Source organism: Salvelinus fontinalis, chromosome 22 (genome assembly GCF_029448725.1).
Source record: "Salvelinus fontinalis isolate EN_2023a chromosome 22, ASM2944872v1, whole genome shotgun sequence".
Taxonomy (NCBI): Eukaryota; Metazoa; Chordata; class Actinopteri; order Salmoniformes; family Salmonidae; genus Salvelinus; species Salvelinus fontinalis.
The window spans coordinates 42481496-42625674 of record NC_074686.1 but is presented as its reverse complement, the minus strand read 5'-3'; the positions used below and the strand labels follow the sequence as shown (position 1 = coordinate 42625674).

At 44.7% G+C, this 144179-nt stretch overlaps 1 protein-coding gene and 1 long non-coding RNA gene across 2 annotated transcripts; one reads left to right on the top strand and one right to left on the bottom strand.

Annotated features, from left to right (window-relative positions):
• The first annotated feature begins 24323 nt into the window (after positions 1-24323).
• Positions 24324-125662, top strand: LOC129820324 (angiopoietin-2-like). The gene is made up of 9 exons (XM_055877395.1): positions 24324-24506; positions 30298-30419; positions 89673-89905; positions 92155-92279; positions 100237-100338; positions 110879-111045; positions 122331-122461; positions 124823-124984; positions 125039-125662. The coding sequence occupies exons 1-8, from the start codon at positions 24387-24389 to the stop codon at positions 124981-124983; spliced, it is 1161 nt and encodes a 386-aa protein (XP_055733370.1). The 5' UTR covers positions 24324-24386; the 3' UTR covers position 124984; positions 125039-125662.
• LOC129820325 (uncharacterized) lies at positions 66416-66953 on the bottom strand. The gene is made up of 3 exons (XR_008754200.1): positions 66929-66953; positions 66707-66743; positions 66416-66484 (listed from the first exon to the last, which is right to left on the bottom strand). It is a non-coding gene; the product is annotated as an uncharacterized LOC129820325 (long non-coding RNA).
• Positions 125663-144179: the final 18517 nt, after the last annotated feature.

Below are 144179 nucleotides of genomic sequence, written 5' to 3'. Positions count from 1 at the left end.
CTGTATATCTCTCTCCTGACCATATTCCTGGTATTCCCTGTATATCTCTCTCCTGACCATATTCCTGGTATTCCCTGTATATCTCTCTCCTGACCATATTCCTGGTATTCCCTGTATATCTCTCTCCCTGACCATATTCCTGGTATTCCCTGTATATCTCTCTCCTGACCATATTCCTGGTATTCCCTGTATATCTCTCTCTCCTGACCATATTCCTGGTATTCCCTGTATATCTCTCTCCTGACCATATTCCTGGTATTCCCTGTATTTCTCTCTCTCCTGACCATATTCCTGGTATTCCCTGTATATCTCTCTCTCCTGACCATATTCCTGGTATTCCCTGTATGTCTCTCTCTCCTGTCCATATTCCTGGTATTCCCTGTATCTCTCTCTCCTGACCATATTCCTGGTATTCCCTGTATATCTCTCTCTCATGACCATAATCCTGGTATTCCCTGTATATATGTCTCTCCTGTCCATATTCCTGGTATTCCATGTATATATCTCTCTCCTGACCATATTCCTGGTATTCCCTGTATATCTCTCTCTCCTGACCATATTCCCTGGTATTCCCTGTATATATCTCTCTCCTGACCATATTCCAGGTATTCCCTGTATATATCTCTCTCCTGACCATATCCCTGGTATTCCCTGTATATCTCTCTCCTGACCATATTCCTGGTATTCCCTGTATCTCTCTCCTGACCATATTCCTGGTATTCCCTGTATATCTCTCTCTCCTGACCATATTCCTGGTATTCCCTGTATGTCTCTCTCTCCTGACCATATTCCTGGTATTCCCTGTATATCTCTCTCTCCTGACCATATTCCTGGTATTCCCTGTATATCTCTCTCTCCTGACCATATTCCTGGTATTCCCTGTATATCTCTCTCTCCTGACCATATTCCTGGTATTCCCTGTATATCTCTCTCTCCTGACCATATTCCCTGGTATTCCCTGTATATATCTCTCTCCTGACCATATTCCTGGTATTCCCTGTATATCTCTCTCTCCTGACCATATTCCTGGTATTCCCTGTATATCTCTCTCCTGACCATATTCCTTGTATTCCCTGTATATCTCTCTCCTGACCATATTCCTGGTATTCCCTGTATATATCTCTCTCCTGACCATATTCCTGGTATTCCCTGTATATCTCTCTCCTGACCATATTCCTGGTATTCCCTGTATATCTCTCTCTCCTGACCATATTCCTGGTATTCCCTGTATATCTCTCTCCTGACCATATTCCTGGTATTCCCTGTATATCTCTCTCTCCTGACCATAATCCTGGTATTCCCTGTATATCTCTCTCCCCTCACCATATTCCTGGTATTCCCTGTATATCTCTCTCTCCTGACCATATTCCTGGTATTCCCTGTATATATCTCTCTCCTGACCATATTCCTGGTATTCCCTGTATATCTCTCTCTCATGACCATAATCCTGGTATTCCCTGTATATATGTCTCTCCTGTCCATATTCCTGGTATTCCCTGTATATATCTCTCTCCTGACCATATTCCTGGTATTCCCTGTATATTCTCTCTCCTGACCATATTCCTGGTATTCCCTGTATATATCTCTCTCCTGACCATATTCCTGGTATTCCCTGTATATCTCTCTCCTGACCATATTCCTGGTATTCCCTGTATATCTCTCTCTCCTGACCATATTCCTGGTATTCCCTGTATATCTCTCTCCTGACCATATTCCTGGTATTCCCTGTATATCTCTCTCTCCTGACCATAATCCTGGTATTCCCTGTATATCTCTCTCCCCTCACCATATTCCTGGTATTCCCTGTATATCTCTCTCTCCTGACCATATTCCTGGTATTCCCTGTATATATCTCTCTCCTGACCATATTCCTGGTATTCCCTGTATATCTCTCTCTCATGACCATAATCCTGGTATTCCCTGTATATATGTCTCTCCTGTCCATATTCCTGGTATTCCCTGTATATATCTCTCTCCTGACCATATTCCTGGTATTCCCTGTATATCTCTCTCTCCTGACCATATTCCCTGGTATTCCCTGTATATATCTCTCTCCTGACCATATTCCTGGTATTCCCTGTATATATCTCTCTCCTGACCATATCCCTGGTATTCCCTGTATATCTCTCTCCTGACCATATTCCTGGTATTCCCTGTATCTCTCTCCTGACCATATTCCTGGTATTCCCTGTATATCTCTCTCTCCTGACCATATTCCTGGTATTCCCTCTATGTCTCTCTCTCCTGACCATATTCCTGGTATTCCCTGTATATCTCTCTCTCCTGACCATATTCCTGGTATTCCCTGTATATCTCTCTCTCCTGACCATATTCCTGGTATTCCCTGTATATCTCTCTCTCCTGACCATATTCCTGGTATTCCCTGTATATCTCCCTCTCCTGTCCATATTCCTGGTATTCCCTGTATATCTCTCTCTCCTGACCATATTCCCTGGTATTCCCTGTATATATCTCTCTCCTGACCATATTCCTGGTATTCCCTGTATATCTCTCTCTCCTGACCATATTCCTGGTATTCCCTGTATATCTCTCTCCTGACCATATTCCTTGTATTCCCTGTATATCTCTCTCCTGACCATATTCCTGGTATTCCCTGTATATATCTCTCTCCTGACCATATTCCTGGTATTCCCTGTATATCTCTCTCCTGACCATATTCCTGGTATTCCCTGTATATCTCTCTCTCCTGACCATATTCCTGGTATTCCCTGTATATCTCTCTCCTGACCATATTCCTGGTATTCCCTGTATATCTCTCTCTCCTGACCATAATTGTAACGATAATCCTCCTCCTCTTCAACCGAAAAGGAGGAGTATTGAGGGAACCAAGGCGCAGCGGATTGTGAAGACATAATGATTTATTAAAGACAAGACGAAAACACGAACTTCACTATAAACTAACAAAATAACAAAACGAAAGTAAACAGTCCTGAACGACGAACTTACATACAACGTGAAGAACGAAATGAACAGACTACATGAAATGAACAAACCGTATACAGTCCCGTATGGTGCAAACATTGACACGGACACAGGAGACAACCACCCACAAACAAACACTGTGAACCGCCTACCTAAATATGACTCTCAATTAGAGGAACGCCAAACACCTGCCTCCAATTGAGAGCCATACCAGGCAACCCTAAACCAACATAGAAACAGACAACATAGAATGCCCACCCAAACTCACGTCCTGACCAACTAACACACAAAACTAAACAGAAAACAGGTCAGGAACGTGACAGTACCCCCCCCACAAGGTGCGAACTCCGGACGCACCAGCACAAAGTCTAGGGGAGGGTCTGGGTGGGCATCTAACCACGGTGGTGGCTCAGGCTCCGGGCGCGGTTCCCACCCCACCATAATCCATCCTAACTTCCTCCCACAAAGAATGTCCACCCTCTTTCTTCCCCCACACAATTCTCTTAATAATATATTAAATAAAGATAACACCAGGACAGAGAGATAAATCAAGATAGAGGGATAGATAAGACTATAGAGATAGATGAAGATAGAGAGGGAGATTAGGATAGAGGGGCAACTCCGGACTGAAAGGCAGCTCCGGACAGAGAGACAGCTCTGGACTGATGGGCAGTTCTGGGTATCCAGCCTTTTCAGGCTGAAGGGCAGCTCATGGCTGACTGACGACTCTCGATGCTCATGGCTGGCTGACGGCTCTCGACGCTCATGGCAGGCTGACGGCTCTCGACGCTCATGGCAGGCTGACGGCTCTCGACGCTCATGGCAGGCTGACGGCTCTCGACGCTCATGGCAGGCTGACGGCTCTCGACGCTCATGGCAGGCTGACGGCTCACGACGCTCATGGCGCTCTGACGGCTCTGGCTGCTCATGGCTCTCTGACGGCTCTGGCTGCTCATGGCTCACTGACGGCTCTGGCTGCACATGGCTCTTTGACGGCTCTGGCTGCTCATGGCGCTCTGACGGCTCTGGCTGCTCATGGCTCGCTGGCGGCTCTGGCAGATCCTGTCTGGTTGGCGGCTCTGGCAGATCCTGTCTGGTTGGCGGCTCTGGCAGATCCTGTCTGGTTGGCGGCTCTGGCAGATCCTGTCTGGTTGGCGGCTCTGGCAGATCCTGTCTGGCTGACGGCTCTAGCAGATCCTGTCTGGCTGACGGCTCTAGCGGCTCCTGTCTGGCTGATGGCTCTAGCGGCTCCTGTCTGGCTGACGGCTCTGTAGGCTCCTGGCAGACGGGCGGCTTTGCAGGCTCATGGCAGACGGGCGGCTTTGCAGGCTCCTGGCAGACGGATGGCTCAGATGGCGCTGGGGAGACGGATGGCTCAGATGGCGCTGGGGAGACGGATGGCTCAGATGGCGCTGGGGAGACGGATGGCTCAGATGGCGCTGGTGAGACGGATGGCTCTGGCCGGATATGGCGCACTGTAGACCTGGTGCGTGGTGCCGGAACTGGAGGCACCGTGCTAATGATAAGCACCTTCCTACTAGTGCGGGGAGCAGAGACAGGGCACACTGAACTCTCAAAGCGTACTCTATACCTGGTGCGTGGTACCGGCACTGGTGGCACCTGGCTGAGGGCACGCACCTCAGGACTAGTACGGGGAGAAGTGACAGTGTGTACAGGACTTGGGAGACGCACAGGTGGCTTAGTGCGTGGGGCCGGAACTGGAGGCACCGAACTGGATACACGCACTATAAGGAGAGTGCGTGGAGGAGGAACAGGGCTCTGGAAATGCACTGGTAGCCTAGTGCGTAATATAGGCACTGTAGGTACTAGGCTGGGGCGGGGAGGTGGTGCCGGAAATACCGGACCGTGCAGGCGTACTGGCTCTCTTGAGCATTGAGCCTGCCCAACCTTACCTGGTTGAATGCTCCCGGTCGCCCTGCCAGTGCGGCGAGGTGGAATAGCCCGCACTGGGCTATGCAGGCGAACCGGGGAAACCATGCGTAAGGCAGGTGCCATGTATGCCGGCCCGAGGAGACGCACTGGAGACCAGACTCGTTGAGCCGGCCTCATGACACCTGGCTCAATGCCCAATCTCGCCCTACCAGTGCGGGGAGGTGGAATAACCCGCACTGGGCTATGCACACGTACAGGAGACACCGTGCGCTCTACTGCGTAACACGGTGTCTGCCCGTACTCCCGCTCTCCACGGTTAGCCTGGGAAGTGGGCGCAGGTCTCCTACCTGCCCTTGGCCCACAACCCCTTAGCCCCCCCCCAAGAAATTTTTGGGAATTACTCACGGGCTTTTCGGGCTTCCGTGCAAGACGCGTCCCCTCATAACTCCGGTTCTTCACTCCAGTAGCCTCTGCTCTCCTCAGTGCCTCCACCTGTTCCCATGGGAGGCGATCCCTTCCAGCCAGGATCTCCTCCCATGTGTAGCAACCTTTACCGTCCAATACATCGTCCCAAGTCCATTCCTCCTTCTTGCGCTGTCCCTTACTCCGTTTAAACCGCTGCTTGGCTCTGGATTGGTGGGTGGTTCTGTAACGATAATCCTCCTCCTCTTCAACCGAAAAGGAGGAGTATTGAGGGAACCAAGGCGCAGCGGATTGTGAAGACATAATGATTTATTAAAGACAAGACGAAAACACGAACTTCACTATAAACTAACAAAATAACAAAACGAAAGTAAACAGTCCTGAACGACGAACTTACATACAACGTGAAGAACGAAATGAACAGACTACATGAAATGAACAAACCGTATACAGTCCCGTATGGTGCAAACATTGACACGGACACAGGAGACAACCACCCACAAACAAACACTGTGAACCGCCTACCTAAATATGACTCTCAATTAGAGGAACGCCAAACACCTGCCTCCAATTGAGAGCCATACCAGGCAACCCTAAACCAACATAGAAACAGACAACATAGAATGCCCACCCAAACTCACGTCCTGACCAACTAACACACAAAACTAAACAGAAAACAGGTCAGGAACGTGACAATAATCCTGGTATTCCCTGTATATCTCTCTCCCCTCACCATATTCCTGGTATTCCCTGTATATCTCTCTCTCCTGACCATATTCCTGGTATTCCCTGTATATATCTCTCTCCTGACCATTTTCCTGGTATTCCCTGTATATCTCTCTCTCATGACCATAATCCTGGTATTCCCTGTATATATGTCTCTCCTGTCCATATTCCTGGTATTCCCTGTATATATCTCTCTCCTGACCATATTCCTGGTATTCCCTGTATATCTCTCTCTCCTGACCATATTCCCTGGTATTCCCTGTATATATCTCTCTCCTGACCATATTCCTGGTATTCCCTGTATATATCTCTCTCCTGACCATATCCCTGGTATTCCCTGTACATCTCTCTCTCCTGACCATATTCCTGGTATTCCCTGTATGTCTCTCTCTCCTGACCATATTCCTGGTATTCCCTGTATATCTCTCTCTCCTGACCATATTCCTGGTATTCCCTGTATATCTCTCTCTCCTGAACATATTCCTGGTATTCCCTGTATATCTCCCTCTCCTGTCCATATTCCTGGTATTCCCTGTATATCTCTCTCTCCTGACCATATTCCCTGGTATTCCCTGTATATATCTCTCTCCTGACCATATTCCTGGTATTCCCTGTATATCTCTCTCCTGACCATATTCCTGGTATTCCCTGTATATCTCTCTCTCCTGACCATATTCCTGGTATTCCCTGTATATCTCTCTCCTGCTCTCTCCTGACCATATCCTGGTATTCCCTGTATATCTCTCTCCTACCATATTCCTGGTATTCCCTGTATATCTCTCTCTCCTGACCATATTCCTGGTATTCCCTGTATATCTCTCTCCTGACCATATTCCTGGTATTCCCTGTATATCTCTCTCTCCTGACCATAATCCTGGTATTCCCTGTATATCTCTCTCCCCTCACCATATTCCTGGTATTCCCTGTATATCTCTCTCTCCTGACCATATTCCTGGTATTCCCTGTATATATCTCTCTCCTGACCATATTCCTGGTATTCCCTGTATATCTCTCTCTCATGACCATAATCCTGGTATTCCCTGTATATATGTCTCTCCTGTCCATATTCCTGGTATTCCCTGTATATATCTCTCTCCTGACCATATTCCTGGTATTCCCTGTATATCTCTCTCTCCTGACCATATTCCCTGGTATTCCCTGTATATATCTCTCTCCTGACCATATTCCTGGTATTCCCTGTATATATCTCTCTCCTGACCATATCCCTGGTATTCCCTGTATATCTCTCTCCTGACCATATTCCTGGTATTCCCTGTATCTCTCTCCTGACCATATTCCTGGTATTCCCTGTATATCTCTCTCTCCTGACCATATTCCTGGTATTCCCTGTATGTCTCTCTCTCCTGACCATATTCCTGGTATTCCCTGTATATCTCTCTCTCCTGACCATATTCCTGGTATTCCCTGTATATCTCTCTCTCCTGACCATATTCCTGGTATTCCCTGTATATATCTCTCTCCTGACCATATTCCTGGTATTCCCTGTATATCTCTCTCTCCTGACCATATTCCTGGTATTCCCTGTATATCTCTCTCCTGACCATATTCCTGTATTCCTGTATATCTCTCTCCTGACCATATTCCTGGTATTCCCTGTATATCTCTCTCCTGACCATATTCCTGGTATTCCCTGTATATCTCTCTCCTGACCATATTCCTGGTATTCCCTGTATATCTCTCTCCTGACCATATTCCTGGTATTCCCTGTATATCTCTCTCCTGACCATATTCCTGGTATTCCCTGTATATCTCTCTCCTGACCATATTCCTGGTATTCCCTGTATATCTCTCTCTCCTGACCATATTCCTGGTATTCCCTGTATATCTCTCTCCTGACCATATTCCTGGTATTCCCTGTATATCTCTCTCTCCTGACCATATTCCTGGTATTCCCTGTATATCTCTCTCCTGACCATATTCCTGGTATTCCCTGTATTTCTCTCTCTCCTGACCATATTCCTGGTATTCCCTGTATATCTCTCTCTCCTGACCATATTCCTGGTATTCCCTGTATGTCTCTCTCTCCTGTCCATATTCCTGGTATTCCCTGTATCTCTCTCTCCTGACCATATTCCTGGTATTCCCTGTATATCTCTCTCTCATGACCATAATCCTGGTATTCCCTGTATATATGTCTCTCCTGTCCATATTCCTGGTATTCCATGTATATATCTCTCTCCTGACCATATTCCTGGTATTCCCTGTATATCTCTCTCTCCTGACCATATTCCCTGGTATTCCCTGTATATATCTCTCTCCTGACCATATTCCAGGTATTCCCTGTATATATCTCTCTCCTGACCATATCCCTGGTATTCCCTGTATATCTCTCTCCTGACCATATTCCTGGTATTCCCTGTATCTCTCTCCTGACCATATTCCTGGTATTCCCTGTATATCTCTCTCTCCTGACCATATTCCTGGTATTCCCTGTATGTCTCTCTCTCCTGACCATATTCCTGGTATTCCCTGTATATCTCTCTCTCCTGACCATATTCCTGGTATTCCCTGTATATCTCTCTCTCCTGACCATATTCCTGGTATTCCCTGTATATCTCCCTCTCCTGTCCATATTCCTGGTATTCCCTGTATATCTCTCTCTCCTGACCATATTCCCTGGTATTCCCTGTATATATCTCTCTCCTGACCATATTCCTGGTATTCCCTGTATATCTCTCTCTCCTGACCATATTCCTGGTATTCCCTGTATATCTCTCTCCTGACCATATTCCTTGTATTCCCTGTATATCTCTCTCCTGACCATATTCCTGGTATTCCCTGTATATATCTCTCTCCTGACCATATTCCTGGTATTCCCTGTATATCTCTCTCCTGACCATATTCCTGGTATTCCCTGTATATCTCTCTCTCCTGACCATATTCCTGGTATTCCCTGTATATCTCTCTCCTGACCATATTCCTGGTATTCCCTGTATATCTCTCTCTCCTGACCATAATCCTGGTATTCCCTGTATATCTCTCTCCCCTCACCATATTCCTGGTATTCCCTGTATATCTCTCTCTCCTGACCATATTCCTGGTATTCCCTGTATATATCTCTCTCCTGACCATATTCCTGGTATTCCCTGTATATCTCTCTCTCATGACCATAATCCTGGTATTCCCTGTATATATGTCTCTCCTGTCCATATTCCTGGTATTCCCTGTATATATCTCTCTCCTGACCATATTCCTGGTATTCCCTGTATATTCTCTCTCCTGACCATATTCCTGGTATTCCCTGTATATATCTCTCTCCTGACCATATTCCTGGTATTCCCTGTATATCTCTCTCCTGACCATATTCCTGGTATTCCCTGTATATCTCTCTCTCCTGACCATATTCCTGGTATTCCCTGTATATCTCTCTCCTGACCATATTCCTGGTATTCCCTGTATATCTCTCTCTCCTGACCATAATCCTGGTATTCCCTGTATATCTCTCTCCCCTCACCATATTCCTGGTATTCCCTGTATATCTCTCTCTCCTGACCATATTCCTGGTATTCCCTGTATATATCTCTCTCCTGACCATATTCCTGGTATTCCCTGTATATCTCTCTCTCATGACCATAATCCTGGTATTCCCTGTATATATGTCTCTCCTGTCCATATTCCTGGTATTCCCTGTATATATCTCTCTCCTGACCATATTCCTGGTATTCCCTGTATATCTCTCTCTCCTGACCATATTCCCTGGTATTCCCTGTATATATCTCTCTCCTGACCATATTCCTGGTATTCCCTGTATATATCTCTCTCCTGACCATATCCCTGGTATTCCCTGTATATCTCTCTCCTGACCATATTCCTGGTATTCCCTGTATCTCTCTCCTGACCATATTCCTGGTATTCCCTGTATATCTCTCTCTCCTGACCATATTCCTGGTATTCCCTGTATGTCTCTCTCTCCTGACCATATTCCTGGTATTCCCTGTATATCTCTCTCTCCTGACCATATTCCTGGTATTCCCTGTATATCTCTCTCTCCTGACCATATTCCTGGTATTCCCTGTATATATCTCTCTCCTGACCATATTCCTGGTATTCCCTGTATATCTCTCTCCTGACCATATTCCTGGTATTCCCTGTATATATCTCTCTCCTGACCATAATCCTGGTATTCCCTGTATATATCTCTCTCCTGACCATATTCCTAGTATTCTCTGTATCTCTCTCCTGACCATATTCCTGGTATTCCCTGTATATCTCTCTCTCCTGACCATATTCCTGGTATTCCCTGTATGTCTCTCTCTCCTGACCATATTCCTGGTATTCCCTGTATATCTCTCTCTCCTAACCATATTCCTGGTATTCCCTGTATATCTCTCTCTCCTGACCATATTCCTGGTATTCCCTGTATATCTCTCTCTCCTGACCATATTCCTGGTATTCCCTGTATATCTCTCTCTCCTGACCATATTCCTGGTATTCCCTGTATATCTCTCTCTCCTGACCATATTCCTGGTATTCCCTGTATATCTCTCTCTCCTGACCATATTCCTGGTATTCCCTGTATATATCTCTCTCCTGACCATATTCCTGGTATTCCCTGTATATATCTCTCTCCTGACCATATTCCTGGTATTCCCTGTATATATCTCTCTCCTGACCATATTCCTGGTATTCCCTGTATATCTCTCTCTCCTGACCATATTCCTGGTATTCCCTGTATATCTCTCTCTCCTGACCATATTCCTGGTATTCCCTGTATATCTCTCTCTCCTGACCATATTCCTGGTATTCCCTGTATATCTCTCTCTCCTGACCATATTCCTGGTATTCCCTGTATATCTCTCTCTCCTGACCATATTCCTGGTATTCCCTGTATATCTCTCTCCTGACCATATTCCTTGTATTCTCTGTATATCTCTCTCCTGACCATATTCCTGGTATTCCCTGTATATCTCTCTCCTGACCATATTCCTGGTATTCCCTGTATATCTCTCTCCTGACCATATTCCTGGTATTCCCTGTATATCTCTCTCCTGACCATATTCCTGGTATTCCCTGTATATCTCTCTCCTGACCATATTCCTGGTATTCCCTGTATATCTCTCTCCTGACCATATTCCTGGTATTCCCTGTATATCTCTCTCTCCTGACCATATTCCTGGTATTCCCTGTATATCTCTCTCCTGACCATATTCCTGGTATTCCCTGTATATCTCTCTCTCCTGACCATATTCCTGGTATTCCCTGTATATCTCTCTCCTGACCATATTCCTGGTATTCCCTGTATTTCTCTCTCTCCTGACCATATTCCTGGTATTCCCTGTATATCTCTCTCTCCTGACCATATTCCTGGTATTCCCTGTATGTCTCTCTCTCCTGTCCATATTCCTGGTATTCCCTGTATCTCTCTCTCCTGACCATATTCCTGGTATTCCCTGTATATCTCTCTCTCATGACCATAATCCTGGTATTCCCTGTATATATGTCTCTCCTGTCCATATTCCTGGTATTCCATGTATATATCTCTCTCCTGACCATATTCCTGGTATTCCCTGTATATCTCTCTCTCCTGACCATATTCCCTGGTATTCCCTGTATATATCTCTCTCCTGACCATATTCCAGGTATTCCCTGTATATATCTCTCTCCTGACCATATCCCTGGTATTCCCTGTATATCTCTCTCCTGACCATATTCCTGGTATTCCCTGTATCTCTCTCCTGACCATATTCCTGGTATTCCCTGTATATCTCTCTCTCCTGACCATATTCCTGGTATTCCCTGTATGTCTCTCTCTCCTGACCATATTCCTGGTATTCCCTGTATATCTCTCTCTCCTGACCATATTCCTGGTATTCCCTGTATATCTCTCTCTCCTGACCATATTCCTGGTATTCCCTGTATATCTCCCTCTCCTGTCCATATTCCTGGTATTCCCTGTATATCTCTCTCTCCTGACCATATTCCCTGGTATTCCCTGTATATATCTCTCTCCTGACCATATTCCTGGTATTCCCTGTATATCTCTCTCTCCTGACCATATTCCTGGTATTCCCTGTATATCTCTCTCCTGACCATATTCCTTGTATTCCCTGTATATCTCTCTCCTGACCATATTCCTGGTATTCCCTGTATATATCTCTCTCCTGACCATATTCCTGGTATTCCCTGTATATCTCTCTCCTGACCATATTCCTGGTATTCCCTGTATATCTCTCTCTCCTGACCATATTCCTGGTATTCCCTGTATATCTCTCTCCTGACCATATTCCTGGTATTCCCTGTATATCTCTCTCTCCTGACCATAATCCTGGTATTCCCTGTATATCTCTTTCCCCTCACCATATTCCTGGTATTCCCTGTATATCTCTCTCTCCTGACCATATTCCTGGTATTCCCTGTATATATCTCTCTCCTGACCATATTCCTGGTATTCCCTGTATATCTCTCTCTCATGACCATAATCCTGGTATTCCCTGTATATATGTCTCTCCTGTCCATATTCCTGGTATTCCCTGTATATATCTCTCTCCTGACCATATTCCTGGTATTCCCTGTATTTCTCTCTCCTGACCATATTCCTGGTATTCCCTGTATATATCTCTCTCCTGACCATATTCCTGGTATTCCCTGTATATCTCTCTCCTGACCATATTCCTGGTATTCCCTGTATATCTCTCTCTCCTGACCATATTCCTGGTATTCCCTGTATATCTCTCTCCTGACCATATTCCTGGTATTCCCTGTATATCTCTCTCTCCTGACCATAATCCTGGTATTCCCTGTATATCTCTCTCCCCTCACCATATTCCTGGTATTCCCTGTATATCTCTCTCTCCTGACCATATTCCTGGTATTCCCTGTATATATCTCTCTCCTGACCATATTCCTGGTATTCCCTGTATATCTCTCTCTCATGACCATAATCCTGGTATTCCCTGTATATATGTCTCTCCTGTCCATATTCCTGGTATTCCCTGTATATATCTCTCTCCTGACCATATTCCTGGTATTCCCTGTATATCTCTCTCTCCTGACCATATTCCCTGGTATTCCCTGTATATATCTCTCTCCTGACCATATTCCTGGTATTCCCTGTATATATCTCTCTCCTGACCATATCCCTGGTATTCCCTGTATATCTCTCTCCTGACCATATTCCTGGTATTCCCTGTATCTCTCTCCTGACCATATTCCTGGTATTCCCTGTATATCTCTCTCTCCTGACCATATTCCTGGTATTCCCTGTATGTCTCTCTCTCCTGACCATATTCCTGGTATTCCCTGTATATGTCTCTCTCCTGACCATATTCCTGGTATTCCCTGTATATCTCTCTCTCCTGACCATATTCCTGGTATTCCCTGTATATATCTCTCTCCTGACCATATTCCTGGTATTCCCTGTATATCTCTCTCCTGACCATATTCCTGGTATTCCCTGTATATATCTCTCTCCTGACCATAATCCTGGTATTCCCTGTATATATCTCTCTCCTGACCATATTCCTAGTATTCTCTGTATCTCTCTCCTGACCATATTCCTGGTATTCCCTGTATATCTCTCTCTCCTGACCATATTCCTGGTATTCCCTGTATGTCTCTCTCTCCTGACCATATTCCTGGTATTCCCTGTATATCTCTCTCTCCTAACCATATTCCTGGTATTCCCTGTATATCTCTCTCTCCTGACCATATTCCTGGTATTCCCTGTATATCTCTCTCTCCTGACCATATTCCTGGTATTCCCTGTATATCTCTCTCTCCTGACCATATTCCTGGTATTCCCTGTATCTCTCTCTCCTGACCATATTCCTGGGATTCCCTGTATATCTCTCTCTCCTGACCATATTCCTGGTATTCCCTGTATATATCTCTCTCCTGACCATATTCCTGGTATTCCCTGTATATCTCTCTCTCCTGACCATATTCCTGGTATTCCCTGTATATATCTCTCTCCTGACCATATTCCTGGTATTCCCTGTATATCTCTCTCTCCTGACCATATTCCTGGTATTCCCTGTATATCTCTCTCTCCTGACCATATTCCTGGTATTCCCTGTATATCTCTGTCTCCTGACCATATTCCTGGTATTCCCTGTATATCTCTCTCTCCTGACCATATTCCTGGTATTCCCTGTATATCTCTCTCTCCTGACCATATTCCTGGTATTCCCTGTATATCTCTCTCTCCTGACCATATTCCTGGTATTCCCTGTATATCTCTCTCTCCTGACCATATTCCTGGTATTCCCTGTATATCTCTCTCTCCTGACCATATTCCTGGTATTCCCTGTATATCTCTCTCCTGACCATATTCCTGGTATTCCCTGTATATCTCTCTCTCCTGACCATATTCCTGGTATTCCCTGTATATCTCTCTCCTGACCATATTCCTGGTATTCCCTGTATATCTCTCTCTCCTGACCATATTCCTGGTATTCCCTGTATATATCTCTCTCCTGACCATATTCCTGGTATTCCCTGTATATCTCTCTCTCCTGACCATATTCCTGGTATTCCCTGTATATCTCTCTCCTGACCATATTCCTGGTATTCCCTGTATTTCTCTCTCTCCTGACCATATTCCTGGTATTCCCTGTATATCTCTCTCTCCTGACCATATTCCTGGTATTCCCTGTATGTCTCTCTCTCCTGTCCATATTCCTGGTATTCCCTGTATCTCTCTCTCCTGACCATATTCCTGGTATTCCCTGTATATCTCTCTCTCATGACCATAATCCTGGTATTCCCTGTATATATGTCTCTCCTGTCCATATTCCTGGTATTCCCTGTATATATCTCTCTCCTGACCATATTCCTGGTATTCCCTGTATATCTCTCTCTCCTGACCATATTCCCTGGTATTCCCTGTATATATCTCTCTCCTGACCATATTCCAGGTATTCCCTGTATATATCTCTCTCCTGACCATATCCCTGGTATTCCCTGTATATCTCTCTCCTGACCATATTCCTGGTATTCCCTGTATCTCTCTCCTGACCATATTCCTGGTATTCCCTGTATATCTCTCTCTCCTGACCATATTCCTGGTATTCCCTGTATGTCTCTCTCTCCTGACCATATTCCTGGTATTCCCTGTATATCTCTCTCTCCTGACCATATTCCTGGTATTCCCTGTATATCTCTCTCTCCTGACCATATTCCTGGTATTCCCTGTATATCTCCCTCTCCTGTCCATATTCCTGGTATTCCCTGTATATCTCTCTCTCCTGACCATATTCCCTGGTATTCCCTGTATATATCTCTCTCCTGACCATATTCCTGGTATTCCCTGTATATCTCTCTCTCCTGACCATATTCCTGGTATTCCCTGTATATCTCTCTCCTGACCATATTCCTTGTATTCCCTGTATATCTCTCTCCTGACCATATTCCTGGTATTCCCTGTATATATCTCTCTCCTGACCATATTCCTGGTATTCCCTGTATATCTCTCTCCTGACCATATTCCTGGTATTCCCTGTATATCTCTCTCTCCTGACCATATTCCTGGTATTCCCTGTATATCTCTCTCCTGACCATATTCCTGGTATTCCCTGTATATCTCTCTCTCCTGACCATAATCCTGGTATTCCCTGTATATCTCTCTCCCCTCACCATATTCCTGGTATTCCCTGTATATCTCTCTCTCCTGACCATATTCCTGGTATTCCCTGTATATATCTCTCTCCTGACCATATTCCTGGTATTCCCTGTATATCTCTCTCTCATGACCATAATCCTGGTATTCCCTGTATATATGTCTCTCCTGTCCATATTCCTGGTATTCCCTGTATATATCTCTCTCCTGACCATATTCCTGGTATTCCCTGTATATATCTCTCTCCTGACCATATTCCCTGGTATTCCCTGTATATCTCTCTCTCCTGACCATATTCCTGGTATTCCCTGTATATCTCTCTCTCCTGACCATATTCCCTGGTATTCCCTGTATATATCTCTCTCCTGACCATATTCCTGGTATTCCCTGTATATATCTCTCTCCTGACCATATCCCTGGTATTCCCTGTATATCTCTCTCTCCTGACCATATTCCTGGTATTCCCTGTATGTCTCTCTCTCCTGACCATATTCCTGGTATTCCCTGTATATCTCTCTCTCCTGACCATATTCCTGGTATTCCCTGTATATCTCTCTCTCCTGACCATATTCCTGGTATTCCCTGTATATCTCCCTCTCCTGACCATATTCCTGGTATTCCCTGTATATCTCTCTCTCCTGACCATATTCCTGGTATTCCCTGTATATATCTCTCTCCTGACCATATTCCTGGTATTCCCTGTATATCTCTCTCCTGACCATATTCCTGGTATTCCCTGTATATCTCTCTCTCCTGACCATATTCCTGGTATTCCCTGTATATCTCTCTCCTGACCATATTCCTGGTATTCCCTGTATATCTCTCTCTCCTGACCATAATCCTGGTATTCCCTGTATATCTCTCTCCCCTCACCATATTCCTGGTATTCCCTGTATATCTCTCTCTCCTGACCATATTCCTGGTATTCCCTGTATATATCTCTCTCCTGACCATATTCCTGGTATTCCCTGTATATCTCTCTCTCATGACCATAATCCTGGTATTCCCTGTATATATGTCTCTCCTGTCCATATTCCTGGTATTCCCTGTATATATCTCTCTCCTGACCATATTCCTGGTATTCCCTGTATATCTCTCTCTCCTGACCATATTCCCTGGTATTCCCTGTATATATCTCTCTCCTGACCATATTCCTGGTATTCCCTGTATATATCTCTCTCCTGACCATATCCCTGGTATTCCCTGTATATCTCTCTCCTGACCATATTCCTGGTATTCCCTGTATCTCTCTCCTGACCATATTCCTGGTATTCCCTGTATATCTCTCTCTCCTGACCATATTCCTGGTATTCCCTGTATGTCTCTCTCTCCTGACCATATTCCTGGTATTCCCTGTATATCTCTCTCTCCTGACCATATTCCTGGTATTCCCTGTATATCTCTCTCTCCTGACCATATTCCTGGTATTCCCTGTATATCTCCCTCTCCTGTCCATATTCCTGGTATTCCCTGTATATCTCTCTCTCCTGACCATATTCCCTGGTATTCCCTGTATATATCTCTCTCCTGACCATATTCCTGGTATTCCCTGTATATCTCTCTCTCCTGACCATATTCCTGGTATTCCCTGTATATCTCTCTCCTGACCATATTCCTTGTATTCTCTGTATATCTCTCTCCTGACCATATTCCTGGTATTCCCTGTATATCTCTCTCCTGACCATATTCCTGGTATTCCCTGTATATCTCTCTCCTGACCATATTCCTGGTATTCCCTGTATATCTCTCTCCTGACCATATTCCTGGTATTCCCTGTATATCTCTCTCCTGACCATATTCCTGGTATTCCCTGTATATCTCTCTCCTGACCATATTCCTGGTATTCCCTGTATATCTCTCTCTCCTGACCATATTCCTGGTATTCCCTGTATATCTCTCTCCTGACCATATTCCTGGTATTCCCTGTATATCTCTCTCTCCTGACCATATTCCTGGTATTCCCTGTATATCTCTCTCCTGACCATATTCCTGGTATTCCCTGTATTTCTCTCTCTCCTGACCATATTCCTGGTATTCCCTGTATATCTCTCTCTCCTGACCATATTCCTGGTATTCCCTGTATGTCTCTCTCTCCTGTCCATATTCCTGGTATTCCCTGTATCTCTCTCTCCTGACCATATTCCTGGTATTCCCTGTATATCTCTCTCTCATGACCATAATCCTGGTATTCCCTGTATATATGTCTCTCCTGTCCATATTCCTGGTATTCCATGTATATATCTCTCTCCTGACCATATTCCTGGTATTCCCTGTATATCTCTCTCTCCTGACCATATTCCCTGGTATTCCCTGTATATATCTCTCTCCTGACCATATTCCAGGTATTCCCTGTATATATCTCTCTCCTGACCATATCCCTGGTATTCCCTGTATATCTCTCTCCTGACCATATTCCTGGTATTCCCTGTATCTCTCTCCTGACCATATTCCTGGTATTCCCTGTATATCTCTCTCTCCTGACCATATTCCTGGTATTCCCTGTATGTCTCTCTCTCCTGACCATATTCCTGGTATTCCCTGTATATCTCTCTCTCCTGACCATATTCCTGGTATTCCCTGTATATCTCTCTCTCCTGACCATATTCCTGGTATTCCCTGTATATCTCCCTCTCCTGTCCATATTCCTGGTATTCCCTGTATATCTCTCTCTCCTGACCATATTCCCTGGTATTCCCTGTATATATCTCTCTCCTGACCATATTCCTGGTATTCCCTGTATATCTCTCTCTCCTGACCATATTCCTGGTATTCCCTGTATATCTCTCTCCTGACCATATTCCTTGTATTCCCTGTATATCTCTCTCCTGACCATATTCCTGGTATTCCCTGTATATATCTCTCTCCTGACCATATTCCTGGTATTCCCTGTATATCTCTCTCCTGACCATATTCCTGGTATTCCCTGTATATCTCTCTCTCCTGACCATATTCCTGGTATTCCCTGTATATCTCTCTCCTGACCATATTCCTGGTATTCCCTGTATATCTCTCTCTCCTGACCATAATCCTGGTATTCCCTGTATATCTCTCTCCCCTCACCATATTCCTGGTATTCCCTGTATATCTCTCTCTCCTGACCATATTCCTGGTATTCCCTGTATATATCTCTCTCCTGACCATATTCCTGGTATTCCCTGTATATCTCTCTCTCATGACCATAATCCTGGTATTCCCTGTATATATGTCTCTCCTGTCCATATTCCTGGTATTCCCTGTATATATCTCTCTCCTGACCATATTCCTGGTATTCCCTGTATATTCTCTCTCCTGACCATATTCCTGGTATTCCCTGTATATATCTCTCTCCTGACCATATTCCTGGTATTCCCTGTATATCTCTCTCCTGACCATATTCCTGGTATTCCCTGTATATCTCTCTCTCCTGACCATATTCCTGGTATTCCCTGTATATCTCTCTCCTGACCATATTCCTGGTATTCCCTGTATATCTCTCTCTCCTGACCATAATCCTGGTATTCCCTGTATATCTCTCTCCCCTCACCATATTCCTGGTATTCCCTGTATATCTCTCTCTCCTGACCATATTCCTGGTATTCCCTGTATATATCTCTCTCCTGACCATATTCCTGGTATTCCCTGTATATCTCTCTCTCATGACCATAATCCTGGTATTCCCTGTATATATGTCTCTCCTGTCCATATTCCTGGTATTCCCTGTATATATCTCTCTCCTGACCATATTCCTGGTATTCCCTGTATATCTCTCTCTCCTGACCATATTCCCTGGTATTCCCTGTATATATCTCTCTCCTGACCATATTCCTGGTATTCCCTGTATATATCTCTCTCCTGACCATATCCCTGGTATTCCCTGTATATCTCTCTCCTGACCATATTCCTGGTATTCCCTGTATCTCTCTCCTGACCATATTCCTGGTATTCCCTGTATATCTCTCTCTCCTGACCATATTCCTGGTATTCCCTGTATGTCTCTCTCTCCTGACCATATTCCTGGTATTCCCTGTATATGTCTCTCTCCTGACCATATTCCTGGTATTCCCTGTATATCTCTCTCTCCTGACCATATTCCTGGTATTCCCTGTATATATCTCTCTCCTGACCATATTCCTGGTATTCCCTGTATATCTCTCTCCTGACCATATTCCTGGTATTCCCTGTATATATCTCTCTCCTGACCATAATCCTGGTATTCCCTGTATATATCTCTCTCCTGACCATATTCCTAGTATTCTCTGTATCTCTCTCCTGACCATATTCCTGGTATTCCCTGTATATCTCTCTCTCCTGACCATATTCCTGGTATTCCCTGTATGTCTCTCTCTCCTGACCATATTCCTGGTATTCCCTGTATATCTCTCTCTCCTAACCATATTCCTGGTATTCCCTGTATATCTCTCTCTCCTGACCATATTCCTGGTATTCCCTGTATATCTCTCTCTCCTGACCATATTCCTGGTATTCCCTGTATATCTCTCTCTCCTGACCATATTCCTGGTATTCCCTGTATCTCTCTCTCCTGACCATATTCCTGGGATTCCCTGTATATCTCTCTCTCCTGACCATATTCCTGGTATTCCCTGTATATATCTCTCTCCTGACCATATTCCTGGTATTCCCTGTATATATCTCTCTCCTGACCATATTCCTGGTATTCCCTGTATATATCTCTCTCCTGACCATATTCCTGGTATTCCCTGTATATCTCTCTCTCCTGACCATATTCCTGGTATTCCCTGTATATCTCTCTCTCCTGACCATATTACTGGTATTCCCTGTATATCTCTGTCTCCTGACCATATTCCTGGTATTCCCTGTATATCTCTCTCTCCTGACCATATTCCTGGTATTCCCTGTATATCTCTCTCTCCTGACCATATTCCTGGTATTCCCTGTATATCTCTCTCTCCTGACCATATTCCTGGTATTCCCTCTATATCTCTCTCTCCTGACCATATTCCTGGTATTCCCTGTATATCTCTCTCCTGACCATATTCCTGGTATTCCCTGTATATCTCTCTCTCCTGACCATATTCCTGGTATTCCCTGTATATCTCTCTCCTGACCATATTCCTGGTATTCCCTGTATATCTCTCTCTCCTGACCATATTCCTGGTATTCCCTGTATATATCTCTCTCCTGACCATATTCCTGGTATTCCCTGTATATCTCTCTCTCCTGACCATATTCCTGGTATTCCCTGTATATCTCTCTCCTGACCATATTCCTGGTATTCCCTGTATTTCTCTCTCTCCTGACCATATTCCTGGTATTCCCTGTATATCTCTCTCTCCTGACCATATTCCTGGTATTCCCTGTATGTCTCTCTCTCCTGTCCATATTCCTGGTATTCCCTGTATCTCTCTCTCCTGACCATATTCCTGGTATTCCCTGTATATCTCTCTCTCATGACCATAATCCTGGTATTCCCTGTATATATGTCTCTCCTGTCCATATTCCTGGTATTCCCTGTATATATCTCTCTCCTGACCATATTCCTGGTATTCCCTGTATATCTCTCTCTCCTGACCATATTCCCTGGTATTCCCTGTATATATCTCTCTCCTGACCATATTCCAGGTATTCCCTGTATATATCTCTCTCCTGACCATATCCCTGGTATTCCCTGTATATCTCTCTCCTGACCATATTCCTGGTATTCCCTGTATCTCTCTCCTGACCATATTCCTGGTATTCCCTGTATATCTCTCTCTCCTGACCATATTCCTGGTATTCCCTCTATGTCTCTCTCTCCTGACCATATTCCTGGTATTCCCTGTATATCTCTCTCTCCTGACCATATTCCTGGTATTCCCTGTATATCTCTCTCTCCTGACCATATTCCTGGTATTCCCTGTATATCTCCCTCTCCTGTCCATATTCCTGGTATTCCCTGTATATCTCTCTCTCCTGACCATATTCCCTGGTATTCCCTGTATATATCTCTCTCCTGACCATATTCCTGGTATTCCCTGTATATCTCTCTCTCCTGACCATATTCCTGGTATTCCCTGTATATCTCTCTCCTGACCATATTCCTTGTATTCCCTGTATATCTCTCTCCTGACCATATTCCTGGTATTCCCTGTATATATCTCTCTCCTGACCATATTCCTGGTATTCCCTGTATATCTCTCTCCTGACCATATTCCTGGTATTCCCTGTATATCTCTCTCTCCTGACCATATTCCTGGTATTCCCTGTATATCTCTCTCCTGACCATATTCCTGGTATTCCCTGTATATCTCTCTCTCCTGACCATAATCCTGGTATTCCCTGTATATCTCTCTCCCCTCACCATATTCCTGGTATTCCCTGTATATCTCTCTCTCCTGACCATATTCCTGGTATTCCCTGTATATATCTCTCTCCTGACCATTTTCCTGGTATTCCCTGTATATCTCTCTCTCATGACCATAATCCTGGTATTCCCTGTATATATGTCTCTCCTGTCCATATTCCTGGTATTCCCTGTATATATCTCTCTCCTGACCATATTCCTGGTATTCCCTGTATATCTCTCTCTCCTGACCATATTCCCTGGTATTCCCTGTATATATCTCTCTCCTGACCATATTCCTGGTATTCCCTGTATATATCTCTCTCCTGACCATATCCCTGGTATTCCCTGTATATCTCTCTCCTGACCATATTCCTGGTATTCCCTGTATCTCTCTCCTGACCATATTCCTGGTATTCCCTGTATATCTCTCTCTCCTGACCATATTCCTGGTATTCCCTGTATGTCTCTCTCTCCTGACCATATTCCTGGTATTCCCTGTATATCTCTCTCTCCTGACCATATTCCTGGTATTCCCTGTATATCTCTCTCTCCTGAACATATTCCTGGTATTCCCTGTATATCTCCCTCTCCTGTCCATATTCCTGGTATTCCCTGTATATCTCACTCTCCTGACCATATTCCCTGGTATTCCCTGTATATATCTCTCTCCTGACCATATTCCTGGTATTCCCTGTATATCTCTCTCTCCTGACCATATTCCTGGTATTCCCTGTATATCTCTCTCCTGACCATATTCCTGGTATTCCCTGTATATCTCTCTCCTGACCATATTCCTGGTATTCCCTGTATATCTCTCTCCTGACCATATTCCTGGTATTCCCTGTATATCTCTCTCCTGACCATATTCCTGGTATTCCCTGTATATCTCTCTCCTGACCATATTCCTGGTATTCCCTGTATATCTCTCTCCTGACCATATTCCTGGTATTCCCTGTATATCTCTCTCTCCTGACCATAATCCTGGTATTCCCTGTATATCTCTCTCCCCTCACCATATTCCTGGTATTCCCTGTATATCTCTCTCTCCTGACCATATTCCTGGTATTCCCTGTGTATATCTCTCTCCTGACCATATTCCTGGTATTCCCTGTATATCTCTCTCTCCTGACCATATTCCTGGTATTCCCTGTATATATCTCTCTCCTGACCATATTCCTGGTATTCCCTGTATATATCTCTCTCCTGACCATATTCCTGGTATTCCCTGTATATCTCTCTCTCCTGACCATATTCCTGGTATTCCCTGTATATCTCTCTCTCCTGACCATATTCCTGGTATTCCCTCTATATCTCTCTCTCCTGACCATATTCCTGGTATTCCCTGTATATCTCTCTCCTGACCATATTCCTGGTATTCCCTGTACATCTCTCTCTCCTAACCATATTCCTGGTATTCCCTGTATATCTCTCTCCTGACCATATTCCTGGTATTCCCTGTATATCTCTCTCTCCTGACCATATTCCTGGTATTCCCTGTATATCTCTCTCTCCTGACCATATTCCTGGTATTCCCTGTAGGTCTCTCTCTCCTGTCCATATTCCTGGTATTCCCTGTATCTCTCTCCTGACCATATTCCTGGTATTCCCTGTATATCTCTCTCTCCTGACCATATTCCTGGTATTCCCTGTATATCTCTCTCTCCTGACCATATTCCTGGTATTCCCTGTATATCTCTCTCTCCTGACCATATTCCTGGTATTCCCTGTATATCTCTCTCTCCTGACCATATTCCTGGTATTTCCTGTATATCTCTCTCCTGACCATATTCCTTGTATTCCCTGTATATCTCTCTCTCCTGACCATAATCCTGGTATTCCCTGTATATCTCTCTCTCCTGACCATATTCCTGGTATTCCCTGTATATCTCTCTCTCCTGACCATATTCCTGGTATTCCCTGTATATCTCTCTCTCATGACCATAATCCTGGTATTCCCTGTATATCTCTCTCTCCTGACCATATTCCTGGTATTCCCTGTATATCTCTCTCTCCTGACCATATTCCTGGTATTCCCTGTATATCTCTCTCTCCTGACCATATTCCTGGTATTCCCTGTATATCTATCTCCTGACCATATTCCTGGTATTCCCTGTATATCTCTCTCCTGACCATATTCCTGGTATTCCCTGTATATCTCTCACCTGACCATATTCCTGGTATTCCCTGTATATCTCTCTCTCCTGACCATATTCCTGGTATTCCCTGTATTTCTCTCTCTCCTGACCATATTCCTGGTATTCCCTGTATGTCTCTCTCTCCTGTCCATATTCCTGGTATTCCCTGTATCTCTCTCTCCTGACCATATTCCTGGTATTCCCTGTATATCTCTCTCTCCTGACCATATTCCTGGTGTTCCCTGTATATCTCTCTCTCCTGACCATATTCCTTGTATTCCCTGTATATCTCTCTCCTCACCATATTCCTGGTATTCCCTGTATATATCTCTCTCTTCTGACCATATTCCTGGTATTCCCTGTAATCCAGTTGGAGAGATCCATCCAGGAGAACCTGCGTTCTCGGATGGACGAGATGAAGAGGAACGCTGTTCACACCCAGACGGCGGCCATGTTGGAGATCGGGACCAACCTCCTCAGCAAATCAGCTGAGCAGACACGCAAACTGACAGATGTGGAGACCAAGGTAAGCCAATCAGGTGGACTAGATCTGAACACAAACCTCTACCCTCTTCCATATGTAGATAGATAATTATCATATCAAGATAGATAATGGGAACTGGACTGATGATTATTCAGAGGTCCACAACGATGGTCGGAAATAACTACAGGAACTGGCAGGGTTTCGGTTCAGCCCTGCAACGAAACACCTGATTTAACTTCAATGTTTTGATTAGTTGATAAGTTGTCCCAGGTGTCTTAGAGCAGATCAAGGTGTCCCAGGTGTGTTAGAGCAGACCAAGGTGCCTCAGGTGTGTTAGAGCAGACCAAGGTGCCTCAGGTGTGTTAGCGCAGATCAAGGTGTCCCAGGTGTGTTAGAGCAGACCAAGGTGCCTCAGGTGTGTTAGAGCAGACCAAGGTGTCTCAGGTGTCTTACAGCAGACCAAGGTGTCTCAGGTGTGTTAGAGCAGACCAAGGTGTCTCAGGTGTGTTAGAGCAGACCAAGGTGTCTCAGGTGTCTTAGAGCAGACCAAGGTGTCTCAGGTGTCTTACAGCAGACCAAGGTGTCTCAGGTGTGTTACAGCAGACCAAGGTGTCTCAGGTGTGTTAGAGCAGACCAAGGTGTCTCAGGTGTCTTAGAGCAGACCAAGGTGTCTCAGGTGTTTTAAAGCAGACCAAGGTGTTTCAGGTGTCTTACAGCAGACCAAGGTGTCTCAGGTGTCTTAGAGCAGACCAAGGTGTCTCAGGTGTCGTAGAGCAGACCAAGGTGTCTCAGGTGTTTTAGAGCAGACCAAGGTGTTTCAGGTGTCTTACAGCAGACCAAGGTGTCTCAGTTGTCGTAGAGCAGACCAAGGTGTCTCAGGTGTGTTAGAGCAGACCAAGGTGTCTCAGGTGTGTTAGAGCAGACCAAGGTGTCTCAGGTGTCGTAGAGCAGACCAAGGTGTCTCAGGTGTCTTAGAGCAGACCAAGGTGTCTCAGGTGTGTTAGAGCAGACCAAGGTGTCTCAGGTGTGTTAGAGCAGACCAAGGTGTCTCAGGTGTCGTAGAGCAGACCAAGGTGTCTCAGGTGTGTTAGAGCAGACCAAGGTGTTTCAGGTGTCTTAGAGCAGACCAAGGTGTTTCAGGTGTCTTAGAGCAGACCAAGGTGTTTCAGGTGTGTTAGAGCAGACCAAGGTGTCTCAGGTGTGTTAGAGCAGACCAAGGTGTCTCAGGTGTCTTAGAGCAGACCAAGGTGTCTCAGGTGTGTTACAGCAGACCAAGGTGTCTCAGGTGTCGTAGAGCAGACCAAGGTGTCTCAGGTGTGTTACAGCAGACCAAGGTGTCTCAGGTGTCGTAGAGCAGACCAAGGTGTCTCAGGTGTGTTACAGCAGACCAAGGTGTCTCAGGTGTCTTACAGCAGACCAAGGTGTCTCAGGTGTGTTACAGCAGACCAAGGTGTCTCAGGTGTCGTAGAGCAGACCAAGGTGTCTCAGGTGTTTTAGAGCAGACCAAGGTGTCTCAGGTGTGTTAGAGCAGACCAAGGTGTCTCAGGTGTTTTAGAGCAGACCAAGGTGTCTCAGGTGTTTTAGAGCAGACCAAGGTGTCTCAGGTGTGTTAGAGCAGACCAAGGTGTCTCAGGTGTTTTAGAGCAGACCAAGGTGTTTCAGGTGTCTTACAGCAGACCAAGGTGTCTCAGGTGTGTTAGAGGAGACCAAGGTGTCTCAGGTGTCTTAGAGCAGACCAAGGTGTCTCAGGTGTCTTACAGCAGACCAAGGTGTCTCAGGTGTGTTAGAGCAGACCAAGGTGTCTCAGGTGTGTTAGAGCAGACCAAGGTGTCTCAGGTGTCTTAGAGCAGACCAAGGTGTCTCAGGTGTTTTAAAGCAGACCAAGGTGTTTCAGGTGTCTTACAGCAGACCAAGGTGTCTCAGGTGTCTTAGAGCAGACCAAGGTGTCTCAGGTGTCGTAGAGCAGACCAAGGTGTCTCAGGTGTTTTAGAGCAGACCAAGGTGTTTCAGGTGTGTTAGAGCAGACCAAGGTGTCTCAGGTGTGTTACAGCAGACCAAGGTGTCTCAGGTGTCGTAGAGCAGACCAAGGTGTCTCAGGTGTTTTAGAGCAGACCAAGGTGTCTCAGGTGTGTTAGAGCAGACCAAGGTGTCTCAGGTGTTTTAGAGCAGACCAAGGTGTTTCAGGTGTCTTACAGCAGACCAAGGTGTCTCAGGTGTGTTAGAGCAGACCAAGGTGTCTCAGGTGTCTTAGAGCAGACCAAGGTGTCTCAGGTGTCTTACAGCAGACCAAGGTGTCTCAGGTGTGTTAGAGCAGACCAAGGTGTCTCAGGTGTGTTAGAGCAGACCAAGGTGTCTCAGGTGTCTTAGAGCAGACCAAGGTGTCTCAGGTGTTTTAAAGCAGACCAAGGTGTTTCAGGTGTCTTACAGCAGACCAAGGTGTCTCAGGTGTCTTAGAGCAGACCAAGGTGTCTCAGGTGTCGTAGAGCAGACCAAGGTGTCTCAGGTGTTTTAGAGCAGACCAAGGTGTTTCAGGTGTGTTAGAGCAGACCAAGGTGTCTCAGGTGTCGTAGAGCAGACCAAGGTGTCTCAGGTGTGTTAGAGCAGACCAAGGTGTCTCAGGTGTGTTAGAGCAGACCAAGGTGTCTCAGGTGTCGTAGAGCAGACCAAGGTGTCTCAGGTGTGTTAGAGCAGACCAAGGTGTCTCAGGTGTTGTAGAGCAGACCAAGGTGTCTCAGGTGTCTTACAGCAGACCAAGGTGTCTCAGGTGTCTTAGAGCAGACCAAGGTGTCTCAGGTGTCTTAGTGCAGACCAAGGTGTCTCAGGTGTGTTAGAGCAGACCAAGGTGTCTCAGGTGTCGTAGAGCAGACCAAGGTGTTTCAGGTGTCTTACAGCAGACCAAGGTGTCTCAGGTGTCGTAGAGCAGACCAAGGTGTCTCAGGTGTTTTAGAGCAGACCAAGGTGTCTCAGGTGTGTTAGAGCAGACCAAGGTGTCTCAGGTGTTTTAGAGCAGACCAAGGTGTTTCAGGTGTCTTACAGCAGACCAAGGTGTCTCAGGTGTGTTAGAGCAGACCAAGGTGTCTCAGGTGTCTTAGAGCAGACCAAGGTGTCTCAGGTGTGTTAGAGCAGACCAAGGTGTCTCAGGTGTTGTAGAGCAGACCAAGGTGTCTCAGGTGTTTTAAAGCAGACCAAGGTGTTTCAGGTGTCTTACAGCAGACCAAGGTGTCTCAGGTGTTGTAGAGCAGACCAAGGTGTCTCAGGTGTGTTAGAGCAGACCAAGGTGTCTCAGGTGTGTTAGAGCAGACCAAGGTGTCTCAGGTGTTTTAGAGCAGACCAAGGTGTCTCAGGTGTCTTAAAGCAGACCAAGGTGTTTCAGGTGTCTTAGAGCAGACCAAGGTGTCTCAGGTGTCTTAGAGCAGACCAAGGTGTCTCAGGTGTATTAGAGCAGACCAAGGTGTCTCAGGTGTGTTAGAGCAGACCAAGGTGTCTCAGGTGTCTTAGAGCAGACCAAGGTGTCTCAGGTGTCTTAGAGCAGACCAAGGTGTCTCAGGTGTTGTAGAGCAGACCAAGGTGTCTCAGGTGTCTTAGAGCAGACCAAGGTGTCTCAGGTGTCTTAGAGCAGACCAAGGTGTCTCAGGTGTGTTAGAGCAGACCAAGGTGTCTCAGGTGTCTTAGAGCAGACCAAGGTGTTTCAGGTGTCTTAGAGCAGACCAAGGTGTCTCAGGTGTCTTAGAGCAGACCAAGGTGTCTCAGGTGTATTAGAGCAGACCAAGGTGTCTCAGGTGTGTTAGAGCAGACCAAGGTGTCTCAGGTGTCTTAGAGCAGACCAAGGTGTCTCAGGTGTCTTAGAGCAGACCAAGGTGTCTCAGGTGTTGTAGAGCAGACCAAGGTGTCTCAGGTGTCTTAGAGCAGACCAAGGTGTCTCAGGTGTCTTAGAGCAGACCAAGGTGTCTCAGGTGTGTTAGAGCAGACCAAGGTGTCTCAGGTGTCTTAGAGCAGACCAAGGTGTCTCAGGTGTGTTAGAGCAGACCAAGGTGTCTCATGTGTGTTAGAGCAGACCAAGGTGTCTCAGGTGTTGTAGAGCAGACCAAGGTGTCTCAGGTGTGTTAGAGCAGACCAAGGTGTCTCAGGTGTGTTAGAGCAGACCAAGGTGTCTCAGGTGTGTTAGAGCAGACCAAGGTGTCTCAGGTGTGTTAGAGCAGACCAAGGTGTCTCAGGTGTGTTAGAGCAGACCAAGGTGTCTCAGGTGTCTTAGAGCAGACCAAGGTGTCTCAGGTGTGTTAGAGCAGACCAAGGTGTCTCAGGTGTTTTTGAGCAGACCAAGGTGTCTCAGGTGTTTTAGAGCAGACCAAGGTGTCTCAGGTGTGTTAGAGCAGACCAAGGTGTCTCAGGTGTGTTAGAGCAGACCAAGGTGTCTCAGGTGTTTTAGAGCAGACCAAGGTGTCTCAGGTGTTTTAGAGCAGACCAAGGTGTCTCAGGTGTGTTAGAGCAGACCAAGGTGTCTCAGGTGTGTTAGAGCAGACCAAGGTGTCTCAGGTGTCTTAGAGCAGATCATAGTGTGATTAATTTATTAGGTTAGTTGTCCCTGTTGTGATTTATTGATTAGGTTAGTTGTCCCTGGTGTGATTCATTGATTAGGCTAGTTGTCCTAGTTGTCCCTGTTGTGATTTATTGATTAGGCTAGTTGTCCCAGTTGTCCCTGTTGTGATTTATTGATTAGGCTAGTTGTCCCTGGTGTGATTTATTGATTAGGCTAGTTGTCCTAGTTGTCCCTGTTGTGATTTATTGATTAGGCTAGTTGTCCCTGTTGTGATTTATTGATTAGGTTAGTTGTCCCTGGTGTGATTTATTGATTAGGCTAGTTGTCCCTGTTGTGATTTATTGATTAGGCTAGTTGTCCTAGTTGTCCCTGGTGTGATTTATTGATTAGGCTAGTTGTCCTAGTTGTCCCTGGTGTGATTTATTGATTTGGCTAGTTGTCCTAGTCGTCCCTGGTGTGATTTATTGATTAAGCTAGTTGTCCTAGTTGTCCCTGTTGTGATTTATTGATTAGGCTAGTTGTCCCTGGTGTGATTTATTGATTAAGCTAGTTGTCCTAGTTGTCCCTGTTGCGATTTATTGATTAGGCTAGTTGTCCATGGTGTGATTCATTGATTCGGCTATTTATCCCTTGTTTCTTTGTAATAGAAGGAGATCCTATGCCACTCCAGGACAAGGGGTTGGTGACCAAAGGGTTGACCACTGCTCTGAGATCTGTTGTCTTTCAGCGTCAACACTTTGATTGACATGCTGAGTTGAATTAGGTGACTGACCATCAGCCAGTTAAAACATCCAACGCGGAGCCACAACACAGCTGGTCCTTAGTTGTACCGTAGTGCTGTTATTACAGGATGATGTGCTTTGGTGTAATCACAGTTCTTCTATCAGACTCTCTCTCTCTGGATCCATGATGTCCCAAATATTTTAACTGGTTGGTTATCAGTCTAGCTGCTAAATTAAGATAAGATTGTAGACCAGATTGCAATTGTTTGACGGTATATTTGACGTTGTGTAACAGGGGCCCTCCCTGTTTATCCAGTTGTTTCTGATGTGGAGCGTTAAGAAAGTAAACGCCCTCTTACTCAATAATCTCTATGGAAGTCATTTAATCCAGTTGTCTTGGTGATCTGAATGGGATCCCTAACAGCATATTGATCTTAATGGTCTTTGTTTTAATGACATCCCATCTTAATGACAACAGGTAAATAAATCATTATTTATTGAATTACTTATTTTTTAACTGTTACCCCTCCCTCCCTCCCTCCCTCCTGCCCTCCCTCCCTCCCTCCCTCCCCAGGTGTTGAACCAGACCAGCAGAATGGAGATCCAGCTGTTAGAGTATTCTCTGTTCACTAACCGTCTGGAGAAACACGTCCTGCAGCAGAATCAGGAGATCTCACGACTCAACGATAAAAGCAGGTACAGCAGCCCTATCCACCACTCCCTCAGAGGGCCCTGTCCGCCACTCCCTCAGAGGGACCTGTCCACCACTCCCTCGGAGGGACCTGTCCACCACTCCCTCGGAGGGACCTGTCCACCACTCTCTCGGAGGGACCTGTCCACCACTCCCTCAGAGGGCCCTGTCCACCACTCCCTCAGAGGGCCCTGTCCACCACTCCCTCAGAGGGCCCTGTCCACCACTCCCTCAGAGGGCCCTGTCCACCACTCCCTCAGAGGGCCCTGTCCACCACTCCCTCAGAGGGAGGGCCCTATCCGCCACTCCCTCTGAGGGCCCTATCCGCCACTCCCTCTGAGGGCCCTATCCGCCACTCCCTCTGAGGGCCCTATCCGCCACTCCCTCTGAGGGCCCTATCCGCCACTCCCTCTGAGGGCCCTATCCACCACTCCCTCAGAGGGAGGGCCCTGTCCACCACTCCATCAGAGGGACCTGTCCACCACTCTCTCAGAGGGACCTGTCCACCACTCCCTCAGAGGGCCCTGTCCACCACTCCCTCAGAGGGCCCTGTCCACCACTCCCTCAGAGGGCCCTGTCCGCCACTCCCTCAGATGGAGGGCCCTGTCCGCCACTCCCTCAGAGGGAGGGTCCTATCCGCCACTCCCTCTGAGGGCCCTATCCGTCACTCCCTCAGGTGACCCCCCACTGCAGTACCGCTCGACATGATATACATCTGCACCATGTGGTTTTTGTTTCATTTTTCATAGTGCACTACTTTTAACCAGGCCCCAGGCACCCTATTCCCTACATAGTGTACTGTTTTTAACCATGGCCCAGGCACCCTATTCCCTACATAGTGCACTGCTTTTGACCAGGGCCCAGGCACCCTATTCCATACATAGAGCCCTCTGGTCAAAAGTAGTGCACTGTATAGCGAATAGGGTTCCTTTTGGGACATAGTAGGTAGATTATAATTAATCATCAGGTTGTTTATTGTCTTCATAATCAATAATATTCCAACCGGATAATACCGTTTTCCATAGAAAGGAAAAATAAGAAACGGCGTGCCCGAATCAGGTCCTCTGACCAAAATGGCTGTTTACTCATCGTTTTTCAAAATAAAAGCCTGAAACCATGTCGAAAGACTGTTGACATCTAGTGGAAGCCATAGGAACTGCAATCTGCTTCCTAACCCATTGGATTATCTATAGGCATTGAGTTAAAAAACAGCCACATGAAAATAATTCCACTTCCTGGATGGTTTGTCCTCGGGGTTTTCGCCTGCCATATCAGTTCTGTTATACTCACAGACATTGTTTTAACAGTTTTGGAAACTTTAGAGTGTTTTCTATCCAAATCTACCAATTATATGGATATCCTAGCGTCTGGGCCTGAGTAACAGGCAGTTTACTTTGGGAACTTTATTCATTCGGAGGTGAAAATACTGCCCCCTACCCAAGAGAGGATAACAGAGTGATCTGGTCATGTAGTCCAGGTGGAGTAGAATAACAGAGTGATCAGGTCATGACAGCTGTAGTCCAGGTGTAGTAGAATAACAGTGATCTGGTCATGTAGTCCAGGTGTAGTAGAATAACAGAGTGATCAGGTCATGTAGTCCAGGTGGAGTAGAATAACAGTGATCTGGTCATGTAGTCCAGGTGGAGTAGAATAACAGTGATCTGGTCATGTAGTCCAGGTGTAGTAGAATAACAGAGGGATCTGGTCATGTAGTCCAGGTGTAGTAGAATAACAGGGATCTGGTCATGTAGTCCAGGTGTAGTAGAATAACAGTGATCAGGTCATGTAGTCCAGGTGGAGTAGAATAACAGAGTGATCAGGTCATGTAGTCCAGGTGGAGTAGAATAACAGAGTCATCTGGTCATGTAGTCCAGGTGTAGTCCAGGTGTAGTAGAATAACAGAGTGATCAGGTCATGTAGTCCAGGTGGAGTAGAATAACAGTGATCTGGTCATGTAATCCAGGTGTAGTAGAATAACAGTGATCTGGTCATGTAATCCAGGTGTAGTAGAATAACAGAGTGATCAGGTCATGTAGTCCAGGTGGAGTAGAATAACAGTGATCTGGTCATGTAGTCCAGGTGTAGTAGAATAACAGAGGGATCTGGTCATGTAGTCCAGGTGTAGTAGAATAACAGGGATCTGGTCATGTAGTCCAGGTGTAGTAGAATAACAGTGATCAGGTCATGTAGTCCAGGTGGAGTAGAATAACAGAGTGATCAGGTCATGTAGTCCAGGTGGAGTAGAATAACAGAGTGATCAGGTCATGTAGTCCAGGTGTAGTCCAGGTGTAGTAGAATAACAGAGTGATCAGGTCATGTAGTCCAGGTGGAGTAGAATAACAGTGATCTGGTCATGTAATCCAGGTGTAGTAGAATAACAGTGATCTGGTCATGTAATCCAGGTGTAGTAGAATAACAGTGATCTGGTCATGTAATCCAGGTGTAGTAGAATAACAGAGTGATCAGGTCATGTAGTCCAGGTGTAGTAGAATAACAGAGTGATCAGGTCATGTAGTCCAGGTGTAGTCCAGGTGTAGTAGAATAACAGTGATCTGGTCATGTAGTCCAGGTGGAGTAGAATAACAGAGTGATAAGGTCATGTAGTCCAGGTGGAGTAGAATAACAGAGTCATCTGGTCATGTAGTCCAGGTGTAGTAGATTAACAGAGTGATCAGGTCATGTAGTCCAGGTGTAGTAGAATAACAGAGGGATCAGGTCATGTAGTCCAGGTGTAGTAGAATAACAGTGATCTGGTCATGTAGTCCAGGTGTAGTAGAATAACAGAGTGATCAGGTCATGTAGTCCAGGTGGAGTATGTTACGCACGCCTCTGAGAAGAGGGAACGCAACTCCCTGCTACAACTCAACTCTCTGAAGTGCAAGAGGTATGGACTGTAGATGCGAGCAAGGATGACACAAAAGCAGATTTTACCGTTTACTTGGATTTATTTTCTTACACGGTAATATGGGGAAAAGGGGCTGGACGGAACCAAAGCAAAGAAAGTAAATATCAAAGTTCCCCCTCTCCTATCTAACCTGCCTACCCACTTAACTTACCTAACTTAACACCGCCTGGTGCCCTAACCAAAATACAGGGGGTGGTCCGCCCAGGTCTTACCTAGTGTGCCTAGACAGTAAATATACTACGGGTATATGTATGCCCGCGGGCCTCTTGCCTAAGCACTCCCAAAGTGCCTTCTCCTTCCCCCCTGGGAACAAATGAAACAGAGTAATTATTAACGATTTCACAAACACTCACAAACACAGGACATAGCAAAACTGCTACCAACAACAACAGTACATACCACACTTTCTGATACACAACCAACACTATATCACAATCTAATTTTTCTCTCTCAATCTCCAAATCTCTACTCCAAATCTCTACTCCAAATCTCTCCTCTCTCAATCTTCATCTCCTCTTGGGGCAGAACACTGGCTTTTATCTTCAGGTGGCAATGGTGATTAGAGTCCAAGAGAGGCTTTATTACTGCCACTTTTAGTGAGTTTGGTACACATCTGGTGGATAGGGAGCCATTTATTATGTTCAATATAGGAGGGCCAAGCACAGGAAGCAGCTCTTTCAGTAGTTCAGTTGAAATGGGATCCAGTATGCAGCTTGACCGTTTAGAGGCCACGACTATTTTCATGAATGTGTCACGAGAAGCTTGATTAAAAAACTTGTGTGTCTCCATTTATCCTAGGTCCTGGCAGTTCTTTGCAGACTCAGGCCAACTAAGCTTTGGAGAAATATGCAGATTCAATTTATTATTTATTTATTTATTTTCATTGAAGAAGTTCATGAATTCATCACTTCGACTAAACACCTTTCTTTGCAACCTGATCCAGGACTTCCTAATTGGCCGCCCCCAGGTGGTAAGGGAGGAAACAACACGTCTGCCACGTTGATCCTCAACACTGGGGCCCCTCAGGGGTGTGTACTTAGTCCCCTCCTTACTCCCTGTTCACCCACAACTGCACGGCCAAATATGACTCCAATACCATCATTAAGTTTGTGTACAACACAACAGTGGTAGGCCTGAACACCTACAATGATGACACAGCCTATAGGGAGGAGGTCAGAGACCTGGCAGTGTGGTGCCAGGACAACAACCTCTCCCTCAATATGAGCAAGACAAAGGAGCTGATTGTGGACTACAGGAAAAGGAGGACTGAGCACGCCCCCATTAACATCAACGTGGCTGTAGTGGAGCGGGTCGAGAGTTTCAAGTTCCTTGGTGTCCACATCACCAATGAACTATCATGGCCCAAACACACCAAGACAGTTGTGAAGAGGGCACAACAACATCTTTCCCCCTCAGGAGACTGAAAAGATTTGGCATGGGTCCCCAGATCCTTATTATTACTATTGGATAGAAAACACTCTCAACTTTCTAAAACCGTTTGAATTATATCTGTGAGTAAAACAGAACTCATTTTGCAGCAAACTTCCTGACAGGAAGTGAAAAATCTGAAATCGAGGCTCTGTTCCAGGGCCATCCTATTCAATTGCTTGAAATCTATGGATATACATGCACTTCATACGCCTTCCACTAGATGTCAACAGGCAGTGTGAGGTGGAATGGGGCGTCTAGCTTGATCTGAGGTCGAACAAGAGCTCTTGGAATGACGTGACCCCAATTTCCTTTGGGACATCTGCATTGGCTTCTGAAAAGCGTTCGGTATAGACGTCTAATAACTCCGGCTTTGATTTTATTTGATACATGTGATAATATCATCGTAAAGTATGTTTTTTCAATATAGTTTTATCAGATTATTGAACGTTTATCGGGAGTTTTGGCATTTTCCGTTCTCTGCGTTTGGTGAAGATGGACATCTTCGCCACTTGGCTAGCTAAGGTTGCTAATTCGACAGGCGAAGAGGACATTCTAAAACCAAACAACGATTTATTCTGGACAAAGGACTCCTTGTACAAGATTCTGATGCAAGCTCAGCAAAAGTAGGAACCATTTATGACGTTATTTCGTATTTCTGTGTAAAATGTTTAGTTCTATTTTCCGCCCTCATTGCAGGCGCTGTCTCGCTATAACATAAGCTGTATGTCGTACTAAAGTTATTTTTAAAAATCTAACACGGCGATTGCATTAAGAACCAGTGTATCTTTCATTTGCTGTACAACATGTATTTTTTAGTAAAGTTTATGATGAATTCTTTGATTAGATTAGGTGAGTGTCAGAAATATATCCGGATAATTTTGTGCAGTTTGGCTACGTATTCACATTGCAAAACCACGATTTGTACCGCTAAATATGCACATTTTCGAACAAAACATATATGTATATGTATTGTGTAACATGATGTTATAGGACTGTCATCTGAAGAAGTTTGTCAAGGTTAGTGAATAATTTTATATCTTTTGCGATCGCTACCTTTGCGGTGAATGAATGCGGTTGTGTGGTTGGCTATTGTGGTAAGCTAATATAATGCTATATTGTGTTTTCGCTGTAAAACACTTAAAAAATCTGAAATATTGGCTGGAATCACAAGATGTTTATCTTTCATTTGCTGTACACCATGCATTTTTCATAAATGTTTTATGATGAGTATTTAGGCATTTCACGTTGCTCTCTGTAATTATTCCGGCTGCTTTGGTGATATTTTTTATGGTAGCTGCAATGTAAAACTATGATTTATACCTCAAAAATGCACATTTTCGAACAAAACATAGATTTATTGTATAACATGTTATAAGACTGTCATCTGATGAAGTTGTTTCTTGGTTAGTGACTAATTATATCTCTATTTGGTCGGTTTTGTGATAGCTACCTATGCGGTAAAAAAATTGTGAAAATATGCGGTTGAGTCTTTTGCTATTTTGGTTAGCTAATAGAAATACATATTGTGTTTTCGCTGTAAAACATTTAAAAATTTGGAAATGATCATGAAAATGAAATGATGGCTGGATTCACAAGATGTGTATCTTTCATTTGGTGTCTTGGACTTGTGATTTCATGATATTTATATGCTAGTATTTACTTGTGGTGCTATGCTAGGCTATGCTAGTCAGCTTTTTTACTGATGAGGGCTCCCGGATCCGGGATGGTGACCAAGTAGATTAACAGCCAGAAGAACAATTAATCAAATGGCCACCGGACTATTTACATTGACACCCTCCCCCCCTCCATTTGTTTTGTACACTGCTACTACTACTCGCTGTTTTTTTATCTATGCATTGTCACTTTACCCCTATCTACATGTACAAATTACATCGACTAACCTGTACCCCCACACACTGACTCGGTAAACCTTGCTATTGTTATTCTTATTGTTATTCAAAGTGTTACTTTGTATTATTTTTTACTTCAGTTTATTTTGTAAATATTTTCTTAACTCTTCTTGAACTGCGCTGTTGGTTAGAGCCTGTAAGTAAGCATTACACGGTAAGGTCACCTGTTGGTTAGGGCCTGTAAGTAACCATTACACGGTAAGGTCACCTGTTGGTTAGGGCCTGTAAGTAACCATTACACGGTAAGGTCACCTGTTGGTTAGGGCCTGTAAGTAACCATTACACGGTAAGGTCACCTGTTGGTTAGGGCCTGTAAGTAAGCATTAGACGGTAAGGTCACCTGTTGGTTAGGGCCTGTAAGTAACCATTACACGGTAAGGTCACCTGTTGGTTAGGGCCTGTAAGTAACCATTACACGGTAAGGTCACCTGTTGGTTAGGGCCTGTAAGTAACCATTACACGGTAAGGTCACCTGTTGGTTAGGGCCTGTAAGTAACCATTACACGGTAACGTCACCTGTTGGTTAGGGCCTGTAAGTAACCATTACACGGTAAGGTCACCTGTTGGTTAGGGCCTGTAAGTAAGCATTACACGGTAAGGTCACCTGTTGGTTAGAGCCTGTAAGTAAGCATTACACGGTAAGGTTACCTGTTGGTTAGAGCCTGTAAGTAAGCATTACACGGTAAGGTCACCTGTTGGTTAGGGCCTGTAAGTAACCATTACACGGTAAGGTCACCTGTTGGTTAGGGCCTGTAAGTAACCATTACACGGTAAGGTCACCTGTTGGTTAGGGCCTGTAAGTAACCATTACACGGTAAGGTCACCTGTTGGTTAGGGCCTGTAAGTAAGCATTAGACGGTAAGGTCACCTGTTGGTTAGGGCCTGTAAGTAAGCATTACACGGTAAGGTCACCTGTTGGTTAGGGCCTGTAAGTAACCATTACACGGTAAGGTCACCTGTTGGTTAGGGCCTGTAAGTAACCATTACACGGTAAGGTCACCTGTTGGTTAGGGCCTGTAAGTAACCATTACACGGTAAGGTCGCCTGTTGGTTAGGGCCTGTAAGTAACCATTACACGGTAAGGTCGCCTGTTGGTTAGGGCCTGTAAGTAACCATTACACGGTAAGGTCACCTGTTGGTTAGGGCCTGTAAGTAACCATTACACGGTAAGGTCACCTGTTGGTTAGGGCCTGTAAGTAAGCATTACACGGTAAGGTCACCTGTTGGTTAGAGCCTGTAAGTAAGCATTACACGGTAAGGTCACCTGTTGGTTAGAGCCTGTAAGTAAGCATTACACGGTAAGGTCACCTGTTGGTTAGAGCCTGTAAGTAAGCATTACACGGTAAGGTCACCTGTTGGTTAGAGCCTGTAAGTAAGCATTACACGGTAAGGTCACCTGTTGGTTAGGGCCTGTAAGTAACCATTACACGGTAAGGTCACCTGTTGGTTAGGGCCTGTAAGTAAGCATTACACGGTAAGGTCACCTGTTGGTTAGAGCCTGTAAGTAAGCATTACACGGTAAGGTCACCTGTTGGTTAGAGCCTGTAAGTAACCATTACACGGTAAGGTCACCTGTTGGTTAGGGCCTGTAAGTAAGCATTACACGGTAAGGTCACCTGTTGGTTAGGGCCTGTAAGTAAGCATTACACGGTAAGGTCACCTGTTGGTTAGGGCCTGTAAGTAACCATTACACGGTAAGGTCACCTGTTGGTTAGGGCCTGTAAGTAACCATTACACGGTAAGGTCGCCTGTTGGTTAGGGCCTGTAAGTAACCATTACACGGTAAGGTCACCTGTTGGTTAGGGCCTGTAAGTAGATTGTGATTGAGTAGGCTGCATAGATTTCATGACTAGCTCAAAAGACAAAAATGCAGTCATTTATTTTTATTTTGCTTTAAAAAATGTTATCAACACCTCAGCCTTTGCGGGATGCACGGGAGATATGGTCACTAGTGTAACCAGAAGGTGAGGCCTCATTTAACACTGTAAATTCATTAGGCTTAAGCCATGTTTCAGTCAGGCCAATCACATCAAGATTATGATCAGTGATTAGTTCATTGACAATGACAGCCTTGGAAGTGAGGGATCTAACATTAAGTAGCCCTATTTTGAGATATCACAATCTCTTTCAATAATGACAGGAATAGAGAAGGTCTTTATTCCAGTGAGATTGCTAAGGCGAACACCGCCATGTTTAGTTTTGCTCAACCTAGATCGAGGCACAGACACGGTCTCAATGGGGATAGCTGAGCTGACTACACTGACTGTGCTAGTGGCAGACTCCACTAAGCTAGCAGGGTGGCTAACAGCCTGCTGCCTGGCCTGCACCCTATCTCATTGTGGAGCTAGAGGAGTTAGAGCCCTGTCTATGTTGGTAGATAAGATGAGAGCAGCTAGGATGGAGTCCATCACTCCTCAACAGGCCAGGCTTGTTGACCACTTATCTGCAAATGATATATTTTGGGAGGGGTAGAAAACAGTTTTCAACCAGTGATTGAGTTGTGAGACTTTGCTGTAGAGCTCATCACTCCCCCTAACTGGTAGGAGGCCAGAGACAATTACTCAATGCCGACACATCTTTCTAGCTGATTTTACACGAAGCTATGTTGTGCTTGGTGACCTCAGATTGTTTCACCCAAACATCGTTGGTGCCGACGTGGATAACAATATCCCTATACTCTCTACACTCGACAGTTTTAGCCTCAGCCAGCACCATCTTCAGATTAGCCTTAACGTCGGTAGCCCTGCCCCCTGGTAAACAGTGTAGGATCTTCAGATTAGCCTTAACGTCGGTAGCCCTGCCCCATGGTAAACAGTGTATGATCTCTGGATGATTATTTTAAAGTCTAATATAGCGGGTAACTGGTGGAGGAGAGACCTGAGAAGGCTCTAATTTGTTTCTTAGTGGAGAGAACCGGTTGTAAGTTACTATCGGCTGAATGAGCGACAGCTTTATATAGTTGAGCTGACAGCATGTCTTTCTAGAAGTCATGATAAAACTGTCCGGCTACAGGGACTTTGCAGGGGGATTAACTTCTTCAGGCTATTTCTCTCCACTTCCTGTCTGACTGACGTGCCCAAAGTAAACTGCCAGTCCCAGAAGCCAGGATATGCATATAATTGGCACCATTGTATAGAAAACACGTTGAAGTTTGTAGAAATGTTCTAATAATGTATGAGACTATAACACAATTGATATGGTAGGAGAATTTCTTTTTTTGAGAGCCCATGTTCTTCCAATGGAATTTATATCCAAATCCAGCTCCCAGATTGCAATTCCACTAGATGTCACTAGTCTTTGTTCAAGGATTCAGGCTTGTTTCTTCACAAACGAGGAAGAATTTAGACTTTTGGTAGTGGGAGTCAGAAATCAGTCTGTGCGCACGCGACGAAGAGGACGCGCACCTGCTAATTTTGCTTTTCTATTGAACATACTTCGTTCTGTATGAAATATTATAGTTTATTTACATTTTAGGGTATCTGAGGATTAAATAGAAACGTAGTTTGACTTGTTTTAACAAAGTTTAGCGGTAGCTTTTTGGATTCCTTTGTCTGCATGTTGAATGAGTGGATTACTCAAATCGATGGCGTCAACTAAAAACAGACTTTTTGGGATATAAAGAAGGATTTTATCCAACAAAACTACCATGCATGTTGTAGCTGGAACCCTTTGGATGACAAATCAGAGGAAGATTTTCAAAAAGTGAATATTTGTTCGCTATTTGTGATTTTTATGAAGTCTGTGCTGGTTGGAAAATATTTTGATGTGGGGCACCGTCCTCAAACAATCTCATGGCATGCTTTCACTGTAAGGCCTACTGTAAATCGGACAGTGCAGTTAGATGGACAAGACATTCATCTTTTAACCGATATAAGACACTGGTATGTACCTAAATGTTTAATATCCATAATTTTTATGATTATTTAAATTGCGCGCCTTCCAGTTTAACCGGAAGAAGTCGACAGGTGTCCCGCCTTTAATGTTACTGTCACGCCCTGACCTTAGAGAGCCTTTTTATTTATCTCTTTGCTTAGGTCAGGGTGTGACTAGGGTGGGCATTCTAGTTTTCTATTTCTTTGTTGGCCGGGTATGGTTCCCAACCAGAGGCAGCTGTCTATAGTTGTCTCTGATTGGGAATCATACTTAGGCAGCCTGTTTTCCACCCTAGTTTGTGGGATCTTGTTTTTGCACAGTTGCGGTCTAGCCCTGCAGAACTTTACGTTCGTTTAAATTTTGTTGTTTTGTCGGTGTTTTCAGTATTAAATATCATGAACACTTTAGATGGTATAGTGTTAATGTCACTCCTTTAGATGGTAGAGTGTTAATGTTACTCCTTTAGATGGTATAGTGTTAATGTTACTCCTTTAGATGGTAGAGAGGTAATGTTACTCCTTTAGATGGTAGAGTGTTAATGTTACTCCTTTAGATGGTAGAGTATTAATGTTACTCCTTTAGATGGTATAGTATTAATGTTACTCCTTTAGATGGTATAGTATTAATGTTACTCCTTTAGATGGTAGAGTGTTAATGTTACTCCTTTAGATGGTAGAGTGTTAATGTTACTCCTTTAGATGGTATAGTGTTAATGTTACTCCTTATCTTTAGATGGTAGAGTGTTAATGTTACTCCTTTAGATGGTAGAGTGTTAATGTTACTCCTTTAGATGGTATAGTATTAATGTTACTCCTTTAGATGGTATAGTGTTAATGTTACTCCTTTAGATGGTAGAGAGGTAATGTTACTCCTTTAGATGGTAGAGTGTTAATGTTACTCCTTTAGATGGTAGAGTATTAATGTTACTCCTTTAGATGGTATAGTATTAATGTTACTCCTTTAGATGGTATAGTATTAATGTTACTCCTTTAGATGGTAGAGTGTTAATGTTACTCCTTTAGATGGTAGAGTGTTAATGTTACTCCTTTAGATGGTAGAGTGTTAATGTTACTCCTTTAGATGGTAGAGTGTTAATGTTACTCCTTTAGATGGTATAGTGTTAATGTTACTCCTTATCTTTAGATGGTAGAGTGTTAATGTTACTCCTTTAGATGGTAGAGTGTTAATGTTACTCCTTTAGATGGTAGAGTGTTAATGTTACTCCTTTAGATGGTAGAGTATTAATGTTACTCCTTTAGATGGTAGAGTATTAATGTTACTCCTTTAGATGCTACAGTGTTAATGTTACTCCTTTAGATGGTAGAGTGTTAATGTTACTCCTTTAGATGGTAGAGTGTTAATGTTACTCCTTTAGATGGTAGAGTGTTAATGTTACTCCTTATCTTTAGATGGTATAGTATTAATGTTACTCCTTTAGATGGTAGAGTGTTAATGTTACTCCTTTAGATGGTAGAGTGTTAATGTTACTCCTTTAGATGGTATAGTATTAATGTTACTCCTTTAGATGGTAGAGTGTTAATGTTACTCCTTTAGATGGTATAGTATTAATGTTACTCCTTTAGATGGTAGAGTGTTAATGTTACTCCTTTAGATGGTATAGTATTAATGTTACTCCTTTAGATGGTAGAGTGTTAATGTTACTCCTTTAGATGGTATAGTATTAATGTTACTCCTTTAGATGGTAGAGTGTTAATGTTACTCCTTACCTTTAGATGGTATAGTGTTAATGTTACTCCTTTAGATGGTATAGTGTTAATGTTACTCCTTTAGATGGTAGAGTGTTAATGTTACTCCTTTAGATGGTATAGTATTAATGTTACTCCTTTAGATGGTATAGTATTAATGTTACTCCTTTAGATGGTATAGTTTTAATGTTACTCCTTTAGATGGTATAGTATTAATGTTACTCCTTTAGATGGTATAGTATTAATGTTACTCCTTTAGATGGTAGAGTGTTAATGTTACTCCTTTAGATGGTAGAGTGTTAATGTTACTCCTTTAGATGGTAGAGTGTTAATGTTACTCCTTTAGATGGTATAGTGTTAATGTTACTCCTTTAGATGGTAGAGTGTTAATGTTACTCCTTTAGATGGTAGAGTGTTAATGTTACTCCTTTAGATGGTAGAGTGTTAATGTTACTCCTTACCTTTAGATGGTAAAGTGTAAATGTTACTCCTTTAGATGGTAGAGTGTTAATGTTACTCCTTACCTTTAGATGGTAAAGTGTAAATGTTACTCCTTTAGATGGTAGAGTGTTAATGTTACTCCTTTAGATGGTAGAGTGTTAATGTTACTCCTTTAGATGGTATAGTGTTAATGTTACTCCTTTAGATGGTAGAGTGTTAATGTTACTCCTTTAGATGGTAGAGTGTTAATGTTACTCCTTACCTTTAGATGGTAAAGTGTATATGTTACTCCTTTAGATGGTAGAGTGTTAATGTTACTCCTTTAGATGGTAGAGTGTTAATGTTACTCCTTACCTTTAGATGGTAAAGTGTAAATGTTACTCCTTTAGATGGTATAGTGTTAATGTTACTCCTTTAGATGGTAGAGTGTTAATGTTACTCCTTTAGATGGTAGAGTGTTAATGTTACTCCTTTGGATGGTAGAGTGTTAATGTTACTCCTTTAGATGGTAGAGTGTTAATGTTACTCCTTTAGATGGTATAGTATTAATGTTACTCCTTTAGATGGTAGAGTTTAATGTTACTCCTTTAGATGGTAGAGTGTTAATGTTACTCCTTTAGATGGTAGAGTGTTAATGTTACTCCTTTAGATGGTAGAGTGTTAATGTTACTCCTTTAGATGGTAGAGTATTAATGTTACTCCTTTAGATGGTATAGTATTAATGTTACTCCTTTAGATGGTAGAGTGTTAATGTTACTCCTTTAGATGGTAGAGTGTTAATGTTACTCCTTTAGATGGTAGAGTGTTAATGTTACTCCTTTAGATGGTATAGTGTTAATGTTACTCCTTACCTTTAGATGGTATAGTGTTAATGTTACTCCTTACCTTTAGATGGTATAGTATTAATGTTACTCCTTTAGATGGTAGAGTGGTAATGTTACTCCTTTAGATGGTAGAGTGTTAATGTTACTCCTTTAGATGGTAGAGTGTTAATGTTACTCCTTTAGATGGTATAGTGTTAATGTTACTCCTTTAGATGGTATAGTGTTAATGTTACTCCTTTAGATGGTATACTATTAATGTTACTCCTTTAGATGGTATAGTATTAATGTTACTCCTTTAGATGGTATAGTGTTAATGTTACTCCTTTAGATGGTAGAGTGTTAATGTTACTCCTTTAGATGGTATAGTGTTAATGTTACTCCTTACCTTTAGATGGTATAGTGTTAATGTTACTCCTTACCTTTAGATGGTATAGTATTAATGTTACTCCTTTAGATGGTAGAGTGGTAATGTTACTCCTTTAGATGGTATAGTGTTAATGTTACTCCTTTAGATGGTATAGTGTTAATGTTACTCCTTTAGATGGTATACTATTAATGTTACTCCTTTAGATGGTATAGTATTAATGTTACTCCTTTAGATGGTAGAGTGTTAATGTTACTCCTTTAGATGGTAGAGTGTTAATGTTACTCCTTTAGATGGTAGAGTGTTAATGTTACTCCTTATCTTTAGATGGTATAGTGTTAATGTTACTCCTTTAGATGGTAGAGTGTTAATGTTACTCCTTTAGATGGTATAGTGTTAATGTTACTCCTTATCTTTAGATGGTAGAGTGTTAATGTTACTCCTTTAGATGGTATAGTGTTAATGTTACTCCTTTAGATGGTAGAGTGTTAATGTTACTCCTTTAGATGGTAGAGTGTTAATGTTACTCCTTTAGATGGTAGAGTGTTAATGTTACTCCTTTAGATGGTATAGTGTTAATGTTACTCCTTTAGATGGTAGAGTGTTAATGTTACTCCTTTAGATGGTAGAGTGTTAATGTTACTCCTTTAGATGGTAGAGTGTTAATGTTACTCCTTTGGATGGTAGAGTGTTAATGTTACTCCTTTAGATGGTAGAGTGTTAATGTTACTCCTTTAGATGGTAGAGTGTTAATGTTACTCCTTTGGATGGTAGAGTATTAATGTTACTCCTTTAGATGGTATAGTGTTAATGTTACTCCTTTAGATGGTATAGTGTTAATGTTACTCCTTTAGATGGTAGAGTGTTAATGTTACTCCTTTAGATGGTAGAGTATTAATGTTACTCCTTTAGATGGTATAGTGTTAATGTTACTCCTTTAGATGGTAGAGTGTTAATGTTACTCCTTTGGATGGTAGAGTATTAATGTTACTCCTTTAGATGGTATAGTGTTAATGTTACTCCTTTAGATGGTAGAGTATTAATGTTACTCCTTTAGATGGTAGAGTGTTAATGTTACTCCTTTAGATGGTATAGTGTTAATGTTACTCCTTTAGATGGTAGAGTGTTAATGTTACTCCTTTAGATGGTAGAGTGTTAATGTTACTCCTTTAGATGGTAGAGTGTTAATGTTACTCCTTTAGATGGTATAGTATTAATGTTACTCCTTTAGATGGTAGAGTGTTAATGTTACTCCTTTAGATGGTATAGTGTTAATGTTACTCCTTACCTTTAGATGGTAGAGTGTTAATGTTACTCCTTTAGATGGTATAGTGTTAATGTTACTCCTTACCTTTAGATGGTAGAGTGTTAATGTTACTCCTTTAGATGGTATAGTGTTAATGTTACTCCTTACCTTTAGATGGTAGAGTGTTAATGTTACTCCTTTAGATGGTATAGTGTTAATGTTACTCCTTTAGATGGTAGAGTGTTAATGTTACTCCTTTAGATGGTATAGTGTTAATGTTACTCCTTTAGATGGTAGAGTGTTAATGTTACTCCTTTAGATGGTAAAGTGTTAATGTTACTCCTTTAGATGGTATAGTATTAATGTTACTCCTTTAGATGGTAGAGTGTTAATGTTACTCCTTTAGATGGTAGAGTGTTAATGTTACTCCTTTAGATGGTAGAGTGTTAATGTTACTCCTTTAGATGGTAGAGTGTTAATGTTACTCCTTTAGATGGTATAGTATTAATGTTACTCCTTTAGATGGTAGAGTGTTAATGTTACTCCTTTAGATGGTAGAGTGTTAATGTTACTCCTTTAGATGGTAGAGTGTTAATGTTACTCCTTTAGATGGTAGAGTATTAATGTTACTCCTTATCTTTAGATGGTAGAGTGTTAATGTTACTCCTTTAGATGGTAGAGTGTTAATGTTACTCCTTACCTTTAGATGGTAGAGTGTTAATGTTACTCCTTATCTTTAGATGGTATAGTATTAATGTTACTCCTTTAGATGGTAGAGTGTTAATGTTACTCCTTTAGATGGTAGAGTGTTAATGTTACTCCTTTAGATGGTAGAGTGTTAATGTTACTCCTTTAGATGGTATAGTGTTAATGTTACTCCTTACCTTTAGATGGTATAGTGTTAATGTTACTCCTTACCTTTAGATGGTATAGTATTAATGTTACTCCTTTAGATGGTAGAGTGGTAATGTTACTCCTTTAGATGGTATAGTGTTAATGTTACTCCTTTAGATGGTATAGTGTTAATGTTACTCCTTTAGATGGTATACTATTAATGTTACTCCTTTAGATGGTATAGTATTAATGTTACTCCTTTAGATGGTAGAGTGTTAATGTTACTCCTTTAGATGGTAGAGTGTTAATGTTACTCCTTTAGATGGTAGAGTGTTAATGTTACTCCTTATCTTTAGATGGTATAGTGTTAATGTTACTCCTTTAGATGGTAGAGTGTTAATGTTACTCCTTTAGATGGTATAGTGTTAATGTTACTCCTTATCTTTAGATGGTAGAGTGTTAATGTTACTCCTTTAGATGGTATAGTGTTAATGTTACTCCTTTAGATGGTAGAGTGTTAATGTTACTCCTTTAGATGGTAGAGTGTTAATGTTACTCCTTTAGATGGTAGAGTGTTAATGTTACTCCTTTAGATGGTATAGTGTTAATGTTACTCCTTTAGATGGTAGAGTGTTAATGTTACTCCTTTAGATGGTAGAGTGTTAATGTTACTCCTTTAGATGGTAGAGTGTTAATGTTACTCCTTTGGATGGTAGAGTGTTAATGTTACTCCTTTAGATGGTAGAGTGTTAATGTTACTCCTTTAGATGGTAGAGTGTTAATGTTACTCCTTTGGATGGTAGAGTATTAATGTTACTCCTTTAGATGGTATAGTGTTAATGTTACTCCTTTAGATGGTATAGTGTTAATGTTACTCCTTTAGATGGTAGAGTGTTAATGTTACTCCTTTAGATGGTAGAGTATTAATGTTACTCCTTTAGATGGTATAGTGTTAATGTTACTCCTTTAGATGGTAGAGTGTTAATGTTACTCCTTTAGATGGTAGAGTGTTAATGTTACTCCTTTGGATGGTAGAGTATTAATGTTACTCCTTTAGATGGTATAGTGTTAATGTTACTCCTTTAGATGGTAGAGTATTAATGTTACTCCTTTAGATGGTAGAGTGTTAATGTTACTCCTTTAGATGGTATAGTGTTAATGTTACTCCTTTAGATGGTAGAGTGTTAATGTTACTCCTTTAGATGGTAGAGTGTTAATGTTACTCCTTTAGATGGTAGAGTGTTAATGTTACTCCTTTAGATGGTATAGTATTAATGTTACTCCTTTAGATGGTAGAGTGTTAATGTTACTCCTTTAGATGGTATAGTGTTAATGTTACTCCTTACCTTTATATGGTAGAGTGTTAATGTTACTCCTTTAGATGGTATAGTGTTAATGTTACTCCTTACCTTTAGATGGTAGAGTGTTAATGTTACTCCTTTAGATGGTATAGTGTTAATGTTACTCCTTACCTTTAGATGGTAGAGTGTTAATGTTACTCCTTTAGATGGTATAGTGTTAATGTTACTCCTTTAGATGGTAGAGTGTTAATGTTACTCCTTTAGATGGTATAGTGTTAATGTTACTCCTTTAGATGGTAGAGTGTTAATGTTACTCCTTTAGATGGTAAAGTGTTAATGTTACTCCTTTAGATGGTATAGTATTAATGTTACTCCTTTAGATGGTAGAGTGTTAATGTTACTCCTTTAGATGGTAGAGTGTTAATGTTACTCCTTTAGATGGTAGAGTGTTAATGTTACTCCTTTAGATGGTAGAGTGTTAATGTTACTCCTTTAGATGGTATAGTATTAATGTTACTCCTTTAGATGGTAGAGTGTTAATGTTACTCCTTTAGATGGTAGAGTGTTAATGTTACTCCTTTAGATGGTAGAGTGTTAATGTTACTCCTTTAGATGGTAGAGTATTAATGTTACTCCTTATCTTTAGATGGTAGAGTGTTAATGTTACTCCTTTAGATGGTAGAGTGTTAATGTTACTCCTTACCTTTAGATGGTAGAGTGTTAATGTTACTCCTTATCTTTAGATGGTATAGTATTAATGTTACTCCTTTAGATGGTAGAGTGTTAATGTTACTCCTTTAGATGGTAGAGTGTTAATGTTACTCCTTTAGATGGTAGAGTGTTAATGTTACTCCTTTAGATGGTAGAGTGTTAATGTTACTCCTTTAGATGGTAGAGTGTTAATGTTACTCCTTTAGATGGTAGAGTGTTAATGTTACTCCTTTAGATGGTAGAGTGTTAATGTTACTCCTTATCTTTAGATGGTAGAGTGTTAATGTTACTCCTTTAGATGGTAGAGTGTTAATGTTACTCCTTACCTTTAGATGGTAGAGTGTTAATGTTACTCCTTTAGATGGTATAGTATTAATGTTACTCCTTTAGATGGTAGAGTGTTAATGTTACTCCTTTAGATGGTAGAGTGTTAATGTTACTCCTTTAGATGGTAGAGTGTTAATGTTACTCCTTTAGATGGTAGAGTGTTAATGTTACTCCTTTAGATGGTAGAGTGTTAATGTTACTCCTTTAGATGGTAGAGTGTTAATGTTACTCCTTTAGATGGTATAGTGTTAATGTTACTCCTTTAGATGGTAGAGTATTAATGTTACTCCTTTAGATGGTAGAGTGTTAATGTTACTCCTTTAGATGGTATAGTGTTAATGTTACTCCTTTAGATGGTAGAGTGTTAATGTTACTCCTTTAGATGGTAGAGTGTTAATGTTACTCCTTTAGATGGTATAGTGTTAATGTTACTCCTTTAGATGGTATAGTGTTATTGTTACTCCTTTAGATGGTAGAGTATTAATGTTACTCCTTTAGAGGGTATAGTGTTAATGTTACTCCTTTAGATGGTAGAGTGTTAATGTTACTCCTTATCTTTAGATGGTAGAGTGTTAATGTTACTCCTTTAGATGGTATAGTATTAATGTTACTCCTTTAGATGGTATAGTGTTAATGTTACTCCTTTAGATGGTAGAGTGTTAATGTTACTCCTTACCTTTAGATGGTATAGTATTAATGTTACTCCTTTAGATGGTAGAGTGTTAATGTTACTCCTTTAGATGGTATAGTATTAATGTTACTCCTTTAGATGGTAGAGTGTTAATGTTACTCCTTTAGATGGTAGAGTGTTAATGTTACTCCTTTAGATGGTAGAGTGTTAATGTTACTCCTTTCCTTTAGATGGTAGAGTGTTAATGTTACTCCTTTAGATGGTAGAGTGTTAATGTTACTCCTTTAGATGGTAGAGTGTTAATGTTACTCCTTATCTTTAGATGGTAGAGTGTTAATGTTACTCCTTTAGATGGTAGAGTGTTAATGTTACTCCTTTAGATGGTATAGTATTAATGTTACTCCTTTAGATGGTAGAGTTTAATGTTACTCCTTTAGATGGTAGAGTGTTAATGTTACTCCTTTAGATGGTAGAGTGTTAATGTTACTCCTTTAGATGGTAGAGTGTTAATGTTACTCCTTTAGATGGTAGAGTATTAATGTTACTCCTTTAGATGGTATAGTATTAATGTTACTCCTTTAGATGGTAGAGTGTTAATGTTACTCCTTTAGATGGTAGAGTGTTAATGTTACTCCTTTAGATGGTAGAGTGTTAATGTTACTCCTTTAGATGGTATAGTGTTAATGTTACTCCTTACCTTTAGATGGTATAGTGTTAATGTTACTCCTTACCTTTAGATGGTATAGTATTAATGTTACTCCTTTAGATGGTAGAGTGTTAATGTTACTCCTTTAGATGGTAGAGTGTTAATGTTACTCCTTTAGATGGTAGAGTGTTAATGTTACTCCTTTAGATGGTAGAGTGTTAATGTTACTCCTTTAGATGGTAGAGTGTTAATGTTACTCCTTTAGATGGTAGAGTGTTAATGTTACTCCTTTAGATGGTATAGTGTTAATGTTACTCCTTTAGATGGTAGAGTATTAATGTTACTCCTTTAGATGGTAGAGTGTTAATGTTACTCCTTTAGATGGTATAGTGTTAATGTTACTCCTTTAGATGGTAGAGTGTTAATGTTACTCCTTTAGATGGTAGAGTGTTAATGTTACTCCTTTAGATGGTATAGTGTTAATGTTACTCCTTTAGATGGTATAGTGTTATTGTTACTCCTTTAGATGGTAGAGTATTAATGTTACTCCTTTAGAGGGTATAGTGTTAATGTTACTCCTTTAGATGGTAGAGTGTTAATGTTACTCCTTATCTTTAGATGGTAGAGTGTTAATGTTACTCCTTTAGATGGTATAGTATTAATGTTACTCCTTTAGATGGTATAGTGTTAATGTTACTCCTTTAGATGGTAGAGTGTTAATGTTACTCCTTACCTTTAGATGGTATAGTATTAATGTTACTCCTTTAGATGGTAGAGTGTTAATGTTACTCCTTTAGATGGTATAGTATTAATGTTACTCCTTTAGATGGTAGAGTGTTAATGTTACTCCTTTAGATGGTAGAGTGTTAATGTTACTCCTTTAGATGGTAGAGTGTTAATGTTACTCCTTTAGATGGTAGAGTGTTAATGTTACTCCTTTAGATGGTAGAGTATTAATGTTACTCCTTATCTTTAGATGGTAGAGTGTTAATGTTACTCCTTTAGATGGTAGAGTGTTAATGTTACTCCTTACCTTTAGATGGTAGAGTGTTAATGTTACTCCTTATCTTTAGATGGTATAGTATTAATGTTACTCCTTTAGATGGTAGAGTGTTAATGTTACTCCTTTAGATGGTAGAGTGTTAATGTTACTCCTTTAGATGGTAGAGTGTTAATGTTACTCCTTTAGATGGTAGAGTGTTAATGTTACTCCTTTAGATGGTAGAGTGTTAATGTTACTCCTTTAGATGGTAGAGTGTTAATGTTACTCCTTTAGATGGTAGAGTGTTAATGTTACTCCTTATCTTTAGATGGTAGAGTGTTAATGTTACTCCTTTAGATGGTAGAGTGTTAATGTTACTCCTTACCTTTAGATGGTAGAGTGTTAATGTTACTCCTTTAGATGGTATAGTATTAATGTTACTCCTTTAGATGGTAGAGTGTTAATGTTACTCCTTTAGATGGTAGAGTGTTAATGTTACTCCTTTAGATGGTAGAGTGTTAATGTTACTCCTTTAGATGGTAGAGTGTTAATGTTACTCCTTTAGATGGTAGAGTGTTAATGTTACTCCTTTAGATGGTAGAGTGTTAATGTTACTCCTTTAGATGGTATAGTGTTAATGTTACTCCTTTAGATGGTAGAGTATTAATGTTACTCCTTTAGATGGTAGAGTGTTAATGTTACTCCTTTAGATGGTATAGTGTTAATGTTACTCCTTTAGATGGTAGAGTGTTAATGTTACTCCTTTAGATGGTAGAGTGTTAATGTTACTCCTTTAGATGGTATAGTGTTAATGTTACTCCTTTAGATGGTATAGTGTTATTGTTACTCCTTTAGATGGTAGAGTATTAATGTTACTCCTTTAGAGGGTATAGTGTTAATGTTACTCCTTTAGATGGTAGAGTGTTAATGTTACTCCTTATCTTTAGATGGTAGAGTGTTAATGTTACTCCTTTAGATGGTATAGTATTAATGTTACTCCTTTAGATGGTATAGTGTTAATGTTACTCCTTTAGATGGTAGAGTGTTAATGTTACTCCTTACCTTTAGATGGTATAGTATTAATGTTACTCCTTTAGATGGTAGAGTGTTAATGTTACTCCTTTAGATGGTATAGTATTAATGTTACTCCTTTAGATGGTAGAGTGTTAATGTTACTCCTTTAGATGGTAGAGTGTTAATGTTACTCCTTTAGATGGTAGAGTGTTAATGTTACTCCTTTCCTTTAGATGGTAGAGTGTTAATGTTACTCCTTTAGATGGTAGAGTGTTAATGTTACTCCTTTAGATGGTAGAGTGTTAATGTTACTCCTTATCTTTAGATGGTAGAGTGTTAATGTTACTCCTTTAGATGGTAGAGTGTTAATGTTACTCCTTTAGATGGTATAGTATTAATGTTACTCCTTTAGATGGTAGAGTTTAATGTTACTCCTTTAGATGGTAGAGTGTTAATGTTACTCCTTTAGATGGTAGAGTGTTAATGTTACTCCTTTAGATGGTAGAGTGTTAATGTTACTCCTTTAGATGGTAGAGTATTAATGTTACTCCTTTAGATGGTATAGTATTAATGTTACTCCTTTAGATGGTAGAGTGTTAATGTTACTCCTTTAGATGGTAGAGTGTTAATGTTACTCCTTTAGATGGTAGAGTGTTAATGTTACTCCTTTAGATGGTATAGTGTTAATGTTACTCCTTACCTTTAGATGGTATAGTGTTAATGTTACTCCTTACCTTTAGATGGTATAGTATTAATGTTACTCCTTTAGATGGTAGAGTGGTAATGTTACTCCTTTAGATGGTAGAGTGTTAATGTTACTCCTTTAGATGGTAGAGTGTTAATGTTACTCCTTTAGATGGTATAGTGTTAATGTTACTCCTTTAGATGGTATAGTGTTAATGTTACTCCTTTAGATGGTATACTATTAATGTTACTCCTTTAGATGGTATAGTATTAATGTTACTCCTTTAGATGGTATAGTGTTAATGTTACTCCTTTAGATGGTAGAGTGTTAATGTTACTCCTTTAGATGGTATAGTGTTAATGTTACTCCTTACCTTTAGATGGTATACTATTAATGTTACTCCTTTAGATGGTATAGTGTTAATGTTACTCCTTTAGATGGTAGAGTGTTAATGTTACTCCTTTAGATGGTATAGTGTTAATGTTACTCCTTACCTTTAGATGGTATACTATTAATGTTACTCCTTTAGATGGTATAGTATTAATGTTACTCCTTTAGATGGTAGAGTGGTAATGTTACTCCTTTAGATGGTATAGTGTTAATGTTACTCCTTTAGATGGTATAGTGTTAATGTTACTCCTTTAGATGGTATACTATTAATGTTACTCCTTTAGATGGTATAGTATTAATGTTACTCCTTTAGATGGTATAGTGTTAATGTTACTCCTTTAGATGGTAGAGTGTTAATGTTACTCCTTTAGATGGTAGAGTGTTAATGTTACTCCTTTAGATTGTAGAGTGTTAATGTTACTCCTTTAGATGGTAGAGTGTTAATGTTACTCCTTATCTTTAGATGGTATAGTGTTAATGTTACTCCTTTAGATGGTAGAGTGTTAATGTTACTCCTTTAGATGGTAGAGAATTAATGTTACTCCTTATCTTTAGATGGTATAGTGTTAATGTTACTCCTTTAGATGGTATAGAGTTAATGTTACTCCTTTAGATGGTAGAGTATTAATGTTACTCCTTTAGATGGTAGAGTGGTAATGTTACTCCTTTAGATGGTAGAGTGTTAATGTTACTCCTTATCTTTAGATGGTAGAGTGTTAATGTTACTCCTTTAGATGGTAGAGTGTTAATGTTACTCCTTACCTTTAGATGGTAGAGTGTTAATGTTACTCCTTTAGATGGTATAGTATTAATGTTACTCCTTTAGATGGTAGAGTGTTAATGTTACTCCTTTAGATGGTAGAGTGTTAATGTTACTCCTTTAGATGGTAGAGTGTTAATGTTACTCCTTTAGATGGTAGAGTGTTAATGTTACTCCTTTAGATGGTAGAGTGTTAATGTTACTCCTTTAGATGGTAGAGTGTTAATGTTACTCCTTTAGATGGTATAGTGTTAATGTTACTCCTTTAGATGGTAGAGTATTAATGTTACTCCTTTAGATGGTAGAGTGTTAATGTTACTCCTTTAGATGGTATAGTGTTAATGTTACTCCTTTAGATGGTAGAGTGTTAATGTTACTCCTTTAGATGGTAGAGTGTTAATGTTACTCCTTTAGATGGTATAGTGTTAATGTTACTCCTTTAGATGGTATAGTGTTATTGTTACTCCTTTAGATGGTAGAGTATTAATGTTACTCCTTTAGAGGGTATAGTGTTAATGTTACTCCTTTAGATGGTAGAGTGTTAATGTTACTCCTTATCTTTAGATGGTAGAGTGTTAATGTTACTCCTTTAGATGGTATAGTATTAATGTTACTCCTTTAGATGGTATAGTGTTAATGTTACTCCTTTAGATGGTAGAGTGTTAATGTTACTCCTTACCTTTAGATGGTATAGTATTAATGTTACTCCTTTAGATGGTAGAGTGTTAATGTTACTCCTTTAGATGGTATAGTATTAATGTTACTCCTTTAGATGGTAGAGTGTTAATGTTACTCCTTTAGATGGTAGAGTGTTAATGTTACTCCTTTAGATGGTAGAGTGTTAATGTTACTCCTTTCCTTTAGATGGTAGAGTGTTAATGTTACTCCTTTAGATGGTAGAGTGTTAATGTTACTCCTTTAGATGGTAGAGTGTTAATGTTACTCCTTATCTTTAGATGGTAGAGTGTTAATGTTACTCCTTTAGATGGTAGAGTGTTAATGTTACTCCTTTAGATGGTATAGTATTAATGTTACTCCTTTAGATGGTAGAGTTTAATGTTACTCCTTTAGATGGTAGAGTGTTAATGTTACTCCTTTAGATGGTAGAGTGTTAATGTTACTCCTTTAGATGGTAGAGTGTTAATGTTACTCCTTTAGATGGTAGAGTATTAATGTTACTCCTTTAGATGGTATAGTATTAATGTTACTCCTTTAGATGGTAGAGTGTTAATGTTACTCCTTTAGATGGTAGAGTGTTAATGTTACTCCTTTAGATGGTAGAGTGTTAATGTTACTCCTTTAGATGGTATAGTGTTAATGTTACTCCTTACCTTTAGATGGTATAGTGTTAATGTTACTCCTTACCTTTAGATGGTATAGTATTAATGTTACTCCTTTAGATGGTAGAGTGGTAATGTTACTCCTTTAGATGGTAGAGTGTTAATGTTACTCCTTTAGATGGTAGAGTGTTAATGTTACTCCTTTAGATGGTATAGTGTTAATGTTACTCCTTTAGATGGTATAGTGTTAATGTTACTCCTTTAGATGGTATACTATTAATGTTACTCCTTTAGATGGTATAGTATTAATGTTACTCCTTTAGATGGTATAGTGTTAATGTTACTCCTTTAGATGGTAGAGTGTTAATGTTACTCCTTTAGATGGTATAGTGTTAATGTTACTCCTTACCTTTAGATGGTATACTATTAATGTTACTCCTTTAGATGGTATAGTGTTAATGTTACTCCTTTAGATGGTAGAGTGTTAATGTTACTCCTTTAGATGGTATAGTGTTAATGTTACTCCTTACCTTTAGATGGTATACTATTAATGTTACTCCTTTAGATGGTATAGTATTAATGTTACTCCTTTAGATGGTAGAGTGGTAATGTTACTCCTTTAGATGGTATACTATTAATGTTACTCCTTTAGATGGTATAGTATTAATGTTACTCCTTTAGATGGTATAGTGTTAATGTTACTCCTTTAGATGGTAGAGTGTTAATGTTACTCCTTTAGATGGTAGAGTGTTAATGTTACTCCTTTAGATTGTAGAGTGTTAATGTTACTCCTTTAGATGGTAGAGTGTTAATGTTACTCCTTATCTTTAGATGGTAGAGTGTTAATGTTACTCCTTTAGATGGTAGAGTGTTAATGTTACTCCTTTAGATGGTAGAGAATTAATGTTACTCCTTTAGATGGTAGAGAATTAATGTTACTCCTTTAGATGGTATAGAGTTAATGTTACTCCTTTAGATGGTAGAGTATTAATGTTACTCCTTTAGATGGTAGAGTGGTAATGTTACTCCTTTAGATGGTAGAGTGTTAATGTTACTCCTTTAGATGGTAGAGTGTTAATGTTACTCCTTTAGATGGTAGAGTGTTAATGTTACTCCTTTAGATGGTAGAGTGTTAATGTTACTCCTTTAGATGGTATAGTATTAATGTTACTCCTTTAGATGGTAGAGTGTTAATGTTACTCCTTTAGATGGTAGAGTGTTAATGTTACTCCTTTAGATGGTAGAGTATTAATGTTACTCCTTTAGATGGTAGAGTGTTAATGTTACTCCTTTAGATGGTAGAGTGTTAATGTTACTCCTTATCTTTAGATGGTAGAGTGTTAATGTTACTCCTTTAGATGGTAGAGTGTTAATGTTACTCCTTATCTTTAGATGGTAGAGTGTTAATGTTACTCCTTTAGATGGTAGAGTGTTAATGTTACTCCTTTAGATGGTAGAGTATTAATGTTACTCCTTTAGATGGTATAGTGTTAATGTTACTCCTTTAGATGGTAGAGTGTTAATGTTACTCCTTTAGATGGTATAGTGTTAATGTTACTCCTTTAGATGGTAGAGTGTTAATGTTACTCCTTTAGATGGTAGGGTGTTAATGTTACTCCTTTAGATGGTATAGTGTTAATGTTACTCCTTTAGATGGTATAGTATTAATGTTACTCCTGACCTTTAGATGGTATAGTATTAATGTTACTCCTTTAGATGGTATAGTGTTAATGTTACTCCTTACCTTTAGATGGTATAGTGTTAATGTTACTCCTTTAGATGGTAGAGTGTTAATGTTACTCCTTTAGATGGTATAGTGTTAATGTTACTCCTTTAGATGGTAGAGTATTAATGTTACTCCTTTAGATGGTATAGTATTAATGTTACTCCTTTAGATGGTAGAGTGTTAATGTTACTCCTTTAGATGGTAGAGTGTTAATGTTACTCCTTTAGATGGTAGAGTGTTAATGTTACTCCTTATCTTTAGATGGTATAGTGTTAATGTTACTCCTTTAGATGGTAGAGTGTTAATGTTACTCCTTTAGATGGTATAGTGTTAATGTTACTCCTTATCTTTAGATGGTAGAGTGTTAATGTTACTCCTTTAGATGGTATAGTGTTAATGTTACTCCTTTAGATGGTAGAGTGTTAATGTTACTCCTTTAGATGGTAGAGTGTTAATGTTACTCCTTTAGATGGTAGAGTGTTAATGTTACTCCTTTAGATGGTATAGTGTTAATGTTACTCCTTTAGATGGTAGAGTGTTAATGTTACTCCTTTAGATGGTAGAGTGTTAATGTTACTCCTTTAGATGGTAGAGTGTTAATGTTACTCCTTTGGATGGTAGAGTGTTAATGTTACTCCTTTAGATGGTAGAGTGTTAATGTTACTCCTTTAGATGGTAGAGTGTTAATGTTACTCCTTTGGATGGTAGAGTATTAATGTTACTCCTTTAGATGGTATAGTGTTAATGTTACTCCTTTAGATGGTATAGTGTTAATGTTACTCCTTTAGATGGTAGAGTGTTAATGTTACTCCTTTAGATGGTAGAGTATTAATGTTACTCCTTTAGATGGTATAGTGTTAATGTTACTCCTTTAGATGGTAGAGTGTTAATGTTACTCCTTTAGATGGTAGAGTGTTAATGTTACTCCTTTGGATGGTAGAGTATTAATGTTACTCCTTTAGATGGTATAGTGTTAATGTTACTCCTTTAGATGGTAGAGTATTAATGTTACTCCTTTAGATGGTAGAGTGTTAATGTTACTCCTTTAGATGGTATAGTGTTAATGTTACTCCTTTAGATGGTAGAGTGTTAATGTTACTCCTTTAGATGGTATAGTATTAATGTTACTCCTTTAGATGGTAGAGTGTTAATGTTACTCCTTTAGATGGTAGAGTGTTAATGTTACTCCTTTAGATGGTAGAGTGTTAATGTTACTCCTTTAGATGGTAGAGTATTAATGTTACTCCTTATCTTTAGATGGTAGAGTGTTAATGTTACTCCTTTAGATGGTAGAGTGTTAATGTTACTCCTTACCTTTAGATGGTAGAGTGTTAATGTTACTCCTTATCTTTAGATGGTATAGTATTAATGTTACTCCTTTAGATGGTAGAGTGTTAATGTTACTCCTTTAGATGGTAGAGTGTTAATGTTACTCCTTTAGATGGTAGAGTGTTAATGTTACTCCTTTAGATGGTAGAGTGTTAATGTTACTCCTTTAGATGGTAGAGTGTTAATGTTACTCCTTTAGATGGTAGAGTGTTAATGTTACTCCTTTAGATGGTAGAGTGTTAATGTTACTCCTTATCTTTAGATGGTAGAGTGTTAATGTTACTCCTTTAGATGGTAGAGTGTTAATGTTACTCCTTACCTTTAGATGGTAGAGTGTTAATGTTACTCCTTTAGATGGTATAGTATTAATGTTACTCCTTTAGATGGTAGAGTGTTAATGTTACTCCTTTAGATGGTAGAGTGTTAATGTTACTCCTTTAGATGGTAGAGTGTTAATGTTACTCCTTTAGATGGTAGAGTGTTAATGTTACTCCTTTAGATGGTAGAGTGTTAATGTTACTCCTTTAGATGGTAGAGTGTTAATGTTACTCCTTTGGATGGTAGAGTATTAATGTTACTCCTTTAGATGGTATAGTGTTAATGTTACTCCTTTAGATGGTATAGTGTTAATGTTACTCCTTTAGATGGTAGAGTGTTAATGTTACTCCTTTAGATGGTAGAGTATTAATGTTACTCCTTTAGATGGTATAGTGTTAATGTTACTCCTTTAGATGGTAGAGTGTTAATGTTACTCCTTTAGATGGTAGAGTGTTAATGTTACTCCTTTGGATGGTAGAGTATTAATGTTACTCCTTTAGATGGTATAGTGTTAATGTTACTCCTTTAGATGGTAGAGTATTAATGTTACTCCTTTAGATGGTAGAGTGTTAATGTTACTCCTTTAGATGGTATAGTGTTAATGTTACTCCTTTAGATGGTAGAGTGTTAATGTTACTCCTTTAGATGGTATAGTATTAATGTTACTCCTTTAGATGGTAGAGTGTTAATGTTACTCCTTTAGATGGTAGAGTGTTAATGTTACTCCTTTAGATGGTAGAGTGTTAATGTTACTCCTTTAGATGGTAGAGTATTACTGTTACTCCTTATCTTTAGATGGTAGAGTGTTAATGTTACTCCTTTAGATGGTAGAGTGTTAATGTTACTCCTTACCTTTAGATGGTAGAGTGTTAATGTTACTCCTTATCTTTAGATGGTATAGTATTAATGTTACTCCTTTAGATGGTAGAGTGTTAATGTTACTCCTTTAGATGGTAGAGTGTTAATGTTACTCCTTTAGATGGTAGAGTGTTAATGTTACTCCTTTAGATGGTAGAGTGTTAATGTTACTCCTTTAGATGGTAGAGTGTTAATGTTACTCCTTTAGATGGTAGAGTGTTAATGTTACTCCTTTAGATGGTAGAGTGTTAATGTTACTCCTTATCTTTAGATGGTAGAGTGTTAATGTTACTCCTTTAGATGGTAGAGTGTTAATGTTACTCCTTACCTTTAGATGGTAGAGTGTTAATGTTACTCCTTTAGATGGTATAGTATTAATGTTACTCCTTTAGATGGTAGAGTGTTAATGTTACTCCTTTAGATGGTAGAGTGTTAATGTTACTCCTTTAGATGGTAGAGTGTTAATGTTACTCCTTTAGATGGTAGAGTGTTAATGTTACTCCTTTAGATGGTAGAGTGTTAATGTTACTCCTTTAGATGGTAGAGTGTTAATGTTACTCCTTTAGATGGTATAGTGTTAATGTTACTCCTTTAGATGGTAGAGTATTAATGTTACTCCTTTAGATGGTAGAGTGTTAATGTTACTCCTTTAGATGGTATAGTGTTAATGTTACTCCTTTAGATGGTAGAGTGTTAATGTTACTCCTTTAGATGGTAGAGTGTTAATGTTACTCCTTTAGATGGTATAGTGTTAATGTTACTCCTTTAGATGGTATAGTGTTATTGTTACTCCTTTAGATGGTAGAGTATTAATGTTACTCCTTTAGAGGGTATAGTGTTAATGTTACTCCTTTAGATGGTAGAGTGTTAATGTTACTCCTTATCTTTAGATGGTAGAGTGTTAATGTTACTCCTTTAGATGGTATAGTATTAATGTTACTCCTTTAGATGGTATAGTGTTAATGTTACTCCTTTAGATGGTAGAGTGTTAATGTTACTCCTTACCTTTAGATGGTATAGTATTAATGTTACTCCTTTAGATGGTAGAGTGTTAATGTTACTCCTTTAGATGGTATAGTATTAATGTTACTCCTTTAGATGGTAGAGTGTTAATGTTACTCCTTTAGATGGTAGAGTGTTAATGTTACTCCTTTAGATGGTAGAGTGTTAATGTTACTCCTTTCCTTTAGATGGTAGAGTGTTAATGTTACTCCTTATCTTTAGATGGTAGAGTGTTAATGTTACTCCTTTAGATGGTAGAGTGTTAATGTTACTCCTTTAGATGGTAGAGTGTTAATGTTACTCCTTTCCTTTAGATGGTAGAGTGTTAATGTTACTCCTTTAGATGGTAGAGTGTTAATGTTACTCCTTTCCTTTAGATGGTAGAGTGTTAATGTTACTCCTTTAGATGGTATAGTGTTAATGTTACTCCTTTAGATGGTATAGTATTAATGTTACTCCTTTAGATGGTAGAGTGTTAATGTTACTCCTTATCTTTAGATGGTAGAGTGTTAATGTTACTCCTTTAGATGGTAGAGTGTTAATGTTACTCCTTTAGATGGTATAGTGTTAATGTTACTCCTTTAGATGGTAGAGTGTTAATGTTACTCCTTTAGATGGTAGAGTGTTAATGTTACTCCTTTAGATGGTATAGTATTAATGTTACTCCTTTAGATGGTATAGTATTAATGTTACTCCTTTAGATGGTAGAGTGTTAATGTTACTCCTTTAGATGGTATAGTGTTAATGTTACTCCTTTAGATGGTAGAGTATTAATGTTACTCCTTGGCTTCGGCTGGTGGAGGTCTTGTAGAACCAAGTCCAGATAAAGCATTGAATGAAAAAGTAGAGTGAGTGAAAAACTAAGATCTTACTAAACGTATTAAAAGTAAAAATTGGAATATTTGTCAGATAGCCAAGTATCAACAAAACAGCACTGAGACAAGTCCAAAAGTTGAGGGCGTAGATTACAGCCTCAGCATTATTGTTAGTGGTATATTGCTGTTCTTTTGAGGAACAACGTAATTTTTCTGTGATCAGACAGAGGTGTTAGTGGCTTGACAGTGAATGAGCTGAGAGAGAAATGTCTGTGATCATATAGTCTACTGTACTGTGGCCAAGAGGTGAGCAGTAGGTGAATCTCCCCAAAGAGTCCCCCCGTAACCTACCATTGACAAAGTACAGACCCAGGCTTCTACAGAGCTGCAACAGATCCCTTCCGTTGTTGTTGACGGTGCTGTCACTGTTGTTTCTATGGGGGAGATGAAGGCAGTTAGAAACAGTATGGCCTGTAATAAAGCTGTCCCCTCGTGTGCTCGTTAGATCAGGTAGTGTTCCTGTGTGCTCGTTAGATCAGGTAGTGTTTTTGTGCGCGCATTTGTGTCCCCACAGATGAGCACATTTCCCTGGGCCTGGAAATGGCACGTCTCTTCCTCAAGGGTGGGGTAGTTTTAACCACATGTGATGTTTATCAATTTTGAGGGGATCAATTCAATTTTGGAGTTTGGATTTGTACCAAATGATCAGTCCTCCAGAGTCTCTGCCTCTATTGACAGAGCTGTGTTTCTGTGACGGCACAATGACCTCTCTGTAGCCTGTGGGACATTGACATCATAATGACCTCTCTGTAGCCTGTGGGACAGTGACATCATAATGACCTCTCTGTAGCCTGTGGGACAGTGACATCATGATGACCTCTCTGTAGCCTGTGGGACAGTGACATCATAATGACCTCTCTGTAGCCTGTGGGACAGTGACATCATAATGACCTCTCTGTAACCTGTGGGACAGTGACATCATAATGACCTCTCTGTAGCCTGTGGGACAGTGACATCATAATGACCTCTCTGTAGCCTGTGGGACAGTGACATCATAATGACCTCTCTGTAGCCTGTGGGACAGTGACATCATAATGACCTCTCTGTAACCTGTGGGACAGTGACATCATAATGACCTCTCTGTAGCCTGTGGGACAGTGACATCATAATGACCTCTCTGTAGCCTGTGGGACAGTGACATCATAATGTCCTCTCTGTAGCCTGTGGGACAGTGACATCATAATGTCCTCTCTGTAGCCTGTGGGACAGTGACATCGTAATGACCTCTCTGTAGCCTGTGGGATAGTGACATCATAATGACCTCTCTGTAGCCTATGGGATAGTGACATCATAATGACCTCTCTGTAGCCTGTGGGACAGTGACATCATAATGACCTCTCTGTAGCCTGTGGGACATTGACATCATAATGACCTCTCAGTAGCCTGTGGGACAGTGACATCATAATGACCTCTCAGTAGCCTGTGGGACAGTGACATCATAGTGACCTCTCTGTAGCCTGTGGGACAGTGACATCATAATGACCTCTCTGTAGCCTGTGGGACAGTGACATCATAATGACCTCTCTGTAGCCTGTGGGACGGTGACATCATAATGACCTCTCTGTAGCCTGTGGGACAGTGACATCATAATGATCTCTCTGTAGCCTGTGGGACAGTGACATTATAATGACCTCTCTGTAGCCTGTGGGACATTGACATTATAATGACCTCTCTGTAGCCTGTGGGACAGTGACATCATAATGACCTCTCTGTAGCCTGTGGGACAGTGACGGCACAATGACCTCTCTGTAGCCTGTGGGACAGTGACATCATAATGACCTCTCTGTAACCTGTGGGACGGTGACATCATAATGACCTCTCTGTAGCCTGTGGGACGGTGACATCATAATGACCTCTCTGTAGCCTGTGGGACAGTGACATCATAATGACCTCTCTGTAGCCTGTGGGACTTTGACATTATAATGACCTCTCTGTAGCCTGTGGGACAGTGACATCATAATGACCTCTCTGTATCCTGTGGGACAGTGACATCATAATGACCTCTCTGTAGCCTGTGGGACAGTGACATCATAATGACCTCTCTGTAGCCTGTGGGACATTGACATCATAATGACCTCTCAGTAGCCTGTGGGACAGTGACATCATAATGACCTCTCAGTAGCCTGTGGGACAGTGACATCATAATGACCTCTCTGTAGCCTGTGGGACAGTGACATAATAATGACCTCTCTGTAGCCTGTGGGACAGTGACATCATGATGACCTCTCTGTAGCCTGTGGGACAGTGACATCATAATGACCTCTCTGTAGCCTGTGGGACAGTGACATCATAATGACCTCTCTGTAACCTGTGGGACAGTGACATCATAATGACCTCTCTGTAGCCTGTGGGACAGTGACATCATAATGACCTCTCTGTAGCCTGTGGGACAGTGACATCATAATGACCTCTCTGTAGCCTGTGGGACAGTGACATCATAATGACCTCTCTGTAACCTGTGGGACAGTGACATCATAATGACCTCTCTGTAGCCTGTGGGACAGTGACATCATAATGACCTCTCTGTAGCCTGTGGGACAGTGACATCATAATGTCCTCTCTGTAGCCTGTGGGACAGTGACATCATAATGTCCTCTCTGTAGCCTGTGGGACAGTGACATCGTAATGACCTCTCTGTAGCCTGTGGGATAGTGACATCATAATGACCTCTCTGTAGCCTGTGGGATAGTGACATCATAATGACCTCTCTGTAGCCTGTGGGACAGTGACATCATAATGACCTCTCTGTAGCCTGTGGGACATTGACATCATAATGACCTCTCAGTAGCCTGTGGGACAGTGACATCATAATGACCTCTCAGTAGCCTGTGGGACAGTGACATCATAGTGACCTCTCTGTAGCCTGTGGGACAGTGACATCATAATGACCTCTCTGTAGCCTGTGGGACAGTGACATCATAATGACCTCTCTGTAGCCTGTGGGACGGTGACATCATAATGACCTCTCTGTAGCCTGTGGGACAGTGACATCATAATGATCTCTCTGTAGCCTGTGGGACAGTGACATTATAATGACCTCTCTGTAGCCTGTGGGACATTGACATTATAATGACCTCTCTGTAGCCTGTGGGACAGTGACATCATAATGACCTCTCTGTAGCCTGTGGGACAGTGACGGCACAATGACCTCTCTGTAGCCTGTGGGACAGTGACATCATAATGACCTCTCTGTAACCTGTGGGACGGTGACATCATAATGACCTCTCTGTAGCCTGTGGGACGGTGACATCATAATGACCTCTCTGTAGCCTGTGGGACAGTGACATCATAATGACCTCTCTGTAGCCTGTGGGACTTTGACATTATAATGATCTCTCTGTAGCCTGTGGGACAGTGACATCATAATGACCTCTCTGTAGCCTGTGGGACATTGACATTATAATGATCTCTCTGTAGCCTGTGGGACAGTGACATCATAATGACCTCTCTGTATCCTGTGGGACAGTGACATCATAATGACCTCTCTGTAGCCTGTGGGACAGTGACATCATAATGACCTCTCTGTAGCCTGTGGGACATTGACATCATAATGACCTCTCAGTAGCCTGTGGGACAGTGACATCATAATGACCTCTCAGTAGCCTGTGGGACAGTGACATCATAATGACCTCTCTGTAGCCTGTGGGACAGTGACATCATAATGACCTCTCTGTAGCCTGTGGGACAGTGACATCATAATGACCTCTCTGTAGCCTGTGGGACAGTGACATCATAATGACCTCTCTGTAGCCTGTGGGACAGTGACATCATAATGACCTCTCTGTAGCCTGTGGGACAGTGACATCATAATGACCTCTCTGTAGCCTGTGGGACAGTGACATCATAATGACCTCTCTGTAACCTGTGGGACAGTGACATCATAATGACCTCTCTGTAGCCTGTGGGACTGTGACATCATAATGACCTCTCTGTAGCCTGTGGGACAGTGACATCATAATGACCTCTCTGTAGCCTGTGGGACAGTGACATCATAATGACCTCTCTGTAGCCTGTGGGACAGTGACATCATAATGTCCTCTCTGTAGCCTGTGGGACAGTGACATCATAATGACCTCTCTGTAGCCTGTGGGACAGTGACATCATAATGACCTCTCTGTAACCTGTGGGACAGTGACATCATAATGACCTCTCTGTAGCCTGTGGGACTGTGACATCATAATGACCTCTCTGTAGCCTGTGGGACAGTGACATCATAATGTCCTCTCTGTAACCTGTGGGACAGTGACATCATAATGACCTCTCTGTAGCCTGTGGGACTGTGACATCATAATGACCTCTCTGTAGCCTGTGGGACAGTGACATCATAATGACCTCTCTGTAACCTGTGGGACAGTGACATCATAATGACCTCTCTGTAGCCTGTGGGACAGTGACATCATAATGACCTCTCTGTAGCCTGTGGGACTGTGACATCATAATGACCTCTCTGTAGCCTGTGGGACAGTGACATCATAATGACCTCTCTGTAACCTGTGGGACAGTGACATCATAATGACCTCTCTGTAGCCTGTGGGACAGTGACATCATAATGACCTCTCTGTAGCCTGTGGGACAGTGACATCATAATGACCTCTCTGTAGCCTGTGGGACAGTGACATCATAATGACCTCTCTGTAGCCTGTGGGACGGTGACATCATAATGACCTCTCTGTAGCCTGTGGGACAGTGACATCATAATGACCTCTCTGTAGCCTGTGGGACGGTGACATCATAATGACCTCTCTGTAGCCTGTGGGACAGTGACATCATAATGACCTCTCTGTAGCCTGTGGGACGGTGACATCATAATGACCTCTCTGTAGCCTGTGGGACAGTGACATTATAATGACCTCTCTGTAGCCTGTGGGACATTGACATTATAATGATCTCTCTGTAGCCTGTGGGACTGTGACATCATAATGACCTCTCTGTAGCCTGTGGGACATTGACATTATAATGATCTCTCTGTAGCCTGTGGGACAGTGACATCATAATGACCTCTCTGTATCCTGTGGGACAGTGACATCATAATGACCTCTCTGTAGCCTGTGGGACTGTGACATCATAATGACCTCTCTGTAGCCTGTGGGACAGTGACATCATAATGACCTCTCTGTAGCCTGTGGGACAGTGACATCATAATGACCTCTCTGTAGCCTGTGGGACAGTGACATCATAATGTCCTCTCTGTAGCCTGTGGGACAGTGACATCATAATGACCTCTCTGTAGCCTGTGGGACAGTGACATCATAATGACCTCTCTGTAACCTGTGGGACAGTGACATCATAATGACCTCTCTGTAGCCTGTGGGACTGTGACATCATAATGACCTCTCTGTAGCCTGTGGGACAGTGACATCATAATGACCTCTCTGTAGCCTGTGGGACAGTGACATCATAATGACCTCTCTGTAGCCTGTGGGACAGTGACATCATAATGTCCTCTCTGTAGCCTGTGGGACAGTGACATCATAATGACCTCTCTGTAGCCTGTGGGACAGTGACATCATAATGACCTCTCTGTAACCTGTGGGACAGTGACATCATAATGACCTCTCTGTAGCCTGTGGGACAGTGACATCATAATGTCCTCTCTGTAGCCTGTGGGACAGTGACATCATAATGACCTCTCTGTAGCCTGTGGGACAGTGACATCATAATGACCTCTCTGTAACCTGTGGGACAGTGACATCATAATGACCTCTCTGTAGCCTGTGGGACTGTGACATCATAATGACCTCTCTGTAGCCTGTGGGACAGTGACATCATAATGACCTCTCTGTAGCCTGTGGGACAGTGACATCATAATGACCTCTCTGTAGCCTGTGGGACAGTGACATCATAATGTCCTCTCTGTAGCCTGTGGGACAGTGACATCATAATGACCTCTCTGTAGCCTGTGGGACAGTGACATCATAATGACCTCTCTGTAACCTGTGGGACAGTGACATCATAATGACCTCTCTGTAGCCTGTGGGACTGTGACATCATAATGACCTCTCTGTAGCCTGTGGGACAGTGACATCATAATGTCCTCTCTGTAACCTGTGGGACAGTGACATCATAATGACCTCTCTGTAGCCTGTGGGACTGTGACATCATAATGACCTCTCTGTAGCCTGTGGGACAGTGACATCATAATGACCTCTCTGTAACCTGTGGGACAGTGACATCATAATCACCTCTCTGTAGCCTGTGGGACAGTGACATCATAATGACCTCTCTGTAGCCTGTGGGACTGTGACATCATAATGACCTCTCTGTAGCCTGTGGGACAGTGACATCATAATGACCTCTCTGTAACCTGTGGGACTGTGACATCATAATGACCTCTCTGTAGCCTGTGGGACTGTGACATCATAATGTCCTCTCTGTAGCCTGTGGGACAGTGACATCATAATGACCTCTCTGTAGCTATGTTCAAATACTAGCCACACTAACCATTCTATTTGTGACATAAATTGAGTATATAGTACGCTTATTGGTCAAAGTATGGATATAGTTATTACGCCAAAAGTTCCCAGATGTCGTACTACATTCGCCAAAATACAAAGTTTACAAGCGGTGGATATTATTCCGTGCTTTTAGGGCCCATAATGCAATTCTTCAGAAAATGCTCGTGGCTTCACATCGTTTTTAGATTTTAAGAAAATGTCGGATAATATGCAGCCAAAGTCCAACGAGGGCGGATAGAAAATCAATGCTTTAGGTAATTATGACAAATGTTAATAAAATGTTGAGCAATGTAATAAAGTAATGATTTTTCAAATAAGTTACCTTACACTTTATGTTGGCTAAAAATTTGTTAGCTACGCTGTCCTTATGAACCACATAGCATATCATTACAGCAGTATGTACCGGTATGTTAGCAAGCTACACTGTCCTTATGAACCACATAGCATATCATTACAGCAGTATGGACCGGTATGTTAGCTAGCTACACTGTCCTTATGAACCACATAGCATATCATTACAGCAGTATGGACCGGTATGTTAGCTAGCTACACTGTCCTTATGAACCACATAGCATATCATTATAGCAGTATGGACCGGTATGTTAGCTACACTGTCCTTATGAACCACATAGCATATCATTACAGCAGTATGGACCGGTATGTTAGCTAGCTACACTGTCCTTATGAACCACATAGCATATCATTACAGCAGTATGGACCGGTATGTTAGCTACACTGTCCTTATGAACCACATAGCATATCATTACAGCAGTATGGACCGGTATGTTAGCTAGCTACACTGTCCTTATGAACCACATAGCATATCATTACAGCAGTATGGACCGGTATGCTAGCTAGCTACACTGTCCTTATGAACCACATAGCATATCATTACAGCAGTATGGACCGGTATGCTAGCTAGCTACGCTGTCCTTATGAACCACATAGCATATCATTACAGCAGTATGGACCGGTATGTTAGCTACTCTGTCCTTATGAACCACATAGCATATCATTACAGCAGTATGGACCGGTATGTTAGCTACACTGTCCTTATGAACCACATAGCATATCATTACAGCAGTATGGACCGGTATGTTAACTACACTGTCCTTATGAACCACATAGCATATCATTACAGCAGTATGGACCGGTATGTTAGCTACACTGTCCTTATGAACCACATAGCATATCATTACAGCAGTATGGACCGGTATGTTAGCTACACTGTCCTTATGAACCACATAGCATATCATTACAGCAGTATGGACCGGTATGCTAGCTACGCTGTCCTTATGAACCACATAGCATATCATTACAGCAGTATGTACCGGTATGTTAGCTACACTGTCCTTATGAACCACATAGCATATCATTACAGCAGTATGGACCGGTATGTTAGCTACACTGTCCTTATGAACCACATAGCATATCATTACAGCAGTATGGACCGGTATGTTAGCTACACTGTCCTTATGAACCACATAGCATATCATTACAGCAGTATGTACCGGTATGTTAGCTAGCTACACTGTCCTTATGAACCACATAGCATATCATTACAGCAGTATGGACCGGTATGTTAGCTACACTGTCCTTATGAACCACATAGCATATCATTACAGCAGTATGGACCGGTATGCTAGCTACACTGTCCTTATGAACCACATAGCATATCATTACAGCAGTATGGACCGGTATGTTAGCTAGCTACGCTATCCTTACGAACCACATAGCATATCATTACAGCAGTATGTACTGGGGGAAGGGACAGGAATACGAGAGGGGGAAGGGACAGGAAGACGAGAGGGGGAAGGGACAGGAAGACGAGAGGGGGAAGGGACAGGAAGACGAGAGGGGGAAGGGACAGGAAGACGAGAGGGGGAAGGGACAGGAAGACGAGAGGGGGAAGGGACAGGAAGACGAGAGGGGGAAGGGACAGGAAGACGAGAGGGGGAAGGGACAGGAAGACGAGAGGGGGAAGGGACAGGAATACGAGAGGGGGAAGGGACAGGAATACGAGAGGGGGAAGGGACAGGAAGACGAGAGGGGGAAGGGACAGGAACACGAGAGGGGGAAGGGACAGGAATACGAGAGGGGGAAGGGACAGGAAGACGAGAGGGGGAAGGGACAGGAATACGAGAGGGGGAAGGGACAGGAAGACGAGAGGGGGAAGGGACAGGAAGACGAGAGGGGGAAGGGACAGGAAGACGAGAGGGGGAAGGGACAGGAACACGAGAGGGGGAAGGGACAGGAATTAGAGGGCTTGGGTAGTAGAATTATAAAACAGAAAATGTAGTGTTTCACCAGGAGACACATAGTGATGAGGCTAATGAGGTTGACCCTAACCCTAATGAGGTTGACCCTAACCCTAACCCTAACCCTAACGAGGTTGACCCTAACCCTAACCCTAACCCTAACCCTAATGAGGTTGACCCTAACCCTAACCCTAACCCTAACCCTAATGAGGTTGACCCTAACCCTAACCCTAACGAGGTTGACCCTAACCCTAACCCTAACCCTAATGAGGTTGACCCTAACCCTAACCCTAACCCTAACCCTAATGAGGTTGACCCTAACCCTAACCCTAACCCTAACCCTAACCCTAACGAGGTTGACCCTAACCCTAACCCTAACCCTAATGAGGTTGACTGGGGTATGAGGTGGGATGGGAAGAATATACTCAGTCATGGTACTAATTTCAGTGCTGGGGTGGCCATCTTGTTTTCCTCAGGCTTAGGGGTGACTGTGGTATCTACAACAGAGATTGTCAAGGGTTGGGATTTATTGCTCCTAACGATGGTACAGAGTATATTGCTGTATTTGATCAACTAAAGGAAACCTGAAGACAGTGTGACCAAGAGGGGTGTGTGATTTTAGGGGGGTACTTGAACTGTACAGTGGATTTTACTGTTGATCGCACCGCTGGAGAACCTCACCTTGCGGTCAGCCACTTGTCTGTCTGGTCTATTGACTGAGTTTGAGATTTCTGATGTGTGGAGAGTCAGGAATGCAAAAGTTAGGCAGTACACATGGCTAAAAGTTAATGACGGTCACGTCAGTGCAGCAAGGTTAGACAGGTTGTCTGTATCTGATCACTACTGTAGTAGGGTTGGAAGGTTAGACAGGTTGTATCTGATCTCTACTGTAGTAGGGTTGGAAGGTTAGACAGGTTGTATGTATCTGATCTCTACTGTAGTGGGGTTGGAAGGTTAGACAGGTTGTATCTGATCTGTAGTAGGGTTGGAAGGTTAGACAGGTTGTATGTGATCACTACTGTAGTAGGGTTGGAAGGTTAGACAGGTTGTATGTATCTGATCTGTAGTAGGGTTGGAAGGTTAGACAGGTTGTCTGTATCTGATCACTACTGTAGTAGGGTTGGAAGGTTAGACAGGTTGTCTGTATCTGATCACTACTGTAGTAGGGTTGGAAGGTTAGACAGGTTGTATGTATCTGATCTGTAGTAGGGTTGGAAGGTTAGACAGGTTGTCTGTATCTGAGCAATACTGTAGTGGGGTTGGAAGGTTAGACAGGTTGTCTGTATCTGATCACTACTGTAGTAGGGTTGGAAGGTTAGACAGGTTGTATGTATCTGATCTCTACTGTAGTAGGGTTGGAAGGTTAGACAGGTTGTATGTATCTGATCTGTAGTAGGGTTGGAAGGTTAGACAGGTTGTATCTGATCACTACTGTAGTAGGGTTGGAAGGTTAGACAGGTTGTATCTGATCTCTACTGTAGTAGGGTTGGAAGGTTAGACAGGTTGTCTGTATCTCTACTGTAGTAGGGTTGGAAGGTTAGACAGGTTGTATGTATCTGATCACTACTGTAGTAGGGTTGGAAGGTTAGACAGGTTGTATCTGATCTCTACTGTAGTAGGGTTGGAAGGTTAGACAGGTTGTATGTATCTGATCTGTAGTAGGGTTGGAAGGTTAGACAGGTTGTATCTGATCTCTACTGTAGTAGGGTTGGAAGGTTAGACAGGTTGTATCTGATCTCTACTGTAGTAGGGTTGGAAGGTTAGACAGGTTGTATGTATCTGATCTGTAGTAGGGTTGGAAGGTTAGACAGGTTGTATCTGATCTCTACTGTAGTAGGGTTGGAAGGTTAGACAGGTTGTATGTATCTGATCTCTACTGTAGTAGGGTTGGAAGGTTAGACAGGTTGTATCTGATCACTACTGTAGTAGGGTTGGAAGGTTAGACAGGTTGTATGTATCTGATCTGTAGTAGGGTTGGAAGGTTAGACAGGTTGTATGTATCTGATCTCTACTGTAGTAGGGTTGGAAGGTTAGACAGGTTGTATGTATCTGATCTCTACTGTAGTAGGGTTGGAAGGTTAGACAGGTTGTATCTGATCTGTAGTAGGGTTGGAAGGTTAGACAGGTTGAATGTATGTGATCTCTACTGTAGTAGGGTTGGAAGGTTAGACAGGTTGAATGTATCTGATCTCTACTGTAGTAGGGTTGGAAGGTTAGACAGGTTGTATGTATCTGATCTCTACTGTAGTAGGGTTGGAAGGTTAGACAGGTTGTATCTGATCTCTACTGTAGTAGGGTTGGAAGGTTAGACAGGTTGTATGTATCTGATCTCTACTGTAGTAGGGTTGGAAGGTTAGACAGGTTGTATCTGATCTGTAGTAGGGTTGGAAGGTTAGACAGGTTGTATCTGATCTCTACTGTAGTAGGGTTGGAAGGTTAGACAGGTTATATCTGATCTCTACTGTAGTAGGGTTGGAAGGTTAGACAGGTTGTATCTGATCACTACTGTAGTAGGGTTGGAAGGTTAGACAGGTTGTATCTGATCACTACTGTAGTAGGGTTGGAAGGTTAGACAGGTTGTATGTATCTGATCTCTACTGTAGTAGGGTTGGAAGGTTAGACAGGTTGTATCTGATCTGTAGTAGGGTTGGAAGGTTAGACAGGTTGTATCTGATCTCTACTGTAGTAGGGTTGGAAGGTTAGACAGGTTGTATGTATCTGATCACTACTGTAGTAGGGTTGGAAGGTTAGACAGGTTGTATCTGATCACTACTGTAGTAGGGTTGGAAGGTTAGACAGGTTGTATCTGATCTCTACTGTAGTAGGGTTGGAAGGTTAGACAGGTTGTATGTATCTGATCTCTACTGTAGTAGGGTTGGAAGGTTAGACAGGTTGTATGTATCTGATCTCTACTGTAGTAGGGTTGGAAGGTTAGACAGGTTGTATGTATCTGATCTCTACTGTAGTAGGGTTGGAAGGTTAGACAGGTTGTATCTGATCTCTACTGTAGTAGGGTTGGAAGGTGAGACAGGTTGTATGTATCTGATCTCTACTGTAGTAGGGTTGGAAGGTTAGACAGGTTGTATCTGATCACTACTGTAGTAGGGTTGGAAGGTTAGACAGGTTGTATCTGATCACTACTGTAGTAGGGTTGGAAGGTTAGACAGGTTGTATGTATCTGATCTCTACTGTAGTAGGGTTGGAAGGTTAGACAGGTTGTCTGTATCTGATCTCTACTGTAGTAGGGTTGGAAGGTTAGACAGGTTGTATGTATCTGATCTCTACTGTAGTAGGGTTGGAAGGTTAGACAGGTTGTATGTATCTGATCTCTACTGTAGTAGGGTTGGAAGGTTAGACAGGTTGTATGTATCTGATCTCTACTGTAGTAGGGTTGGAAGGTTAGACAGGTTGTATGTATCTGATCTCTACTGTAGTAGGGTTGGAAGGTGAGACAGGTTGTATCTGATCTCTACTGTAGTAGGGCTGGAAGGTTAGACAGGTTGTATCTGATCACTACTGTAGTAGGGTTGGAAGGTTAGACAGGTTGTATGTATCTGTAGTAGGGTTGGAAGGTTAGACAGGTTGTATCTGATCTCTACTGTAGTAGGGGTGGAAGGTTAGACAGGTTGTGTGTATCTGATCTCTACTGTAGTAGGGTTGGAAGGTTAGACAGGTTGTATGTATCTGATCTCTACTGTAGTAGGGTTGGAAGGTTAGACAGGTTGTATCTGATCTCTACTGTAGTAGGGTTGGAAGGTTAGACAGGTTGTATGTATCTGATCTCTACTGTAGTAGGGTTGGAAGGTTAGACAGGTTGTATCTGATCTCTACTGTAGTAGGGTTGGAAGGTTAGACAGGTTGTATGTATCTGATCTGTAGTAGGGTTGGAAGGTTAGACAGGTTGTATGTATCTGATCTCTACTGTAGTAGGGTTGGAAGGTTAGACAGGTTGTATGTATCTGATCTCTACTGTAGTAGGGTTGGAAGGTTAGACAGGTTGTATGTATCTGATCTGTAGTAGGGTTGGAAGGTTAGACAGGTTGTATGTATCTGATCTGTAGTAGGGTTGGAAGGTTAGACAGGTTGTATGTATCTGATCTCTACTGTAGTAGGGTTGGAAGGTTAGACAGGTTGTATCTGATCTCTACTGTAGTAGGGTTGGAAGGTTAGACAGGTTATATGTGATCACTACTGTAGTAGGGTTGGAAGGTTAGACAGGTTGTATGTATCTGATCTCTACTGTAGTAGGGTTGGAAGGTTAGACAGGTTGTATGTGATCACTACTGTAGTAGGGTTGGAAGGTTAGAAAGGTTGTATGTATCTGATCTCTACTGTAGTAGGGTTGGAAGGTTAGACAGGTTGTATGTGATCACTACTGTAGTAGGGTTGGAAGGTTAGACAGGTTGTATGTATCTGATCTCTACTGTAGTAGGGTTGGAAGGTTAGACAGGTTGTATGTATCTGATCTCTACTGTAGTAGGGTTGGAAGGTTAGACAGGTTGTATCTGATCACTACTGTAGTAGGGTTGGAAGGTTAGACAGGTTGTATCTGATCTCTACTGTAGTAGGGTTGGAAGGTTAGACAGGTTGTATGTGATCACTACTGTAGTAGGGTTGGAAGGTTAGACAGGTTGTATCTGATCTCTACTGTAGTAGGGTTGGAAGGTTAGACAGGTTGTATGTATCTGATCTCTACTGTAGTAGGGTTGGAAGGTTAGACAGGTTGTATCTGATCACTACTGTAGTAGGGTTGGAAGGTTAGACAGGTTGTATGTATCTGATCTGTAGTAGGGTTGGAAGGTTAGACAGGTTGTATCTGAGCACTACTGTAGTAGGGTTGGAAGGTTAGACAGGTTGTATGTATCTGATCTCTACTGTAGTAGTTAATGAAGGTGTGACATTACTTCTGTGGGTTTCTCTGATCCCCATAATGTGTCTGATATTCACTTGTCCACGAAGGTCATCACCTTAAGGGTATTTTAATGTTACATGATGTCATGTTTTGTGAAAGGTTTTTGATGTTTTGGGGAAAATGGAGGGTTACAAAAGGGACTTTTGAGTCCTTGAGACAATGGTGGGAGGTTGGGAAGGCCCAAATACGTGTATTCTGTCAACAGTATACTGCTCTGTCTCAAATTAAAGTTAAAGAGACTATCAGAGCCCTTGAACAGGACATCAAATCAATTGAATTGAAGCTGCTCACTCAGAACGACCCCGGACTAGTCATGAACTTACAGGACAAGAGACATGAACTGAGGTCGTATTTACATGAAAGAGTGAAGGGTGTCTTGATTAGGTCTCGCTGTGCTACCCTCAAGGATATGGATTCTCCTAGCGTTTATTTTCTAACCACTAGGACAGTCGACATTACAACGCAAACAGATGGTCTGCCTTCGTCTCCCTGATGGGAAGGTGACCACGGATGACAGTGAAATGCGTCAACATGCCGTGGATTTCTACTCTGCCCTCTTTTAAGGCGGAGGATTGTGACTCTCTGTGTACTGAACAGTTGTTACATGAACTTCCTCAATTGGTCCCTGAGCAGAGAGCTGCTTTGGACTCTGACATTACTCTGCAGGAGCTGTCCACTGCAGTTATACAGCTCTCATCAGGCCCGAACCACTGGCATCAATGGTTTACCATCTGAGCACTTTAGGGGTCTGTTGGGGGGGGGGATTTTTACGAAGTGGTGTGTGAATTTGTTTTAGACATTTGTAAACTTGTCTGATGTGAATGTGGGTTTGTTTTCCTTGGATCAGGAGAAGGCGTTTGACCGTGTGGAAACCACCACTATTTGTTCAAAACAACGTCTGATATTTTTGGGGGATGTTTTTTTGTTTGTCTTGGATGAATTTACTGTATGTTTGGGCCTCATGTATGGTGAGGGTGTGGTGGTGGTTTGAGCTGCCCCATCCCCGTCCATAGGGGTATCAGGCAGGGATGCCCAATTTCAGGACAGTTCTATTGTCAGGCTATTGAACCAATGCTTTGTTTTTTTAAGAGCGAGGCTTACTGGTTTCTCTGTGCCAGAGGTAATGAAGGGTCCCACGATAGCACTGTCTGTGTATGCAGATGACGTGACAGTTTTTATTACAGGAGGTGAAGATGTTAAAGTTCTCTCAAACGCTTTAAAGGTGTATGAGGGGGCCTCCTCAGCTAGAGTCAATTGAGAAAAGAGTGAAGCGCTGTGGGCAGGTCAGCTTCATATGGGGTCCGCTCCACGGTTACCAGGTCAGCTTCATATAGGGTCCGCTCCACGGTTACCAGGTCAGCTTCATATAGGGTCCGCTCCACGGTTACCAGGTCAGCTTCATATAGGGTCCGCTCCACGGTTACCAGGGGGGCTTCATATAGGGTCCGCTCCACGGTTACCAGGGGGCTTCATATAGGGTCCGCTCCACGGTTACCAGGTCAGCTTCATATAGGGTCCACTCCACGGTTACCAGGTCAGCTTCATATAGGGTCCACTCCACGGTTACAAGGTCAGCTTCATATAGGGTCCGCTCCACGGTTACCAGGGGGGCTTCATATAGGGTCCCTCCACGGTTACCAGGTCAGCTTCATATAGGGTCCGCTCCACGGTTACCAGGTCAGCTTCATATAGGGTCCGCTCCACGGTTACCAGGTCAGCTTCATATAGGGTCCGCTCCACGGTTACCAGGTCAGCTTCATATAGGGTCCACTCCACGGTTACCAGGTCAGCTTCATATAGGGTCCGCTCCACGGTTACCAGGGGGGCTTCATATAGGGTCCGCTCCACGGTTACCAGGTCAGCTTCATATAGGGTCCACTCCACGGTTACCAGGTCAGCTTCATATAGGGTCCGCTCCACGGTTACCAGGTCAGCTTCATATAGGGTCCGCTCCACGGTTACCAGGTCAGCTTCATATAGGGTCCGCTCCACGGTTACCAGGTCAGCTTCATATAGGGTCCGCTCCACGGTTACCAGGTCAGCTTCATATAGGGTCCGCTCCACGGTTACCAGGTCAGCTTCATATAGGGTCCGCTCCACGGTTACCAGGGGGGCTTCATATAGGGTCCGCTCCACGGTTACCAGGGGGGCTTCATATAGGGTCCGCTCCACGGTTACCAGGGGGGCTTCATATAGGGTCCGCTCCACGGTTACCAGGTCAGCTTCATATAGGGTCCGCTCCACGGTTACCAGGTCAGCTTCATATAGGGTCCGCTCCACGATTACCAGGTCAGCTTCATATAGGGTCCGCTCCACGGTTACCAGGTCAGCTTCATATAGGGTCCGCTCCACGGTTACCAGGGGGACTCATATAGGGTCCGCTCCACGGTTATCAGGTCAACTTCATATAGGGTCTGCTCCACGGTTACCAGGTCAGCTTCATATAGGGTCCGCTCCACGGTTACCAGGGGGGCTTCATATAGGGTCCGCTCCACGGTTACCAGGGGGGCTTCATATAGGGTCCGCTCCACGGTTACCAGGGGGGCTTCATATAGGGTCCGCTCCACGGTTACCAGGTCAGCTTCATATAGGGTCCGCTCCACGGTTACCAGGTCAGCTTCATATAGGGTCCGCTCCACGATTACCAGGTCAGCTTCATATAGGGTCCGCTCCACGGTTACCAGGGGGCTTCATATAGGGTCCGCTCCACGGTTATCAGGTCAGCTTCATATAGGGTCCGCTCCACGGTTACCAGGTCAGCTTCATATAGGGTCCACTCCACGGTTACCAGGTCAGCTTCATATCGGGTCCGCTCCACGGTTACCAGGGGGGCTTCATATAGGGTCCGCTCCACGGTTACCAGGTCAGCTTCATATAGGGTCCGCTCCACGGTTACCAGGTCAGCTTCATATAGGGTCCGCTCCACGGTTACCAGGGGGGCTTCATCTAGGGTCCGCTCCACGGTTACCAGGGGGGCTTCATATAGGGTCCGCTCCACGGTTACCAGGTCAGCTTCATATAGGGTCAACTCCACGGTTACCAGGTCAGCTTCATTTAGGGTCCCCTCCACGGTTACCAGGGGGGCTTCATATAGGGTCCGCTCCATGGTTACCAGGGGGGCTTCCTATAGGGTCCGCTCCACGGTTACCAGGTCAGCTTCATATAGGGTCCGCTCCACGGTTACCAGGTCAGCTTCATATAGGGTCCGCTCCACGGTTACCAGGTCAGCTCCATATAGGGTCCGCTAAACGGTTACCAGGTCAGCTTCATATAGGGTCCACTCCACGGTTACCAGGTCAGCTTCATATAGGGTCCGCTCCACGGTTACCAGGGGGGCTTCATATAGGGTCCGCTCCACGGTTACCAGGTCAGCTTCATATAGGGTCCGCTCCACGGTTACCAGGTCAGCTTCATATAGGGTCCGCTCCACGGTTACCAACGGGGCTTCATATAGGGTCCGCTCCACGGTTACCAGGGGGGCTTCATATAGGGTCCGCTCCACGGTTACCAGGGGGGCTTCATATAGGGTCCGCTCCACGGTTACCAGGGGGGCTTCATATAGGGTCCGCTCCACGGTTACCAGGGGGGCTTCATATAGGGTCCGCTCCACGGTTACCAGGTCAGCTTCATATAGGGTCAACTCCACGGTTACCAGGTCAGCTTCATATAGGGTCCCCTCCACGGTTACCAGGGGGGCTTCATATAGGGTCCGCTCCATGGTTACCAGGGGGGCTTCCTATAGGGTCCGCTCCACGGTTACCAGGTCAGCTTCATATAGGGTCCGCTCCACGGTTACCAGGGGGCTTCATATAGGGTCCGCTCCACGGTTATCAGGTCAGCTTCATATAGGGTCCGCTCCACGGTTACCAGGTCAGCTTCATATAGGGTCCACTCCACGGTTACCAGGTCAGCTTCATATCGGGTCCGCTCCACGGTTACCAGGGGGGCTTCATATAGGGTCCGCTCCACGGTTACCAGGTCAGCTTCATATAGGGTCCGCTCCACGGTTACCAGGTCAGCTTCATATAGGGTCTGCTCCACGGTTACCAGGGGGGCTTCATCTAGGGTCCGCTCCACGGTTACCAGGGGGGCTTCATATAGGGTCCGCTCCACGGTTACCAGGTCAGCTTCATATAGGGTCCGCTCCACGGTTACCAGGTCAGCTTCATATAGGGTCCGCTCCACGATTACCAGGTCAGCTTCATATAGGGTCCGCTCCACGGTTACCAGGTCAGCTTCATATAGGGTCCGCTCCACGGTTACCAGGGGGACTCATATAGGGTCCGCTCCACGGTTATCAGGTCAACTTCATATAGGGTCTGCTCCACGGTTACCAGGTCAGCTTCATATAGGGTCCGCTCCACGGTTACCAGGGGGGCTTCATATAGGGTCCGCTCCACGGTTACCAGGGGGGCTTCATATAGGGTCCGCTCCACGGTTACCAGGTCAGCTTCATATAGGGTCCGCTCCACGGTTACCAGGTCAGCTTCATTTAGGGTCCGCTCCACGATTACCAGGTCAGCTTCATATAGGGTCCGCTCCACGGTTACCAGGGGGCTTCATATAGGGTCCGCTCCCCGGTTATCAGGTCAGCTTCATATAGGGTCCGCTCCACGGTTACCAGGTCAGCTTCATATAGGGTCCACTCCACGGTTACCAGGTCAGCTTCATATCGGGTCCGCTCCACGGTTACCAGGGGGGCTTCATATAGGGTCCGCTCCACGGTTACCAGGTCAGCTTCATATAAGGTCCGCTCCACGGTTACCAGGTCAGCTTCATATAGGGTCCGCTCCACGGTTACCAGGGGGGCTTCATCTAGGGTCCGCTCCACGGTTACCAGGGGGGCTTCATATAGGGTCCGCTCCACGGTTACCAGGTCAGCTTCATATAGGGTCAACTCCACGGTTACCAGGTCAGCTTCATTTAGGGTCCCCTCCACGGTTACCAGGGGGGCTTCATATAGGGTCCGCTCCATGGTTACCAGGGGGGCTTCCTATAGGGTCCGCTCCACGGTTACCAGGTCAGCTTCATATAGGGTCCGCTCCACGGTTACCAGGTCAGCTTCATATAGGGTCCGCTCCACGGTTACCAGGTCAGCTCCATATAGGGTCCGCTACACGGTTACCAGGTCAGCTTCATATAGGGTCCACTCCACGGTTACCAGGTCAGCTTCATATAGGGTCCGCTCCACGGTTACCAGGGGGGCTTCATATAGGGTCCGCTCCACGGTTACCAGGTCAGCTTCATATAGGGTCCGCTCCACGGTTACCAGGTCAGCTTCATATAGGGTCCGCTCCACGGTTACCAACGGGGCTTCATATAGGGTCCGCTCCACGGTTACCAGGGGGGCTTCATATAGGGTCCGCTCCACGGTTACCAGGGGGGCTTCATATAGGGTCCGCTCCACGGTTACCAGGGGGGCTTCATATAGGGTCCGCTCCACGGTTACCAGGTCAGCTTCATATAGGGTCCGCTCCACGGTTACCAGGTCAGCTTCATATAGGGTCAACTCCACGGTTACCAGGTCAGCTTCATGTAGGGTCCCCTCCACGGTTACCAGGGGGGCTTCATATAGGGTCCGCTCCATGGTTACCAGGGGGGCTTCCTATAGGGTCCGCTCCACGGTTACCAGGTCAGCTTCATATAGGGTCCGCTCCACGGTTACCAGGGGGCTTCATATAGGGTCCGCTCCACGGTTATCAGGTCAGCTTCATATAGGGTCCGCTCCACGGTTACCAGGTCAGCTTCATATAGGGTCCACTCCACGGTTACCAGGTCAGCTTCATATCGGGTCCGCTCCACGGTCACCAGGGGGGCTTCATATAGGGTCCGCTCCACGGTTACCAGGTCAGCTTCATATAGGGTCCGCTCCACGGTTACCAGGTCAGCTTCATATAGGGTCCGCTCCACGGTTACCAGGGGGGCTTCATCTAGGGTCCGCTCCACGGTTACCAGGGGGGCTTCATATAGGGTCCGCTCCACGGTTACCAGGTCAGCTTCATATAGGGTCAACTCCACGGTTACCAGGTCAGCTTCATTTAGGGTCCCCTCCACGGTTACCAGGGGGGCTTCATATAGGGTCCGCTCCATGGTTACCAGGGGGGCTTCCTATAGGGTCCGCTCCACGGTTACCAGGTCAGCTTCATATAGGGTCCGCTCCACGGTTACCAGGTCAGCTTCATATAGGGTCCGCTCCACGGTTACCAGGTCAGCTCCATATAGGGTCCGCTACACGGTTACTAGGTCAGCTTCATATAGGGTCCACTCCACGGTTACCAGGTCAGCTTCATATAGGGTCCGCTCCACGGTTACCAGGGGGGCTTCATATAGGGTCCGCTCCACGGTTACCAGGTCAGCTTCATATAGGGTCCGCTCCACGGTTACCAGGTCAGCTTCATATAGGGTCCGCTCCACGGTTACCAACGGGGCTTCATATAGGGTCCGCTCCACGGTTACCAGGGGGGCTTCATATAGGGTCCGCTCCACGGTTACCAGGGGGGCTTCATATAGGGTCCGCTCCACGGTTACCAGGGGGGCTTCATATAGGGTCCGCTCCACGGTTACCAGGGGGGCTTCATATAGGGTCCGCTCCACGGTTACCAGGTCAGCTTCATATAGGGTCAACTCCACGGTTACCAGGTCAGCGTCATATAGGGTCCCCTCCACGGTTACCAGGGGGGCTTCATATAGGGTCCGCTCCATGGTTACCAGGGGGGCTTCCTATAGGGTCCGCTCCACGGTTACCAGGTCAGCTTCATATAGGGTCCGCTCCACGGTTACCAGGTCAGCTTCATATAGGGTCCACTCCACGGTTACCAGGTCAGCTTCATATAGGGTCCGCTCCACGGTTACCAGGGGGGCTTCATATAGGGTCCGCTCCACGGTTACCAGGGGGGATTCATATAGGGTCCGCTCCACGGTTACCAGGTCAGCTTCATATAGGGTCCGCTCCACGGTTACCAGGGGGGCTTCATATAGGGTCCGCTCCACGGTTACATGGTCAGCTTCATATAGGGTCCGCTCCACGGTTACCAGGTCAGCTTCATATAGGGTCCGCTCCACGGTTACAAGGTCAGCTTCATATAGGGTCCGCTCCACGGTTACCAGGGGGGCTTCATATAGGGTCCGCTCCATGGTTACCAGGGGGGCTTCATATAGGGTCCGCTCCACGGTTACCAGGTCAGCTTCATATAGGGTCCGCTCCACGGTTACCAGGGGGGCTTCATATAGGGTCCGCTCCACGGTTACCAGGTCAGCTTCATATAGGGTCCGCTCCACGGTTACCAGGGGGGCTTCATATAGGGTCCGCTCCACGGTTACCAGGTCAGCTTCATATAGGGTCCACTCCACGGTTACGAGGTCAGCTTCATATAGGGTCCCCTCCACGGTTACCAGGGGGGCTTCATATAGGGTCCGCTCCACGGTTACCAGGGGGGCTTCATATAGGGTCCGCTCCACGGTTACCAGGGGGGCTTCATATAGGGTCCGCTCCACGGTTACCAGGGGGGATTCATATAGGGTCCGCTCCACGGTTACCAGGTCAGCTTCATATAGGGTCCGCTCCACGGTTACCAGGTCAGCTTCATATAGGGTCCGCTCCACGGTTACCAGGTCAGCTTCATATAGGGTCCGCTCCGCGGTTACCAGGTCAGCTTCATATAGGGTCCACTCCACGGTTACCAGGGGGGCTTCATATAGGGTCCGCTCCACGCTTACCAGGGGGGCTTCATATAGGGTCCGCTCCACGGTTACCAGGTCAGCTTCATATAGGGTCCACTCCACGGTTAACAGGGGGGCTTCATATAGGGTCCGCTCCACGGTTACAAGGTCAGCTTCATATAGGGTCCCCTCCACGGTTACCAGGGGGGCTTCCTATAGGGTCCTCTCCACGGTTACCAGGTCAGCTTCATATAGGGTTTGCTCCACGGTTACCAGGTCAGCTTCATATAGGGTCCGCTCCACGGTTACCAGGGGGCTTCATATAGGGTCCGCTCCACGGTTACCAGGTCAGCTTCATATAGGGTCCGCTCCACGGTTACCAGGTCAGATTCATATAGGGTCCGCTCCACGGTTACCAGGGGGGCTTCATATAGGGTCCGCTCCACGGTTACCAGGTCAGCTTCATATAGGGTCCGCTCCACGGTTACCAGGTCAGATTCATATAGGGTCCGCTCCACGGTTACCAGGTCAGATTCATATAGGGTCCGCTCCACGGTTACCAGGGGGGCTTCATATAGGGTCCGCTCCAGGGTTACCAGGTCAGATTCATATAGGGTCCGCTCCACGGTTACCAGGTCAGCTTCATATAGGGTCCGCTCCACGGTTACCAGGGGGCTTCATATAGGGTCCGCTCCACGGTTACCAGGTCAGCTTCATATAGGGTCCGCTCCACGGTTACCAGGTCAGCTTCATATAGGGTCCGCTCCACGGTTACCAGGTCAGCATCATATAGGGTCCGCTCCACGGTTACCAGGGGGGCTTCATATAGGGTCCGCTCCACGGTTACAAGGTCAGCTTCATATAGGGTCCGCTCCACGGTTACCAGGTCAGCTTCATATAGGGTCCGCTCCACGGTTACCAGGTCAGCTTCATATAGGGTCCGCTCCACGGTTACCAGGTCAGCTTCATATAGGGTCCGCTCCACGGTTACCAGGTCAGCTTCATATAGGGTCCGCTCCACGGTTACCAGGTCAGCTTCATATAGGGTCCGCTCCACGGTTACCAGGTCAGCTTCATATAGGGTCCGCTCCACGGTTACCAGGGGGCCTTCATATAGTGTCCGCTCCACGGTTACCAGGGGGCTTCATATAGGGTCCGCTCCACGGTTACCAGGTCAGCTTCATATAGGGTCCGCTCCACGGTTACCAGGTCAGATTCATATAGGGTCCGCTCCACGGTTACCAGGGGGGCTTCATATAGGGTCCGCTCCAGGGTTACCAGGTCAGATTCATATAGGGTCCGCTCCACGGTTACCAGGTCAGCTTCATATAGGGTCCGCTCCACGGTTACCAGGTCAGCATCATATAGGGTCCGCTCCACGGTTACCAGGGGGGCTTCATATAGGGTCCGCTCCACGGTTACCAGGTCAGCTTCATATAGGGTCCGCTCCACGGTTACCAGGTCAGCTTCATATAGGGTCCGCTCCACGGTTACCAGGTCAGCTTCATATAGGGTCCGCTCCACGGTTACCAGGTCAGCTTCATATAGGGTCCGCTCCACGGTTACCAGGGGGCTTCATATAGGGTCCGCTCCACGGTTACCAGGTCAGCTTCATATAGGGTCCGCTCCACGGTTACCAGGTCAGCTTCATATAGGGTCCGCTCCACGGTTACCAGGTCAGCTTCATATAGGGTCCGCTCCACGGTTACCAGGTCAGCTTCATATAGGGTCCGCTCCACGGTTACCAGGGGGCCTTCATATAGTGTCCGCTCCACGGTTACCAGGGGGCTTCATATAGGGTCCGCTCCACGGTTACCAGGTCAGCTTCATATAGGGTCCGCTCCACGGTTACCAGGTCAGATTCATATAGGGTCCGCTCCACGGTTACCAGGGGGGCTTCATATAGGGTCCGCTCCAGGGTTACCAGGTCAGATTCATATAGGGTCCGCTCCACGGTTACCAGGTCAGCTTCATATAGGGTCCGCTCCACGGTTACCAGGTCAGCTTCATATAGGGTCCGCTCCACGGTTACCAGGTCAGCATCATATAGGGTCCGCTCCACGGTTACCAGGGGGGCTTCATATAGGGTCCGCTCCACGGTTACCAGGTCAGCTTCATATAGGGTCCGCTCCACGGTTACCAGGTCAGCTTCATATAGGGTCCGCTCCACGGTTACCAGGTCAGCTTCATATAGGGTCCGCTCCACGGTTACCAGGTCAGCTTCATATAGGGTCCGCTCCACGGTTACCAGGGGGCTTCATATAGGGTCCGCTCCACGGTTACCAGGTCAGCTTCATATAGGGTCCGTTCCACGGTTACCAGGTCAGCTTCATATAGGGTCCGCTCCACGGTTACCAGGTCAGCTTCATATAGGGTCCGCTCCACGGTTACCAGGGGGCCTTCATATAGTGTCCGCTCCACGGTTACCAGGTCAGCATCAGTTGGGGTCCGCTCCACGGTTACCAGGGGGGCTTCGGTGGGAGAGACATGGAATGAAGACTTAATGTTTTTTCTTTGCTTCGATGTCTTTTCAAAAAAATAACTGGGAGCGTTAATTGGAGAAGTTGTTTCCCAGATTGTCTAGGTGGAAATGGTTGCTGACCCAGCTTCTTTATAGGGGGTAGGGTGCTGGTAGCCAATAATGTAGCTGCCTCTACCCTGTAGCACAGACTAATGCTTTTACTAGAGCTCAAAGGACCCTTGTCAATTTCTCATGGTCTGGACAACATTCTATTAAATCTGCAGCCCAGTACGTGCCACTGCACGAGGGTGGGCAAGGTCTGGTGGACATTTCTTCCCGGATCATGGCTTTTCCGGGTTTCAAGCGGCCCAGAGACTGTTGTACAGTGACGGTTCTAGCTGGGTGGATACACCCTATACATTGATGAGGAGAGCGGGCTGTTTGGGCTTCAACAAGCATCTTTTCCTCTGAAAGCTAGTGTTTTGTCTGGCCCGACTCCATTCTATGAGGCTGTTATGCAGGCTTGGAGAGTTTCCTCTGAAAGCTAGAGGGGGTATTTGTCTGGCCCGACTCCATTCTATGAGGCTGTTATGCAGGCTTGGAGAGTTTCCTCTGAAAGCTAGAGGGGGTATTTGTCTGACCCGACTCCATTCTATGAGGCTGTTATGCAGGCTTGGAGAGTTTCCTCTGAAAGCTAGAGGGGGTATTTGTCTGACCCGACTCCATTCTATGAGGCTGTTATGCAGGCTTGGAGAGTTTTCGACATGTCCCGTAAGCCCGGCATGCCACTAGGGATGTGGATTTTTGAAGAGCCTCTTTTTTACAACACTGCCATCCAGTCCCGTGTTCTGGGTTCAGCCAGCCTACGTTCATGCCTGTTAGGTGTGGGGTGTACTAAGATGGGTCATCTGATGCGGAGCAGGAGTAGATCATTGGAGGAGCTGGGACAAAGAGCGGGGCTCCGATCATCTGGCCTACTGAGGAAGGTCGTAGCGGAGGTCTGCGATTCCTTGTCTGTACTGCATCAGCAGTATATGACTGATACCCCCAACTCTGATCGGAGGACGGAGGGCCTGGATTACAAGTAACGGGTCAAAGACGAGACGTGTACATTTGGTGTCCGAAGGCCATTCATTTAAGATAAAAAGATAAATATATATAAATATAATATTAAATCACTCAACTCTTACCCTTCTTTTGCCCCAGAAATATTTGTGTTGCAAACTACTAAAGCTCTAAAGCGTCAAAACGTCCCTCAGAGTAACTGTTAAAATTCTAATGACAAAAATGTTTTTAAAATGTAGAAATTCATCCCAAAAAATGTAAAAATTAACACACAAAGCATAATTGTGTTCGTGTTTGCAACAATATATGGAATAAGCGACGACATACTGTATTGAAAAAATATATAAAAAAACTTGAATAACTTTTGTCTAGACTTTTTTGCGCTTCATCAATGTCATTCACTATTAATAACAAAGGTAAAAAGCCATTTTAAAGCGTATCACATGATGGTAATCATGTGACAGTGTGTGACATCACAAAGAAGACCCATTGAAGATCAATGTGATGAGGTGAGTAAATCTCTCTGAAATATTGGATCATTTCACCCTCTAGTAACCTTTGTAACAAAAACACATATCCTTCAGTACAACATAGAAAACATACTTTTAATGTTAGTTTAAAAAAAAAAACTATATTAAATATGAAAAGTAAGGATAATCTTCATAGGTCAAGGTCATTACGTTATAGTGGCCAAGGAACTGCTTGTTAAATATGTTTATGTATGAAATACGTCCTTCAGTATCACACTTTTGTCCTTCAGCCCGTTTCATGTTATACCACAATGCCACCCGTTATGCTGAATGACAGTAGCTTTGTTATCCCATGTTTTCACTAGTTTACAGCATTTAATCACGTAATTCATATTTACTTGTTGTATGAATACTGAATATTATAATTTAAAACTATTTTAAGGTATTTCAAAGGCGCATTATCTTTATTCTGTAGATGCCGTTGTCTAATAATGAGAAGGCTGCACAGCACAGACAAGTGTTGCCGCCGGCTCAAATTATAGTAAAGTGATTATTATTAACATTAGCAATGAAAAAGTAACAAAATATGTTTGAGAGACAAAGGGAGAGTGAGTTGATTTAACGTTTAAACTTTGATTAAGTGTTACGATTCTATAGCCTACTATTAATAGACTACTAATAACATTTAACGGAAATGCAAATCCTATCCTGTGCCAGTGTCATAACTATTACGTTTCGGTGTTTCAGCGATCAGAGAAAGATGTCAACCCTGATCCAAACAACGACACTGAAAAAGAGGGGAAAACACTTAGATTCAATCAGAGGAGGTGCTGTGAAGAAAATCTAACAAATGAATGTGGCTTAACTCCAGTATCCACTGAAGGAAAGTCTTTTTGAGCAGCCCCCCCGTGAACAACTTGTACAAGTACAACATTAATCCTAGGTGATTTAAATTGTACCTCGTGTGACAGTTATACTATGTTGCAAAGTAAAACCTATGTTCTTTGTGTGTGTGGTGTGTGGGTCATGTCTCTCTCTCTCTCTCCTATGGAAACGATCTAAGTTCAGCTAGCCTGCACATTTTAAAATACAATAACTTTGTTTTGTTGACTCAGAGACACAAACAAATCTCAAAGGATGAAGTGAAAGATATTTTCATAGATTTGTGAATTTTTTTCAGTGTAAAGGTTTCTTCGTTAACACAGGTGTGAGTTTTGACGAGGACAAGGCTGGAGATCACTCTGTCATTCTGATTGAGTTCGAATAACAGACTGGAAGCTTCAAAAGGAGGGTGGTGCTTGGAATCATTGTTCTTCCTCTGTCAACCATGGTTACCTGCAAGGAAACACGTGCCATCCTCATTGCTTTGCGCAAAAAGGGCTTCACAGGCAAGGAGATTGCTGCAAGTAAGATTGCACCTAAATCAACCATTTATCGGATCATCAAGAACTTCAAGGAGAGCGGTTCAATTATTGTGAAGAAGGCTTCAGGGCACCCAAGAAAGTCCAGCAAGCGCAAGGACCGTCTCCTAAAATTGATTCAGCTGTGGGATCGGGGCACCACCAGTACAGAGCTTGCTCAGGAATGGCAACAGGCAGGTGTGAGTGCATCTGCACGCACAGTGAGGAGAAGACTTTTGGTGGATGGCCTGGTGTCAAGAAGGGCAGCAAAAAAGCCACTTCTCTCCAGGAATAACATCAGGGAAAGACGGATATTCTGCAAAAGGTACAGGGATTGGACTGCTGAATTTTTTAAAAATTTTCTCTGATAAATCCCCTTTCCGATTGTTTGGGGTATCCGGAAAAAAGCTTGTCCGGAGAAGACAAGGTGAGCACTAACATCAGTCCTGTGTCATGCCAACAGTAAAGAATCCTGAGACCATTCATGTGTGGGGTTGCTTCTCAGCCAAGGGAGTGGGCTCACTCACAATTTTGCCGAAGAACACAGCCATGAATAAAGAATGGTACCAACACATCCTCCGAGAGCAACTTCTCCCAACCATCCAGGAACAGTTTGGTGACGAACAATGCCTTTTCCAGCATGATGGAGCACCTTGCCGTAAGACTAAGTGGCTCGGGGAACAAAACATTGTTATTTAATCCCATTGAGAACTTGTGGTCCTCAAGAGGCGGATGGACAAACAAAAACACACAAATTCTGACAAACTCCAAGCATTGATTATGCAAGAATGGGCTGCCATCAGTCAGGATGTGGCCCAGAAGTTAATTGACGTCATGCCAGGGTGGATTGCAGAGGTCTTGAAAAAGAACGGTCAACACTGAAAATATTGACTCTTTACATCAACGTCATGTAATTGTCAATAAAAGCCTTTGACACTTATGAAATGCTTGTAATTATACTTCGGTATTCTATAGTAACATCTGACAAAAATATCTAAAGACACTGAAGCAGCAAACTTTGTGGAAAATAATATTTGTGTCATTCTCAACTTTTGGCCATGACTGTATATTCATTTGAATCACAATAAAAATGATTTATTGGCTTTATTCTTGAATATAACTAATATAAGGGCATAGGTGACACTCTAATGAACATAAAAAAGCCTTTTAGGGAAATTGAATTGCTGTTTTATTATTTTGCTACTTTGAAAACGTGTCTTTGACCCATTGATCTGTTTATGAGTATATGGGTCATTCAGAGGTAGTTGTGTTTAGTTACTGTGGAGGAAGATATAGTGCTGTATTTTTAATTGATGTGTAACCATGGTTTTGTTTGTTTGAGTGTTTTACGTGTTGTGGGTTCCCAAACCCTCTCTCTCTCTCTCTCTCTCTCTCTCTCTCTCTCTCTGTCTCTCTCTCTCTCTCTCTCTCTCTCTCTCTCTCTCGGTCTCTCTCTCTCTCTCTCTCTCTCTCGGTCTCTCTCTCTCGGTCTCTCTCTCTCTCTCGGTCTCTCTCTCTCTCTCGGTCTCTCTCTCTCTCTCGGTCTCTCTCTCTCTCTCGGTCTCTCTCTCTCTCTCTCTCTCTCTCCTTCTCTCTCTCTCTCTCTCTCTCGGTCTCTCTCTCTCTCTCTCTCTCTCTCGGTCTCTCTCTCTCTCTCGGTCTCTCTCTCTCTCTCTCTCTCTCGGTCTCTCTCTCTCTCTCGGTCTCTCTCTCTCTCTTAGGAAGTGCAGCTCAGTTTCCACCTCATTTTGTTTTCAGTGTGCACATAGCCTGTCTTCTCTTGAAAGCCAGGTCTGTCTACGGCAACCTTTCTCAATAGCAAGGCTATGCTCCCTGAGTCTGTACATAGTCAAAGCTTTCCTTAAGTTTTGGTCAGTAACAGTGGTCAGTTATTCTGCCACTGTGTACTGTCTGTTTAGGGCCAAATAGCATTCTAGTTTGTTCAGTTTTTTGTTAATTCTTGGTTGATGAGGCAGACCCCAGAACTCACAACCATGAAGGGCAATGGGTTCTATAACTCACTCTCTCTTCTCTCCCTCTCTCCCCCTCCATCTCTCTCTCCCTCTCTCCCCGTACATCTCTCTCTCTCCCCCTCCATCTCTCTCTCCCTCTCTCCCCCTCCATCTCTCTCTCTTTCTCTCTCTCTCTTTCACTCTCTCTCTCTCTCTGTCTCTCTCTCTTTCTCTCTCTCTTTCTTTCTCTCTTTTAGTTTGCTAGAGCAGAGGTTCTCAGTTTTAGAGGCCAGGCACGTTAAGGAGCTCCAGGGTCTTCAGAGGGAGAGACAGCAGCTGCAGGACATGCTGGAGAGACAGAGGCGCCTGGTCACCCAGCTACAGGGAGAGCTGGGGACCTCCACACACAACAGCACACTACTGCAGAAACAGCAGGCTATACTGACTGACACAGTGCAGCAGCTGCTAGCCATGGTCACCCACTGCAATGGTGAGAGAGATCTACTGCGAATATGTTTGTTAAATGGAAGTAATGAAAGCATTTTATGAGATTTTCCACTGAGTATGGTTTTTAGTCCAGGATTAGGATAACCCATATTCATTATCCTGAATGCTATCCCTCTCTACCCAGTACATAGTCATTATCCTGAATGCTATCCCTCTCTACCCAGTACATAGTCATTATCCTGAATGATATCCCTCTCTACCCAGAAACATAGTCATTATCCTGAATGTTATCCCTCTCTACCCAGTACATAGTCATTATCCTGAATGCTATCCCTCTCTACCCAGAACCATAGTCATTATCCTGAATGCTATCCCCCTCTACCCAGATATACCCAGTACATAGTCATTATCCTGAATGCTATCCCTCTCTACCCAGTACATAGTCATTATCCTGAATGCCATCCCTCTCTACCCAGTACATAGTCATTATCCTGAATGCTATCCCTCTCTACCCAGTACATAGTCATTATCCTGAATGCTATCCCTCTCTACCCAGTACATAGTCATTATCCTGAATTCTATCCCTCTCTACCCAGTACATAGTCATTATCCTGAATGCTATCCCCCTCTACCCAGATATACCCAGTACATAGTCATTATCCTGAATGCTATCCCCCTCTACCCAGTACATAGTCATTATCCTGAATGCTATCCCCATCTACCCAGATATACAGAGTACATAGTCATTATCCTGAATGCTATCCCCCTCTACCCAGTACATAGTCATTATCCTGAATGCTACCCCTCTCTACCCAGATATACCCAGTACATAGTCATTATCCTGAATGCTATCCCTCTCTACCCAGATATACCCAGTACATAGTCATTATCCTGAATGCTATCCATCTCTACCCAGATATACCCAGTACATAGTAATTATCCTGAATGCTATCCCCATCTACCCAGATATACCCAGTACATAGTCATTATCGTGAATGCTTACCCTCTCTACCAGAACATAGTCATTATCCTGAATGCTATCCCTCTCTACCCAGATATACCCAGTACATAGTCATTATCCTGAATGCTATTCCTCTCTATCCAGATATACCCAGTACATAGTCATTATCCTGAATGCTATCCCCCTCTACCCAGAAATACCCAGTATATAGTCATTATTCTGAATCATGTCCCTCTCTACCCAGTACATAGTCATTATCCTGAAAGCTTTCCCTCTCTACCCAGTACATAGTCATTATCCTGAATGCTATCCCTCTCTACCCAGTACATTGTCATTATCCTGAATGCTATCCCTCTCTACCCAGTACATAGTCATTGTCCTGAATGCTATCCATCTCTACCCAGTACATAGACATTATCCTGAATGCTACCCCTCTCTACCCAGGACATAGCAATTACCCAGAATGCTATCCCTCTCTACCCAGATCCATAGTCATTATCCTGAATGCAATCCCTCTCTACCCAGAACCATAGTCATTATCCTGAATGCTATCCCCCTCTACCCAGATATACCCAGTACATAGTCATTATCCTGAATGCTATCCCTCTCTACCCAGTACATAGTCATTATCATGAATGCTATCCCTCTCTACCCAGATATACCCAGTACATAGTCATTATCCTGAATGCTATCCCTCTCTACCCAGTACATAGTCATTATCCTGAATGCTATCCCTTTCTACCCAGTACATAGTCATTATCCTGAATGCTACCCCTCTCTACCCAGTACATAGTCATTTTCCTGAATGTTAACCCCCTCTACCCAGTACATAGTCATTATCCTGAATGCTATCCCTCTCTACCCAGAACCATAGTCATTATCCTGAATGCTATCCCTCTCTACCCAGAACCATAGTCATTATCCTGAATGCTATCCCTCTCTACCCAGAACCATAGTCATTATCCTGAATGCTACCCCCCTCTACCCAGTACATAGTCATTATCCTGAATTCTATCCCTCTCTACCCAGTACATAGTCATTATCCTGAATGCTATCCCTCTCTACCCAGTACATAGTCATTATCCTGAATGCTATCCCCCTCTACCCAGAACATAGTCATTATCCTGAATGCTATCCCTCTCTACCCAGAAATACCCAGTACATAGTCATTATCCTGAATGCTATCCCTCTCTACCCAGAACCATAGTCATTATCCTGAATGCTATCCCTCTCTACCCAGATATACCCAGTACATAGTCATTATCCTGAATTCTATCCCTCTCTACCCAGAACCATAGTCATTATTCTGAATGCTATCCCTCTCTACCCAGATATACCCACTACACCCAAGGAGGAGCCAGTGATCTTCAGAAACTGTGCTGAAATCTTCAGATCTGGGCTCACAGAGAATGGTGTCCACAGCATACGACCCCCCAACTCTACCCGCACAGTTAAGGTAAAGGGTTACGACCCCCAACTCTACCCTCACAGATAAGGTAAGGGGTTACGACCCCCCAACTCTACCCTCACAGATAAGGTAAGGGGTTACGACCCCCCAACTCTACCCGCACAGTTAAGGTAAAGGGTTACGACCCCCAACTCTACCCTCACAGATAAGGTAAGGGGTTACGACCCCCCAACTCTACCCACACAGATAAGGTAAGGGGTTACGACCCCCCAACTCTACCCGCACAGTTAAGGTAAAGGGTTACGACCCCCAACTCTACCCTCACAGATAAGGTAAGGGGTTACGACCCCCCAACTCTACCCTCACAGATAAGGTAAGGGGTTACGACCCCCCAACTCTACCCGCACAGTTAAGGTAAAGGGTTACGACCCCCAACTCTACCCACACAGTTAAGGTAAGGGGTTAGGACCCCCAAACTCAACCCAGAGAGTTAAGGGGTTACGACCCCCCCAACACTACCTGCACAGTTAAGGTAAAGGGTTACGACCTCCAACTCTACGCGCATAGTTAAGGGAAGGGGTTACGACCCTCCAACTCTACCCATATAGTTAAGGTAAGGGGTTACGACCCTCCAACTCTACCCACACAGTTAAGGTAAGGGGTTACGACCCCACAACTCATTACGTCCTGGAAAGAATGACAGAGTGTTTTAATGTAGTACATTAGAGAGGGGGGAGAATGACAGAGGGTTTTAATGTAGTACATTAGAGAGGGGGGAGAATGACAGAGGGCTTTAATGTAATACATTAGAGAGGGGGAGAATGACAGAGGGCTTTAATGTAATACATTAGGGAGGGGGAGAATGACAGAGGGTTTTAATGTAATACATTAGAGAGGGGGGAGAATGACAGAGGGTTTTAATGTAATACATTAGAGAGGGGGGGAGAATGACAGAGGGTTTTAATGTAATACATTAGAGAGGGGGGAGAATGACAGAGGGTTTTAATGTAATACATTAGAGAGGGGGGAGAATGACAGAGGGTTTTAATGTAATACATTAGAGAGGGGGGGAGAATGACAGAGGGTTTTAATGTGATACATTAGAGAGGGGGGAGAATGACAGAGGGTTTTAATGTAATACATTAGAGAGGGGGGAGAATGACAGTGTTTTAATGTGATACATTAGAGAGGGGGGAGAATGACAGTGTTTTAATGTGATACATTAGAGAGGGGGGAGAATGACAGAGGGTTTTAATGTAATACATTAGAGAGGGGGAGAATGGCCGAGTGGAAATGTCTGAGAACGCTACAATCAACAAGAGGCCCAGTCCAGCCACTCTCCGCTCTCACAGTCTGAAGACAAGACACATCGCTGGCACAGACTTAGAGAGGCCTGGACCTCTGTTCAGAGAAAATACTGTTGAAATTGGTGTTTTGTTATTCATAGCTTTTTCACAAACTCTACTTTCTCTCTCTCTCTCTCTGTCTCTCTCTCTCTCTGTCTGTCTCTCTCTCTGCCTCTGTCTCTCTCTCTGTCTCTCTCTCTGTACTGACCAGGGACCATTGGGTACAGGGTACTATTTGCGTCACACCAGCTGCGTCACCCCGGTGCTTTCAATCTCTGTCTGCCATCCAACCATTAAGCTTCATGGCACACACACACACTCTCTCTCTCTCTCTCTCTCTCTCTCTCTCTCTCTCTCTCTCTCTCTCTCTCTCTCTCTCTCTCTCTCTCTCTCTCTCTCTCTCTCTCTCTCTCTCTCTCTCTCTCTCTCTCTCTCTCTCTCTCTCTCTCGGTCTCTCTCTCGGTCTCTCTCTCGGTCTCTCTCTCGGTCTCTCTCTCTCTCTCTCTCGGTCTCTCTCTCTCTCTCTCTCGGTCTCTCTCTCTCTCTCGGTCTCTCTCTCTCTCTCGGTCTCTCTCTCTCTCTCGGTCTCTCTCTCTCGGTCTCTCTCTCTCGGTCTCTCTCTCTCTCTCTCTCTCTCTCTCTCTCTCTCTCTCTCTCTCTCTCTCTCGGTCTCTCTCTCTCTCTCGGTCTCTCTCTCTCTCTCTCGGTCTCTCTCTCTCTCTCGGTCTCTCTCTCTCTCTCGGTCTCTCTCTCTCGGTCTCTCTCTCTCGGTCTCTCTCTCTCGTTCTCTCTCTCTGTCTCTCTCTCGGTCTCTCTCTCTCGGTCTCTCTCTCTCGGTCTCTCTCTCTCTTTCTTTCTTTCTTTCTTTCTTTTGCCCCATGCCAGGCAGCAAGCTGGGTGACTGCTGCAGTAATCTGGAGCAGGTTTCAATTGCCCTATTCTTAATATAGAGTGTGTGTTTAAATGTGTGCGTCTGTTTGTGTGTAACGGGGCCCGATGAGACAAAATCACATATTTGTGTGAGATGCAGTTGGAAGGACTGAGCCGTCTGTGATGATCAAACGACTGACTAGTGAAAACAAACCGCTGTGACAAAGTGAGTTTTTCTGGCGTGGAGGTTTTAATCAACACACAAATGGCATGGACGTTTAGCAAATTTAAAACGTTTAATCACCAGTTGCTTTCTAAAAAAAGCCTCTCGTAAACCTGGCCAGGGTATAATAAACGCCCTGGTCGTTGACGCATTTTGACGCTGCCATGGTTACCAGCTATATAACAGCTTGTTGGTCATTTTTGATTATCTTGTTCCACAGATATCATCGTTGGTTTGAACTTCATGAAATACACACATTACTGACATTCTAACACAGTTATAAAGTTAGAATATAAAACAGGATATTAGATAAGGATGCTGATGTAATCCTGTACAATTATATTTATTTATATCATATATTATATCATATTTAATGAAAATAAAATTTCTTTGAGGAAAAATAAAACACATACCCCAAAAAATACAACAACAATTGCACATGCTTACCAGCGTAAAATCATTTTAAAAACGTTATTTCTATGAAATGTGATGAGCTGGCGGCAGCATTATAACACAATAGATCCTGAATGGCTCTGTCTTATGCCTGTGACTATATCCAGGACAGAACTGGTCAGCACAATCCAATGCCCTCTTTAGGGAATTGGATTTCTTCCAAAATAATCTATTTAAAAACCTATTTAGAAATCTATTTAAAAACCTATTTAAAAAATCTATTTCAGGTCCCATGGTCTGAATTCAGAATATTGGTTAAAAGAACCTAGGACCACAGTCTTGGTGTGAAAATCGTACAATTCGTCCAACAATGACACGCCATCCCCTTAAGTAGTGAAATAGTGTACTTCTGTTGAACAGGGACGATAGGTTGCTCATCAAAAGTAATGCATTTTAGACGGTACAAGGTGCATTTGGGACTAAGCCCTGGTCTTGTCAGATAATAACCGTAGTATATTCTTATTTTCTTTTTCCAAGTTTTCGGTAAAAAGGCTCCGACGTATTTGACCTTGCATGGGGAATGGAGGACTCCTCTGGGAAAGAACTGGAAACGCTGAGCACATTTCTCATAGAGAGAACACACAGGGAAGTTGTCCACCTCTGCCACAGGTGGTGTGTCTCCACTGTAGGGGTCTGGGATTTAGACGGAATGTTGTTTTGTATCCTAGCAACGCAAACACACAGAAGGTTTTGTTGTGGTCATTTGAGTAAAGTTGGGTTCTGGACTTCAGAGATGTTACTGTTGTGTCAATATGATGTCAATATGATGTTAATATGATGGCAATATACTTTACCTCCCTTATCTCACCTCATTTGCTCACATTGTATATAGACTTATTTTTCTATTGTATTATTGACTGTATGTTTGTTTTACTCCATGTGTAACTCTGTGTTGTTGTTTGTGTCGCACTCCTTTGCTTTATCTTGGCCAGGTCGCAATTGTAAATGAGAACTTGTTCTTAACTGGCCTACCTGGTTAAATAAAGGGGAAATAAATAAAATATGATACTGTGATGTCAATATGATGTTACTATGACGTCAGTATGATGTCTGTATGATGTTACCATGATGTTACTATGATGTTACTATGATGTCAATATGATGTCAATCTGATGTTGCTATGATGTCAATATGGTGTTACTGTGATGTTACTATGCTGTTACTATGATGTTACTATGCTGTCAATATGGTGTTACTATGATGTTACTATGCTGTTACTATGGTGTTACTATGATGTCACTATGATGTCAATATGGTGTTACTATGATGTTACTATGCTGTTACTATGATGTTACTATGCTGTCAATATGGTGTTACTATGATGTTACTATGCTGTTACTATGGTGTTACTATGATGTCACTATGATGTTACTATGGTGTTACTATGATGTTACTATGCTGTTACTATGGTGTTACTATGATGTCACTATGATGTAAATATGATGTCACTATGATCAATCAATCAATTAAAATTATTTTTAGAGCCCTTCTTACATCAGCTGATGTCTCAAAGTGCTGTACAGAAATCCAGCCTAAAACCCCAAACAGCAAGCAATGCAGGTGTAGATGCACAGTGGCTAGGAAAAACTCCCTAGAAAGGCCAGAACCTAGGAAGAAACCTAGAGAGGAACCAGGCTATGAGGGGTGGCCAGTCCTCTTCTGGTGGAAATTATAACAGAACATGGCCAATATGTTCAAATGTTCATAGATGACCAGCATGGTCAAATAATAATAATCACAGTGGTTGTAGAGGGTGCAGCAAGTCAGCACCTCAGGAGTAAATGTCAGTTGGCTTTTCATAGCCGATCATTCAGAGTATCTCTACCGCTCCTGCTGTCTCTAGAGAGTTGAAAACAGCAGGTCTGGGACAGGTAGCATGTCCGGTGAACAGGTCAGGGTTCCATAGCCGCAGGCAGAACAGTTGAAACTGGAGCAGCAGCACGGCCAGGTGGACTGGGGACAGCAAGGAGTCATCAGACCAGGTAGTCCTGAGGCATGGTCCTAGGGCTCAGGTCCTCAGAAAGAAGAGAAAGATAGAGAGAGAGATAGAAAGAGTGAATTAGAGGGAGCATACTTAAATTCACACAGGACACCGGAGAAGACAGGAGAAATACTCCAGATATAACAGACTGATCCTAGCCCCCCGAAACAAACTATTGCAGCATAAATACTGGAGGCTGAGACAGGAGGGGTCAGGAGACACTGTGGCCCCGTCCGATAATACCCCCGGACAGGGCCAACCAGGCAGGATATAACCCCACCCACTTTGCCAAAACACAGCCCAGAACACCACTAGAAGGGTATCTTCAACCACCAACTTACAATCCTGAGACAAGGCCGAGTATAGCCCACGAAGATCTCCCCCGCGGCACCAACCCAAGGGGGGGCGCCAACCCAGACAGGAAGATCACGTCAGTAACTCAACCCACTCAAGTGACGCACCCCTCCTAGGGACAGCAAGGAAGAGCACCAGTAAGCCAGTGACTCAGCCCCTGTAATAGGGTTAGAGGCAGAGAATCCCAGTGGAGAGAGGGGAACCGGCCAGGCAGAGACAGCAAGGGCGGTTCGTTGCTCCAATGTCTTTGGGTCCTGGTCAACAGTAGTGCACTATGGGTCCTGGTCAGAAGCAATGCACTCTGGGTACTGGTCAACAGTAGTTTACTATATTGAAAATAGTGTGCCATTGTGGTGTAGTGCTGGTCACTGACTCTAGGATTCTTCCCCCTTCACTCCCACTAGGGGAGAAGAGAACATTCTGACAGGATGTAGTGCTGGGATTCTTCCCCCTTCACTCCCACTAGAGAGAAGAGAACATTCTGACAGGATGTAGTGCTGGATTCTTCCCCCTTCACTCCCACTAGAGAGAAGAGAACATTCTGACAGGATGTTGTGCTGGATTCTTCCCCCTTCACTCCCACTAGGGAGAAGAGAACATTCTGACAGGATGTTGTGCTGGATTCTTCCCCCTTCACTCCCACTAGGGAGAAGAGAACATTCTGACAGGATGTAGTGCTAGGATTCTTCCCCCTTCACTCCCACTAGGGAGAAGAGAACATTCTGACAGGATGTAGTGCTAGGATTCTTCCCCCTTCACTCCCACTAGGGAGAAGAGAACATTCTGACAGGATGTAGTGCTAGGATTCTTCCCCCTTCACTCCCACTAGGGAGAAGAGAACATTCTGACAGGATGTTCTCACCATCCCACCTGGGTCACATGACAACCCCAGAATACCATGTTCCCTCCTTCCCTCAGGCTTCTGAGACAACTTTAAAACTATATTTCCTACCCCTTCTGGTGTCAGGATTTCCTCCCTCACTCTCTCCCCTCTCTCCACCATTCTCCTGTCGTTCCCCTTTTACGATGGAGATTTTCAGTTTATCATCCCTGTTTGTTGAAGGTAACAGGGAAGACAGAAGCCAGGCAGCCCGACAGGCAGCCCGGCAGGCAGCCCCTGTGAGTCTGTGCGTAGGTCGTCTTAATTGAAACACTTAGAGAAAGAGAGTTTCATCAATGTCGCCTGAGTTCTTCAGCAAAAATTTGAATTATAGTTGGATAAAAGTAGATAAACTTGGATTTTTTTTTCTCTCACAAGGCTTTATACAGGATACTACCCTTTACATCAAAACCTTCAAATCAAATCCATACATTAAACCTTGATTTTGGACAAAATTACCTGAGTGGATTCTTACTTCCAAGTATTATCTAGAGAAAACATACACTGCTCTAAGAAATAAAGGGAACACTTAAACAACACAATGTAACTCCAAGTCAATCACACTTCTGGGAAATCAAACTGTCCACTTAGGAAGCAACACTGATTGACAATAAATTTCTGCTGTTGTGCAAATGGAATAGACAAAAGGTGGAAATTATAGGCAATTAGTAAGACACCCCCAATAAAGGAGTGGTTCTGCAGGTGGTGACCACAGACCACTTCTCAGTTCCTATGCTTCCTGGCTGATGTTTTGGTCACTTTTGAATGCTGGCGGTGCTCTCACTCTAGTGGTAGCATGAGACGGAGTCTACAACCCACACAAGTGGCTCAGGTAGTGCAGTTCATCCAGGATGGCACATCAATGCGAGCTGTGGCAAAAAGGTTTGCTGTGTCTGTCAGCGTAGTGTCCAGAGCATGGAGGCGCTACCAGGAGACAGGCCAGTACATCAGGAGACGTGGAGGAGGCCGTAGGAGGGCAACAACCCAGCAGCAGGACCGCTACCTCCGCCTTTGTGCCAGGAGGTGCACTGCCAGAGCCCTGCAAAATGACCTCCAGCAGGCCACAAATGTGCATTGGCACAATTGGCATAGCGTCGTCCGGGTTAGGGAGGGTTTGGCCGGTAGGGATATCGCAGTGCTAGCTGCGCCACCAGAGTCTCTGGGTTCGCGCCCAGGCTCTGTCGCAGCCGGCCGCAACCGGGAGGTCCGTGGGGCGACGCACAATTGGCATAGCGTTGTCCGGGTTAGGGAAGGTTTGGCCGGTAGGGATATCCTTGTCTCAGTATGTAAAAATGTCATAAAATGTATGCACTCTACTGTAAGTCGCTCTGGATAAGAGCGCCTGCTAAATGACGTAAATGTAATGTAAAATGTACTTCTGAAGACAAAAAGTAAAAGACAATAATCTCTAGTTAATTTAGTTATATAATGTAACGATCGTTGTTGGAAGGATTTGTTCTTTAACTGACCTGCCTAGTTAAATAAAGGTCAAATAAATATATTTTAGAGAGAAGAGAGAGCAAGCTCTGTGTGACCAGAGGTATTCCTAGCGAAAACATTGAGTGATAAACCTTTACATACAGCAGACACTCATATAGATGTCATGGGCCCTGTTCAGGTGTTCTGTAACCAGAAGTGGGTTTACCTGTTCACGTGTACTGTAACCAGAAGTGGGTTTACCTGTTCAGGTGTTCTGTAACCAGAAGTGGGTTTACCTGTTCAGGTGTTCTGTAACCAGAAGTGGGTTTACCTCTACAGGTGTTCTGTAACCAGAAGTGGGTTTACCTGTTCAGGTGTTCTGTAACCAGAAGTGGGTTTACCTCTACAGGTGTTCTGTAACCAGAAGTGGGTTTACCTGTTCAGGTGTTCTGTAACCAGAAGTGGGTTTACCTCCACAGGTGTTCTGTGATATGAAGACGAGAGGTGGGGGCTGGACCGTGCTGCAGCATCGTAGAGACGGAGCTGTGGATTTCCACCGTGGATGGAAGGATTACAAGATGGTATGTTCACTAGAACCTAAGACAAGATGGTATGTTCACTAGAACCTAAACACAAGATGGTATGTTCACTAGAACCTAAACACAAGATGGTATGTTCACTAGAACCTAACACAAGATGGTATGTTCACTAGAACTTAAACACAATATGGTATGTTCACTAGAACCTAAACACAAGATGGTATGTTCACTAGAACCTAACACAAGATGGTATGTTCACTAGAACCTAAACACAAGATGGTATGTTCACTAGAACCTAACACAAGATGGTATGTTCACTAGAACCTAAACACAAGATGGTATGTTCACTAGAACCTAACACAAGATGGTACGTTCACTAGAACCTAACACAAGATGGTACGTTCACTAGAACCTTAACACAAGATGGTATGTTCACTAGAACCTAAACACAAGATGGTATGTTCACTAGAACCTAAACACAAGATGGTATGTTCACTAGAACCTAAACACAAGATGGTATGTTCACTAGAACCTAACACAAGATGGTATGTTCACTAGAACCTAACACAAGATGGTATGTTCACTAGAACCTAACACAAGATGGTATGTTCACTAGAACCTAAACACAAGATGGTACGTTCACTAGAACCTAAACACAAGATGGTATGTTCACTAGAAGTCTTCTTTGGTAGGTCATTGTCAGCGGAGACCTCTTCTGTATTTCATTGAAATAGTTGACCACGAGGCAGGAGTGTCTGTTAAGGAAGAATATTTTAGACAACGTTCATCTCAACACCAGTACAGCATGTTTACAGGGTATCTGGATGTCAGTAACATATCTAATATCATTTGTGTTGATGAAGTCAGACCTGTTTCCCCCCAGTATTTGAACACGGGGAAACTCTCAGGGTGTCTGGTAGAATGTCATCTATCTAGTTTGGGCAATTTTTTTGTGATTGTAATTCAAAAGCAAGATCTCTGAATCAAAGGGGCAGTGTTATAACATTATGTCAGATCAGGAGGGGTGGATAGGGGTTAGGATTGGAGAGGTGTGGGATACAGACAGAGGATTGGATAGGATTGGGGAGGTGTGGGTTACAGACAGAGGATTGGGGAGGTGTGGGTTACAGACAGAGGATTGGATAGGATTGGAGAGGTGTGGGTTACAGACAGAGGATTGGGGAGGTGTGGGTTACAGACAGAGGATTGGATAGGATTGGAGAGGTGTGGGATACAGACAGAGGTTTGGATAGGAGTGGAGAGGTGTGGGTTACAGACAGAGGGTTGGATAGGGGATAGGATTGGAGAGGTGTGCGATACAGACAGATCTGTGACCCTGGATATTTTGATAGTTGTTTCACCTGCACTCTCTCTGTCACTCCCTGCTCTGTGTCCGACCTCCACACACAATCATCACACATTAGAGACACACACACACACTCCGATCCCCTCACACATCACATACTCCCCTCATACACCCTGAGATCACACACTCACATCAGTCAATTCAGACCGACTGACCTTTCTGATTTGTTCAGGAGAGCCCACCATGTGGAGTGCTGGGGGTCCATAGGGCTCAGGTCCAACGTAGTGCACTACATAGGGAATAGGGTTCCATAGGGCTCTGGTCTAAAGTAGTGCACTATATAGGGAATAGGGTTCTATAGGGCTCTGGCCTAAAGTAGTACACTACATAGGGAATAGGGTTCCATAGGGCTCTGGTCTAAAGTAGTGCACTACATAGGGAATAGGGTTCCATAGGGCTCTGGTCTAAAGTAGTGCACTACATAGGGAATAGGGTTCCATAGGGCTCTGGTCTAAAGTAGTGCACTACATAGGGAATAGGGTTCCATAGGGCTCTGGTCTAAAGTAGTGCACTATATAGGGAATAGGGTTCTATAGGGCTCTGGCCTAAAGTAGTGCACTACATAGGGAATAGGGTTCCATAGGGCTCTGGTCTAAAGTAGTGCACTATGTAGGGAATAGGATGCCATTTGGGACTCATTAACAGTGTTGTCCTGTAACGGCTTTCCTCCTCCTCTTCATCCGAAGAGGAGGAGCAGGGATTTGACCAAAACGCAGCGTTTGAATAAGACATAATGAATTTATTTAAAGACGAAGACGAACACGAAAAAACACTTGGAAAATTACAAAACAAATAAACGACGTAGACAGACCTGGACGACGAACTTACATGAAACACGAAGAACGCATGAACAGGGAAAACTGACTACATAAAAGAACGAACATATAAACAAACCGAAAACAGTCCCGTGTGGCGCAACGACATACACAGACACAGGAGACAACCACCCACAACAAACAGTGTGAAACAACCTACCTTAATATGACTCTCAATCAGAGGAAATGAAAAACACCTGCCTCTAATTGAGAGCCATATTAGGTCACCCTTAAACAAACGTAGAAACAGAAAACATAGACTGCCCACCCAAACTCACGTCCTGACCAACTAACACATACAAAAACTAACAGAAACAGGTCAGGAACGTGACATGATCAATACTCAACACAAACCTATCTTTAATGTTCTCACTGCCTTTCAAAAGTCATGATAAACAGAAACTACACACGGAAGTTAATGTTTCTCATTGAGATCCTTGACTTAAATTACAGTCTGAGGATATGAGAGGTTCTGCTCTGTGTTGTTGATTGAATCGCCACAGTTCGGTTAAGAAATGTAATACTCAGAGGACAGCCACCACAGCGCAAAAGAGATTTTCAAATAGTTTTTTAGGAAGAGTATTTTCACAAGTGGATGATAAATATTTGTCCCCAGTTGGAGCGTGGGAGTATGGGCCTCTGTAGAGTGAAGATAACTTGTGTCTGTGTGTCTGTGTGTCTGTCTGTGTGTGTGTGTGTCTGTGTGTGTGTGTGTGTGTGCATCTGTGTGTCTGTGTGTCTGTATGTGTGTGTCTGTGTGTGTCGTGTTGTCTGTGTGTGTCTGTATGTGTGTGTCTGTGTGTGTGTGTGTGTGTGTGTGTGTGTGTGTGTGTCTGTGTCTCTCTGTATGTGTGTCGTGTTGTCTGTGTGTATCTGTGTCTGTCTGTGTGTGTCTGTGTGTGTGTGTGTCTGTGTGTGTGTGTGTGTGTGTGTCTGTGTCTGTGTGTGTCTGTGTGTGTGTGTGTCTGTGTGTGTGTGTGTGTGTGTGTGTGTGTGTCTGTGTGTGTGTGTCTGTGTCTGTGTGTGTGTGTGTCTGTGTGTGTGTGTGTCTGTGTGTGTGTGTCTGTGTGTGTGTCTGTGTGTGTCTGTGTGTGTGTGTCTGTGTCTGTGTGTGTGTGTCTGTGTGTGTGTGTCTGTGTGTGTGTGTGTCTGTGTGTGTGTGTGTCTGTGTCTGTGTGTGTCTGTGTGTGTCTGTGTGTGTGTGTGTCTATGTGTGTGTCTGTGTGTGTCTGTGTGTGTGTGTGTCTGTGTGTGTCTGTGTGTCTGTCTGTACAGTATGTTTGTGTGTGTGTGTGTCTGTCTGTGTGTGTCTGTGTGTGTGTGTTGAATGTTTGACTGCCCAAACTGACCACACAATGTCCAACGTTACGGTAATATCAAGCATTCTGGCCAGATAATAAACACTCCCAGACCTCATTCATATCTTCACGTTCACGTAAGAGCAATAACAGACAACGGCTGTGCCAGCCAGAGACCACAGAGAGAGAATGTATCTCTCTGGTACAAGTGGGACGGTAGCGTCTCATCTCGACAACAGCCAGTGAAATTGCAGGGCGCCAATTAAAAAAAAACAGAAATCCCATAATTAAAATTCCTCAAACATACAAGTATTATACACCATTTTGAATATAAACTTCTTGTAAATCCAACCAGAGTGTCCGATTTCAAAAAGGCTTTACTGCAAAAGCACACCATGCGATTATGTTAGGTCAGCACCTAGCCACAGAAACCCATACAGCCATTTTCCAGCCAAGAAGAGGGCTCACAAAAGTCAGAAAGAGTATTAAAATGAATCTCTGACCTTTAATGATCTTTATCTGATGGCACTCCCAGGTCTCCATGTTAGACAACAAATTTTCGTTTTGTTTGATAAAGTTCATCTTTATGTCCAAATACCTCCTTTTTGTTTGCGCGTTTAGTCCTGTAATCCAAATGCACAATGCGCGGGCACTAAGTCCAGACGAAAAGTCTAAATAGTTCCATTACAGTTTGTAGAAACATGTCAAATGATGTATAGAATCAATCTTTAGGATGTTTTTATCATAAATCTTCAATAATATTCCAACCGGACAATTCCTTTGTCTTTAAAAATGAAAGGGAACGGAGCTCGTGCCCACGGCCGCGCGCGTGACTAAACTAAAGGCTTTCAACCAGACCACTGGTTCAAATAGCTCTTATTCGCACCCCCTTCACAGTAGAAGCCTGAAACAACGTTCTAAAGACTGTTGACATCTAGTGGAAGCCCTAGGAAGTGCAATCTGACCCCATAGACACAGTATATTGGATAGGCAATCACTTGAAAAACTACAAACCTCAGATTTCCCACTTCCTGGATGGATTTTATTCAGGTTTTCACCTGCCATATCAGTTATGTTCTACCCACAGACATTATTTTAACAGTTTTGGAAACTTTAGAGTGTTTTCTATCCAAATCTACCAATTATATGCAAATCCTAGCTTCTGGGCCTGAGTAGCAGGCAGTTTAATTTGGTGCCGCTTTTCATCCAAAATTCTGAATGCTGCCCCCTACCCTAGTGAAGTTAACCTCTTATAGCTCCCTTAAGCGCGAATCCCGCTCGAATCCTGTTAGCGGGATAGATTTGACAACATCCATTGAAATTGCAGAGCTCCAAATTCAAACTACAGAAATTTAAATATTCAACATTCACGAAAATAAAAGTGTAATACAATGAAAATAAAGCTTAACTTCTTGTTAATCCAGCCACGGTGTCAGATTTCAAAAAGGCTTTACGGCGAGAGCACACCATGCGATTATCTGAGGACAGCGCCCCGCATACAAAATGACAACATGAACATGAAAACCACTTTCAACCAGGCAGGTGCGACACGAAAGTCAGAAATAACGATATAATAAATGCCTTACCTTTGAAGATCTTCATCTTTTTGCAATCTCAAATGTCTCCGTGACACAATGAATGATTGTTTTGTTCGATAAATTCCTTCTTTATATCCCCAAAATGTAAATTTATTTGGCGCATTTGATTCAGAAATACACCCGTTCCAACTCGCCCAATATGACTACAAAGTATCTAATAAGTTACCTGTAAACTTGGTCCAAACATTTCAAACAACATTCCTAATCCAACCTCAGGTATCTTAAAATGTAAATAAATGATAAAATTTAAGATGGAATAATCTGTTTCCAATACCAAAGAAAAATAACACAGAGTGCGCTCCTGTTCACGAGCAACAAAAGACTAAAGCCCTTCAGGGTGACACGTACAAAGAGCAGCACTACTCCTTCATTACTCAAAAGAAAAACATCGACAAAATTCTAAAGACTGTTGACATCTAGTGGAAGCCATAGGAACTGCAATCTGGGCCCTAAATAATCAGGATTCCCATTGAAATATGGAAAAACACAATGACCTCAAATAATTTTTTCCCTGGTTGGATTGTGCTCGGGGTTTCACCTGCCAAATAAGTTATTTTATACTCACAGTCATTATTCTAACAGTTTTAGAAACTTCAGAGTGTTTCCTATCCACATCTACCATTAAATGCATATCCTAGCTTCTGGGCCTGAGTAACAGGCAGTTTACTTTGGGCACGCTTTTCATACGGACGTGAAAATACTGCCCCCTAGCCCGAATAAGTTTTAAGGTGCTCCAAAGCTTTTTACTATCATTCTTTATTTCATTTATCTTTGTTTCATCGTGTAGTTTCTTCTTTTTTTCAGTTTAGTCAAATGATTTCTCAATTTGCAATAAGTTTGCCAATCGGTTGTGCAGCCAGACTTATTTGGTCAGGGCATGCAGCATGGTCAGGGCAGGCAGCATGGTCAGGGCAGGCAGCATGGTCAGGGCATGCAGTATGGTCAGGGCAGGCAGCATGGTCAGGCAGGCAGCATGGTCAGGGCAGGCAGTATGGTCAGGGCAGGCAGTATGGTCAGGGCAGGCAGTATGGTCAGGGCAGGCAGCATGGTCAGGGCAGGCAGCATGGTCAGGGCATGCAGCATGGTCAGGGCAGGCAGCATGGTCAGGGCAGGCAGCATGGTCAGGGCAGGCAGCATGGTCAGGGCAGGCAGCATGGTCAGGGCATGCAGTATGGTCAGGGCAGGCAGCATGGTCAGGGCAGGCAGCATGGTCAGGGCAGGCAGCATGGTCAGGGCATGCAGTATGGTCAGGGCAGGCAGCATGGTCAGGCAGGCAGCATGGTCAGGGCAGGCAGCATGGTCAGGGCAGGCAGAATGGTCAGGGCAGGCAGCATGGTCAGGGCAGGCAGTATGGTCAGGGCAGGCAGTATGGTCAGGGCAGGCAGTATGGTCAGGGCAGGCAGTATGGTCAGGCAGGCAGAATGGTCAGGGCAGGCAGCATGGTCAGGGCAGGCAGTATGGTCAGGCAGGCAGCATGGTCAGGGCAGGCAGCATGGTCAGGGCAGGCATTATGGTCAGGCAGGCTTGAGGTCAGGGTAGGCAGAATGGTCAGGCAGGCGGGTTCAGAGTCAAGGCAGGCAAGGGTCAAAATCGGGAGGACTAGCAAACAGAGAAAATGAAAAATCAGGCCCACAGAGTAACACGCTGGTTGACTTGACAAATCAAGACAAACTGGCAAAGACAGACAACACAGGTATAAATACCCAGGGGATTATGGGGAAGATGGGTGACACCTGGAGGGGGTGGAGACCAGCACAAGGACAGGTGAAACAGACCAGGGTGTGACAGTTACTCCTCATTACACACCACACAAAAGCAAATGTTCTTTACATCATCATATCTGGCCCTGTGTCCTCTCTGATCCACTGTGAGCAGCTCACCCTGTTAGCCCTGAGGTGGTATGCCCTAGTAGGAAGTCCACTGTGTGCAGCTCACCCTGTTAGCACTGAGGTGGTGTGCCCTAGTAGGAAGTCCAATGTGCACACAGTGGAATTCCTACTAGGGCACACCGGCTCAGTGCTAACAGGGTGAGCTGCACACAGTGGACTTCCTGCTAGGGCATACCACCTCAGGGCTAACAGGGTGAGCTGCACACAGTGGACTTCCTACTAGGGCATACCACCTCAGGGCTAACAGGGTGAGCTGCTCACAGTGGACTTCCTACTAGGACACACCGCCTCAGGGCTAACAGGGTGAGCTGCTCACAGTGGACTTCCTGCTAGGGCATACCACCTCAGGGCTAACAGGGTGAGCTGCTCACATTGGACTTCCTACTAGGGCACACCACCTCAGTGCTAACAGGGTGAGCTGCTCACATTGGACTTCCTACTAGGGCACACCACCTCAGTGCTAACAGGGTGAGCTGCTCACAGTGGACTTCCTACTAGGGCACACCACCTCAGTGCTAACAGGGTGAGCTGCACACAGTGGAATTCCTACTAGGGCACACCGGCTCAGTGCTAACAGGGTGAGCTGCTCACAGTGGACTTCCTACTAGGGCACACCACCTCAGTGCTAACAGGGTGAGCTGCTCACAGTGGACTTCCTACTAGGGCACACCACCTCAGGGCTAACAGGGTGAGCTGCTCACAGTGGACTTCCTACTAGGGCACACCACCTCAGTGCTAACAGGGTGAGCTGCTCACATTGGACTTCCTACTAGGGCACACCACCTCAGTGCTAACAGGGTGAGCTGCTCACATTGGACTTCCTACTAGGGCACACCACCTCAGTGCTAACAGGGTGAGCTGCTCACATTGGACTTCCTACTAGGGCACACCACCTCAGTGCTAACAGGGTGAGCTGCTCACATTGGACTTCCTACTAGGGCACACCACCTCAGTGCTAACAGGGTGAGCTGCACACAGTGGAATTCCTACTAGGGCACACCGCCTCAGTGCTAACAGGGTGAGCTGCTCACATTGGACTTCCTACTAGGGCACACCACCTCAGTGCTAACAGGGTGAGCTGCACACAGTGGAATTCCTACTAGGGCACACCGCCTCAGTGCTAACAGGGTGAGCTGCACACAGTGGAATTCCTACTAGGGCACACCACCTCAGTGCTAACAGGGTGAGCTGCACACAGTGGAATTCCTACTAGGGCACACCGGCTCAGTGCTAACAGGGTGAGCTGCTCACATTGGACTTCCTACTAGGGCACACCGGCTCAGTGCTAACAGGGTGAGCTGCACACAGTGGAATTCCTACTAGGGCACACCGGCTCAGTGCTAACAGGGTGAGCTGCTCACATTGGACTTCCTACTAGGGCACACCACCTCAGTGCTAACAGGGTGAGCTGCACACAGTGGAATTCCTACTAGGGCACACCGGCTCAGTGCTAACAGGGTGAGCTGCACACAGTGGAATTCCTACTAGGGCACACCGGCTCAGTGCTAACAGGGTGAGCTGCTCACATTGGACTTCCTACTAGGGCACACCACCTCAGTGCTAACAGGGTGAGCTGCACACATTGGACTTCCTACTAGGGCACACCGGCTCAGTGCTAACAGGGTGAGCTGCTCACATTGGACTTCCTACTAGGGCACACCACCTCAGTGCTAACAGGGTGAGCTGCACACAGTGGAATTCCTACTAGGGCACACCACCTCAGTGCTAACAGGGTGAGCTGCACACAGTGGAATTCCTACTAGGGCACACCGGCTCAGTGCTAACAGGGTGAGCTGCTCACATTGGACTTCCTACTAGGGCACACCACCTCAGTGCTAACAGGGTGAGCTGCACACATTGGACTTCCTACTAGGGCACACCGGCTCAGTGCTAACAGGGTGAGCTGCACACAGTGGAATTCCTACTAGGGCACACCGGCTCAGTGCTAACAGGGTGAGCTGCACACAGTGGAATTCCTACTAGGGCACACCGGCTCAGTGCTAACAGGGTGAGCTGCTCACATTGGACTTCATACTAGGGCACACCACCTCAGTGCTAACAGGGTGAGCTGCACACAGTGGAATTCCTACTAGGACACACCACCTCAGTGCTAACAGGGTGAGCTGCTCACATTGGACTTCCTACTAGGGCACACCGCCTCAGTGCTAACAGTATACATCTGGTTCATAGGCACATGATTACTGAATACAATAGCTGTAGAATCAGCAGAGGCAGTCAGGGGGGGAAATAAATTGGGTGACTTACATTGTGTCTCCCAGCGCCCCCTGGGATAATGTACATGTGCTGAAGCATTATGACAACTCAGTGGTAGAGATGAACTGAGCTGGGCTTGGGTCACTGATAAGTCGGCATCATAATGGTAGAGATTAACTGAGCTGGGCTTGGGTCATTGATAAGTCATTGTCTCAACGCAGCCTTAAATTGCTGTGAAAGGATCCAGGATCCCAAATTATTTGGGTGGATCCCATCCTCCTTATAAAACGACCTTTGTTTCTAGAAGGTATCGAAATTGTCAATAAAGTTACTCCCATTAAACTGCAATAGTCACGTAGCCAGTTGTGAAGAGAAAGAATCCTGCTAAAGTATTCAATGCCACGATTCAGAGAGGGCACAGGGCCAGATATGATCAGAGAGGGCACAGGGCCAGATATGATCAGAGAGGGCACAGGGCCAGATATGATCAGAGAGGGCACAGGGCCAGATATGATCAGAGAGGTCACAGGGCCAGATATGATCAGAGAGGGCACAGGGCCAGATATGATCAGAGAGGGCACAGGACCAGATATGATCAGAGAGAACACAGGGCCAGATATGATCAGAGATGGCACAGGGCCAGATATGATCAGAGAGGGCACAGGGCCAGATATGATCAGAGAGGGCACAGGGCCAGATATGATCAGAGAGGACACAGGGCCAGATATGATCAGAGAGGACACAGGGCCAGATATGATCAGAGAGGTCACAGGGCCAGATATGATCAGAGAGGACACAGGGCCAGATATGATCAGAGAGGACACAGGGCCAGATATGATCAGAGAGGACACAGGGCCAGATATGATCAGAGAGGGCACAGGGCCAGATATGATGGGTCTTTTATTAGTGTCTAGCAGAGAGTCAATCAGCTCTTTAAAATCCAGTTTCAACTGTTCAGAACTGCCCTTCATAATGTCATTAAAATTCACATAGACTACGATAGAATCAATGTCTATGTTCTGACCTAGCACATTCGTGAGCAGATTAGTAATGTCATTTAGTCGAGCTCCGGGTTACGACATTGCAGGGTCAAGCAATACAGGGACTAACTGTCAGTAGTAGGTCAAAGATTGTCAGGAATGATCAAGATGTTAACATTTGCTTATTCACTTTCCTCAGTAAAAATAATTTAACTCTTCACTCACATTATCCCTCTTCATTCCTCTCAAAGGTACACTGACATTTATATCTTAACATATCTCTGTTGATGTCATCTGTCGCTCTGAAGGGACATTGTATCTTAACATATCTCTGTTGATGTCATATTTACCATGTAAAGTTTTTTTTTTTTATATGACCCTTCGTTCAGTTTGTCCTCTTTCTCTCACCATACCTGATGCAGGGTTTTGGGGATCCCTCGGGAGAGTACTGGGCAGGAAATGACCTCATCCACCTGCTGACCAGCTCCCAAGAGTACAGTCTCCAGGTGCAGCTGAAGGATGCTGAGGGGAACGAAGCTTACTCCCACTACAGTCACTTCTATATAGACGCAGAGAACAAAAACTACAGGTACCAGCATGCAATACACCCTTCCACAGTGGCGGCCAAGAGCTAGAAGGCAAATCAAATCACATTTTATTTGTCACATGCTTTGTAAACAACAGGTGTAGACTACTAGTGAAATGCTTACTCCTAACGATGCAGAGAGAAACACAAAGGAATAAATACACAATGAGTAACGATAACTTGGCTATATACACAGGGTGCCAATTCTGAGTCAATGGGCAGGGGTACGAGGTAATTGAGGTAGATACTGTATGTACATGTACTGTAGGTAGGGGTAAAGGATAGATAATATACAGTAACAGCAGTATACTGTAGGTAGGGGTAAAGGATAGATAATAGACAGTAACAGCAGTATACTGTAGGTAGGAGTAAAGGATAGATAATAGACAGTAACAGCAGTATACTGTAGGTAGGGGTAAAGGATAGATAATAGACAGTAACAGCAGTATACTGTAGGTAGGGGTAAAGGATAGATAATAGACAGTAACAGCAGTATACTGTAGGTAGGGGTAAAGGATAGATAATAGACAGTAACAGCAGTATACTGTAGGTAGGGGTAAAGGATAGATAATAGACAGTAACAGCAGTATACTGTAGGTAGGGGTAAAGGATAGATAATAGACAGTAGCAGCAGTATACTGTAGGTAGGGGTAAAGGATAGATAATAGACAGTAACAGCAGTATACTGTAGGTAGGGGTAAAGGATAGATAATAGACAGTAACAGCAGTATACTGTAGGTAGGGGTAAAGGATAGATAATAGACAGTAACAGCAGTATACTGTAGGTAGGGGTAAAGGATAGATAATAGACAGTAGCAGCAGTATACTGTAGGTAGGGGTAAAGGATAGATAATAGACAGTAACAGCAGTATACTGTAGGTAGGGGTAAAGGATAGATAATAGACAGTAACAGTAGTATACTGTAGGTAGGGGTAAAGGATAGATAATAGACAGTAACAGCAGTATACTGTAGGTAGGGGTAAAGTGACTAGACAACAGGATAGATAATAGACAGTAACAGCGTATGTGATGAGTTAAAATAATTAGGGCAAAAAGGGTCACTGCAGATAGTCTGGGTAGCTATTTGGTTAACTATTTAACTAGCAATTTACAAGTCTTATGGCTTGGGGGTAAAATCTTTTTCAGGGTCCTTTTCTAGTGGTCCTGGATGGCAGGGAGCTAGGCCCTAGTGATGTACTGTGTCGTACGCACTACCCTCTGTAGCACCTTACGGTTGGAATAAGGGTTCATAGGGAACGAAGTCCATATTTAAAAAATTAATAAATACATTTTCTCATACATGTTAACCGTAGTTAATCAACAGCCACTTCCAGTAAGTGAGATTTTATCTGATGATGTTGTTAAAATGTATCTGATGGGTTTGACTTTGAATTACCTTCCGTGTTCCATTCCTTCTGGAATGTGAGTCTCTTAGAGCCGTGTCACAATCAGATTAGAATCAGAAACTAAACGGAAGGGATTCTGGGGAGAGTTTTAGTAAAGAGTTTTGTTTCTGAAAGGCATAATTGCGTGGGAGTTCTTCCCTTTCAGACTTCCTTAAGCCTGCGATGTAAATCCCTCCACTCTGTCAAATCATCCACCATTATTCACACGTTAACTTTGCTTTTCTTTATCGCCGGGTAGAAAGAAAGGAAGAGTAGATCGTGTGGTCTGTCTCGAAGAACATCATCAGTGATGAGCTGTAGCAGTGGGCAAGCTGCCGCTTTTCTGTCTCCATCTCTCTTTCCATCACTGCAGCTACAGCTGCCCCTGAGGCATCCCCTTCCAGCTGAGGAAAACAGGAAATGGCAACCTATTCCCTACATAGTGCACTATCTTTGGCCAGGAACCATAGTGCACTATCTTTGGCCAGGGACCATAGTGCACTATCTTTGACCAGGGACCATAGTGCACTATCTTTGACTAGGGACCATAGTGCACTATCTTTGGCCAGGGACCATAGTACACTATCTTTGGCCAGGGACCATAGTGCACTATCTTTGGCCAGGGACCATAGTGCACTATCTTTGACCAGGGACTATAGTGCACTATCTTTGACCAGGGACTATAGTGCACTATCTTTGACTCCCAGGTGGTCATCGGTCCACTACTAAAGCCCTGATGTGGTCTCTCTCTCTCCACTACTAAAGCCCTGATGTGGTCTCTCTCTCTCCACTACTAAAGCCCTGATGTGGTTTCTCTCTCTCCACTACTAAAGCCCTGATGTGGTCTCTCTCTCTCCACTACTAAAGCCCTGATGTGGTATCTCTTTCTCCACTACTAAAGCCCTGATGTGGTCTCTCTCTCTACACTACTAAAGCCCTGTGGTTGTATCTCACTCTCCACTACTAAAGCCCTGATGTGGTATCTCTCTCTCCACTACTAAAGCCCTGATGTGGTATCTCTCTCTCCACTACTAAAGCCCTGATGTGGTATCTCTCTCTCCACTACTAAAGCCCTGATGTGGTATCTCTCTCTCCACTACTAAAGCCCTGATGTGGTATCTCTCTCCACTACTAAAGCCCTGATGTGGTATCTCTCTCTCCACCACTAAAGCCATGTGGTGGTATCTCTCTCTCCACTACTAAAGCCCTGATGTGGTATCTCTCTCTCCACTACTAAAGCCATGTGATGCTATCTCTCTATCCACTACTAAAGCCCTGATGTGGTAACTCTCTCTCCACTACTAAAGCCCTGATGTGGTATCTCTCTCTCCACTACTAAAGCCCTGATGTGGTATCTCTCTCTTCAATACTAAAGCCCTGATGTGGTATCTCTCTCTCCACTACTAAAGCCCTGATGTGGTATTTATCTCTCCACTACTAAAGCCCTGATGTGGTATCTCTCTATCTCCTCTACTAAAGCCCTGATGTGGTATCTCTCTCTCCACTACTAAAGCCCTGATGTGGTATCTATCTCTCCACTACTAAAGCCCTGATGTGGTATTTATCTCTCCACTACTAAAGCCCTGATGTGGTATCTCTCTCTCCACTACTAAAGCCCTGATGTGGTATTTATCTCTCCACTGCTAAAGCCCTGATGTGGTATCTCTCTCTCCACTACTAAAGCCCTGATGTGGTATTTATCTCTCCACTACTAAAGCCCTGATGTGGTATCTCTCTCTCCACTACTAAAGCCCTGATGTGGTATTTATCTCTCCACTGCTAAAGCCCTGATGTGGTATCTCTCTCTCCACTACTAAAGCCCTGATGTGGTATTTATCTCTCCACTACTAAAACCCTGATGTGGTATCTCTCTCCACTACTAAAGCCCTGATGTGGTATCTCTCTCTCCACTACTAAAGCCCTGATGTGGTCTCTCTCTCTACACTACTAAAGCCCTGATGTGGTATCTCTCTCTCCACTACTAAAGCCCTGATGTGGTCTCTCTCTCTACACTACTAAAGCCCTGATGTGGTATCTCTCTCTCCACTACTAAAGCCCTGATGTGGTATTTGTCTCTCCACTACTAAAGCCCTGATGTGGTATCTCTCTCTCCACTACTAAAGCCCTGATGTGGTATCTCTCTCTCCACTACTAAAGCCCTGATGTGGTATTTATCTCTCCACTACTAAAGCCCTGATGTGGTATCTCTCTCTCCACTACTAAAGCCCTGTGGTTGTATCTCTCTCCACTACTAAAGCCCTGTGGTTGTATCTCTCTCTCCACTACTAAAGCCCTGATATGGTATCTCTCTCTCCACTACAAAAGCCCTGATGTGGTATCTCTCTCTCCACTACTAAAGCCCTGATGTGGTATCTCTCTCTCCACTACTAAAGCCCTGTGGCGGTATCTCTCTCTCCACTACTAAAGCCCTGTGGTGGTATCTCTCTCTCCACTACTAAAGCCCTGTGGAGGTATCTCTCTCTCCACTACTAAAGCCCTGTGGTGGTATCTCTCTCTCCACTACTAAAGCCCTGTGGTGGTCCTCTCTCTCCACTACTAAAGCCCTGTGGTGGTCCTCTCTCTCCACCACTAAAGCCATGTGATGGGATCTCTCTCTCCACTACTAAAGCCCTATAATTGCTTTCTTCCTCTCTCCACTACTAAAGCCCAACCTGAGATAACTAACAGATTGTTTTAACTCAGATGTGCTTCAAAAAAGAGGAATGTGATTGACAGGTGCAGATCCATTAACATTTGAGACTCAGTGTAGATGAAGTGGAGTTTGATGAAGTGTTTGAAAAAGGCCGGAGGTGTTTGACAAGGTGGTGAAACAAAATGCTCGTTAGTGTAGAGGTTTGTGTAGCACCGGAAGTAATTCACTTAACTTTACATTTAGTTCCAGGATCATCCTTAAATAACCTAAAATCCTAACTTTACCCATTAAGCCGGTGCAAAATGGATCTGTTTCTAGGAGCTATATTCATCCTACTCTGAATGGTGCTAGTGTTGGTGAGCTGTCAGCTCTTTTGCCAACTACTGCTGAGCAGCACTCCGTCTCACCTCGCTGATTATGTGCTAGGTTCATTATCATGCTGTGAACATCTGGTCCTCCTCCTCAGGGTTGGGTTTACGTAGGGATCACCCCAGCCAGAGGCCTGTTGTGCTAGGCTTCTACCCAGCCGATGCAGGCCGCACTCGGGCCAAGGCATCTCCTTCTTGAGCGTTCTCTGGCCAATGCAACCTCTTCTCCATACAACGCAACCCTTATACAGCCTTTTTTAGGCCAATGCAAACCCTTCTCTGGAGCAGTCGGGTCACCCAATTACTTTGCGATTTCTTCCATCCATCCAACCAAGGAAGGCATCCAACCCTTTCCCTTGTGTTCCCAGGCCAAGGAAGCATCTTCTCGAGGGCCAAACACCTCCATAGCAAGCCCCTTCTCCCATCTGTCCCTGTAGCTAAGGCAGTCTCATATCCATAGCCAGCCCCTTCTCCCATCTGTCCCTGTAGCTAAGGCAGTTTCATATCCATAGCCAGCCCCTTCTCCCATCTGTCCCTGTAGCTAAGGCAGTGTCATATCCATAGCCAGCCCCTTCTCCCATCTGTCCCTGTAGCTAAGGCAGTTTCATATCCATAGCCAGCCCCTTCTCCCATCTGTCCCTGTAGCTAAGGCAGTGTCATATCCATAGCCAGCCCCCTCTCCCATCTGTCCCTGTAGCTAAGGCAGTGTCATATCCACAGCCAGCCCCCTCTCCCATCTGTCCCTGTAGCTAAGGCAGTGTCATATCCATAGCCAGCCCCCTCTCCCATCTGTCCCTGTAGCTAAGGCAGTGTCATATCCACAGCCAGCCCCCTCTCCCATCTGTCCCTGTAGCTAAGGCAGTGTCATATCCATAGCCAGCCCCCTCTCCCATCTGTCCCTGTAGCTAAGGCAGTGTCATATCCACAGCCAGCCCCCTCTCCCATCTGTCCCTGTAGCTAAGGCAGTCTCATATCCATAGCCAGCCCCCTCTCCCATCTGTCCCTGTAGCTGAGGCAGTCTCATATCCATAGCCAGCCCCCTCTCCCATCTGTCCCTGTAGCTAAGGCAGTGTCATATCCACAGCCAGCCCCCTCTCCCATCTGTCCCTGTAGCTAAGGCAGTGTCATAACCATAGCCAGCCCCCTCTCCCATCTGTCCCTGTAGCTAAGGCAGTGTCATATCCACAGCCAGCCCCCTCTCCCATCTGTCCCTGTAGCTAAGGCAGTCTCATATCCATAGCCAGCCCCCTCTCCCATCTGTCCCTGTCGCTGAGGCAGTCTCATATCCACAGCCAGCCCCCTCTCCCATCTGTCCCTGTAGCTAAGGCAGTCTCATATCCATAGCCAGCCCCCTCTCCCATCTGTCCCTGTAGCTAAGGCAGTCTCATATCCATAGTCAGCCCCCTCTCCCATCTGTCCCTGTAGCTAAGGCAGTCAGACCCATAGCCAGCCCCTTCTCCCATCTGTCCCTGTAGCTAAGGCAGTCTCATATCCATAGCCAGCCCCTTCTCCCATCTGTCCCTGTAGCTAAGGCAGTCTCATATCCACAGCCAGCCCCTTCTCCCATCTGTCCCTGTAGCTAAGGCAGTTTCATATCCATAGCCAGCCCCCTCTCCCATCTGTCCCTGTAGCTAAGGCAGTCTCATATCCATAGTCAGCCCCCTCTCCCATCTGTCCCTGTAGCTAAGGCAGTCAGACCCATAGCCAGCCCCTTCTCCCATCTGTCCCTGTAGCTAAGGCAGGCTCATATCCATAGCCAGCCCCTTCTCCCATCTGTCCCTGTAGCTAACGCAGTTTCATATCCATAGCCAGCCCCCTCTCCCATCTGTCCCTGTAGCTAAGGCAGTCTCATATCCATAGTCAGCCCCCTCTCCCATCTGTCCCTGTAGCTAAGGCAGTCAGACCCATAGCCAGCCCCTTCTCCCATCTGTCCCTGTAGCTAAGGCAGGCTCATATCCATAGCCAGCCCCTTCTCCCATCTGTCCCTGTAGCTAACGCAGTTTCATATCCATAGCCAGCCCCCTCTCCCATCTGTCCCTGTAGCTAAGGCAGTCTCACATCCATAGCCAGCCCCCTCTCCCATCTGTCCCTGTAGCTAAGGCAGTCTCATATCCATAGTCATTCTCTCTAGGACTTCATTATATCCAAATACATCCCTTTTGTAGCCAATGTAACTATTAATGATCAATCCCTTTAGCCAGAACAGTCCAAAACCTAAACCCCATCTCTAAATCACTTCCTTAGCTAGCCAATCCAGGTCACCCTCCCATTCTTCCACTGCCCACACTGCCCACACCCAATCCTCCTCTCATAGTCTTTCCCCCGGCCAGAGCTCCCCTTCCTGCCAACATCACCACTTTCTTCAGCAACATCTCCCCTCTGCTAATGCAACTACTTCTTGAGCTTTCTCTGGTCAACATCCCCCCTGCTAACGCAAAACCTTCTTGAGCTTTCTCTGGTCAACATCCCCCCCTGCTAACGCAAAACCTTCTTGAGCTTTCTCTGGTCAACATCCCCCCCTGCTAACGCAAAACCTTCTTGAGCTTTCTCTGGTCAACATCCCCCCCTGCACCAAAACGCCAACGCCTCAGAAGAGGTAGAAGGAGTCGCGCCCTAATCAGACTCAGGTGGAGTGCATACCATCCACCGCTTCCAACTGCTTCCAACTATATTACCCATTGACTTCTTATGGCTGCAGGGGGCAGTATTGAGTAGCTTGGATGAATAAGGTGCCCAGAGTAAACTGCCCGCTCCTCAGTCCCAGTTGCTAATATATGCATAGTATTAGTAGATTTGGATAGAAAACACTCTGAAGTTCCTAAAACTGTTTGAATAATGTCTGTGAGTATAACATAACTCATATGGCAGGCAAAAACCTGAGAAAAAAATCTAACCAGGAAGTGGGAAATCTGAGGTTTGTAGTTTTTCAAGTCATTGCCTGTCAAATATACAGTGTCTATGGGGTCATATTGCACTTCATACGGCTTCCACTAGATGTCAACAGTCTTTAGAACCTTGTTTGATGCTTTTACTGTGAAGGAGGGGGGGAATGGGAGCTGTTTGAGTCAGAGGTCTGCCAGAGTGGCATGAGCCGGTCACTTGTGTTCACGTGAGAGTTAGACCTGCGTTCCATCGCATTTCTGAAGACAAAGGAATTCTCCGGTTGGAACATTATTGAAGATTTATGAAAAAAAAACATCCTAAAGATTGATTCTATACTTCGTTTGACATGTTTCTACCAACTGTATTATGACTTTTCATCTGAACTTTCGCCTGGACCTGCCCGCGCGTCGTGAGTTTGGATTGTGTACTAAACGCGCAAACAAAAAGGAGGTATTTGGACATAAATGATGGACGAACAAATCAAACATTTATTGTGGAACTTGGTGTCATGTTCGTCATAATGAGGAGACCAAGGCGCAGCATGGTAAGCGAACATAACTCTTTAATAAAAGAGAGAACACTGAACAGAACTAAGCAAAACAACAAAACGAACCGTGAAGCAATATGGCTAGTGCAGAACAGGCAACTAAACATAGAATAACAACCCACAAACTACCCAAGGAATATGGCTACCTAAATATGGTCTCCAATCAGAGACAACGCTAAACAGCTGCCTCTGATTGAGAAACAATCTAGGCAACCATAGACATATAAACACCTAGACATACAAAAACCCCTTAGACATACAAAACACCTAGACAATACAAAAACTAAACAAACCAACCCTTGTCACACCCTGACCTAACCAAATAATAAAGAAAACAAAGATAACTAAGTTCAGGGCGTGACACTGGGATTCCTGGAAGTGCATTCTGACGAAGATCATCAAAGGTAAGTGAATATTTATAATGTTATTTCTGACTAATGTTGACGGCACAACATGGCGGATATTTCTTCTGGCTGGTTTGGGCTCTGAGCGCCGTACTCAGATTATATTTCCGTAAAGTTTTTTTGGAAATCTGACACAGCGGTTGCATTAAGGAGAAGTGTATCTAAAGTTCCATGCATAACAGTTGAATTTCCATCAACATTTATAATGAGTATTTCTGTGAATTCATGTGGCCCTCTGCAAAATCCTAGCATGTTTTTGAAATACTGAACATAACACAAAATGAGATTTTTGGATATAAATATGCACTTTATCGAACAAAACAAACATGTATTGTGTAACATGAAGTCCTATGAGTGTCATCTGATGAAGATCATCAAAGGTTAGTGATTAATTTTATCTCTATTTGTGCATTTTGTGACTCCTCTCTTTGGCGGGAAAAATGGCTGTGACTTGGTGGTGACCTAACATAATCATTTGTGGAGCTGTCGCTGTAAAGCATTTTGGAAATCAGATACTGTGGCTGGATTAACGAGAATTCTATCTTTAAAATGGTGCCTAATACTTGTATGTTTGAGAAATTTGATTTATGAGATTTTTGTTGATTGGTATTTGGCGCCCTGCAAATACATTGGCTGTTGGCGAGACAGGTTAAAGCAGTATCCAAATCATGTAGTGATCACAATCTAGTAGCCATATCTAGGAACACCAAAGTTCCAAAGGCTGGGTCTAATATAGTGTATAAGAGGTCATACATTAAGTTTTGTAGTGATTCATATGTTGATGATGTAAAGAATATTTGCTTTTGTGAGTTGTGTAATGAGGAGCAAACAGACGCTGCACTTGTGAAATTGCTTATCCCAGTTACTAATAAGCATGGACCCATTAAGAAAATAACTTAAAACTGTTGAATCCCCTTGGATTGATGAGGAATTGAAAAAATTGTTTGGTTAAGAGGGATGAGGCAAAAGGTATGCCAAATAATTCTGGCAGACCAATCAGTTAGCAAACGTACTGCAAATCAATAAGAATGATAGTAAAAAGCTTTAGAGCACCAAAAAGGTGAACTTGGCACCATCATTTATTTATCTTCATCACAAAACACTCTGATATTACCAAATATTGATTTGTTTCATTGGTAAGATAGGGATGTCAGCATGCCAGCAACACATGCTGATACTACACATCCAAGTATAATTGACCAAATTAAGAAAGACACAAGTTGTAATTTAGAATTCTGTAAAGTCAGAGGTGAAAGAGGTGAACAAACATATTGTTGTCTGTCAACAATGACAAGCCACCGGGGTCTGATAACTTGGATGGAAAATTACTGAGGATGATAACCAACATTATTGACACTCCTATTTGCCATATAAAAAAAATGTGTTTGACCAAATACAATGAATTAACAACCTGTTTTCAGTACTCTTATAGGGAAAGGTTTTCAACATGTTTGGCACTTACAGAAATGTCTGATGATTGTGAGAGACATTGAGAGAAATTGATAATAAAAAGATTGTGGGAGCTGTTTTGTTTGACCGTATCGATCATAATCTACTAATGGAACAACGTATGTGTTATGGCTTTACACCCCCTGCTATAATGTGGATAAAGAGTTACCTGTCTAACAGACCACAGAGGGTGTTCCTTCATGGAAGCCTCGCCAACATAATCCAGGTAGAATCAGGAATTCCCCAGGGTAGCTGTCTAGGCTCCTTAATTAAATAAAAAATCTTTACTAATGACATGCCACAGTCTCTGAGTAAAGCCAGAGTGTCTGTGTATGAGGACGACTACTTGTCAGCTACTACAGCTACTGAAATGACTGCAACACTTAACAAAGATCTGCAGTCAGTTTCAGAATGAGTGGAAATAAATTAGTCCTGAATATAAAAAAACTATACAATTTGGGACTAATCATTCACTAAATCCTAAACTTCATCTAAATATTGTAATAAATAATGTGGAAATTGATCAAGTTGAGGTGACTAAACTGCTTGGAGTAACCCTGGATTGTAAACTGTCATGGTCAAAACATATTGATGCAACAGTAGCTAAGATGGGGGGAAGTCTGTCCATAATAAAGCGATGCTCTGCAATATCAACAATGCAGGTCCTACAGGCCCTAGTTTTGTCGCACCTTACAGTCGTGTGGTCAGGTGTCACAAAGAGGGATTTAGGAAAATTACAATAGGCTTAGAGCAGAGCAGCTGGACCTTAAACGTACAAGGAAAACTAACATTAATAATACACATGTCAATCTCTCCAGGCTCAAAGTGGAGTAGAGATTGACTTCATCACTACTTGAGTTTGTGAGAAGTATTGACTTGTTGAAAGCACCAAGCTGTCGGTTTAACCTACTGGCACACAGCTCAGACACCCATTCATACCCCGCAAGACGTGCCACCAGGGGTCTGTCTAAACTACTAGCACTAAGCTCAGACACACATACATAACCCACAAGACATGCCACCAGAGGTCTGTTTAAACTACTAGCACTAAGCTCAGACACCCATTCATACCCCGCAAGACATGCCACCAGGGGTCTGTCTAAACTACTAGCACTAAGCTCAGACACACATTCATACCCCACAAGACATGCCACCAGTCCCCAAGTCCATACATACCCCACAAGACATGCCACCAGGGGTCTGTTTAAAATACTAGCACTAAGCTCAGACACACATACATACCCCACAAGACATGCCACCAGAGGTCTGTTTAAACTACTAGCACTAAGCTCAGACACACATACATACCCCACAAGACATGCCACCAGAGGTCTGTTTAAACTACTAGCACTAAGCTCAGACACACATACATACCCCACAAGACATGCCACCAGAGGTCTCTTCCCAGTCCCCAAGTCCAGAACAGACTATGGGAGGCACACAGTACTACATAGATCCATGAATACATTGAACTCCACATCAAGTAACTCATTAGCGCAGTAATATCCTCCCACTGCCAGTCTCCATGGCCAGCGTTTTCAGAAGTATGGTTGTTAAATACAGTGTCTTTGTGTTGATTGTTCTGGTCCGTTCTCCCAGTCTCCATGCCCAGGGATTCAGTGGTAGTGCTGGCCGCACCAGTAGTCTGACCCACCCTGGGACCCAGTTCAGCACCAAGGACCGAGACAACGACCGCTGCTCCTGCAAGTGCGCCCAGATGGCTTCTGGAGGTACAGGCTCTGATGCCCTCTTTCTTCTTTCATTTAACCAGTTGTTTTACGCTAGTCAAGAACGTACCAGATAAAAGCATGTCATGACAGGCCTGATAGAAACTAAAGGAGCTTGACAAGGTGTTGATATTTTTCTTTGTTGGTCAAATTAATTAAGCGAGAAATGTTGGTGGAAACGCTTTTATGTGGAAATATTGATATAATGGAAGTCAACTTGGAATCACGTAATGACGTGTGGTCCTCCAACTCAGGAAAACCATGCAGTTTGTTAGGCTACAGATTCAATAAATGATGATGAACATAACTGCTGTTGAAAGAGCCTGGTGATGATCTTAATGCTGCTTTATAATAAATATCCTCTTATTCTGGTGACATGATGATCGATGCAGCGTAGTAGATACCTCTCCCCTCTCCTCTAGGTTGGTGGTTTGAGGAGTGTGGTCCCTCTGCTCTCTCTCTCTCTCTTCCTGACCCCTGACCTCTCCCCTCTCCTCTAGGTTGGTGGTTTGAGGAGTGTGGTCCCTCTGCTCTCTCTCTCTCTCTTCCTGACCCCTGACCTCTCCCCTCTCCACTAGGTTGGTGGTTTGAGGAGTGTGGTCCCTCTGCTCTCTCTCTCTCTCTTCCTGACCCCTGACCTCTCCCCTCTCCTCTAGGTTGGTGGTTTGAGGCGTGTGGTCCCTCTGCTCTCTCTCTCTCTCTTCCTGACCCCTGACCTCTCCCCTCTCCTCTAGGTTGGTGGTTTGAGGAGTGTGGTCCCTCTGCTCTCTCTCTCTCTCTTCCTGACCCCTGACCTCTCCCCTCTCCTCTAGGTTGGTGGTTTGAGGCGTGTGGTCCCTCTGCTCTCTCTCTCTCTCTTCCTGACCCCTGACCTCTCCCCTCTCCTCTAGGTTGGTGGTTTGAGGCGTGTGATTCCTCTGCTCTCTCTCTCTCTCTTCCTGACCCCTGACCTCTCCCCTCTCCTCTAGGTTGGTGGTTTGAGGAGTGTGATCCCTCTGCTCTCTCTCTCTCTCTTCCTGACCCCTGACCTCTCCCCTCTCCTCTAGGTTGGTGGTTTGAGGAGTGTGGTCCCTCTGCCCTCTCTCTCTCTCTTCCTGACCTCTCCCCTCTCCACTAGGTTGGTGGTTTGAGGAGTGTGGTCCCTCTGCTCTCTCTCTCTCTCTTCCTGACCCCTGACCTCTCCCCTCTCCTCTAGGTTGGTGGTTTGAGGCGTGTGATCCCTCTGCTCTCTCTCTCTCTCTTCCTGACCCCTGACCTCTCCCCTCTCCTCTAGGTTGGTGGTTTGAGGCGTGTGATTCCTCTGCTCTCTCTCTCTCTCTTCCTGACCCCTGACCTCTCCCCTCTCCTCTAGGTTGGTGGTTTGAGGCGTGTGATTCCTCGGCTCTCTCTCTCTCTCTTCCTGACCCCTGACCTCTCCCCTCTCCTCTAGGTTGGTGGTTTGAGGAGTGTGATCCCTCTGCTCTCTCTCTCTCTCTTCCTGACCCCTGACCTCTCCCCTCTCCTCTAGGTTGGTGGTTTGAGGCGTGTGATCCCTCTGCTCTCTCTCTCTCTCTTCCTGACCCCTGACCTCTCCCCTCTCCTCTAGGTTGGTGGTTTGAGGAGTGTGATTCCTCTGCTCTCTCTCTCTCTCTTCCTGACCCCTGACCTCTCCCCTCTCCACTAGGTTGGTGGTTTGAGGCGTGTGATTCCTCTGCTCTCTCTCTCTCTCTTCCTGACCCCTGACCTCTCCCCTCTCCTCTAGGTTGGTGGTTTGAGGAGTGTGATCCCTCTGCCCCTCTCTCTCTCTTCCTGACCCCTGACCTCTCCCCTCTCCTCTAGGTTGGTGGTTTGAGGAGTGTGATCCCTCTGCCCTCTCTCTCTCTCTTCCTGACCCCTGACCTCTCCCCTCTCCTCTAGGTTGGTGGTTTGAGGAGTGTGGTCCCTCTGCTCTCTCTCTCTCTCTTCCTGACCCCTGACCTCTCCCCTCTCCTCTAGGTTGGTGGTTTGAGGAGTGTGGTCCCTCTGCTCTCTCTCTCTCTCTTCCTGACCCCTGACCTCTCCCCTCTCCTCTAGGTTGGTGGTTTGAGGAGTGTGATCCCTCTGCTCTCTCTCTCTCTCTTCCTGACCCCTGACCTCTCCCCTCTCCTCTAGGTTGGTGGTTTGAGGAGTGTGGTCCCTCTGCCCTCTCTCTCTCTCTTCCTGACCCCTGACCTCTCCCCTCTCCACTAGGTTGGTGGTTTGAGGAGTGTGATTCCTCTGCTCTCTCTCTCTCTCTTCCTGACCCCTGACCTCTCCCCTCTCCTCTAGGTTGGTGGTTTGAGGCGTGTGATTCCTCTGCTCTCTCTCTCTCTCTTCCTGACCCCTGACCTCTCCCCTCTCCACTAGGTTGGTGGTTTGAGGCGTGTGGTCCCTCCAACCTGAACGGTATCTACTACGCTGGCGTCTCCAACGTGGTCCGCTACAACGGTATCAAGTGGTACTACTGGAAGGGACCGAGCCTCATGACTACCGTGACTACCATGATGGTTCGACCCGCAGGCTTCTGAGGCATAACGGCTGCTACCGTGACGACCATGATGGTTCGACCCGCAGGTTTCTGAGGCATAACGCCGGCGATCGCCGATGACGTCAGCGGGAAGCGACTGATGACATCACCATGACTGACTAAAATGACTGACTGATGAGCGATTCTGGAATAATGACGTTTGACAGAAATACGGAATATGATATTTGAGTGGAGATTTTTAGACGTTTTTTTTCTGAAATGTTTTCCGTTTTAGAAATGTTTCCCGCTGAAATGGCGCAGTGGCTTACACCGTAAATGTGTGTTTTATAATGTGATTGTACATATATTGTGGATGCATAACGGTATTGTCACGCCCTGACTTTAGTTATATTTGCTTTCTTTATTATTTGGTTAGGTCAGGGTGTGACAAGGGTGGTTTGTCTAGGTTTCCCTTGTCTAGGGTTTTTTGGTCATCTATGTGGATTTTGTATTGTCTAGGGGTTTGTAGGTTTATGGTGGCCTGAGTGGGTTCCCAATCAGAAACAGCTATTTATCGTTGTCTCTGATTGGGGAGCCTATTTATGTTGCCATTTTCCGTGTTGGTTTGGTGGGTAGTTGTGCATGTTTAGTTGCCTGTGAGCACTACGTTGGCGTCACGTGTCGGTTGTTTATTGTTTTGTTGGCGACATCGTTAAATAAACAAGTACGTACGCTCAAAACGCTGCTCCTTGGTCATTTAAACGGCCGTGACAGGTATATTATGGCTTACTGCTACTCCCCTTTCGTTGTCCAGAAAACTTTAATAGTAATTCTTCCTGACTTTTTCCCTCTATGCCACTCAGAGATGCTTGTAAATCCCTTTTTTAAGGAGAGAATTATCCTCATAAAAGTGCATGATAAATAAACACAGGTGTTTCTACAAGCATATTTACTTTCCCGACTGTATATTTGTGATAAAAGGAGAAGTAAAATCATTATTTTACAGAAAAAAGGGGAAAAATTACCAATAAACTGTAGTGGTGTTTGGCTCCATCTACGTCCCCGTCTCCAAGGCTTCAACATGGACGTTTGACCAGGGTACTAGAGAGGTCAGAACAGACCCCTTCTCTAAGGGTATTACAGTACTCCCCTTCACCCTCCTCTCCTCCCCTCCTCTCACCTCCCCTCCTCTCTCCTCTCTCCTCCCCTCCTCCCCTCCTCTCTCCTCTCCTCCCCTCCTCTCTCCTCTCCTTCCCTCCTCTCTCCTCCTCTCTCCTCCTCTCTCCTCCCCTCCAGTCTCCTCTCCTTCCCTCCTCTCTCTTCTCCTCCCCTCCTCTCTCCTCTCCTCCCCTCCAGTCTCCTCTCCTTCCCTCCTCTCTACTCTCCTCCCCTCCAGTCTCCTCTCCCTCCTCTCTCCTCTCCTCCCCTCCTCTCTCCTCTCCTCCCCTTCCCTCCTCTTTCCTCTCCTTCCCTCCTCTCTCCCCTCCTCCCTCTCCTCTCCTCTCCTCTCCTCTCCTCCCCTCTCATCCCCCTCCTCTCCTCTCCTCCCCCTCCTCTCACCTCTCCTTCCCTCCTCTCTCCTCTTCTTCCCTCCTCTCTCCTCCCCTTTCTCCTCTCCTCTCCTCTCCTTCCCTCCTGTCTCCTCTCCTTCCCTCCTCTCTCCTCTCCTCCCCTCCAGTCTCCTCTCCTTCCCTCCCCTCTCTCCTCTCCTCTCCTCTCCTCTCCTCTCCTCTCCTCTCCTCTATCCTCTCTCTCCTCTCCTCTATCCTCTCTCTCCTCTAGGTACCAGCGTTCAATGTTGCCCCTAGAGGCTGTTTTCCACGTAATCTCCCGACGTCCTGAGTCATGGACGGACGTCGAATACTGGCTTGTATCACGGGGGACCTGGCTATTATGAATGTGTTTCTAGCAGCCAAATTCTCTTTTTATTCCTTCAGTTCCAGTGGCATCGTCTCCCAGGAGAGACATCTACATCACAATAATATCTATATGGCTGTACTGCAATAAGGCACATTAAGAGATGATGAACACACACACACACACACACACACACACACACACACACACACACCACACCACACACACACACTTGTATTTGCATGCGTAGTGCCTAAATGCTTATCACGTTTACTGCAGCCTCCACGGACTGGATGAGATATGGATCACATCACAGGGTGTGTGTGTGTTTATGAGTGTCTCTCTGTGTGTGTTGTGTGTACAACAAGCCGGGGGGGAAGGAAGAGAGACCAGCAGCTAGTACCTCTGATCTATAGGAGGTAAGAGGTACAGTACCTCTGATCTATAGGAGGTAAGAGGTACAGTACCTCTGATCTATAGGAGGTAAGAGGTACAGTACCTCTGATCTATAGGAGGTAAGAGGTACAGTACCTCTGATCTATAGGAGGTGAGAGGTACAGTACCTCTGATCTATAGGAGGTAAGAGGTACAGTACCTCTGATCTATAGGAGGTGAGAGGTACAGTACCTCTGATCTATAGGAGGTAAGAGGTACAGTACCTCTGATCTATAGGAGGTGAGAGGTACAGTACCTCTGATCTATAGGAGGTAAGAGGTACAGTACCTCTGATCTATAGGAGGTAAGAGGTACAGTATCTCTGATCTATAGGGGTAATAGGTACAGTATCTCTGATCTATAGGAGGTGAGAGGTACAGTACCTCTGATCTATAGGAGGTAAGAGGTACAGTACCTCTGATCTATAGGAGGTAAGAGGTACAGTACCTCTGATCTATAGGAGGTAAGAGGTACAGTACCTCTGATCTATAGGAGGTAAGAGGTACAGTACCTCTGATCTATAGGAGGTAAGAGGTACAGTACCTCTGATCTATAGGAGGTAAGAGGTACAGTACCTCTGATCTATAGGAGGTAAGAGGTACAGTACCTCTGATCTATAGGAGGTAAGAGGTACAGTACCTCTGATCTATAGGAGGTAAGAGGTACAGTACCTCTGATCTATAGGGGTAATAGGTACAGTATCTCTGATCTATAGGGGTAATAGGTACAGTATCTCTGATCTATAGGAGGTAATAGGTACAGTACCTCTGATCTATAGGGGTAATAGGTACAGTATCTCTGATCTATAGGGGTAATAGGTACAGTATCTCTGATCTATAGGAGGTAAGAGGTACAGTATCTCTGATCTATAGGAGGTAATAGGTACAGTACCTCTGATCTATAGGGGTAATAGGTACAGTATCTCTGATCTATAGGGGTAATAGGTACAGTATCTCTGATCTATAGGAGGTAAGAGGTACAGTACCTCTGATCTATAGGGGTAAGAGGTACAGTACCTCTGATCTATAGGAGGTAAGAGGTACAGTACCTCTGATCTGTAAGAGGTACAGTATCTCTGATCTATAGGGGGTAAGAGGTACAGTACCTCTGATCTATAGGGGTAATAGGTACAGTATCTCTGATCTATAGGAGGTAAGAGGTACAGTACCTCTGATCTATAGGGGTAATAGGTACAGTACCTCTGATCTATAGGAGGTGATATGTACAGTACCTCTGATCTATAGGGGTAAGAGGTACAGTATCTCTGATCTATAGGGGGTAAGAGGTACAGTACCTCTGATCTATAGGAGGTAAGAGGTACAGTACCTCTGATCTGTAAGAGGTACAGTATCTCTGATCTATAGGGGGTAAGAGGTACAGTACCTCTGATCTATAGGGGTAATAGGTACAGTATCTCTGATCTATAGGAGGTAAGAGGTACAGTACCTCTGATCTATAGGAGGTAAGAGGTACAGTACCTCTGATCTATAGGGGTAATAGGTACAGTATCTCTGATCTATAGGAGGTAAGAGGTACAGTACCTCTGATCTATAGGGGTAATAGGTACAGTACCTCTGATCTATAGGGGGTAAGAGGTACAGTACCTCTGATCTATAGGGGGTAAGAGGTACAGTATCTCTGATCTATAGGGGTAATAGGTACAGTACCTCTGATCTATAGGAGGTAATATGTACAGTACCTCTGATCTATAGGAGGTAAGAGGTACAGTACCTCTGATCTATAGGGGTAATAGGTACAGTACCTCTGATCTATAGGGGTACAAGGTACAGTACCTCTGATCTATAGGGGTAATAGGTTTAGGTTTGAGAGAGGTTTTATTTGGGATGGAGCCTCTCATTTTGTCTATCATTTGTCACCAGAGTGATGATCGTCTTATGAAACTTAGTGAGACAGATAATACCCTCCTCGGCCACCAGGGGGCACTCTGACCACATTCTAGAGAATTTCTTTCTGTACCTTTTAGTTCTTTGGTCGTTCTTCTGAGGTATTTAGACCTGAAGGGGTTGGCTTCTCTCTCTCTCTCTCTCTCTCTCTCTCTCTCTCTCTCTCTCTCTCTCTCTCTCTCTCTCTCTCTCTCTCTCTCTCTCTCTCTCTCTCTCTTTCTCTTTCTCTTTCTCTCTCTCTCTCTTTCTCTTTCTCTCTCTCTCTTTCTCTCACAGACAGACAGACAGACAGACAGACAGACAGACAGACAGACAGACAGACAGACAGAGAGAGACCAAATAACCCTGTGTGGTAATAACCCCGAGTGGTAATGACCCCGAGTGGTACTGACCCCGAGTGGTAATGACCCCGAGTGGTAATGACCCCGAGTGGTACTGACCCCGAGTGGTACTGACCCCGAGTGGTAATGACCCCGGGTGGTACTGACCCCGAGTGGTAATGACCCCGAGTGGTAATGACCCCGAGTGGTAATGACCCCGAGTGGTAATAACCCCGAGTGGTAATAACCCCGAGTGGTAATAACCCTGCATGGTAATAACCCTGCATGGTAATATCCCTGCATGGGCCTGCTGAGCTGAACCCTAGGCCAGGTCTCAGACAAGGTTACTAATCTAGCCAGCATGGTTCACCTGCCAGTCAAGTCCAGCTCTGCCTCTGTCTCTTCAGTACCTGGCACAGGAAACCCAACCAGGTGTCTCTCCTCTGGCTGGACAGTTAGGAGGAAGTCCATCTCTGTCTCTTCAGTACCTGGCACAGGAAACCCAACCAGGTGTCTCTCCTCTGGCTGGACAGTTAGAAGGAGGCCAAACGCCAAGAGCTCAGCAATTACAACTCTAACTTGATTGGATTAGAAATTAGTACTCGGTTTGAGTGAGAGAATGACAGACACTTACTGCTGTAGGGACAGACAGGTGTAGACAGACACTTACTGCTGTAGGTACAGACAGGTACAGACATACAGGCACAGACACACAGGTACAGACATACAGGTACAGACATACAGGTACAGACAGACAGGTACAGACAGACAGGTACAGCCAGACAGGTACAGCCAGACAGGTACAGCCAGACAGGTAGACAGACAGGTGCAGACAGACACGTACAGACAGACAGGTACAGACAGACAGGTGCAGACAGACAGGTACAGCCAGACAGGTACAGACAGACAGGTGCAGACAGACAGGTACAGACAGACACTGCTGTACAGACAGACAGGTGCACACAGACAGGTACAGACCGACAGGTACAGACAGACACTGATGTACAGACAGACAGGTACAGATAGGTACAGACAGGCACTGCTGTACAGACAGACAGGTACAGACAGGTACAGACAGGTACACACAGGCACTGCTGTACAGACAGACAGGTACAGATAGGTACAGACAGGCACTGCTGTACAGACAGACAGGTACAGACAGGTACAGACAGGTACACACAGGCACTGCTGTACAGACAGACAGGTACACACAGGTACAGACAGGAACTGCTGTACAGACAGACAGGTACACACAGGTACACACAGGCACTGCTGTACAGACAGACAGGTACACACAGGCACTGCTGTACAGACAGACAGGTACAGATAGGTACAGACAGGCACTGCTGTACAGACAGACAGGTACAGACAGACACTGCTGTACAGACAGACAGGTACAGACAGACACTGCTGTACAGACAGACAGGTACAGACAGACACTGCTGTACAGACAGACAGGTACAGACAGACAGGTGCAGACAGGTACAGACAGGCACTGCTGTACAGACAGACAGGTACATACAGGTACAGACAGACACTGCTGTACAGACAGACAGGTACAGACAGATAGGTACAGACAGAAAGGTGCAGACAGACAGGTACAGACAGACAGGTGCAGACAGACAGGTACAGACACTGCTGTAGAGACAGACAGGTGCACACAGACAGGAACAGACAGGTACAGACAGGCACTGCTGTACAGACAGACAGGTACATACACGTACAGACAGACAGGTACAGACAGACACTGCTGTACAGACAGACAGGTACAGACAGGTACAGACAGACACTGCTGTACAGACAGACAGGTACAGACAGGTACAGACAGGAACTGCTGTACAGACAGACAGGTACAGACAGCTACAGACAGACACTGCTGTACAGACAGACAGGTACATACAGACACTGCTGTACAGACAGGTACAGACAGACAGGTGCAGACAGACAGGTACAGACACAGGTACAGACAGACACTGCTGTACAGACAGACAGGTACAGACAGGTACAGACAGACACTGCTGTATAGACAGACAGGTACAGACAGGTACAGACAGACACTGCTGTACAGACAGACAGGTACAGACAGGTACAGACAGGAACTGCTGTACAGACAGACAGGTTTTAGACAGACAGGTGCAGACAGGTACAGACAGACACTGCTGTACAGACAGACAGGTACAGACAGGTACAGACAGACACTGCTGTATAGACAGACAGGTACAGACAGACACTGCTGTACAGACAGACAGGTACAGACAGACAGGTACAGACAGACAGGTACAGACAGACAGGTGCAGACAGACAGGTACAGACAGGTACAGACAGACACTGCTGTACAGACAGACAGGTACAGACAGGTACAGACAGACAGACAGGTCCAGACAGACAGGTACAGACAGACAGGTACAGACAGACAGGTACAGACAGACAGGTACAGACAGACAGGTGCAGACAGACAGCTCCAGACTCCATTAGATTGGTGTTCTCTCTCTAAACACAGTTAACCCTTTTTCTTTCTTAAATACATATTTTCGTCTCATATGAACAAGTGACGTGTTTGATTCATCTCTCCGAGAATCTAACGGTCCTATTTCCATTACGCTCAGCAACACAAAGCCTCCGCTATTCATGGGAAAATGTGTTCGTTTCAAACGGCACCCTATGGATCCTGGTCAAAAGTAATCAACTATGTAGGCAATGAGAATGCCATCTGGGATGAACAGATTGTGAAATCACAGGGAAGAGTTAATTGAAGGATAATACCAGGTTTGACATTTGTGATGTGAGAGTTCAAGCAGACATTCATGAAGCGCAGAAGGAACACTGAGGGAGATCCTATCTGTGGGTTTCTGTATCCTGAGGGAGATCCTATCTGTGGGTTTCTGTATCCTGAGGGAGATTCTATCTGTGGGTTTCTGTATCCTGAGGGAGATCCTATCTGTGGGTTTCTGTATCCTGAGGGAGATCCTATCTGTGGGTTTCTGTATCCTGAGGGAGATCCTATCTGTGGGTTTCTGTATCCTGAGGGAGATCCTATCTGTGGGTTTCTGTATCCTGAGGGAGATCCTATCTGTGGGTGTCTGTATCCTGAGGGAGATCCTATCTGTGGGTTTCTGTATCCTGAGGGAGATCTTATCTGTGGGTTTCTGTATACTGAGGGAGATCCTATCTGTGGGTTTCTGTATCCTGAGGGAGATCCTATCTGTGGGTTTCTGTATCCTGAGGGAGATCCTATCTGTGGGTTTCTGTATCCTGAGGGAGATCCTATCTGTGGGTTTCTGTATCGTGAGGGAGATTATATCTATGTGCATCTGTGGGTTCTGTATTCTGTGATGAATTTGAGTTCAACAATTCTAGACCTTTCTTTTTGGCATGTAGCTGGACTTGATTTAAATAGGTTTAAATTGTCTTCCAATGTTTCTTTCCATTGATCCCTCTATCTTCGGGGTCCTGTTCATATTTCTCTCTTTCATTCTCTTTCCATCCTATTATCTGTCCCTCTAACCTTCATCCACACTCAGACAGTTCTTTACAATGTCTTTGATCAATAATTGATAAAGAAAATCTTTTCACTGTTGAAAGAGAATGAGGAGAAAAAGAGAGGACCAAAAGACAGAGGACCTAAAGACAGAGGACCTAAAGACAGAGGAAATAAAGACAGAGGACCTAAAGACAGAGGACCAAAAGACAGAGGACCTAAAGACAGAGGACCTAAAGACAGAGGACCTAAAGACAGAGGACCTAAAGACAGATGAGAGAAAGACAGAGGACCAAAAGACAGAGGACCAAAAGACAGAGGAACTAAAGACAGATGAGAGAAAGACAGAGGACCAAAAGACAGAGGAACTAAAGACAGAGGACCTAAAGACAGAGGACCTAAAGACAGAGGACCTAAAGACAGAGGACCTAAAGACAGAGGACTTAAAGACAGATGAGAGAAAGACAGATGCCCTAAAGACAGAGGAACTAAGGACAGAGGCCCTAAAGACAGAGGACATAAAGACAGAGGCCCTAAAGACAGAGGCCCTAAAGACAGAGGCCCTAAAGACAGAGAAACTAATGACAGAGAAACTAAAGACAGAGAAACTAACGACAGAGGCCCTAAAGACAGAGAAACTAACGACAGAGGCCCTAAAGACAGAGAAACTAACGACAGAGAAACTAAAGACAGAGGCACTGAAGACAGAGGCACTAAAGACAGAGGAAATAGAGACAGAGGCCCTAAAGACAGAGGACCTAAAGACATAGGACCTAAAGACAGATGAGAGAAAGACAGAGGCCCTAAAGACAGAGGCCCTGAAGACAGAGGCCCTAAAGACAGAGGCCCTAAAGACAGAGGAACTAAAGACAGAGGAGAGAAAGACAGAGGCACTAAAGACAGGAAAACTAAAGACAGAGAACCTAAAGACAGAGGACATAAAGACAGAGGACCTAAAGACAGAGGACATAAAGACAGAGGACTTAAAGACAGAGGACCTAACGACAGATGAGAGAAAGACAGAGGCCCTAAAGACAGAGGCCCTAAAGACAGAGGAACTAAGGTCAGAGGCCCTAAAGACAGATGCCCTAAAGACAGAGGAAATAAAGACAGAGGAACTAAAGACAGATGCCCTAAAGACAGAGGAAATAAAGACAGAGGCCCTAAAGACAGATGCCCTAAAGACAGAGGAAATAAAGACAAAGGCCCTAAAGACAGAGGCCCTAAAGACAGAGGCCCCAAAGACAGATGCCCTAACGACAGATGAGAGAAAGACAGATGCCCTAAAGACAGAGGAAATAAAGACAGAGGCCCTAAAGACAGATGCCCTAAAGACAGAGGAAATAAAGACAAAGGCCCTAAGACAGAGGCCCTAAAGACAGAGGCCCTAAAGACAGAAGACCTAAAGACAGAGGCCCTAAAGACAGAGAAACTAACGACAGAGGCCCTAAAGACAGAGAAACTAACGACAGAGAAACTAAAGACAGAGGCACTGAAGACAGAGGCACTGAAGACAGAGGAAATAGAGACAGAGGCCCTAAAGACAGAGGCCCTAAAGACAGAGGCCCTAAAGACAGAGGCCCTAAAGACAGAGGCCCTAAAGACAGAGGACTTAAAGACAGATGCCCTAAAGACAGAGGAAATAAAGACAAAGGCCCTAAAGACAGAGGCCCCAAAGACAGATGCCCTAAAGACAGAGGAAATAAAGACAAAGGCCCTAAAGACAGAGGCCCTAAAGACAGATGCCCTAAAGACAGATGCCCTAAAGACAGAGGAAATAAAGACAAAGGCCCTAAAGACAGAGGCCCTAAAGACAGAGGACTTAAAGACAGAGGACCTAACGACAGATGAGAGAAAGACAGATGCCCTAAAGACAGAGGAAATAAAGACAGAGGCCCTAAAGACAGATGCCCTAAAGACAGAGGAAATAAAGACAAAGGCCCTAAAGACAGAGCCCCTAAAGACAGAGGCCCTAAAGACTGAGGAACTAAGGACAGAGGCCCTAAAGACAGAGGAAATAAAGACAGAGGCCCTAAAGACAGAGGCCCTAAAGACAGAGGCCCTAAAGACAGAGGCCCTAAAGACAGAGGCCCTAAAGACTGAGGAACTAAGGACAGAGGCCCTAAAGACAGAGGACCTAAAGACAGAGGAAATAAAGACAGAGGAAATAAAGACAAAGGATCTAAAGACAGAGGCCCTAAAGACAGAGGCCCTAAAGACAGAGGCCGTAAAGACAGAGGCCCTAAAGACAGAGGCCCTAAAGACAGAGGCCCTAAAGACAGAGGACCTAAAGACAGATAAGAGAAAGACAGAGGTCCTAAAGACAGAGGAACTAAAGACAGAGGAACTAAAGACAGAGGACCTAATAAAGAGAGAAGAGAGAAAGACAGAGGAGAGAAAGACAGAGGCCTTGAAGAGAGAAAGACAGAGGACCTAAAGAAAGAGGAGAGAAAGACAGAGGAAAGAAAGACAGAGGAACTAAAGACAGAGGAACTAAAGACAGAGAACCTAAAGACAGAGAACCCAAAGACAGAGAACCTAAAGACAGAGAACCTAAAGACAGAGGACCTAAAGACAGATGACCTAAAGACAGAGGACCTAAAGACAGAGGACCTAAAGACAGAGGACCTAAAGACAGAGGACCTAAAGACAGAGGAACTAAAGACAGAGGAACTAAAGACAGAGTACATAAAGACAGAGAACCTAAAGACAGAGGACATAAAGACAGAGGAATTAAGACAGAGGACCTAAAGACAGAGGCCCTAAACACAGAGGACATAAACAGAGGAGAGAAAGACAGAGGCCCTAAAGACAGAGGCCCTAAAGACAGAGGCCCTAAAGACAGAGGCCCTAAAGACAGAGGCCCTAAAGACAGAGGACATAAAGACAGAAGAGTGAAAGACAGAGGAGAGAAAGACAGAGGACCTAAAGACAGAGGACCTAAAGACAGAGGACCTAAAGACAGAGGACCTAAAGACAGATGAGAGAAAGACAGAGGAGAGAAAGACAGAGGCCTTAAAGACAGAAGAGAGAATGACAGAGGACCTAAAGACAGAGGACCTAAAGACAGAGGAACTAAAGACAGAGGAGAGAAAGACAGAGGAGAGAATGACAGAGGCCCTAAAGACAGAGGCCCTAAAGACAGAGGCCCTAAAGACAGAGGCCCTAAAGACAGAGGCCCTAAAGACAGAGGCCCTAAAGACAGAGGCCCTAAAGACAGAGGAGACAAAGACAGATCAGACAAAGACAACCATTTTGTCTTCGCACAATAAATTCCACTCCAAGAAATGTCAGTATCAAATAAACATGTCCTCCATAATAAAAATAAAAATCTATGATTGGAAACAGTGGGTGAGAACTAATCTTCTGGAGACCTTCAAATGTTCAGGAAATCATTTCCTGGACAGATTTGCCTGGTAGCTAGCAGATTGAGCCTTACACAGCAGGGGATCAGGGTCGACTTCTCTGTGGCAAACAGTTTCTCTGGCAATCATTGAAACCTTCTTGGTTACGAGGGCACTCAGCATGTCTGTACTGAGGGAGTCTCTGTACTGGGTTTTGTTCTTGGAAACGAGAAATGAATATTCGTTCGCAGTCTGCATTGCTGTGGAATTTGACCAATATCCCCAGCATCACAGCTGAAAGGTGGGAGTAGATCAGGCTGCCCCCCCCACCCCCTTTTCACTGTGCCAATTTCTCTCCAGGCCTGATCCGTGCGCATGTTGACCAGACTCTGCTCAAAGGTTGTTGCCTGAAAAGAGTCTAAACTTATCCTCCACCAGATTAACAGAGGCTCCCTCGGGAACAATGCAGGGAAAGAGTGCCAAGAAAAAGTTGAATGATGAGAAGTTGGCAGTCTGCCTGTTGGCAATGTCAGCGACCACTGCATGCTGGAGAAGCATATCTCCCAATGGACATTTCAGCAACTGCAGAAGAAAATAAGTTTCTGACATCTGCAAAGGTCTTCAGATCCAGCTTGCATTGGCTTCCTATGTCGATGCGAGTGTCCTGGCCAACGTACAGCTCCTTCCTATGTCGGTGCGAGTGTCCTGGCCAACGGACAGCTCCTTCCTATGTCGGTGCGAGTGTCCTGGCCAACGTACAGCTCCTTCCTATGTCGGTGCGAGTGTCCTGGCCAACGGACAGCTCCTTCCTATGTCGGTGCGAGTGTCCTGGCCAACGTACAGCTCCTTCCTATGTCGGTGCGAGTGTCCTGGCCAACGGACAGCTCCTTCCTATGTCGGTGCGAGTCTCCTGGCCAACGTACAGCTCCTTCCTATGTCGGTGCGAGTGTCCTGGCCAACGGACAGCTCCTTCCTATGTCGGTGCGAGTGTCCTGGCCAACGGACAGCTCCTTCCTATGTCGGTGCGAGTGTCCTGGCCAACGGACAGCTCCTTCCTATGTCGATGCGAATGTGCTGGCCAACGGACAGCTCCTCGCCAGGAAGCCGGTTTTGTCTCTCCAGGTAGAGTGTAGGCTTGACACCACTACTCTTTTCTGTCCTCATGGTAGTGACAGTGTCTGGCTTGCAGAAGGACACATTAGTTTCTGCAGTTGCATCTCTAAAGTTGACAGTAACATTTGAATGCAAGGCTCCTCTCATTGTAGAATCAGATTTCCAACATCGCAAAGGGATTCTGACCGGTGTTCAGTAGGCTACCGCAAAGGGATTCTGAACTCTGTTCAGTAGGCTACCGCAAAGGGATTCTGAACTCTGTTCAGTAGGCTACCGCAAAGGGATTCTGACCGATGTTCAGTAGGCTACCGCAAAGGGATTCTGACCGATGTTCAGTAGGCTACCGCAAAGGGATTCTGAACTCTGTTCAGTAGGCTACCGCAAAGGGATTCTGACCGATGTTCAGTAGGCTACCGCAAAGGGATTCTCACCGATGTTCAGTAGGCTACAGCAAAGGGAATCTGACAGCTGTTCAGAAGGCTACCGCAAAGGGAATCTGACCGATGTTCAGTAGGCTACCGCAAAGGGATTCTGACCGATGATCAGTAGGCTACCGCAAAGGGATTCTGACCGATGTTCAGTAGGCTACCGCAAAGGGATTCTGACCGATGTTCAGTAGGCTACCGCAAAGGGATTCTGACCGATGTTCAGTAGGCTACCGCAAAGGGATTCTGACCGATGTTCAGTAGGCTACCGCAAAGGGAATCTGAACTCTGTTCAGTAGGCTACCGCAAAGGGATTCTGACCGATGTTCAGTAGGCTACCGCAAAGGGAATCTGACCGATGTTCAGTAGGCTACCGCAAAGGGATTCTGACCGATGTTCAGTAGGCTACAGCAAAGGGAATCTGACAGCTGTTCAGTAGGCTACCGCAAAGGGAATCTGACAGCTGTTCAGTAGGCTACAGCAAAGGGAATCTGACCGCTGTTCAGTAGACTACCGCAACGGGAATCTGACAGCTGTTCAGTAGGCTACAGCAAAGGGATTCTCACCGATGTTCAGTAGGCTACCGCAAAGGGAATCTGACAGCTGTTCAGTAGGCTACCGCAAAGGGAATCTGACAGCTGTTCAGTAGACTACCGCAAAGGGATTCTGACCGATGTTCAGTAGGCTACCGCAAAGGGAATCTGGCAGCTGTTCAGTAGGCTACCGCAAAGGGGATCTGAACTCTGTTGCTAGAAGAGTCAGCTGTTTCAGCCTATTTAAAAGTGCCTATTGTATTTCTTTTGCAGTGATTACATCATTTCATATTTTCGAAAATATATAACATCTCTGTCACGTTCCTGACCTATTTATGTTAGTTTTTGTGTGTTAGTTGGTCAGGACGTGAGGTTGGGTGGGCATTCTATGTTATCTGTTTCTATGTTGGTTTCGGTTTGCCTGGTATGGCTCTTGATTAGAGGCAGGTGGTTTGCGTTTGCCTCTAATTAAGAGTCATATTTAGGTAGGGCATTCTCACTGTTTGTTTGTGGGTGATTGTCTCCTGTGTCAGTATGTTTGTTCGTACCACACTGGACTGTAGCGTTTGTTTGTTTCGTTTTCGTTTCGATGTCGTCTGTTTCCTGTACGTAAGTTTATGTCTAGTTATGTAAGTTTATGTTCAGGTTTCGTCAACGTCGTTTTGTTATTTTGTAGTTTGGAAAGTGTTTGTTTCGTTTCGTGTTTTGCCATCATCGTGTTTAATAAAGATGGCTTATTTCCCTGAGCCTGCGTTTTGATCTGAAGATCCTTCTCTCCTCACCTCATCTGAGGATGAGGAGAGCGTCACCCGTTACAGAATCACCCACCAAGCTAAGACCAAGCGGCAAGGGAAAACGAAACGGAGTAAGGGACAGGAGAGAAAGGAGCAATGGACATGGGACGATGTTTTGGATGGAAAGGGTTGCTACACTTGGGAGGAGATCCTGGCTGGGAGGGATCGCCTCCCATGGGAACAGGTGGAGGCATTGAGGAGAGCAGAGGCTACCTGGGAGAGGAACCGGAGCTATGAGGGAACGCGTCTGGCACGGAAGCCGAAAAAGCCCGTAAGTAATTCCCAAAAATTTCTTGGGGGGGGGCTAGGAGATAGTGGGCCAAGGGCAGGTAGGAGACCTGCGCCCACTTCCCAGGCTTACCGTGGAGAGCGGGAGTACGGGCAGGCGCCGTGTTACGCAGTAGAGCGCACGGTGTCTCCTGTACGAGTGCATAGCCCAGTGCGGGTTATTCCACCTCCCCACACTGGTAGGGCTAGATTGAGTATTGAGCCAGGTGTCATGAGGCCGGCTCAACGCGTCTGGTCTCCAGTGCGTCTCCTCGGGCCGGCATACATGGCACCTGCCTTACGCATGGTTTCCCCGGTTCGCCTACATAGCCCGGTGCGGGTTATTCCACCTCCCCGCACTGGTCGGGCAACCGGGAGTATTCAACCAGGTAAGGTTGGGCAAGCTCAATGCTCAAGAGTGCCAGTACGCCTCCACGGTCCGGTATTTCCGGCACCACCTCCCCGCCCCAGCCAAGTACCTACAGTGTATACACTACGCACTAGGCTACCAGTGCGTATCCTGAGCCCTGTTCCTCCTCCACGCACTCTCCCTGTAGTGCGTGTATCTAGCCCGGTGCCTCCAGTTCCGGCCCCACGCACTAAGCTACCAGTGCGTCTCCAGAGCCCTGTACACACTGTATATTCTCCCCCTACTAATCCTGATGTGCTTGTCCTCAGCCCGGCGTCACCAGTGCCGGTACCACGCATCAGGGATAGAGTAGGCTTTGAGAATACAGTGTGCCCTGTCCCTGCTCCCCGCACTAGTAGGAAGGTGCTTATCATTAGCACGGTGCCTCCAGTTCCGGCACCACGCACCAGGTCTACAGTGCGCCATATCCGGCCAGAGCCATCCGTCTCCCCAGCGCCATCTGAGCCATCCGTCTCCCCAGCGCCATCTGAGCCATCCGTCTCCCCAGCGCCATCTGAGCCATCCGTCTCCCCAGCGCCATCTGAGCCATCCGTCTCCCCAGCGCCATCTGAGCCATCCGTCTCCCCAGCGCCGTCTGAGCCATCCGTCTGCCAGGAGCCTGCAAAGCCGCCCGTCTGCCAGGAGCCTGCAAAGCCGCCCGTCTGCCATGAGCCTGCAAAGCCGCCCGTCTGCCATGAGCCTACAGAGCCGTCAGCCAGACAGGAGCCGCTAGAGCCGTCAGCCAGACAGGAGCCGCTAGAGCCGTCAGCCAGACAGGATCTGCCAGAGCCGCCAACCAGACAGGATCTGCCAGAGCCGCCAACCAGACAGGATCTGCCAGAGCCGCCAACCAGACAGGATCTGCCAGAGCCGCCAACCAGACAGGATCTGCCAGAGCCGCCAACCAGACAGGATCTGCCAGAGCCGCCAGCGAGCCATGAGCAGCCAGAGCCGTCAGAGCGCCATGAGCAGCCAGAGCCGTCAGAGCGCCATGAGCAGCCAGAGCCGTCAGAGCGCCATGAGCGTCGAGAGCCGTCAGCCTGCCATGAGCGTCGAGAGCCGTCAGCCTGCCATGAGCGTCGAGAGCCGTCAGCCTGCCATGAGCGTCGAGAGCCGTCAGCCAGCCATGAGCGTCGAGAGCCGTCAGCCAGCCATGAGCATCGAGAGTCGTCAGTCAGCCATGAGCTGCCCTTCAGCCTGAAAAGGCTAGATACCCAGAACTGCCCATCAGTCCAGAGCTGTCTCTCTGTCCGGAGCTGCCTTTCAGTCCGGAGTTGCCCCTCTATCCTGATCTCCCTCTCTATCTTTATCTACCTCTATAGTCTTATCTATCCCTCTGTCTTGGTTTATCTCTCTGTCCCGGTATTGTCATTATTAGATATGTTATTAGGAGGATTTTGTGGGGGAAGTAAGAGGGTGGACATTCTTGAAGAGAGGGGGCTAGGATGGATTATGGTGGGGTGGGAACCGCGCCCGGAGCCTGAGCCACCACCGTGGTTAGATGCCCACCCAGACCCTCCCCTAGACTTTGTGCTGGTGCGTCCGGAGTTCTCACCTTGTGGGGGGGGTACTGTCACGTTCCTGACCTATTTATGTTAGTTTTTGTGTGTTAGTTGGTCAGGACGTGAGGTTGGGTGGGCATTCTATGTTATCTGTTTCTATGTTGGTTTCGGTTTGCCTGGTATGGCTCTTGATTAGAGGCAGGTGGTTTGCGTTTGCCTCTAATTAAGAGTCATATTTAGGTAGGGCATTCTCACTGTTTGTTTGTGGGTGATTGTCTCCTGTGTCAGTATGTTTGTTCGTACCACACTGGACTGTAGCGTTTGTTTGTTTCGTTTTCGTTTCGATGTCGTCTGATTCCTGTACGTAAGTTTATGTCTAGTTATGTAAGTTTATGTTCAGGTTTCGTCAACGTCGTTTTGTTATTTTGTAGTTTGGAAAGTGTTTGTTTCGTTTCGTGTTTTGCCATCATCGTGTTTAATAAAGATGGCTTATTTCCCAAAGCCTGCGTTTTGGTCTGAAGATCCTTCTCTCCTCACCTCATCTGAGGATGAGGAGAGCGTCACCCGTTACAATCTCAGATCTAGTGCAAAGGCATTTTAGAAGCATTGCCTCTATTGCCAATACCGGACACTCATTAATTCTCCATCGTGCAGTCTTCTAAACTCCCAGTCTAATAAACTCCCAGTCTTCTAAACTCCCAGTCTCCTAAACTCCCAGTCTTCTAAACTCCCAGTCTCCTAAACTCCCAGTCTTCTAAACTCCCAGTCTAATAAACTCCCAGTCTTCTAAACTCCCAGTCTCCTAAACTCCCAGTCTTCTAAACTCCCAGTCTTCTAAACTCCCTGTCTCCTAAACTCCCAGTCTCCTAAACTCCCAGTCTTCTAAACTCCCAGTCTCCTAAACTCCCAGTCTAATAAACTCCCAGTCTAATAAACTCCCAGTCTTCTAAACTCCCAGTCTCCTAAACTCCCAGTCTCCTAAACTCCCAGTCTCCTAAACTCCCAGTCTCCTAAACTCCCAGTCTCCTAAACTCCCAGTCTCCTAAACTCCCAGTCTCCTAAACTCCCAGTCTCCTAAACTCCCAGTCTTCTAAACTCCCAGTCTTCTAAACTCCCTGTCTCCTAAACTCCCAGTCTTCTAAACTCCCAGTCTTCTAAACTCCCTGTCTTCTAAACTCCCAGTCTAATAAACTCCCAGTCTTCTAAACTCCAGACTCCATTTAATGCCAAGATATTTATATTTATTTTTGAATATACTTTTGTAATGCTTTTTGTGACGTGGATCATAATTACAGTTAATGTCTATCAGGTTGCATGATCCTCATAATGTTACGTGGAAAATACAACTAGTGGGACAGACGCAGAATTAAATGTGTATCACACTCGCAGAAGAAATGTGACCAGTTATTTTTTGTATTTGCATTTAATTTCTTTCACTAGAAAATGAAGTGAACTGCTGGTACTTTAGAGCTCACTGAATGTCCATCTCATGTTCGCTAACGTTAGCTTGAAACAATTAGTGTTTACCTTTCCACAACACAGAGAGTCGGAAAAGGGATTTGTCCGTGTGTTTACGTACAACAAACTCAGCATCACAACAAACAGAAGGAGGGGTAGACACGGGGGGTAACTACGTCGATTAGCGATGTATTCATCTCCATGTCCGTTGACGCAAACTCTGTACATGTCTGTGTGTTGCAGCTCGAGAATCGGGATGTTACGTTTACTCAGTTTACTTAAAAACAAATTATAATATAATCAAATCAGGCCCTAGTCATTTCTGTGTACTTTTAACTCGGATCTCGCACCTGCATACATGGACAGAGAATTACGTAGCTGGTATGCAAAATGCATGCTTGTTGGCAGGTCTGCAATTAGTTGTGTTGTGACAAAGTAGGGGTGGTATACCGAGATAGCCCTATTTGGTAAAAGACCAAGTCCATAATATGGCAAGAACAGTGTCATGTCTGTGACTATCATTAAATGTGAAGACTTTTATCAAATCACTTCACTATGTGTAATTATTATTAAGTGATTAAACTAATCATGTCAACTTGTAAACGCAGGTCTGATATTAGTCTGACACAGGTCTGATATTAGTCTGACACAGGTCTGATATTAGTCTGACGCAGGTCTGATATTAGTCTGACACAGGTCTGATATTAGTCTGACACAGGTCTGATATTAGTCTGACGCAGGTCTGATATTAGTCTGCCACAAGTTAGCCACAGGTGTGCCAAAGGTCTCTCACAGGTCTGCCACAGGTATGTGTGTGTGTGTGTGTGTGTGTGTGTGTGTGTGTGTGTGTGTGTGTGTGTGTGTGTGTGTGTGTGTGTGTGTGTGTGTGTGTGTGTGTGTGTGTGTGTGTGCTTGCGTGTAAGTGTGTGTGTGAATGTGAGAATGTCAGCCTGTTTCATCATATGTATTATGTGTTTGTGGCTTCCTGTGTGTGTACCGTTTGTTACTGTGTTTGCTAACTCCCCTTCAGGCAAGATCCTCCACTCAACTGCCCTCAACACATCTCCTATCCACCTCTCCTCTCACCCGCCCCCTGGGACCTTCCAACACCGAGCAGAGACGGGCAGGAAAAAACCTGGAGAGTGGAAAACCAGACAGGCTTGTCTGGAAGCTGTGTTCTCTGTCTTTATGTTCTGAGTCTACTGGCACCGGGCTGAGCAGGAGAATATTCTCCCAGCGTGACTGAGAAGGAGACAATTTGTGTCAGTGGGAGAGAGAAGAGAGAAAAACAAGGAGGAGAGAAGAGAGAAGAAGAAGAGGAGAATGAAAAATTCATAGTGCAGCAGGTCCCAAAATACCTAGTGCAGGAGCAGACTGGGACAAGAGTTGTCCACACAACATCAATGTCCAAAGGAAAG

Bases quoted from the DNA above. Each gene is read 5' to 3' on its own strand.
- LOC129820324 (XM_055877395.1), top strand. From the start codon at position 24,387: ATGGACGAGATGAAGAGGAACGCTGTTCACACCCAGACGGCGGCCATG. The intron at 24,507-30,297 runs GTAAGCCAATCA...CTCCCTCCCCAG, and splicing joins TGACAGATGTGGAGACCAAG to GTGTTGAACCAGACCAGCAG. The intron at 30,420-89,672 runs GTACAGCAGCCC...TCTCTCTTTTAG, and splicing joins CGACTCAACGATAAAAGCAG to TTTGCTAGAGCAGAGGTTCT.